Source organism: Gossypium hirsutum, chromosome D09, assembly GCF_007990345.1.
Source record: "Gossypium hirsutum isolate 1008001.06 chromosome D09, Gossypium_hirsutum_v2.1, whole genome shotgun sequence".
NCBI classification, from domain to species: domain Eukaryota; kingdom Viridiplantae; phylum Streptophyta; class Magnoliopsida; order Malvales; family Malvaceae; genus Gossypium; species Gossypium hirsutum.
The window spans coordinates 46,787,205-46,930,514 of record NC_053445.1 but is presented as its reverse complement, the minus strand read 5'-3'; the positions used below and the strand labels follow the sequence as shown (position 1 = coordinate 46,930,514).

The 143,310-nt window shown below is 33.7% G+C and overlaps 17 protein-coding genes and 1 non-coding gene across 21 annotated transcripts in view; 9 read left to right on the top strand and 9 right to left on the bottom strand.

Moving 5' to 3' along the window:
• LOC107890928 (ring canal kelch protein) overlaps nt 1-2,958 on the top strand; it is a 5,829-nt gene extending 2,871 nt beyond the window's left edge. For 2 of the 3 annotated variants that reach the window (XM_016815536.2, XM_016815535.2), the window contains exons 6-11: nt 716-1,040; nt 1,123-1,322; nt 1,799-1,875; nt 2,044-2,145; nt 2,337-2,523; nt 2,610-2,958. In XM_016815536.2, coding sequence (XP_016671025.2) covers nt 716-1,040; nt 1,123-1,322; nt 1,799-1,875; nt 2,044-2,145; nt 2,337-2,523; nt 2,610-2,702 — 984 coding nt within the window. In that variant the 3' untranslated portion in view covers nt 2,703-2,958. Of the gene's footprint in view, nt 1-715; nt 1,041-1,122; nt 1,323-1,798; nt 1,876-2,043; nt 2,146-2,332; nt 2,524-2,609 lie in introns of those variants that run through there. The other variant, XM_016815537.2, reaches the window with a different exon arrangement.
• A 13,249-nt stretch (nt 2,959-16,207) lies between these two features.
• LOC107890930 (macrophage migration inhibitory factor homolog) lies at nt 16,208-17,814 on the top strand. Its single transcript, XM_016815538.2, has 2 exons — nt 16,208-16,508; nt 17,381-17,814. Exons 1-2 carry the CDS (start codon nt 16,398-16,400, stop codon nt 17,600-17,602), a joined length of 333 nt encoding a protein of 110 aa, XP_016671027.1. The 5' UTR covers nt 16,208-16,397; the 3' UTR covers nt 17,603-17,814.
• Nucleotides 17,815-22,672: 4,858 nt separating this feature from the next.
• Nucleotides 22,673-23,176, bottom strand: LOC107892488 (uncharacterized). Its single transcript, XM_016817564.1, has one exon. It carries the CDS (start codon nt 23,174-23,176, stop codon nt 22,673-22,675), a length of 504 nt encoding a protein of 167 aa, XP_016673053.1.
• A 12,775-nt stretch (nt 23,177-35,951) lies between these two features.
• Nucleotides 35,952-37,553, top strand: LOC107890940 (PRA1 family protein B4). Its single transcript, XM_016815547.2, has 2 exons — nt 35,952-36,842; nt 37,523-37,553. Exon 1 carries the CDS (start codon nt 36,150-36,152, stop codon nt 36,798-36,800), a length of 651 nt encoding a protein of 216 aa, XP_016671036.1. The 5' UTR covers nt 35,952-36,149; the 3' UTR covers nt 36,801-36,842; nt 37,523-37,553.
• Nucleotides 37,554-37,632: 79 nt separating this feature from the next.
• On the top strand, nt 37,633-43,315 carry LOC107890935 (uncharacterized). The gene is made up of 4 exons (XM_016815543.2): nt 37,633-37,772; nt 37,941-39,018; nt 39,116-39,208; nt 39,694-43,315. Exons 2-3 carry the CDS (start codon nt 38,146-38,148, stop codon nt 39,170-39,172), a joined length of 930 nt encoding a protein of 309 aa, XP_016671032.2. The 5' UTR covers nt 37,633-37,772; nt 37,941-38,145; the 3' UTR covers nt 39,173-39,208; nt 39,694-43,315.
• On the top strand, nt 39,703-46,445 carry LOC107890932 (uncharacterized). Its single transcript, XM_041101014.1, has 2 exons — nt 39,703-39,742; nt 44,690-46,445. The coding sequence occupies exon 2, from the start codon at nt 44,696-44,698 to the stop codon at nt 46,223-46,225; it is 1,530 nt and encodes a 509-aa protein (XP_040956948.1). The 5' UTR covers nt 39,703-39,742; nt 44,690-44,695; the 3' UTR covers nt 46,226-46,445.
• Nucleotides 46,446-49,874: 3,429 nt separating this feature from the next.
• Nucleotides 49,875-53,475, bottom strand: LOC107890933 (protein trichome birefringence-like 35). The gene is made up of 6 exons (XM_016815542.2): nt 52,960-53,475; nt 52,513-52,795; nt 52,077-52,248; nt 51,259-51,455; nt 51,001-51,153; nt 49,875-50,381 (listed from the first exon to the last, which is right to left on the bottom strand). Exons 1-6 carry the CDS (start codon nt 53,162-53,164, stop codon nt 50,051-50,053), a joined length of 1,341 nt encoding a protein of 446 aa, XP_016671031.2. The 5' UTR covers nt 53,165-53,475; the 3' UTR covers nt 49,875-50,050.
• Nucleotides 53,476-58,144: 4,669 nt separating this feature from the next.
• Nucleotides 58,145-59,367, bottom strand: LOC107890941 (abscisic acid receptor PYL4). The gene has a single exon (XM_016815548.2). The coding sequence runs from the start codon at nt 59,071-59,073 to the stop codon at nt 58,429-58,431; it is 645 nt and encodes a 214-aa protein (XP_016671037.2). The 5' UTR covers nt 59,074-59,367; the 3' UTR covers nt 58,145-58,428.
• Nucleotides 59,368-70,364: 10,997 nt separating this feature from the next.
• Nucleotides 70,365-72,523, top strand: LOC107892489 (uncharacterized protein At5g01610). Its single transcript, XR_005918231.1, has 3 exons — nt 70,365-70,705; nt 71,292-71,345; nt 71,893-72,523. It is a non-coding gene; the product is annotated as an uncharacterized protein At5g01610 (transcript).
• Nucleotides 72,524-73,182: 659 nt separating this feature from the next.
• LOC107890934 (mitoferrin) lies at nt 73,183-74,649 on the bottom strand. Its single transcript, XM_041101013.1, has 2 exons — nt 73,633-74,649; nt 73,183-73,546 (listed from the first exon to the last, which is right to left on the bottom strand). Exons 1-2 carry the CDS (start codon nt 74,401-74,403, stop codon nt 73,352-73,354), a joined length of 966 nt encoding a protein of 321 aa, XP_040956947.1. The 5' UTR covers nt 74,404-74,649; the 3' UTR covers nt 73,183-73,351.
• Nucleotides 74,650-81,493: 6,844 nt separating this feature from the next.
• Nucleotides 81,494-83,629, top strand: LOC107890938 (ferritin-3, chloroplastic-like). The gene is given in 8 exon segments (NM_001326778.1): nt 81,494-81,804; nt 81,884-81,967; nt 82,064-82,124; nt 82,876-82,963; nt 83,127-83,188; nt 83,278-83,343; nt 83,423-83,486; nt 83,586-83,629. Coding segments are annotated over 8 exon segments (780 nt in total).
• A 289-nt stretch (nt 83,630-83,918) lies between these two features.
• Nucleotides 83,919-86,186, bottom strand: LOC107890936 (40S ribosomal protein S4-like). The gene is made up of 5 exons (XM_016815544.2): nt 86,018-86,186; nt 85,417-85,494; nt 85,094-85,274; nt 84,608-84,705; nt 83,919-84,503 (listed from the first exon to the last, which is right to left on the bottom strand). The coding sequence occupies exons 1-5, from the start codon at nt 86,018-86,020 to the stop codon at nt 84,075-84,077; spliced, it is 789 nt and encodes a 262-aa protein (XP_016671033.1). The 5' UTR covers nt 86,021-86,186; the 3' UTR covers nt 83,919-84,074.
• A 9,262-nt stretch (nt 86,187-95,448) lies between these two features.
• On the top strand, nt 95,449-97,102 carry LOC107890939 (gamma-interferon-responsive lysosomal thiol protein). Its single transcript, XM_016815546.2, has 6 exons — nt 95,449-95,940; nt 96,131-96,196; nt 96,367-96,504; nt 96,599-96,691; nt 96,778-96,879; nt 96,976-97,102. The coding sequence occupies exons 1-6, from the start codon at nt 95,701-95,703 to the stop codon at nt 97,063-97,065; spliced, it is 729 nt and encodes a 242-aa protein (XP_016671035.1). The 5' UTR covers nt 95,449-95,700; the 3' UTR covers nt 97,066-97,102.
• A 217-nt stretch (nt 97,103-97,319) lies between these two features.
• Nucleotides 97,320-98,903, bottom strand: LOC107892490 (protein NODULATION SIGNALING PATHWAY 2). The gene has a single exon (XM_016817566.1). It carries the CDS (start codon nt 98,901-98,903, stop codon nt 97,320-97,322), a length of 1,584 nt encoding a protein of 527 aa, XP_016673055.1.
• A 1,964-nt stretch (nt 98,904-100,867) lies between these two features.
• On the top strand, nt 100,868-103,173 carry LOC107890931 (probable L-type lectin-domain containing receptor kinase VI.1). The gene has a single exon (XM_016815539.2). It carries the CDS (start codon nt 101,042-101,044, stop codon nt 103,046-103,048), a length of 2,007 nt encoding a protein of 668 aa, XP_016671028.2. The 5' UTR covers nt 100,868-101,041; the 3' UTR covers nt 103,049-103,173.
• A 22,481-nt stretch (nt 103,174-125,654) lies between these two features.
• On the bottom strand, nt 125,655-131,605 carry LOC107890943 (BAG family molecular chaperone regulator 4). The gene is made up of 4 exons (XM_016815550.2): nt 127,511-131,605; nt 127,012-127,256; nt 126,762-126,908; nt 125,655-126,056 (listed from the first exon to the last, which is right to left on the bottom strand). Exons 1-4 carry the CDS (start codon nt 127,545-127,547, stop codon nt 125,988-125,990), a joined length of 498 nt encoding a protein of 165 aa, XP_016671039.2. The 5' UTR covers nt 127,548-131,605; the 3' UTR covers nt 125,655-125,987.
• Nucleotides 128,273-132,174, bottom strand: LOC107890942 (receptor-like protein 7). Its single transcript, XM_016815549.2, has one exon. It carries the CDS (start codon nt 131,770-131,772, stop codon nt 128,386-128,388), a length of 3,387 nt encoding a protein of 1,128 aa, XP_016671038.1. The 5' UTR covers nt 131,773-132,174; the 3' UTR covers nt 128,273-128,385.
• Nucleotides 132,175-139,807: 7,633 nt separating this feature from the next.
• LOC107890944 (pyruvate decarboxylase 2) lies at nt 139,808-143,052 on the bottom strand. 2 transcript variants are annotated; one of them, XM_041101012.1, is made up of 6 exons: nt 142,266-143,052; nt 142,004-142,167; nt 141,161-141,811; nt 140,951-141,068; nt 140,624-140,812; nt 139,808-140,126 (listed from the first exon to the last, which is right to left on the bottom strand). In XM_041101012.1, exons 1-6 carry the CDS (start codon nt 142,788-142,790, stop codon nt 139,956-139,958), a joined length of 1,818 nt encoding a protein of 605 aa, XP_040956946.1. In that variant the 5' UTR covers nt 142,791-143,052; the 3' UTR covers nt 139,808-139,955. The 2 variants fall into 2 exon arrangements, with proteins under 2 accessions (XP_040956946.1, XP_016671041.2); XM_016815552.2 differs by lacking the exon at nt 139,808-140,126 and adding an exon at nt 140,272-140,519.
• Between the last annotated feature and the right edge of the window lie 258 nt (nt 143,053-143,310).

The following is a 143,310-nucleotide window of genomic DNA, read 5'->3' as shown; positions in this document are numbered from 1 at the left end:
GATATTAAACAACTGAAAGGACACCTTTTTCATTAAAAATATTATTCTGGGCTTATTATATTCTGACTCTAGTTTTTGCTGCTATTTTAGGTGTTTATCTATAGCATCATGTGTAATACTCTAGTCTAGAATGATGGATTTAAGAATAACAGAACAATTTCACTTTGAATCTATATCCAATTGGACCGAGACTTTTCTTGACTGTATTAGGTCGAAGCACATTGAAGAATACATGTAGTTTCAGATAAGGTATTCATTTAAATTGGATGCGTGCCTTAGATATACACTCTACAAGTGGTCAACAGGACCTTTCTGGAGTGTGGACATGGAAGAAAGTGTGATATTAGAGAAACTGATAAAAAAATTATGTCTAGATCCTTAATTAAGCTGATGACCTAGGAAATGTCACTATTATCTGATACTATGAATGACAAAATGAGAGATTTACAGTGAAACGATTGTTTATCTCACAGCCACTGATAGAAACACTGATTTTCCATTTCTTTCAGTTAATATTATGGTAAAATTGATCCAAAATTATGACCTTTATGGCAGTTTTCTTGACCTTTATCCTTATGTTTGGTTCTCCATCCTTCTACATTATGTGTGCTCTGAATCTACAATAGACTAATAGTAACAGAAAACTGTGCATACAGAGTTTGTTTATTTAAATCCAATCTATGTAGTGGATAATACTTATAATCTTGATTTTTAGATTGCAGCGGAAATGGAAATTCAACAGCTAAAAGATCGTTGCCAGAAGTTGGAATCTTTGTCCAGTCATTCTGTAGAACATGTTAATGAAGTGGAAATTGAACCTGCTGAGGAGCTGCAATTGGATCCTACTAAGTCAATATTTTTAGTGGGAGGATACAACGGTCAATTATGGTTATCAACACTGGATTCTTACTTCCCATCTGACGATGTGATAAAATCTGTTCAGCCAATGAGTTCTGTGCGTTCATATGCTTCAGCTGCACAGTTGAATGATGAGCTCTATGTCTTTGGTGGTGGTGATGGTTATTCATGGTATGATACAGGTATTAGCTTGTCCTAAAGTCTTATTTTTTCTTTTAAGGAAATTTTCTTTAAGTCTCACGTTTCTTTTATGTTTTTGTCAAGTTGAATCATACAACCCATCAAGTGATCAGTGGACACCCTGCCCTTCCCTAAAGGAGCGAAAGGGAAGCTTAGCTGGTGCTGCATTGGGTGGCAAAATCTTTGCCATTGGTGGTGGGAATGGGATTCAATGCTTTTCAGATGTCGAAATGCTTGACTTAATTCTAGGACGTTGGATCAGCACGCGTTCAATGCTACAAAAGGTGAATGTAGTGCCTGATATTTCCTTTTGGTTATTGTAAAAGTATCTGGTATTCTAATTTTCTTGGCGTAGGGAAAATGGATTATCTAGTTTCCCTGTTGAGAGAGGTATCAGATATTTATTTGAAGGATTTCTTTCCAATAGGCAATAACTGAAAGGATATCAAATAACTACTAAATTTTCAATTTCAGGACAAGGATGCTCTTAATTTCTTATTATTATCTCCCATTTAAAGGAGTAATATGGTTAACATTTGGTTTAAAACTCAAGTAACTTAAGGAAGCGAGGAGTCATCTTTTCTTGAGTTTTTGCCTCTATTTAGATTTTATGCTCGTTTTGTCTTTATTTATAATATATGTTCTATCATACATGCTTTCAGCATCATTAAATTTGAATTATATAAATCTTTTGTAACATGCATCAAATATTTATATTCAAGTTATTAATGTTAAAATTTACCTGGACTTGGTTTTGCAGCGATTTGCTCTTGCTGCTGTGGAACTTAATGGCGCAATTTATGCCACTGGTGGATATGATGGGAATGATTACCTGAAGTAAGTTATGAGGTCATTTTCCTTTTTGTTTTTCTGCATATGTTTGTTATATTTAAACATGCACGCATGCTTCATTCATGAAGCCCGCTGTATGGTAACAAACTAATTTGTTGTTCGTTCACCCTGGCCGTGATCATTGACAGTTGACTTAAATTTCCAACATGTCAGGTCTGCAGAAAGATTTGATCCCAGAGAGCATTCATGGACTAAAATCGCAAGTATGAGCACGAAGAGGGGCTGCCATTCACTGGTGGTTCTGGATGAAAAACTGTAAGCTTTTTCTTTTTTGGTTATTTGTTGTCATTATATTATTAGCTCCAGTTGTGAGTTTTAGAACTGCTTTAGTTGATGGTCGTGTTGCGGATATACCTTAGCTTGTTCGGGTTATTGACCTCAATTATCCGTAAAAGTAGAGTAGAAGTGATTTCACTATCTTCCTAACAAGAATGTTCCTTAGATAGATATGCTATTGGTGGTTTTGATGGTACAAAAATGGTTCCAAGTGTTGAAATATATGACCCACGTATGGGATCATGGATGAGTGGAGAGCCAATTAACCAGGCAAGGGGATATGCAGCTGCTGCTGTTGTTGAAGGATCAATATATGTAATTGGAGGTGTAAGAGCTGGTGAAGACATCGTAGACTTGGTATGTTCCTCTCTCTTTGGGATTCTTTCTGTAGGTGAATCGATTACTATAATAGGTTGATTTTTAAATTGCTGGAACCTTTACAGGTAGAATGTTACGAAGAGGGTGGGGGTTGGCAATTGAAAACTGGCACGGCTGTTGGCAAAAGGTGCTTTTTGTCAGCCATTATTTTCAAGTGAACATACAGCAAGCATGGGTTTAGAGGGGGAAGCAGTTGTTACATATGGTTTCTCACTTGCTATTGATTTGAGTCCCTTGGGGGTAGGGTGGGATGGGATGAAACATATAAATATACACTGTTAAAACGTGAACGATTCCGTCTTATTAATCAATTTTCATATATTCACTTGCTCTTTACCTTAAATTGTGGAACCCTGAAAAGGCTGTGACTTATGAAACATTAGATTAACCCCTCGCAGGTAGGATTAGAATTTCTAATTCTGCATTAACTATTATATAATTTAGATGGCATAATTTGAAATTTGCATACATCCATGATCTATAATGAATAAATTAATTAGGTTTTAATAAAAAAATATAAAATATGAATTTATCATATTCATAATTATTTTTTTACGCATTTAACATAACATAACATTTGTTATCTAAACTTAGCATTTTTTCAACACTTTTTCATATTTTGGTTCCTAAATATTTTTGGTCCAATTTAGTATCTAAGTTCACCAATCGTTATATAAATTACTCTAATGTATTAATAATATTAATTTTGAGGTAACAAAAATAATTATTGTATGATCAATATATGGTAAATGACATGATATTTTTTTTGAGTGTGTTCTAAATGTTCAATCATATTTAGTTTAATTAATTTAATTTATTTTTTAATTAAACATAATGATTTTTTTTTTGAGTTTCTAAAACACTTATTTCTTTTTTAATGTTCACTCGTTAAGCATGATGTCTAAAACATGACTTTTGGACATGAATTTTTCCTTATATAACGATATTTTTGTGAATAGAAGACTTTGTAAAGGTTAGGCCATGCTTTAAGCATGAAACTCTTTTTGCCATTAACATTCAAAGTAATTTCAAATTCAATAATAATGAAAAGAAAATTTTAAACATATTGTTTAGTAAAATAGAAAAAACTCCAAATAATTGCAATTATTTGTCATTCAATTTCATGCCATTTGCCTCATATTAATCGTACATCAACTATTTTTGTTTGCTTATTGATAACTAAATTATTAGTGTTTTTGGTAATTTGTATAACATTTGATAAGTTTAGGTATCAAAATTAACAAAAAAAAAATAGCTTAGGTACCAAATAAAGGAAAAAAAGGGTTAAATTTAGGTATCAAATTGGACCAAAAAACTTAGATACCAATTTTTAAAAAAAAATGAAGTTTAGATATCAAATTGGACCAAATAAATTTAGGTAGCAAATTATAAAAAAAAATGTGTTAAAGGTGATACAATAAATTAACTTTTTGCTAATTTAAGAAATACTGTGAAGTTAAAATACCAAATTAAACTTTTAAAGGAAAAATCTAAAACGTTACTTAGGAGAAAAAAATCCCTCACATGCTACATCAAATAAAAAAAATTATTAAAAAATAAATTAAGTTATAAATTATATAGCAAAATAGATTAAATCAACAGAGAATACGTCATAGTTTAGATGGCACCAAAAACTTATTGTTTTCAGCTATTTTAGAGGAAATTTTGTATCGGCTTTTCTCTCTTTGTTGTCCAACCTATTTTATTAAATAAATTTTAAAGCATTTTAGATAGGATGAAAATTGATTTGTTTTTCCAAAAAAACGTTGTACATTGACTTTCTTCTTCTTCTTTTATTATACTAAATAATTTAATTCATTTATTTATTATAAAATTTAACTTTTCATTTTCTATATTAAAAAAAATTTCATAACCTAAGCTCTAGTCAAAGACAATCAACGTAGGTATTGATGGAGAAAGATTTGCATATAATATAATCACGTAAATAGGAATGGTTTGCAAAACATGATGAAATGGAAAAAAGAAGAAGAAGACTACACTTTGGATTTAATTCCCCAATAGTAAACCATTTTATTTTGTTTCTATACATTTAACCCTAATGGGTGCAAATCTCATGCAGATCTCCACCACCACCACCACCAAAAGCTATTTAGGGACATAAATTAATGTTAGTGGTAATGCTAATATTCAAAATAGATTAATGATTTCAATATCTACATTATTTCTTTTAAACCTATCAGCATCAACATTTGCAATTTTTCATTTCATTCTTTTTATACTTTCCCAACTTTTCGAAATCTTAAATAATTAGCTGATAGCTTGCAGGGATCCAATATATGATGGTAATTAATTTTCGATTTTTCTTTTAACTATTTTTGAGTTAAAAAGATTTGAAAAACAACTAATTTCTCCCTATGATTTAAAATTACTGGTTCACACCTTTCTCAATAATTAAGTCAATAAACATTTTTTTAAAAGAGGCGAAGGGTTGAAAGCATCACAAAGTAGTAACGAGTGAAAATGAAATACATACACGTTAGTTATATCTCCTTTATACCCAAACTTAGCCTTCATGACTTTGGCTATTCGTGAGCCATTGTCTTTCACAAGAGTGTGTGAAGATTGGTTGATGTGTCTTCATCTCATAAGGTCATGTGTAGGGAAATGTAATAATTTTTATTTTAAAAATTTTTGGAATTTTATACTATAGACTTTTTTGCACACCCTCAATCTACCTGGAACGAGTGAGAATTGCTAGATGGATGTATCTATAAGCTTTTGGCTTTTGAAACCCAATCAACTTTTTTTTTTTTTTTGGTTAAAGCTGAAAATTTAGTTTAGATTAGACTTGATCATGGGTCAGATCACCCGCCCATACTTGAAGGTTCGCTCGAAAAGTGAGAGGGTTTGGGCAAAAATATAAGCTCGGAAAGTGAGATTGGACAAAAATTAAGACCCGTTTTTTAAACAAGTCGGGCCTCGGGTAGAATTTTTTGGCCAAGGTTCGACCTGAATCATGTGTATATACTTTTTTTTATTTTTAATTTGTTGAGAAACATTTATTTTAATATTTTTAGTGTATTTGATGTACTATATTTTTTAAAATTTGTTTTTATGTAAAAATAATAATCTAAAAAAAATTATTACGGTCGGATTGGGTCAGGTCAAGCTCGGGTTTAGCATTTTTAATATGGGCCGAGTTTGGACAAAATTTTAAGTACATTTTTTGGGCTAGATTGGACCTGAGCCTAAAAAACGAACCTAAAATTCTGCATCAGCCCAGCCCGGCCCGACCCGACCCATTAATAGATTTAGTTGAGCTTTTGGGCATTAAGATTACTGTTTCCATTTTCGGATCTTCATATTTGCTTTCAGTGCCACCTTTTTCTTTTAAACCAACGGTTGAAGAGAGGGTTTGAGCACTTTGTTGTAGTGTTTTTGTTAAGAAACTGGTATTTTAATGGTATAAAATTTTGAAAATATGGAAAAAAAGAAAAAAAATTGCTTTAAAATTTTCGTAAATGAATTTTTTGTATTATTTAAATAAAATACCTTATAATTGTCATTCATGTAAATTTTCAAATAAATTTAATATCTCTATCATATTGATTTACAATATTGTCTATATAACTTGATATTTAACGTTTTAAACTTTTTTACATAAAATAAATATATTTTTTTAAAATTACTCTAAATTTGGCATGTATGATTTATATGAAAGAAATATGAAATATGACAGTTTGATTGTTAAAATTCCAATAGTAGAAAAATTTATAAAAGGGTGTAAAACCATATTAGTTTTATACCAATATAAGTGGATATCTCCCTTTTTACTATACATATTTTATATTATTTTAATAAAAAAACAAGCAAATCAATATTTAACAGAAAATGATTTGTAATATGATTAATCCATACTTTTTTAAGGTACATTTATTAATTCATTCAATGAATGAAATCATATAACTCAAAGAAAAAAATAGCAAACACTCGGTGTAGATGATGAATGACAAGCTCCATCAACACAACAAGCACTAACATCAATAGAACATTATGACACATTGACAATTGCTTCTGTTATAACTCAAGCACGACATATCTGGAGTGATTGCAAGCACTTAATGTGATAAGGAAATTAGCCCCGGATGGTCCAAAGCGGCGGGCAAAAATCGACAAAAGAATCAAGTATTCACCGAACTAGAAAGGACGACAATAAAATCATCCATAAGATCACTTGTAAAACTAAGATTACATGCATAAACAAGACTAAAAAACGTGCTACAAGAGCAGACAAAAACTTTTAAAACTAAAGACTTATTAAACAATGGAAAAGCAAACAAAAAAACATATAAAACTTAAGACAACACGGGTCTAAATCGATACTTGAAATCATTTATTATTATACTCTCAAAACAGAAACAGATTAAGAAGTTGACGAAGAGCTACCTACTTTTCAACAAAAACTATTGATGGCCGGTGGAGTTTTAGCAAGCAACAAGCACCATTATCTGTCTATCACAACTTGTAAAGACAACAAAGATACCCACAAAATAGATTTGCAAACTGAAAAGAGAGAAGACATATGTAGTGAATGAAAATAAGAAAGAAAGGGTTGATGGGAGAGGAAAAAGGCGGGCGATAGCCAGTCCGGAGATTGACACCGCTGCCGAGCAAAACAAAAGATAAAAAACAAATAGCTTATTAATTCATACTTTTTTTTTATACAATTTTGAAGTAAAGATGGGATAATACGATTTGAACTCATACTAAATATCTAAATATGTGTCTAACAAGAATTTTAACCACCGTTTTATAATAATATTATTATTTTATGGTTCTAGAATGATTTGAAATATGATAGTAGAATGATTAAATTCATATTATTTGATGTGGAGAAAGGTTGGTTTGACAGTGACAACATAATTGAATAATAATGTGAGAGGGTGGCGGTCAATTCCTCCAATGCTTGTGCTTTGATTTTTGTTTATAAAAAAGTAATTACAGTTTCCTAATTAGTTAATACCGTTTTGTTAGGAAGAAAAGTATTGCATAATCCTAAATAAGAAATAGCGATTTATTCTTCATGACAAATAATAACATGGAGGACACGTTTGATTCGCTGTATTGGAATAGAGGCGAAAGAGCAAATCAATTGTTTGGTTGAATGTAATGGAATAGAAGCGTAATGATATTCTTGTGTTTGGTTGAATGGAATGGAGGTGTAATAGCATAATGGAAAAAAATTAAAATGACTAGAATACTCTTAGCATAAATTTGTTTAGGTAAATGATTATTGTTATTGTTATTAAATTTTAATAAGATTATTAATATCAATAATAAATAATTTAATCATATTTTAACATAATTATTATTAAATATATTATAATTAAAATATATAATTTAATAAAATTCTTAGTAATCAATATTCTTATATGAATTTATATACTCATTTCCTTTTATATATTAATATACCACATTAACCGGTTTATATTTATATCAATGGCACAAAAAATTTGGGAGAAGATTTTTGAGGACTGCTTTTGTTTGCAAATAAATCATTCATTCTGTGGGGAAAAAAATTATGAATGAGCCTGCTTATTAATTACCTTTTTTATTTTGTACTGAAGTAGTTCCACTGGTTCAAAAGTCGATATATATGTAATATTATTAAAATAATATTTTTTATTTTAATTATTTAAAAATATTTGTAATTAATGCGGTGTATATGAATATACACATTTAATTAGTTTTATTTTTAATAAAATTTTTCTAATTTATTCATTCAATTTTAATCACCTTACAATTTATTCATTGTATTATATCTACTGATCTAATTTTAATATATTGAATATTTGTTTTTTAATCAAGTTCTTTACTTGATTATATCTAATGTTCCAATTTTAAAAAATTCGATTAAAATTTTTGAACTACATCAACTTAAGAAATTCGACCCCAAATTCAAATTAAATATATCAATAAAAATCAACTTACTACATCACCACTTGCAAAATATAACTCTCCAAACATTACTATGGAGTAAACCCCAAAAAAAACAGAACATATATATGTCTTACAATTTTTCTTTAGTTTAGAAGGTTTGATAAGTTACCAAACCTCTTGAATTGCAACTACAGCTTCAGCTTGCCAACAATTTATGTCTGGAGCAAATCGGTAGCTAACAGTCCAATACCTACAAAATTCCACATAGAACATCAATTTACTGGAACAACAGTGGTCAGAATAATGCATATATTGACAACGGTACTATGACTTGAGAACAATTCAGGGACAACATGAAACTGGAAAAAGATCATCAATACAAACTACTACAGCAGCAATAAAATTTTTATTGCAATTCCACCCAAAGTATATGGACGACATCTCATTGCTTCAGCACTAACATAGCACATTATTTTTCTTAATAGAACAATTGGGGAATAAACTGATTTAAACAACAAAGTTGAGTTAGTAAAGGAAGATATGGCAGCTATTAAAAAAACATATCTTACATCTAGATCATACTTTTTAAAACAATCTTCACATAGTGCCCTATCATATGTCCTCTTTGTTTTATTTATTTTCCACATTAGCATGTTGCATCAAAGCTGGACATTGACAACAAACTATGACCAAATCACAATACAAAATTAATACTTAAGCCTGAATACCTTTGCAAACCACATAAATAAATGAAATGAACGAAAAAGGACAGATACGAGGCAATATTTACAATCAAAATAAAGAAAGGTAGCATCAATCTCAACCTTAAGAAAGAAAGTATTTCTGCACACAAATAAATTTATATAGCAAGATTCTAAGATACTCACTTCCTTAAGCATTCATCATAAAAGCCATACACTTGAGTAATCTGCGTTTAAAACATGAAATCATTAACAAGACATGAAACAATAAAGACGATATAACTGGCAATGAAAAATGGAAAACATAAATGACGTACAAATAACATAGCATACCTGACGGCTCTCATGATTTTCCCTGAGAATTGTTATCCGTTGAGGGTAACGCACTTTGAGGGCTACCAAGAGCTGATCAATAATCATCACAAGCAAATTAAGAGTTGCAACTATAAGAACACAATTAATTGCAATCAGTTAAGGTCATTGAAAAATCATTCATAGAATGAACAACAATATTTATAGCATTATTCCTGAGACTCCACCTCATCTAGACTACTTATGACAACAGGAAAGAAAAAAGAATCGATTATACATTATAATCCCTTTGTTGTAGTGATCAACCCACAAGTATGGTAGGATATGAAACCCAAACAGCAAATAGAACTCCAACAGAAAAAATACAAATTTAAACTTTAAAGATGAAACTTTTAAGAGGGGCAGTCATATGGTCCCTAGACCATAAAACAAACACGAAAAATACCCCCCAAAAAAATTCTAACAAAAAGAAGTAGAAAAAAACAATAAAAGAATGTAAAATTAAATAGATAATCAATCTCTGCAAGTAGCAAGACACTATTTCATAGAACAAACAGAGAGCAATTTACACAATATAAATGGGCTTAAGCAGGTTTGGCCAACAGCAGACAACTTTAGAAACAACATAAGTCATCTTAGAACAACATAAATTAGGACATACAATGCTGCAAACAACCTCAGCACCCTTTGCAAACCTACTGAAGCTTTTAAGCAATGGTAATATCCAATGGTAATAACCTTGAACAACATAAATTCGTCTTCTTTCGTCTGAACTTTTAAGGGCTTAAAAAGCCAAAACTTAACTACTACACTCTACTCTTTAAGCAATGGTAATATCCAAAGGATCCCTTTTACACCGAAGAATGTAGCTTCAGTCCACATTGCATCCGACGATTAGTTTCTACATCTAAACCTTTTATGGACTCATCAAAATGCAATGTCAAAATTAAAGTATTTTTCTTTTCAGTTTGCAATTGAAGAATAAAAAGTGCCAGTTTCTTGATTTTTACTTTAGGTGGAAAAGTATTACACATACGAATCTTCTGCTAAACCACAATACAGCCAAACAATCAAATCAACAATTTAGCAAATTACAGGAATCAACAACAAAATAGAAAAAGAACTTCAAATTTAACATGATGCGATAAAAATCGAAATACCCAAATCCAGTTTCTCAATTTAATTTCAAACAGAAACCCCTACTATATGAGATTAAGCAAATGGAAATTAGCAATTTAGCATAATCATACCACTTAGACGCAAGTTCATTTTTTGGACAACCGATTCATACATGATAATAACTTGCATGTGAACATTAGCAGTCTAACGTATGCATTCATGATAATATGAAGGTTAGGAAGTAAATTATTAGAGAGACAGAGAGAGCAAATTTGTAAAAATAAAATAATAATAAGGTTGTATCTTCCTTACCGGTTCCAATGGACAGAACACAGTCTCACCGATGGAGAAGAACGAAAAACGTGAGATGGAGGCTGCTTTCTGATCGGTGTTTGAAGTCCAGTTGTGACGCCAAAGAGAGGTAAGACAGAAAGGTAGAAGCGTGAATCGGTGGAGACAGAAAGGTAAGACAGAAAGGTGAGGAGAGTGGAGAAGAAAGGTAGAAGGAAGAAACAGAAGACGTGGATTTTGGGTAAGACAGAAGCGTGAAAAAATTATAAAAAATTATAAAAAATTATAAAAAATTATAAAAAATTATAAAAAATTTTGGTTTCGTTATTAATATTTTAGATCATTTTTATATGACCACTCTCCGTTAAATGGTTAATGGAAATGATGGTGTTACCTTTCTTCTAACTAGTATAATAACATATTTAGTCCTTAATGTTCACACATTTTATCAGTTTAATCCCAATTCTAAATAGTTCAATAATTTTAAACTCATTTTTATAAATTTTATCAATTTTGTCCTAACTCATATAATTAAATGATTTTCATATATTATGAAAAGTATAAAGTATAATATTATTTATATTTTTTGAGGAAATATTATATTATTTATATCTAGTTTAGGGTTTCATTTGCTCAAAATTTTGAATTTTTTTATTATGTTGTTTTTTCTTTGCATGGTAGAGATTAGGGGGAAGTGCTATATTTATAAATAATATTATATAAATAACATATATTTTGCACTGATGAAAAATGTTATATTTAGAAGAAATGAGATTAATTATTATACAATGTTATATTTAGTGCCCATTTGAACTTAGAAAAATGAGATTTTTTTATTATGATTTTCTTTCCACTTTCAAAAAAAAATTATTAAAAAATAAATTATTTTACACCTTCAAGTACCAGTAAGTAGGTGTTAAAAAATATATTATGTTTGTAAATGAAAAGCAATTAACTGTATATAAAGAATTCAAATGATTGTCAATAATGTCTTGGTTGTGTTGGTAAGTGTTGATGTCTGTATCCAACAAGGAGGAGATGGCGACTAAGCTAGGTGGTTCACCTCGTTAGGTACAAGGCGAAGAGCTACTGTGAATGGCATTTCAGTCTTCAGATGAAGGTAGGATTAAAGTCTAGTCAAAAGGGTTAAGGAGGAGAGAGAGAGAGAGAGAGAGAGAGAGAGATCCATTTTTCCAGTGCATCTAAGAGTTTTTATACTCTTAGCTATGATTCCAATATGCCACATGTAGAGTCCCCATTGGTGGGTTAGATACCAAGTGGTCCACCACCATAGGCTTAGGTAAGGTGGCGATTAGATGTGCTATCAACCATTTCAGATGGGATGTAGTAGTTGAGCTTAGAGATGGTAGTTAGTGAGTGGAGCCCATATAGACCCACGCAAATGTTAAGCCAAGGAGTATTTTCGAAGGGTCTGCTCGAGAAGTAGGTGGGGCCTTCGTGAGGTGTAAATTTGAGGGGTGCACCCTAGGAGTTGTCTCCAAGGAGTGAGGGTATAACAATTGCTCCTCAGTCGAGAGGGAGGTTATACAGTGGCCTCTCTTGAGACATTGTTAGGTGTTAAGTTGTCTAAAACATTGGGTGAGAATTACTGTGCTGAATTAGAAGTTTAAATTTTGAAATGTTATGAGCTTGCATTTGGATGTACTTTTGTGGTTTGTATTGCTTGGAGGTGCACGAATGTGTGTACTTGCATTTATGGTTATGTGTTATAGTGCATTATAGGGAAACATTGCTAATTATTATCTGACGTTTCAACATTTAAACTCATCAAGTGTCTAGTTCTCATTAGTGCTTGTTGAAATGTATTCTAGAAGCTTCCTTGGACCGAAAGGTTTATAAAGTGCTCGGGTTCATTAATGGTTGTTTTTTTACCAAAGTTCAAAAAATTTCTAAGTTTCCAAAGTTTTTAAACTAAGCTTTCTAAGTTTTAAACTTTTCTTTCTTTGTTTTGAGTTTGTACTTCACCAACGTGAGTCAAATCGGCGTAAGGGGTAACTTTTGGTAAGTTTGTTTGCTTGATATTGTTTTTAGGTATTCTTTTAGTCAAATATTGTGGGGGAAAATTAGGTCGGGGAGGCTGGTAGTAACAAGACGAAAGATATGAGGGAAGTTTAGGATGGAGACATAAGGGTCAAATGGAAACAAATTGGGTTCATGAACTTCAAGACAAACTAATATAATGGTACAAGCGTCATGAATTTGTTATAATCAGATAGATGATCCATGAGTATTAGATTGACATAGATCTACGTTACTTTCTATGGTTCATGGTTAGGGGATTATTGTTCTTTTATTTTGATGACGTATTTTGAATTATCTCGAAGGCACTTGTATCGTGCAGTTTTTGAATTTGGAACAAACAAGCTTGAGTGCAATCACGTGCAACATATGATGATGAGCCTATCCCACTTCCCGCTCGACCTGACCCACTTGTTAACGATAACTATCATAGTTGTAGTAGCATGGCTGAGCTCGTGAGAGTGCACTTGTTGTCAATGAGTCTGCCAACCCCATGTTCATAGCCTGGAACCTCTTTAGGTCATCCATTATTTGCATCTAGATGTTGCTTATTCGAGCCAACAATAGTCATCATACTAGTTTGTCAAGAATACTTTGTACCCATTTCCTTTAACTATATCTCTAAGCTTTGGTATGGTGTAGATACCAAACTTTTAAGGTTTCTTTTAGTAGCTTTTACACTTCGAGTCTTGCCTTGGTCAAGGAGCCAATTGATAACTCGATGACATTTTGCTTGAAGTCGCCATCTGTAAATGTCAAATTCTTCAATAAAAAACAAAACTAGACACACAAGAGTTGAGTCATTGTTCTATTCGCCAACTCTTTATTTTTAATTGTAAAAAACAAGATTTCTGAAAGGAATCTTAAAAATATGATAGCAACAGCTTGACACCTATAGATGTTGAGTCTAGAGTAATAACAATTCATCAGTAACGAATAATTGAATAATAAAATAATAGATTATGCAAATATAATGTGCCAAATACATTGAAACTCAATACTCGTAGATGTTGAGATATCCCTAAAAAATTATTCTAAAACAAAATTAATGAGATAATAATAGATATAATATTAAAATCTATAATATATATAAATTTAAACTTTAGAGACAATATTATTAAGAGTGATAATGATGAATCCTGTATCGTAAAACGGATATAAAATTAAACGCCTATATAATAAAATTTGGTATAAAGAAATCCATGAAAAACATGTGAATGGAAGTGAAGGTGATTTCATTTGTGAGGTCCTTTTAGTTTTCCAATTTCTTCTCTTTATTTATAGTGGTAATTATTAATGGAAACTTGACCCCGTTCTGCCACATATCAATCACTTTACACAGGGATTGGACCTTCAGTGCATCGCTACACCTACTCCAAATCCGATACGAGTTGATAAAACGGTGGTACAACATACATTCTATTCGCCCATAATGTTCCCTATATATATTATTTACATTTTTTTTATTGTATTGATGTCATACGGATATTAATTAAATTTATATTTTTATTAAATAATTATTTAATAATACTTTTATCTTTTCATAATTTTTATATAATTTTTAAATTTCAATAGATTTATAAACAAATTTTTTACCACTTCATTATTAATAATTATTGAATAATTTTTTTATAATTAGACTTTTAATATTAATTTTTTTTTCACCAACATGATAACCTTTTGATGTGCTATAGAAAAATAACAACATTATGATAAATAATTGGAGTGTAGTTATTATTTTTTTACGCAAAATTTAAACTAACTTTTTTATTTTAATTTCTTACATATTGCAGTGTATTTTTATTAGTGTTATTAAGCATTTGATTGAATTGGTGTTAACCATTAATCAAGTTTCAACTCAATTATGAAACAATTTTTTTTCAAGACTAAGATGTCATGGATACCTATTTAGTAGAATATTGTATAATATCTGACTTTCCCCGAACCGAACATAAATTAAAAAGCCTCTCTTATGCATACGTAAACATGATATAGGGTTAAATGAATTATAGCAAGTGGATCGATACTGAACGGGTGTATGAAATTAAAGTCTATATATCTAGTAGATCCGTATAGGCGATCATATAAAGGGAATGATTTTAGATCGAAGCAATTTGATGAATTTCTTCTAAAAGTTCATATCAAAATAGTACTAGTTGATGAGAGTTACTTCGAAAACAAAAAAAATAAAGTCGATTTTTTTTGGTTATTCCCTCAATTCGAATAAAATGTAAATTGGACCTAGTATGTATGAGTTGGAGATCAAAATCTATATAGATAAAATTTATAGTGGGATCTCAAAAAACAAGCAATTTCTGCTGGGCCTTTATCCTTCTTCTTTTTTTGGTTCATTAGGGTTTTTATTAGTTAGAATTTCTAGTTATCTTGGTAGAAATTTGATATCTTTATTTTCGTCTCAGTAAATAGTTTTTTTTTCACAAGGAATCGTGATGTCTTTCTATGGGATCGCAGGCCTCTTTATTAGTTCCTATTTGTGGTGCACGATTTTTTGGAATGTAGGTAAATTGTATTATTTTAAGGGCATGCTTTCATTTTATATCTTTTATATAGAAAAACAACAAAATACAAACACATAATATCGTTCAACGAGATTCCTATTTGTAAATTGTATTAATTTCTTATAAATATATTTGTTATATAATTTTATTTTTCACCCGCATCTTGAATTTATCATAATTTAGTATATATTAAGTATTTAACTAATTTGATACTATTTTTGAAGTTTTAAATTTGTAGATTTGGTGTCCGTATTTGCAAAAAAGATTCACTAAATATAATAATAAGATTAGAATAATTATCATAGGAGAGAGCGAAATGATATGCAGAAAAAGAGAAAAAGAAACCCACATTAATGTTACATGATTTATGGGGAAGTTGAGCACTTACTCTAGTTATAATAATAAGTTCAAATGTTGTCATATGTATTATTGTATAAAAAGATAAAATGAAATTGATTAGGAGAATCTATTAATTATTAATACGGATTGAGTATTAGTATATTCGTTACATTTTCAGAGAAGAAAATTAGAAAGTTGATAGACTAATTAAACTAATTTAACATATAACATATGATTTATGCTTGTACGAGTATCCTCGCTAAGGGAATGGATCAGATTATGTAATTATTTAACTACTTTTTCTGTAAAAAAAATTGAATGCATCGTTTAGTTGTAGTAATATTGTAGATACATTAGAAATTAGTCAAAAGTGGAAGTCGGTCCATAGTTGTGTGAAAGAAAATTAAGAGTAAAAAGAGCGGTTATACCGCGTTTCCCAATTTTTATTTGGGTTGTCCAAGATTGCGACCTCCGCCTCCACCGTAGTTTACCCTTTCCAATATGTCCCTCCGCAACATTCATCCTAAAATTTCCTATATAAAGGCAAGGAGAAGCTACCTTGCTTTGCATTCATTTGCGTATGCTCCATCAGAATTAAAAAGCAGCAAAGGTAGAGATATAGAGAGCGGATATGCCTTGCCTTTACATCTCAACTAACCTCAACTTAGACGAGGTTGACACCGATCCCCTCTTCTCTCAAGCCACCAGGGCCGTCGCCTCCATTATCGGAAGACCTGAACACGTAATCTCTTCTTTCTCTTTTATGTTATGATTTTATCTACTTTTACTCTGTTTCTTGCTTTCTATCGTTTTGGTCATGGATGGAAAGCTTCCATGTTTTCATCTAGATGGTAACATGACCAAGATTACCATGAACGGCATAATATTCCATTCATTCCTTGTTTAACTTAATCATTTGACTTCTTTTTTTTCTTTATATAAAAGGAAAAACTTTGGTGATAAAAATATTGATAGATTCAGTTCAGGGGAAGAGCCAGCTGCTGAGTATCAAATATCTAAAGTCAATGAAAATAGAAAAAAAAAAGGGGTTTAATTTGATAGAAGATATATTACATGTGTGTTTATAGATAGTGGTTTGTAATATTGGATGATTGTGCAACAGGGTGTAGCATGTAATTTTCCAGCAATATCAAATATTGTATTGGCTTTAGCAACAAGATGAGAAACTATGAATTAAAAAAAGGGTGAAAACATGGCCCTAGTCCCTAGATTTGGTATGCTATCAAAGAAATATATCTAATATAAATTAGATTAGAGGAACCTCAATTTCCTTTGTGGTCCTCTATCATGGCAATTGTCTGTATGAGTACGTAAGGATGCACTCACTCGGAGAAGAAGAGAAGAGGGCAAATGGGAGAAGCTGGTCCCTACGGAGTCATAACATGATTAAAGCATTTCTGCTACAGTCTAGCCCACCAAACCATCTCATCACCTTTAACATCATTCAGACAGAAGTGGTTTTAGATAAGTTAATTAATTGCGTGCTTTTCAAGCACATCATCATCATCATTAGCTAATAATAGTTTGTTCTCTGTCTCTCTTTGATCGTTTTTGTTTTGAATAAATAATAATATATGCATGCAATGGGCGCAGTTCGTGATGGTGATACTGAAGGGATCATTGGCAATAAGGTTTAACGGGAACAAGGAGCCAGCGGCGTACGCTGAGATAGTCTCAATGGGCGGCATTAATAGAGAGGTGAAGAGAAGGTTGATTGCCACATTGGGCACCATTTTAGAGAACACCTTGTCTATTCCCACAACTCGTTTTGTTCTCAAAGTCTATGATATAAATGCAAACCGCTCTAAACTATAATATATATACCCTTTACATTAATTACTTAAATTAAGTACTACACTTACGCCTATCCCTAGCGCGGAATCATTTTTCTTTTTACTTTGTTATTACATTCAGTGCTCAATTTGTCAAATATAAACCAATCATGTGACATTAATGTGTGAATTTTTTCTGTATCATCAATTCCATTTCTCTTCTATAATAATTAGAGTTAGAATCTTCAAAATCAAGTTATAATATATCTTTTATTGAATTCTAATTTTTTATATTTAAGTTTTTAATTTACATCGATTTTAGTTTCATCTTTAAATAATTTTAACTCTCATTCTTGCTCATTAAAATAAGAGAGATAAATTACATTATTAGTCATAACTAAAAAATGTTTCCATTTGGTCAATAATGTTTTCAAGATTGTTTTTTTTTTTGTCACTTAACCATTGAGTGGTTTACGGTGGCACTTTTTTAGTTGGTATAATAACAATTTTAGTCCTCAACTTTTATATATTTAGATTACCTTCTAATATATGTTGTCTTTTGCATTACAAAACATTATTTGTTATATTAATTAAACTTTAGTTAATTGATGAGCTAATATTATCTTAACAATTTGCTTTACTTGCAAAATCATTGAGGACATCCACACAAAAAAAATTAAATAAACACGTGAAAATTTTATTAAATTAAACAGTTTGAAACATTATGGTAATTTGTGACGAAATTACTATACTAATGGTACAAATCCTAATACTGTAGCCCTCCCTTGAGTCTCTAATAGGACATATTGATCTTTTGCATAAGACAACATCTCAACTTAGTATTTAATCGAACCATAGACTTTGATCTCAACTATCATGGATTTAAATTGTGCCACCTTACAAGAATTCACTTCAAATTCACTAAATCAACCTAAACACTCAAGCTGATAATCTAGAAAATCATCCAAGGCACTAAAACTAAAAAGCTACTAAGATGAAACAAATAAGAGAAGTAAAGTACTCAAGAAATGCTCTAAGTGTCGGAATAACTCAATAGTGAAAGAGACAAATGAGGTTAGGGGTACTTCTATTTATAGTTAATCTATTTTACATTAATAATATAGATTGAGTTATATTAACAATATGAATTAAATTAAATAAGAAACTGAAACATTTATTTAAGGAGTGAAAACCACAAAATCATTTGTTTAAGAAAACCCTTGGTAAAGAACTGAAATCAATTTATTTAAAAATCAGACGACTTGGCATATCGGCGGGTTTTTTTACTAAATTATTATAAAAAAATTTAAAAAATTCTAAAATATTATATTTTTTATTTACCAAAATATACCAAAAAAATAAAAAATAGAAAGAAAAAAAAAGCTGCGCCGATTTGATAGGACCCTGGTGGAGGGTTTCTGATTGGCGGCACCAAATGTGCCATACTGATTGGCGGCACCGATGGTGCCAATGAGGTTGGCGGCACTGCCCTTATATTAGGGCCCATCGGTGGGGGGGGAGAGAAGGAGAGGGAAAGAAGAAGAAAGAAAGAAAGAAAGAAAAGGAGAGGAGAGGAAAGAAAGAAAAGGAAAGGAGAGGAAAGAAAGTAAAAGAAGGAAAGAAAAGGAAAGGAGAAGAAAAAAAAAGAAAGAAAAAGAAGGAAAGGAGAAAATAAAAAAAAAAAGAAAGAAGAAGAAAGGAAAGGAAGGAAAAAAAGAAAAAAAAAGAAATTTTTATTAATAAATTAAATTTTTTGTAATATTTGTGTGTTGAAAATTTATGTTATGTATATTATACGTGTTTTTTTATTTTATTTAGCATATATATTTTATGAGATATATTTAGCATGAAAAAATTCATGGTATGTACATTGTATGTTGATTAGGAAATTTTTTTATGAAATTTACTTAGGATGTTGAAATTAGTTTTTTTAGGAAAAATAGCACTAAAAATAAAATGATAAAAAATATATATTTAAGAAAGCATAAAATACGAAAAGAAGAAACGAAAATTGTACATTCACCGAAAGTAATAAAATGCGAAAAAAATTGTATATTTAATAAATTTCAAACATAATGCACTGAAATAATGTAAAATGATAAAATTAAAAATTAAGATATTTTTTAAAATAATAAAATGTGGATAAAAAAATACAAACAAATGACCGAAGTAAGAGTGTATTACTAACTTTTTTAAAAATTCAGAAATAATTAATACAAATATTTCAAACAAAATGCACTGAAATAATATAAAATAATAAAATACGAAAATAAAATATTTTTATTGAAAGTAATAAAAATCGGGAAAATAATATGAGCAAAGGGTAATGATAAGGGTTTTTTTCTTACACCAAATTAATTTAAAAAACACACTAAATTAACAAATTTCAAACATTATGCACTGAAATAATGTAAAATTATAAAATTAAAACTTATAATATTTTCTAAAATAATAAAATGCAGAGAAAAAATACGAACAAATGGCCGAAGTAAGAGTGTATTACAAACTTTTTTAAAAATTCAGAAACAATTAATACAAATATTTCAAACAAAATGCACTGGAATAATATAAACTAATAAAATACGAAAATAAAATATTTTTATTGAAAGTAATAAAAATCGAGAAAATAATACGAGAAAAGGGCAGTGATAATGATTTTTTTCTTACACCAATTTAATTTTAAAAACACACTAAATTAATAAATTTCAAACATTATGCACTGAAATAATGTAAAATTATAAAATTAAAAATTATAATATTTTCTAAAATAATAAAATACGGAGAGAAAAATACGAACAAATGGCCGAAGTAAGAGTGTATTACAAACTTTTTTTTCAACTTGCAGGCATCGCAATGGCTTCATTGATTCGAACCGATAGACACATATCTGATGCGGCTAATAACACGGTATGATTTATTATTTGTTAATTACGAGTTCTATTTATTTAAAAAGGATATACGTAGTATATACAAATAATTCATGTTATCGTAATATTTTTTCTGTAATTTAACACTATCAAGACTTGTACCGATTATTAAGGGGCCGTACTAGTGTTTTAAAGAAAGCTCCGGATGCACGATTGATGCCGTACTTGGAGCAAGCCGGATTTGGGCCAGCAGCACTGATCCGGTCCTCCGATTTGCGCTATGATTTGTTATCTGTGCTAGTGGAACGGTGGCTCCCAGAGACCCACACTTTTCATTTTTCGTGCGGGGAGTGCACGGTTACATTGGAGGATGTTGCAATGCAGCTTGGGCTCCCAATTGACGGGAGTATCTTCATTTACCGATCCGGCTGCACTTTGTTATGAGCTCTTGGGGGACTCACTAGGGGACGGTGAGACAAATTTTACGGGCTTACAATTTACATGGCTGAAAGCCAAATTTGGACAATTATCAGCGACTGCCACTGAAGGTGAGTTGATGTGCGTTGCTCGAGCGTACATCATGCATATCGTAGGGGGAGTACTCATGCCTGATGCAAACAACGACAATGTGAATTTGATGTACTTGCCCATGTTAGCTAATTTGTCCACTGTTAGCTCGTATAGCTGGAGCTCCGCCATTCTAGCAGTGTTGTACCGGGAGCTTTGTCAGGTGGCAAACCCGGATGTTGTAGGCATGGGCGGATGCCTCCCATTGCTGCAGTCCTGGACGCTCTATCGGATGCCATTTTTGGCATCCGTTAGTCACCAACCGTATGTCTATCCACTGTTGAACAGGTGATAAAATATTGACTAATGTTACCAACCCTAAACCCTATATTTGTTTTTTGTAGGTCGAGTGCTCGTCCAGGTATCGGGAGGTCGTACACTGTCCTGATATACAGCCTCATGATCGAACAGTGTGCCCGGGAAGGGGTGAGCTGCTATTCTAATATTTATGACATCTTACTCTCTATATCTTACTCACACGTTATGGCTCTAACTCGTTACAATGTTATTAATCATGCAGTTTATATGGATGTCATACCGTAGGCCGAAAATTACAGATGTGGTACCCTCGTCCGCATACGTTGATTCCCACATATGGTGCACTAACACACCAATTATCAATTTTAACATGGTCGAGTGGTATCACGGAGATCGGGTGCTACGACAGTTTGGCTGCATCCAACCTATCCCGGATCCGTCGTGCGAGGTGGGGGAAGTTTACGGCATGAATAAGAAAGGAAAATCGATGTTGGATTGGGGAATTAAGCACCGAAAATTTGTGGTGCTGTGGAACGACTGATTGCGTCGAAGACCTCATATGGTTATGGCTACCAACTCGCAACCATCATTAGAGTATATACAATGATACTATAGTTGCGGGAATCTATATATACTTGGAGCCCAGTCGACTGTAGTCCCCCCGCACGTGCAACACCCTGGGGGATCGGACGCGGCGGGCCTGACGGATTCAGATCCTGTGGCATATTATTCTCCGCAACCACCAGAGCCCGAGCAGTAGCCCCAGCCAGATCCGGAACAATCACAGTCACATGTGGATTCACATGGCTATCGTCCGAATTTGGCGGGCGGTGACTATTTTTCGAGCTTCGCAGGGGGCGAATACGCCTATGAGTTTGAACTCTTTAGATCCTACCCGCCGCAGTACGACATGCGCGGCCCGTCCGACCCATATCCGCAGCATCATGGGACTCATTCTGGTTCAAGTTCGTTGGTGCAGAACGAGCCACAGGATTTTTCCTCTATGTTTGCCACACCCCTACCTGCGCCGAATGATGATGTTGGTCGTCGCCCCAGAACGTGATCGTCGACCTCCTAATAGGCCTACCCCTAGGATAACACCATCGAACCATCAATTTTAGGGGTTTAATGCACTTTTTGTATAAATTTAATATTTCTAATTTAATATTTCCTTACTTCTGAACTTTTTTGTATAAATTTAATTATTCTATTTTTTAATTATATTAAAGCTGAATCCAATTATAAATGCCTCCATTTTCGATATAATTTTAATAATTCCAAATGCGCACATGGTATTTTATAACTTAGTTTGGATACAATTTAGATACAATTTAAGCATAAGCATAAGCTGAATAATAAAAATTATTTCAAATGAATTATACTTTTTATAACACTATACATAAAAATTTTACAGCATTAGGTCAATTCCGACCCGATCCGGACGAATGTCCAACATGAAAGTTTCGGTTAGGGCATTTATTTCGACTATGACCACTTAACCTGCATATTCCACAACGCTTTCCGTCAGATTTCTCCCTAATGTCCTTCTCATTACGGATTCTGCTTGACTGCGGACGACCCCTAGGATTCCTGCGTAGCCCTCTGTCTGAGAGAAGCTCAAAATTCGTCGGCGGCACCTCCCACGTAGATAGGTCAGGCAAGACTGGGAACTCATTCTCCCAGACACACAATGTGTGCTCCAGCGTGTACACATCATCGACATATTGTTCAACATCAAGGTTGACTTTAGCACACACTGCCACGACATGCGCACAGGAATAATGAACTATTTCGAACCTCCTGCACACGCACCGTCTGTTCCAGAGATCAACTCCGTAGGACCTAGTTGGTATACCAGGTCGATGACTGATGGTCTCAGTAACTTGAAACGTTTCCAGTCGTCGTGAATATATTTCTACATTCATTTACCTCGCCAACCGATGGTTTGCGACTATTGCATCCCTGACAAGTTTCTACAAACACGTGTCCCGCCTGAATCTGGTCGACTTGCTGCTGACCCATTCTTGGCATCAAAGTAGCCAGCCTGTAGAAAGTAGCAGAAAATACAGATGCAATCGAAAGATGATATGTTTTCAACAAGACAGCGTTGATCCCCTTGACTAAGTTTGTGGTCATTTGGCCATAACGAAAGCCTTCGTCAAAACTTTAAGCCCACTGCCACGGCTCAATTGTGCCCAACCATTGTCAGAAAGATGTGTTTGCCTGCCCATCTATGTCACTCTCAAGTAAGATCATTCTTTGCCAGAAAATATGTGGCTCTAACTCGTACGCTGCATACGTAAACGGATTGAAAATAAGTTCTAGTAAGTTGATAACATAAAACATTACAACTTATATTGAAAATATAAAGTTATCATTTACCCATTGCTACGACTTGTCTCTTCCAGTCTGCATTCTTATAATCTTTGTGGAAGTTAGCCGCAATGTGACGGATGCAGTAAACGGATCTCCACGGCATACCGGAACGCCTAATAGTTGCAATTAAACCCTTCCCTTTATCGGAGATGATGCAAATGTTATTGTTGCTAATAACATACCTCCGTAGATTTGTGAGGAAGAATTCCCAAGACTCCATGTTCTCTTTATCTATGATAGCAAATGCTATCGGGAGCACGTTTCTGTTGCCGTCTTGAGTAACCGCAAGAAGTAGGATCTGTGTATATTTGCCATACAGCTAGGTCCCATCCACCTGCATAAGTGGCTTGCAGTGGGGAAATGCCCGCACACATGGATCGAACGTCTAGAACATCCGATGGAAAATCCTTTTTGCCGGGTGTAACTGGTCATCCGAGCTGTAATATGGCATTGTCTGCAACTCAATCACAGTCCCCGATATGTACTCTCGCATAACAGCTATCCAACCTTGAAGCTCATTATACGACGAATCGTAATCCCCATACAGTTGCTTCATCGCCATCTGTTTAGCTATCCATGCCTTCCGATATGAGGTTCGATATTAGAATCGTGCTTACATTTCGGTAATTAGTACTGAAACTTTAATGGTCGGCATGTCCTTCACCATTGGCATGATACACGTACAGATAGTTTTCGAATCAAGTTTTTCATGATCTTCTGTCATACGTGTTGATGTGCATGTATGAAGACCAACAAATTTTCGTATCTCCCACATCTGAGAACTTCTAATGAATGTAGCTCGTACCCGCCAATTACAGCCTTCAGCTGCCTTCCAACACTCCCCAACATATATTGTCGGAATAGACACTGCGACTTTATAGTCCACCGATATGTTCATGCTGTACCGTTTAATGGCATATACGCACTCTTCTTTACAGCTGAATCTCTGGCCTATGAATAACTCCTCATCATCAGATGTTACGACCAGCCCGTAAGGATGAACTATTTCAGGGTACTCCGGGAACTCAGCTATATACGCTGCGTCGGGGTCTATGAGCGACATGTGTGGCCCAGGATTATTGTGTATCAAAATATGCCACATCTGTTCCCCGACCGAAGAAGCGTTAATGCCTTCATCGTTGTTGACATCTTCATTGTCAATATCATCAGGTACATCGTCCACATCGGGATCAGCGTCATTATCGGCCTCTTCATCCCAATGATCGCCACCACCTTCTTCTTCACCACCAACCATATTAACATCGGGTGTAATATTCAGGTTGATACTGATCCCACCCATAGTCGATTCACTATCAACGTATGATATTGGAGCCACCATCCACAGTTCTTGAGCTCCGTGTTCTTCATCAGATGCATTGACATCTTCATTTTGCTCCATACCGGCTAACTTAGCAAATAAGTAAATCAGTGCATTCTTGTCACTCCCATTCCCATAGTAGAGATCGACCATTGTCTTCACGTCTTCGTCGTCTACAAGTTCCATTTCGACGAATTTGACCGGATTTGTCGAAACTGGAAACTTGTAAAAAAATTTTTATATCCTTCTCCCACAACATCTAAGAATTTTTGCAATAATCCTTGCCTTCATTTCATCGAACGAGACATTTCTATTAAATCTCATTGCTATTTGTTGCCGACATTCAAATACACATCCAACACTTGTTGTCAATATGACTCCATCGAAATAAACGCATACAAAAAACTTAGCATCCATCTTCAATATTTAATCTGTCAAAAAATAAATAAAATCCTATAAAAAATCTCGAACGGTAAATAAATTACTTTAAAAAAATTAATGTTTCAATATGCAATTTTGTACATGAAAATCGTTTAACCACTAATCCTAATAACTAACACAATAATAATATTAATAATTTTATACTCAAAATAATACTAACTAAAATTATTAATTAGGGTTTTACTAAAAATAATAACTAACTAACTATAATAATACTAGTTTTTTACTAACTAGTTTATTTTGGTAAATAAAAATAATAACTAACCATAATAATAATACTAGTTTTTTACTAACAATAATACTAAGTAACATCTTAATACTAACAATAATAATAATAATAATAACTAACACTATCAATTTGAGTTTTATTAATCTTAATAACTAAACTAAAACAAAAAATAATACAAATTATACAAAACAATAACAACAAGATAATCAATTATTTTTTAAAAAAATACCTTCTTTTTCTCTTCTTTTTCTCTCTTTTTCTCTTTTTTTTTCTGCAGCACCTCTTCTTCCTCTTTTTTTTCTTCTTATTTTCTCCCTTCAACTGGACAGAGCTCGTGTTTGTAACACGAGTAGTCCCGCCAACCAGTATGGCACCATCGGTGCCGCCAATCAATATGGCACCATCGGTGCCGCCAATCAGTTAGGCATCTTTGGTGCCGCCAATCAAAAACCCTCCACCAAGGTCCTGTCAAATCGGCGTAACTTTTTTTTGTTTTTTAGTATATTTTAGTAAATAAAAAAAATTTATAATATTTTGGATATTTTTAATTTTTTTATAATAATTTAGTAAAAAACCCCCACATCGGCACTATTCGCAACTTAACTGGGAAAACATCTGGTGGATATAATGCAAGGGAAAGGACAACCTGCATGACATGTTTCACATCGTCTTTTTTTTTCAAGCATATTTCATATTGTGTCTGGATAAAAGTACTTTGTGATTTCTATTTATATGATTACATCTGAAATGCACCTCAGAGCTAAGTCCAGTAGCACAAGAGCACAAAACCCAAAACCCAAACTACACCATGTCATCTCAATCCTCTAAGCTTCACTTTGTTTTCATACCCTTGAAGTGCCCAGGTCACATTATCCCCATGGTGGACATGGGAAGGCTATTGGCTCAACATGGTGTGACAGTGACCATAGTCACCACACCTCTTAATGCTTCCAGGATCAAAACCATCATTGATCGCAATATCGCTTCTGGGATCCAACTCTAACTTCTTCAACTACAATTTCCATGTATCGAGGCCGGCTTGCCTGAGGGTTGCGAGAACATAGACGCCCTCCCATCGCGACTCTTGTCAAAGAATTTTATGGATGCTGTTGGGATGTTACAGCAACCACTTGAGCGGTTCTTGGAAGAGACAGAACCCAAACCAAGCTGTATTATATCAGATAGACATCACCCCTGGACATTTGGTGTTGCTCAAAAGTTCAAAATTCCAAGGCTTGCTTTCGATGGCACAAGTTGTTTTACTGTCACTTGCTCCCATTTTATCAACCTTTCCAAGATTCACGAGAAGGTCTCCGATGATCTAGAGCCCTTTGTGGTGCCTAGTTTACCAGATATGATTGAACTAACTAAAGGGCAGCTACCTAATGACCTGAATCCAAGATCAGTAGTTTTAAAAGTCAAGGAAGAAGACATTGTTGAAAGTTGGACTGCATTACAACACAAAACCAGCAGCAAGCTACTGTCAAGACCAGCAGCAGCAACTATCGAGCTCAACCTATTTTGCTTGGTGCGCAAGATTGATTTTTGGACCGAATGAAGCAACCAACTTTGCTATCTTGTTTTGTTGAAATTTGGTTCCGTTCAATCTTAGTTTGTTTGTAATGATAGTTAAACTTAAGCTAGTGATAAGATCTTTTGATGTAATGGCTGATTGGTCAGCTATATTTGATTATTTTTTAGCTAGTGACTAGGTTTGTATTAGTTGGGGCAGTTAAATACATTAGGTAACTGTCAATGTACATTGTAACTCCTTTTATATTTCAAATTTGAATGAAAATGGGTAATGTTCAGTTACAAAAATTTGTCTGTGCATTCAAGTTTCTTGCTTGCTGTTCTACTTGTTTTCCTTCTGCTTCGATTTCTCTTTGGCTTGCTTGCAAAATTTGTTTGTTGTCTGCTGCCAATGTTCCAACAAATGGTATCATGAGCCTGAATCTTTGAGGGGCCTTTGTTTGCATTTTGTTGAGTTCAAATCAAAACCAACAACAAAGCTTAAAATTAAAAAGGATCGAAGCACTTAAAATCAGTTTAGCAGAATGAGTTTCACTCCACCACCTCCACCAGTGTTCACTGGAGAAAACTATCATATTTGGATAGTCAAAATGAAGACTTACCTCCAGGCACACGGTCTCTGGAGTGTGATCGAGAATGATGCTGAACCACCTCTATTGAGAGTCAATCCCACCATTGCACAGATAAGACAGCATGCTGAGGAGCGAGCCAAGAAGCATAAGGCTATGGCCTACTTGCAAAATGGAGTCTCTGATGTGATATTCACTCGTATCATGGCCTGTGACTCACCAAAGCAAGCCTGGGAGAAGCTGAAGGAGGAGTTCATGGGGATTGACAAAACAAGGCAACAGCAGGTGATCAATCTTAGGAGAGACTTTGAGAATTTGAGGATGAGGGAGTCTGAGACCATCAAGCAGTACTCAGACAAGATAATGGCCATTGTCAACAGCATAAGGCTCCTGGGAGTGGACTTCATAGAGAGCAGAGTTGTTGAAAAGGTCATCACAACTCTCCCTAAGAAATTCGAGTAAAAAATCTCTTCACTAGAGGACTCGAGGGACTTATCAGCCATTTCATTGTCTGAGCTGATAAATTCCCTATATGCACTTGAGCAAAGGAAGGCAAATAGGCAGTAGGAGAATCCTGTGGCTGCTTTCCAAGCTAAAGCCAGTGAAGGCTCGAGTGTGAGTGCAAAAGGTAAAAAGTCTTGGCACAATAGGAGGGTCAAGTCAGGAAAAGATGAAGCAAAAAAGGTGTTCTCACCATGTGTTCATTGCAAGACGACAACACACTCAGAAAAGTACTGCTGGTTTAGGCCAGACATCCAATGCAGGAAATGTAAACAGTTTGGCCATGTAGAGAAGGTGTGCAAGGGCAAACCAAAGGAGATCACTCAGCAATAAGCTCGACCTGCTGAGGACTTGCAAGCTCAGGAGGAGCATGTATTCACAGCAACCTGTTTTGTTGGCACAACAAAGGCCAGCAATGATTGGCTACTAGACAGTGGCTGCTCACATCATATGGCAGCAGATGAGAAGCTGTTTAAGGGCCTAGACAGAAGCTTCCACTCGAGAATTAGGATTGGAGATGGCAAGCTGATTGAGGCCAAGGGCAAAGGCAATGTGCTGGTTAGCACTGGTTCAGGTAACAAGCTAATCTCTGATGTGCTTTTTGTACCTGACTTAGACCAGAACCTGCTTAGTGTAGGTCAAATAGTTGAAAAAGGCTATACATTGGTCTTTAATGATAGTTGTTGTATTGTTCAAGACATGCATATTCAAGAGTTAGTTACAGTCTCTATGACTGATAGGTGCTTCATGCTGGATGTTAGCCAAGTAGAAAGAAAGGCATACACCAGTCTTGTTGACAGCACTGACTTATGGCATAGGAGACTAGGCCATGCCAATTTCAGATCCATTGATCTGTTGTATAGGCTAAATTTGGTTGATGACATTTCAAGAATTGAGGCTAGTGAGAATGTTTGTGAGGTTTGTCAGCTTGGTAAGCAGGCTAAATTGCCTTTTCATGCTGACAGTGCTTGGAGAGCTCAAAGTAAGCTCGAATTGATGCACTCTGATGTCTGTGGTCCTATGAGAACACCTTCAATCAGTGAGAACAGGTATTTTGCCCTGTTTATAGATGATTTAACAAGATTGTGCTGGGTCTACTTCTTGAAGCAGAAGTCAGAAGTGTTTGAAGCCTTCTGCAAATTCAAGGCATATGTTGAAAATTAGTCCGACTGCAAAATTAGAGCCTTGAGGACTGATAATGGCTCTGAATATGTGTTTGAGAGATTTCAGAAGCTTTGTGACAGTGCTGGGATTCACCATCAGCTCACAACAGTCTATACTCCTCAACAAAATGGAGTATGTGAGAGGAAAAATAGGACTGTGCTAAATATGGCCTGGTGTCTATTGTTTCAAGGCAAGTTTCCAACTCAGTTTTGGGCTGAGGCAGTCAACACATCAGTATATCTGCTCAATAGGCTACTTTTGAGGCTTGGTATGGAGTCAAACCAGTGGTAATACACTTGAGAGTGTTTGGTTGTGTGTGTTATGCTCTTGTACCAATGGAAAAGAGAAGTAAGCTCGAGAGCAGGGCCACTCCAGAAATCTTTGTTGGCTATAGCAGTAACATGAAAGGTTATAGAGTGTATGATCCTACAGCAAACAAGGTTTTAGTCAGCAGAGATGTGAGGTTTGATGAGGAAAAGGTGTGGAATTAGAATGGTGCTGAAACTGACATTTCTGAAGTGGACCAGTTGGACTTGGTTGCTGAACCTACAGAAGTTGGACCAAATGAAGATGCTGTTGATGATACACCAATGAGGGGCACCAGAACTTTAGCTGATGTCTATCAGAGGTGTAATTTTGCTGTGATTGAGCCTTCAGACTTTGAAGAAGCTGCCAAGGACAGAAACTGGATGAAAGCTATGGAGGCTGAGCTAGAAATGATCAACAAAAATCAGACATGGGAATTGGTGAGCAGACCAGAACACAAGAAGGTCATAAGAATTAAATGGGTGTACAGGGCCAAGTACAATGTTGATGGCTCTTTGAACAAGCATAAGGCCAGGCTTGTGGTGAAAGGTTATAGTCGGCAATATGGTATGGACTTCTTGGAGACATTTGCACCAGTAGCAAGACTGGATACAATCAAGCTACTGTTTGCTTTAGCAGCTCAGAAGCAGTGGAGGGTTCATCAATTGGATGTAAAATCAGCATTCCTGAATGGCTTTCTCAATGAGGAGATCTTCATCAAGCAACCAGAAGGCTTTGAAGTTGCTGGACATGAAGACAAAGTGTACAAGCTGAGAAAGGCCCTTTATGGCCTGAAACAGGCACCAAGGGCCTGGTATGATAAGGTTGATAGTTATCTAACCATGCTTGGATTTGTGAAGAGCCTTAGTGAGCCTACTCTGTATGTTAAAAGGTCTGAACATGAAACCTTGTCGATTGTCTCCTTGTATGTGGATGATTTGTTAGTGACAGAGAGCAAAGTTGAGCTCATTGATGAGTTCAAGGTTCAAATGCAGCAAGTGTTCGAGATGACTGATTTGGGGGTCATGACATACTTCCTTGGCATGGAAGTTCACCAGTCTGATCGAGGCATTTTCATCAGTCAATACACATTTGCTTTGAAGATTCTTAGCAAATTTTGCATGCAAAACTGTAAAGCAGTTAGTACACCTGTTGCTCAAGGACAAAAGTTGACAAGCAGTGGTGATCAGCAGAGAGTTGATGAGAGGCACTATCGAAGCCTAGTAGGTTGCCTGTTATATTTAACAGCAACCAGACCAGACATCATGTTTGGTGTTAGTTTGCTATCGAGGTTCATGCACTGCTGTAATGAGGCACATTTGAAGGCTGCCAAAAGGGTTCTTAGATACATCAAAGGCACAGCTAACTTTGGTGTGATGTTTGAAAGTGGGAAGGAATTGAAACTAGAATGTTACTCTGACAGTGACTGGGCAGGATCCCTCGATGACATGAAGAGTACCTCTGGATACTTCTTCACACTTGGATCGGACATGTTTTGCTGGAGTTCAAAGAAGCAACAAACTGTTGCTCAATCCACAGCTGAAGTAGAGTACATTGCTGCAACAGCAGCAGTCAATCAGGCCATTTGGCTTAGGAAGCTACTTCAGGATCTTAATGAAACACAAGCTGATGCAACTAAAATTTGGGTGGACAACCAGTCAGCAATTGCCATAGCCAAGAACCCTGTGTTCCATGGTAAAACTAAGCATTTTAAAATTAAGCTGCATTTTGTTCGAGAGGCTAAACAAACAAAGGAAGTCAGCCTTATTCATTGTAGCTCAGATGCACAACTGGCTGACTTGCTAACAAAGCCCTTAGGCACTGCACGATTTGAAGCATTGAGAAGTGCTATTGGTATGTGTTGCATATAGTCCAAGGAGGAGTCTTGAAAGTTGGACTGCATTACAACACAAAACCAGCAGCAAGCTACTGTCAAGACCAGCAGCAGGCTACTGTCAAGACCAGCAGCAGCAACTATCGAGCTCAACCTATTTTGCTTGGTGCGCAAGATTGATTTTTGGACCGAATGAAGCAACCAACTTTGCTATCTTGTTTTGTTGAAATTTGGTTCCGTTCAATCTTAGTTTGTTTGTAATGATAGTTAAACTTAAGCTAGTGATAAGATCTTTTGATGTAATGGCTGATTGGTCAGCTATATTTGATTATTTTTTAGCTAGTGACTATGTTTGTATTAGTTGGGGCAGTTAAATACATTAGGTAACTGTCAATGTACATTGTAACTCCTTTTATATTTCAAATTTGAATGAAAATAGGTAATGTTCAGTTACAAAAATTTGTCTGTGCATTCAAGTTTCTTGCTTGCTGTTCTGCTTGTTTTCTTTCTACTTTGATTTCTCTTTGGCTTGCTTGCAAAATTTGTTTGTTGTCTGCTGCCAATGTTCCAACAGACATGAGAGTAGCAGACATGGCATCATATGGTTTGGTGGTTAATTCTTTTGAAGAACTGGAACCAAGATTTGGTGTATTGGTCCCTCGTCACTTTGTAACAAGGACACGTTAGAAATGGCTGAGAGAGGAAACAAATCCTCAGTGGATGTAGTCCAGTGCTTGCAGTGGCTTGATTCATGGCACAAAACTCGGTAACGTACGTCTGCTTAGTAACAATAATTGAATTGGCCTTAGGCTTAGAAGCATCAAATAGGCCATTCATATGGGTTGTAAGAAAAGGATATAAATCGGATGAGTTCAATAAATGGTTGTCTGAAGAAGGATTTGAGGAGAGAAACAAAGGGAGAGGGCTTTTAATCCATGGATGGGCACCCCAACTTTCGATATTATCTCACACGGTAATTGGAGGGGTGTTGACTCACTGTGGTTGAAACTTGGTGCTGGAAGGAATATGTGCGGGTTTGCCTATGATAACATGGCCATTGTTGGCTGATCAGTTTATGAATGAAAAGCTGGTGGTCCAAGTATTGGGAATTGGGGAAAGGGTGGGGGCAGATATTGCTATGAAGTGGGGAGAGGAAGAACCGTATGGGGTGATGGTGAAGAGAGAAGAGATTACCAAAACCATAAATTTGGTAATGGATTCAGGGAATGAAGGAGAAGAGAGGAGGAAGAGAGCAATGAAGCTTCAGGTTTTGGCAAACAAGGCATTTGAAAACAAGGGATCTTCCTGTCTCAATGTCAAGAGGCTAATAAAAGACATTTCCCAAATCAGTGGGACGAAAGATTAGGCCTCTGACAGTTTTACTTTTTATATTATCTATTTCAATATAATTATTGTCATCTTTCAATTAGCCCCTGAGATAATTGATATTAAGACCAAACTCCAATTCTCCTGGTTCATCTAGACCCAAGACCTTTCTCTGTAGTTCCACTGCTGCACTCAGTCAAGAAGATTGTAATAAAGGGTCAAAGGCATTTGAGAGAAGTCTCATCTCACGACTATTTTTATTTTAGATTTGGTAGAAACTAGCAGGGAGTTCACAGCAGTTTCATTTCCAAATCCTTGTGTTGTTATTAAAAAAGTAAGCAGAATTCTACTGAGCAGTGTGATTTTCAACCAGCTTACTTTTCCCAGTAAATTTTTTTTTGGAGTGACACTACCGCCACCCATAGCATCAGTATGGGATGTTGACCTTTTTTTTTCTTTTAAAAAAAATAAACCGCAACTGGAGAATAATAAAAAGAGTATCAAATGGTCAGATTGATTGGATGTCTGCTGAGATGGGGATGGCCTCTTTTGCTCTCTCGATGGACATGCATGGGGCACTGAGGCCTGCAAATCCAAAGGATTGTGCTTAATTTTTCAAGCAGTTTTCTTATACTAGTGCAAAAAGAAAAAGAGAATGTACTCTATATATTCCATCTCATAATAGGTGCGATCAAATTCAAAGGCGTTTAGCCCAGCAAGCACAAATGCTCCGGATTAACTTCGGTGCTCCCGTAATTGCTTTCCGTCTTGAAGTCTTCCTAAACCCTTGATCCAGTCTAGTCCAAATAGACCTCAATAACTAGCACCATATGTGGGAATCTGAGCAAGAAGCCATGGATTCTCCCTATTAAGCAACTAAGACTAACCATAGCAGATATCACAACCTTTGAACCACGGTAACCAATGTCTCCAAATCCTTTTAACCATTGATGGAAACTTTAGGGGCTGCTCCTCCACCGAGAATGACAAGTTCTGGAACTGCTAGGCCAACAGAAGTTGTCAATCCATCTAGGCAATATGCTTTCTTTGAGATTCCATCAGCTGTGTACAACCCGAGCATTACCAGAACATCTTTATCACAACCACACCTCTTCACAACTACTTCAACCGTCAATAATTGTAACTCAATTCAGTACTAGAGCCCCATTGTCATTCACGTCGAGCCTTGTGATGCTCAGGATGCTCAGAACCAAACTGCTAATAACATCTGGACCACCAACATGGACAGTTTTCCTAGAACTATCTCTCAGTCGCCAATAATGAATGTAACACCATCTACGACTCAACAACCAGATCATCATTCCTAATGCTCCTATCCACCGCCTTCGCAGCACAACAAATAAGACTCGGAAATAATATGAGCAAATCCTTTAGAATGAGCATAAGAATGCAGGCTGCAGCTAGGCTCTCCAAGCATACAACGCCAGATGAAAGTCTTGCCTCCGCTACAAGGAATAACGTAAAACAACCATACAAGCAACAAATCCAAAGAACGCATCAATTCCCCTCAAAGCAACGAACAGAGCGAGTAGCTACTTGAAGCAGGAGCTAAAGAGTTTGAAGAAACCCAGTCGAGATGACTTTGCGTGGCTTGATGGTGAGCACGACCTTTGTTCTTTGGTAACATCCATCATGGATCCACAGATTTGACTCATCATGTCAACCACGTCAGATCTTTTCGCAATCTCTTAATGTTCCTAATCCGATTCAATGCCGCATTTTCCCAACAACCCTCGTTATTTATGTGTTTCTTCTCATTGCATTTCCTTGTTTGTTTAGGCACATTAAAGCCAAAAAATTGCAGTGTTTTGCATGCTTTAAACGAATATTAGATAATGTAAATAAATATTGTGATCTATTTATTTTCCTTTTTCTTACTGTTAGCATCACTTTCATTAGCTTTTGTGCAACTCCAGCTCATGCCATGGTGGTTGACAGTGATGATATTTACTTTTAGAACCCATATGTGGCAGTTGCTGATCGATAGAGCTCATACCCTTTTTTTTTTTTTTCCTTTTTTTGTATAATTTTGCTGGATGGATTGGGTCATCCACCTTATGAGTATGACCTGCAGTGAAATCCCCCCACCGCATGGATGTTGTCTACTGCAAATGCTCTATTATGGTGAATAAGTGGTGGGAAATATTTAGCAAATCTTGGGTTTACGCATGTATGTGCGTGTTTCAAAGGAACATGAAACCACAATAATTTGGGCAGGAAATTAATATTAACTTAGTACTATCCCATATGAAGTATGAACCAACAAAACAAAATGTATTTTCTTTTTATGGATTACATACAACTTTAACTCTTATTTAATGTCAACTTACGAAAATTCTTACCATTAAATTTTATTGGAGTTAATTCAATCCGTTTATGGGTTGGACTATCAAGCTTAAATGTCTGTCCAAAATTTAGAAAAGTTTAGACAAAAATATTATACTCAATAAATGGATTTTGACAAAAATTAGACCTATTTAAAATGTGGGTTGAGCTCGAGCTTGAACATTCAAGGCCCAACCCCGACTCGGCTCAACTCGTTTCAAGTTTATAATACTTTATATTAAATTATATTTATATATTATGTAATTTAGAACATATTAAAAAATAAACTTATACTAAATATATAGTACTACTCTAATGTAAATATTAAAATAATATTAAGATGAATATATAAAAATTTTCAATAAATAAAAATTATATAAAATTATTAAATATTAAAATATATAAAAAATTAAAAAAATAATATGGACGGGCCGAAAATAGACTTGGGTTAACCTTTTGCAAATATGGATAGGTTTGGACAAAATTCTAAACCTAAATTTTGAGTCGAATCGAACTTAAACAAACATAAAATATATTAATATCATGCTTAAATCTGGCCGATCCATGAATACATTTAAAGCTATCCTCCCAAAATAATAGAAAATATCAGGTGATCCTATCTGAGTTTGGACTTTAGAGTACTTCAATTCTACTTTATTTTTAATTTAAGTCCACTTATTAAAAAAATTGAAAAAATAAATAGAAAAAACAAGAAAGCATGGTTAAACGTACGTGCGTACGTACATCCTTGTATTCAAGTTCTATAGTTGTATGCATTCTTTCGTTCCCCCATCAATCTCTCTCCACGCCAAACCTCTGGCTCTAATCCAAACTCTCTAAAATCTAAATCCCTTCTCATAAACTTCTCCAATTCAATTCAACCACCGCAAAAAATAATAACAATAACACACCCACAACATTTTCCCCATTCTCCAATTCTCCCAAGTTCGCCGTAATGTCCTCCACAGGTCCGCCTGTCCTCCCTATCTCCACTGTCCAGTCCACCGAATCGCAGCCACCCATCTCCGTCTCCGCATTTCGCGCATTCCTCTCTCGTCTTAATGATTCCTTTCGCAATGGCATCTCCCAACGTCGTCCCTGGCCTGAACTAACTGATCGCTCTGCCTTCTCCAAGCCTGAGTCTTTCTCCGAAGCCACCCTTCGTATTCGCAAAAATTACTCCTACTTTCGAGTTAATTATCTGATGGTTATTGGTTTCACTCTTGCATTTTCGCTTCTTTCCCACCCCTTTTCCCTTCTCCTCCTTCTAGGCCTTCTCTTCTCTTGGGTCTTCATGTACCTCTTCCGCCCCGCCGACCAGCCTCTCGTCATATTTGGCCGCACCTTCTCTGATCGCGAGACCCTTGGAATCCTCATCATCTTAAGCGTCTTCGTCATCTTCCTCTCCTCCGTTGGATCTCTTCTCATTTCCGCTATTATGGTTGGGTTCGGCCTCGTTTGTGCTCACGGTGCCTTTAGGGCCCCTGAAGATCTGTTCTTGGACGAGCAAGAACCCGCTAACACTGGCTTCTTGTCCTTCCTTGGTGGTGCTGCCTCCAATGCCGCCGCTGCCGCTGTTCCTGCTGTTTCTGCCACTCGTATCTAAAGCTTATCCAAGGATCGCTCTTTCTCAATCTCCTTAGCGAGGGTAATACAACAATACAACATCGCTTCGTTTGTAATTGATTCAATTTTCATTTTTAGACAATTAATTCCACGTTTGGTTCCTTTTTCCCTTCATTTTCTGGGTAGCATTTATATTAACGTTGGTGAAATGTATATGGATATGGTTTATTAGATAACTTACACTGGTGAATCCATTGAGACTCCATGACACGAAGTTGTAATTCCATTTTATTGGCACAGCTAATACACAGAAATCATATTGTTTATTTGCTTATTCTATTTCTAGTTATGTTTCAACCAGAAAAAAAAAAAAAACTCAGAGCTCTTCGTATAAGATTTGGTTTTGTCTTTTTTGTATGAGTTTCCTCTTTTGTAATGCCAGAAAAAAGATTATATAACCCTCCTATTAGTTGCTGCAAATATCGCTGCAAGATGTTATCGCATCTTAATGGATCTTTTGAGTATTCAGAAGTTGATAAAAGAAAAAAATAAAGCTCCATCAACCAACTAATATCATCATACCCACAATCAATTTCAATTTCATCCACCCTTCATAACATTCTTTTGATTAAATTGTATTTCTAGCCTCTCATCAATCTAATTTTTGCATTTTTATCTCACGCTATTGCGATTTAATCATACTATAAATTAATTTCTTTAAATTCAAAAATCTTCGAGTCATCATACTGGAGCTTTTTATAGGGGTGAGCCGATGAGTGGGTGGCATCCATTGTAAAAGAGGAATGGACTAGTGAAGTCTTTGATTTGGAGCTCATGAGAGATACGCCAAACCATAAATGATGAGTTGCTTAATACATTGAAACTAGCTCTGCATTGCGTTGAGTCCTCACCTGCAGCATTTCGTGGCGATGATGGTGCTAAATTTGCAGCAACAAGTGAATAGATTTTCTTTATTCGTTTACAGCGATTATAGGAGAAAGGGAAAGAGGGGGTATTCTTTCATTCTTATTATTGTTTGTTGTTATGTGCGGTTTTTTTGCAAATGTAAAACATATCTATTCTTTTGTATCAGGAGAATAATGTTGTTTTGGAAAATGAGTATGACACTTTATTTCCGTATTCCAATTGCCAGGTTTTTACATGTACATTAATGATGCAGATGAATGAAGACACACAAAGCCCTGTAAGAAAGAGAACTGTTTTCTGGCAATGTTAGAACCCACTGGACTTTCAGTTTTTAACCCAAATTTTCAGTCGTAAGGGAAGGCAAGACCCCGGTTACACGCAAATGCCTTTTTCTCTCTTCATCGCATCACAGTCACCCCATAGCCGTAACTCTCTGTTTCTCTGAGCTCTCTCACGTCATGGGCGATCTGGTATTGCAGAAAATAGCAATATCTGGGCCAACGCTGGCCTCAATGATCCAACGCCTCTCATCTTCCCCTGCCGACTTAGACGGCCTCCTCTTCGGCCACGTCACTTGCGTAGCCCCTTCTGCCCTCTCCGACGATTCCGTCCAATCTACCCCGGATTCACAACTCGTCGCTACTATCTCCAGCTTCCTCTCCTTCCCTTCCCTTCTCTCCTATGACTCACTCGGCCGAGTCGACTCCTCCCGCCTCACCCTTACTAACCTTAATCAGAAACCCCTCATCGGCTGGTTCTCCTTTCGCCGGAAAACCCCCCTCCGCCCTTCCATGCGAGAATCCTCCGTCACTCGTTCCCTCCCCTCTAACCCCCAACTCTATCTCCCAATCCAAAACGCTAGCTCTGAATCCCTTTTCGCTCCTTCAATTTTCCTCCTCTTCACCACTCCTCTACAAGACCAATTCATCCAAACCTGCCAATATCGGGCGTTCCAAGTCCAATCATCGAACCTCTGTTTTAATCCCCTGCCGATCGATATAGTCAACATTGGACCTGCGTTTAGAGGACATTACGGGGCGTTTAGCCCCACCTCTGCGCTTCCCTTCTTGAACTGCGAGTTAAGAAGCTCATCGGCGATCAACGAATGTAGAAATGAGGAAAATTTAATTGGAATGAAACGAATAGCAAAGGATCAATCGGAGTTGGATATGTGCGCCGAGGGAATGCAAATCGGGAGATTGAATCAGTTGATTGGACCGGAAGCCGTTAATTATACGGCAGGATTAGAGGATTTGTATAAGAAAATGCTTTGTAAAATCGAAAGCTTGGCCAGGCTCGTTGAAGCTAGCTCAGCTAAGGTGGTTGAACAGGTGAGCTTATTACCCGTTGTTTTCTCTATGCTCAGTGTGTTTAAAGTTGATTTCTTTATGCTTTTCAAGTTATGTTCTAAAAATTAATTGTTGACAGGAGAATCACAATAGAAAGCTAAGATACAAAGTTGCTAGGTCTGCTGGATTGGAATAATTGCTTCCTTTTGTTTTCTTTTCAATATCATGCCAGGTAATTTCTTATATTTGATTTCATTTAGTTTTCCCTTAATGTTATTGTATCATTTGTTATTTGAGCTAAAAACTAGACTAATTTTTACTTGCATGACTAGTTGTTGCCAATTGAACCTTGTCTTTTGGTTATCTTTGAAGTGAACTTAGTACTGAGGGTAGCAGAGTAGAGTTTGTTTCTCCATTAAATGTTCAAAAATGGTGTTGTTATTTCCCGTGAAGATTCACCTTGCTTTTAGCATTTTGATTCTTGCTATTGTTGTGAATGCATAATGATTTGTGGTACAACTAATGCCTTCCTCTTTTAGTGATTCTTATGTTTGTCTCTTGAATCACTATGGAAATTTGTGTTATGGCTTTATAGATTTTATTTTTAAAGCTAATATAACGAGTGCATGATGAAGATTCTTAGCATTTAGATGTAAAATACTGAACGCTTAGGTTGAGTTGCCTTGTATTCACTAAAGCTTCCTGTATTTGATAAAGGAGTGGACTAGACAATATTCTGGAGCTGCAGACATGTGCTTTTCAAAAGGTTTGATAGCTCTCACCTGAAATCAGTTTGCAAATGCAGAATTTTGTGTTATTTCTGAGGCATTACGATTCACATGCATGCTATGTTCATATGTCACAGAAATGCATAATTTATATAATGTTTTAAGTTGCAAGTCAAGGTTGTTATCAGCTTTTTCTTTTAATAATTATTCAAACTAGGTTTTAGGTATCAAAACATTGTGTAGAATGTAATCATTATGCTCCGTTTGATTATTTGGATTTGGATTTCAATTATTATGAAAATGGTAAGAATGAAATGCATATATTATAGTCAAACTAGTTGAGATTCAATCTAATTATATTAGAAAAGGTATAAAAATATGGATTTGTCAAATCCAAATATATTTTAAGCATTTTAAATTCATTACTAAATAGGCTTCTAGCAAATCCGTGGATTTGCAAAATGATCATGAAGGTTACATTTCTAAATAGTTTACTACTCAATTTACACTTATTTTTGAAATCCAAATCCAAATCCAAATTCTAAAATCATAGACCTTCAAGAATTTGGAGAAAGCTTGTGGCTAATATATTGGTGTATACCATCTCATTTCTTTTATGCATAAGTGGTTTATGCTTTGTATTGTGCATGTAATATTTTACTTTGGAGACCATTGATTGAGGGAAAAAATCCTAATAGAAAAGAACTCTGCATGTTTAATCCCTTATCTTGTTGGTTGCCTTGCTGAGTCTTTGAAGACAAAATTCTTGATGTTGGGTGTTTTTTGGATGATTGTGCATGAGTTGATGGTTTCTTGTGCATTTTGGCTACTTCAACTTTCTTTCAGGCAGCACAACTGTATGGTATATAGTTGGTGAATTGAACAGAGAAATGAAATGTCATTTAGTAGGCATTCTCTTCATGCAGTGTAGGTAAAAATTATCCAGCTTATGATCACGCATGGCATATCTAGCAATTCAATGGAATTTATTGACAAGTACTCCCTCATAAGAGGATAAGATACATTATATGAAAAAGTAAAACCGTTAGGATTTCATTGAGTAAAACTGTTAGGATTTCATTGACAAGGACGTCAAGACAAGACAAGACAAGACTGCTCATTTTGCAAGAAATGTAGATATTTCCACGTACTAACGCCCACCGGACGAGAAATTGCTACTTTCTTCTTTAAACCCAGACTAATATCTACACACACAGTTTAGGAAAAGCTTGTAGGTTACTGTTAAAAAAGAGTTTTGGGTTTAATTTTAAGAATTTTGGTAATATACTAGATATTTTGGTAAAATTTTAGATATTTAATAAATCAATTAAATTGATAGAAATATTGGTAAAGTCTTGGTAAATTCAAAATGTTAATTATTTTGGTAAAATATCCATATAAAAATTGGTAAATTGATAGAAATATTGGTAAATTCATATAAAATTTGGTAAAATTATTAGAAATATTGGTAAACTCATAGAAGTTTTGGTACAGTCAAAATTTTGTTAATTCTTAAGACTTGGTATAGGATTAGAAATTTTGGAAATATTCATAAAATCTTAAAATTTTTGGTAAAGTCTCATAAATATTGGTAAATCAATAGAAATTTTGGTCGTTAGATATATTGGTAAATCTTTAGAAATATTGGGAAATAGTTCGATATATTGTAAAATCCATAGATATTTTGGTATATTTATAGAACTTTTGGTAATTATTAAAATTTGATATAGGGTTTAGAAAATTTGAAAATATTGGTAAAATGTTGGAAATTTTTGTTAAGTCTCATAAATATTGGTAAATGTTAGATATTTTAGTAAATTGTTAGATGTTTTGGTAAAACTTTAAAAAAATCAATTTATTAAATATACCGGTAAATCGTTGGATATTTTGGTAAATCTTTAGAAATATTGGTAAAGTCTCATAAATACTGATAAAATCGATAGAAATTTTGGTAAATTGTTAGATATTTTGGTAAACTCATAGAAATTTTGGTAATTGTTAGGACTTGGTATAGTGTTTAGAAAATTTGGGAATATTGGTAATGTCTCATAAATATTGATAAAAAAATAGAAATTTTGGCAACTTGTTAGATATATTGGTAAGTTCTTAGAAATATTGGTAAATCGTTAAATATATTGGTAACTTGTTAGATATTTTGGTAAATCCCTAAATATTTTGGTAAAATTAGAGAAATTTTGATAATTGTTAAGACTTGGTATGGTGTTTAGAAATTTTGGTGAAGTCTCAAAAGTATTGGCAAAAGGGTAGAAATTTTGGTAAATCTTAGAAAATTTGATAAACTATTAGATATATTGGTAAAACAATAGAAAGTTTGGTAAATCCTTAGATATTTTCATAAACCCTTTAAAATTTTGGTAAACTTTTTAATATATTGGACCTCGAGTTGCAAAGCGATCTCGGTTTCTCAGGTGATGACGCCATATTCACATGGCAGGCAAAATTTGTAGGTTATTGAGCTCCATGACATCACTGTGAATCCAAACACAACTTAAAACTATGACTACGTCTCCCTTAAAGCGAGAGAAATAAATCTTTAAACCCGAAAATTTCAACACGCAAAAAGAAGAAAAAAATAATTTAGAGGAAATTGAGATGTGGTGAGTAGGGGGATGAAGAAGGGTGTTTATATAAGGGATAGGGTGGGGTACAAATGGGACAAAATTTATCTCGGGAATCCCAGTTCAGGGCTCTTAAGTAATCAAGTCAAGGTGGTTGAAATGGCTAGAAAAGAAATGCTCCTTACAGGGGGTGTTTTCCTCTGACATGTCAAACATGTGACTCGAAAACGCATCCTGTATTAAATGTTTTCATTGCCATGTTAGAGGAAAACACCCCATGTAGGGAGCGTTTTCTCTCTGGCCATTTCAACCACAAAACTAGAACTTTTCCAAAGCAAAATAAAAAAAAATCAGTATGATGAACTTGAATCGTTAATTAACTTGATTGCATACAAACTAAACCAATTTAATAAATTTGTTTTGTACATTATAATTAAGTGTACCTTTTAAATGTAAAACAAAGTATAAAAAAATTACAAAATAACGTAATCATGGGTGTCCCGAATGTGTGCCACAATAGGGTGGGCGTCGAGCACGCCTAAGGTTCTGTCGCAATATTGCGTTTGGCGGCTGCTCGTCGACTTCGACCTCACCTTGACGTGCACGTCTCAATCTTTGACATTGTCTCCTTCCTCTGTGGTTGAACCCGATCGTGTCCTAGCCACCCATTGTGGATTCCCCGGGTTGATTCAACGGTTGCGAGGACGGCCCACCTTGGTAGAACAGCGATGCCAAGGGTGTTTACGACACTATCAATAAGCCACTATATGGTGTCACCTAGCTCGATTGCGAATAGAAGGTGGGAACTAAAGGTGATACCGAATGTGTCAGTGTTGTTGGCGGGACAGGCATGTAATATGGCACGGTGGGTATCGGTCGTGCATAATATATCCCTAGAGAAGGTGTTGATGCAGGGAATGATGGAGCATGTTGTGGTGATTGTTTAAAATAAACTGGTGCTAAATGTGTTGATGTATAGAATGATTGTGCATGTTGTGGTGATTATGTAAAATAAACCATAATTGAAGGTGATGATACGGGGAATGAGTGTGTGTGTTGTGATGGTTGTGATGAGTGGGGGATCCAATTTAGTCCCCCCAAGCATGCGAGCAACATATAAAAAGCCTGCATCTTGCAAGTGTACATGAACGACCTTCGGTGCATATTCGCTTAAATTGTTTATGTACGTCTCCAAAATTCAATATCCAGGCTGAGTATATAAACATAAAAAATTAATAATCTAAACAGCTTAATAATTAACTATTTAAATTTAAATAATTTAATAAACTTACTTACCATTTGTAATTGAACATTAGAGATATATTTGATCAAAACGAATAAATTGATTTGTCATTTAAAATTTTATAAGAAAAGAATAAAATCGAAGAGAATAAAATTCAAAAAAAATATTAAAATAAATATTTGAGGATTGAAAATTTGAAATTGAAAATTAAAATTTAGAGATTGAAAATATAAAATTAGAAATTGGGGATTGAAAATTGAAGATTAAGAATTTAGAAAGAAAGAATGAGTATGGAATATTTGGGTGAAAATAATGAATTGAGGGGTTTATATATAAATTTTTACGGCTGTTGGATCCTTATTAGTCGTAAGAAAAATTACCGTTGGAATAGTACCATTAAAGGAAAACGCGTATTACAATGCGCGTTTTCATTGCCTTTTCTCTTTTAAAAATGTGTCTTATGTGAAACTCTCCTTAAATATTTTTAAAAAATAACCTAATTTTTTTGAAAAGAAATTCACCATTTTCATATAAATTAACCTCTAAAAACTCTCCTTTTTGAAAGCTTTTTCTAAGCTTATATTAACTTTTCTTTTCTAGAATTTCCCGTACTATTTTGTATATTAAATATGATACAACATGAAAAAAGCAGCAGCGGCCGCAATATGCACGCTGAAAAGTACTAGTAAAAGACAAGTCTTCCACGCCAGGAAAAGGAAGGGATGGGATGGGAACTGAGCTACGTTTGTCGGGGTTTAGCCACGACTTATATACCTATCTTATGATCCATACAAAAGATGCCGCGTCCCGTTTTTATCCATTTTGGGAATGCACAAATAAGTTAAATAAAGAATATCAATTGTTGTGCTTTCCTTCGATCCCAAGGAATCCTCAGCTAACCCTCACCGAAAATAGATTACAACCTCAACATTTCCACTGCTTTCCATAATACAATACACCACACAAAACCCAAATACAAAGTTAAGCCCTTCCTTCGTCAAAGCCTCTGAGATCATTCCTGACCCAGTGTTCCCTATCTCCTTTTTCTGCTTCTAATTTATTCTGTTTTCTTTCATTACATATTTACGTCACTAGCTATATATATATACATACTTCGATTTCCTCTCTGTCAGGTTTTTTTTAATCTTTTTTTGTTGAATCAGGTACCTATGAAAATAAAGCGCAGTTCTTGTGATACGGAGGATGGTGTTATTGGTAGTAATAAGAAACCACGCGCAAGAAGGAATGGACGTGAATCAGTAGAGGACACTATTGAGAAGTGGAAGAAGTACAACAACAACCAACTTGGCTTGGGTGAAGAAGATGGCCTCAAAAAGGTTTCTAAGCTTCCTGCCAAAGGTTCCAAAAAGGGGTGTATGCAAGGAAAAGGAGGCCCCGAGAACTCCAGATGCAAGTATAGAGGTGTAAGACAAAGGATATGGGGGAAGTGGGTAGCTGAAATCCGACAACCCATCAACGGAAATCGTCTAGCAAGTAAAGGAAACAACAGGCTTTGGCTTGGAACCTTCTCTAATGCCATTGATGCAGCTCTTGCTTATGATGAGGCAGCAAAGGCTATGTACGGTTCTTATGCTCGTCTCAATTTCCCTGATCATCATTCCAAGGAATCGGTAGATAACTCCACTACTGAGATAGGTTCAATCGAATCTACTTCAACATCAACTTTGGATGATAAAAGAGCTAGTTATGAGACCCCTGCTGTAGAGCCTGTTGAAGAATCTAAGGTACTCCTAGAGATTAAGTCGACAGACAAACATGATTATTCTCAAGTTTGTACGGAGGAGGAAGCAGAGGACGCTGCAACAGATGCCAGAGCCAGTGAATCAACAGGATGCAATTCAAGTAAAGAGCTTAGAATCCACAACTCTAATGGTATCAATGAGCTTAAAGATGAGGAATGCCAATTAAGGAACAGTTGTATGGATTCTGATTATTATAACACGCAGACAACCTTGGAGAGAAGAGGAACAGAATCAGAAGTAGAGCTATCTCATAATATCATACCAAGACCAAGTGACTTCAATTTTAGATACAATTACCTGGATAATGAAGACCAAGATGCTGGCATTACAATATTTGAGTTGGAGCCGTTTAAGGATGTTAAAGTTGAGACGCCAGTAACAAGGGAAAACTGGGAAGGTGAGCTTGCTGGAAGTATTGAATCCGGTAAGGGATATAGCTGTTTCTTTAGTGAAGATGATAACTTGAAGACTGAGCTTACGGATTCAGATATTTATTGTAAGCCTATAAGTAAAATGAATGCAGAAGGGAGTATATCAAGGGACGAAGTGGATGTTGAACCTGGGGGGTTTAATGATTTCTATAACTACATCAGTTTTGATGATGTTTATGATCTCAAGCGCTATGAGCCCCCAGATTCGAGCTGCCAGCAACAACTAAATACTCCCACATCTGTTGGTGGTAGCTTTAACAGGTCCACTAACAAATTGGAGAGTGTGCATAGTTGGTCAGGAGAAGCCATAGCTGATGTAAAGCCTTTTGCCTTAATTAGAAATGACAAGTACGGATTGGGAGGTGGACTGGAGGAGAGTGGGAACCAAGATGAAACAGGCTTTGATTTAGACCACACCATGGAATATTTGAGGCCTGATGTTGATTTGGACTTCCTAGAAGGCATAAAATACACTGATTTATGGTTTCCCGAGCGTGGATTTTAGATACTTTGGGGCATCTTTTAGTTGCTGCCTGCCTAGTATTGCAGTTAAAATCAAACGTGTCATTAGAGAAAATATTGTTTCTCATAGGAAATTTTGTCTGTTGTAGTTTCATGTTCGTTTTGAGTGTTTTCTCAGCATATCTGCTGGGCTGAGCAAGTAAATATATACGGTTTTTACTTTTAATTGTATGAAGTGAAGGCCTGAGGGAGCCATATCCCAATATCTCATGTGAAGCCACAATTTTCAGAATAAAGTTATGAATGTATACATTAAAGTGCAAACAAACCTGCTCTGTTGATTATGTGTACGATTAATGCTTGATTCCAGATACAGACATGAGACATGGACCATGGTAACAGAGAGGGATAGCCATATATGATTGCTTATAACTATTGATGCACATGCTGGTAAAATATGAGAAACAAAACGAATAATAGTAATGACCTGCGCCCTATGATGTCTTTAATCCATTGCCACTTGCCAGACAATGCTAGATTAATAAAAAAACTATAGGCTTTTCCATGTTTTTTAGTGTAGATAAAAACGAAGTTCAATGCCTTTGTTAAGTATAAAGATTAGACGAACAGCGAGGAGGATTAAGTCCAATCTATGGCACCGCCACTATGGGGTAAAGATTTATTAATTCAATTAAGTTTTAGTTTCGTTTCTACTTAAAATTTATTTTTGTTGGAACCCATTTTTGATTAGCAAGTAATTATCCAAATCTAGTCGAGTTTGTATTTTTTTATTTATTTTACAATTATATTTTTTTATTGTTATATCATAAAATAAATATATTATATTTAACTTAATAAAAATTTAGTATTTAAAAAGTTGACATTTAAAAGGAGATAAGATCCGATAAACTGAACCAATGTGAAGAAATGGAATTCTTTTAAATTGGGTTCACTGCTGAGTAAATAATTGACTCTTTTCACATCTTTTCTTAACTTGTTTTTGGGTAAAATCAAAGTTTTAGGATTTTTACATCTTATCTTACTATTTAGAACATTTCCTGCATTTTTAGTAGTTTTTATTATTTAAGTTTGATATCTTATTTCTACATGCTCATCTTCTAGGTGAAAGGTCCTAATGCAAGGATAGTGAGTTAAACTAACAATGAAGTCCCAACATATATAGACTGATAAAATTTGTGACTTTATGCCCAAAGTTATTCTAAAAGTTGAGGCAATAATGAGAATCGCGATGTTGAGAATTGATTTGAAGAGTACTTTCCTCCAAAGTCGTGACACAGATCTTAGCAGCGTCGCTACCTTCTGCACTAATTGAAGAAGAAGATCAATCATCCAATTTGAGTCATGATGTTACCTTGTCCTTGAGCTGTGATACCTATCACTAATCAACATGAGAAGATTACTTGTCAACAAAGGAATTTTGAGATCTAGATTAGATGTAAAAACAACTTAAGGAATTTTGAGGGAGGTCGTGATTTTTTGTAGAAAAATTGTGATTTATTAAAGGCAAATGTGTAAAATTACTTATCCAAATACTTCCATACAAAAAAGAGAATTTTACAACTATTTTGAGAGGAGAGGAAGTTGATAGCTAATTTTTATAATAGAATTTCTTCCTGGAAGTGGAAGGAAGATCCTTGGGACTCTTAAGCTTCCATTCAACAATATTTGACTTGCATTCTATTATTGAGCATTCCAAACCCTTAACTCTTTATTTTTACTGCATAAATGGTGATGTTGGTTCATATTGTTATTGCTTACTTATATCTTATACATAATTAAATTTCTTAGTGGTTAATAGTACAAGGAAGTATGTGAATTGATTGTAATTAATTTAGTTAACTTATATGCATGCAATGTGTCTGTTAATTGGAGGCACTTAGATTGCAAGAGATGGCCCTTGTTAGAACTTCTCGGTTAGCATTGATATCAAGAGAATCGGTGTAAACTAAAGGTGATCATTGCACTTAACATGTATTGATACAGCATCACAGTATAGCGGTAGCAATCTTGCATGTCATTTAGGCCATTGTCTTTAGAACCATACTAGCATACCTTTCATCCTATTAGTCGCTGATTCATTATTCTATATCTTGTTCTTGGTACTTTGTGTTTAGTCGTTCCTTAAGCTTTATTTAGCATTTAGATGTTTATGTCCTTATCAATCAATCACACTAGTAATTTTCACCTAATGTCGTTGGTTGGTGCTCGTAGGTTGATTACTTGCAGATGCTTAAGCTTAGTAGCTTCAATTCTTATTTCTTAAGAAGTTACTGTTAATCTTATGGACTCAATCCTTGAAATACTCTCTAATTTATTCTCTAATTTATTTTTTTTGCTATAAATTTATTACTTGAACGGTACACTTGCAACCAAATTGCTACATAGTAACCGTACTTTTTTTTTTCTGAAATAGATTCAAACCGAACCGTTATCATCCCGCACAGTCAGAGATGATCTTATGTCCTTTGTCAGTACTAACTGTTAAATAAAGAGGGAGCTTGACGTGAACCCTATAGCACACAATGCAGTGTACTTGTTAGAATCGAAACGATGAATACTATCTCCAGTACACAAGCTAACCAAGATGCAAAATACGTAGGTTCTTGTCGATTCTTACAGTATTTTTCCACATAAGTACTGAAAATGAAAGGGGAAAATTCAGCACAGGAAATACAGTTACCTGGAAATGAACAATACAAATGCTAAAAGAGGAAGCCTTCCTTGGTACAAGAAATGACCCGAACGTGTATGGCTTATACCAAGTAGGAAACAATTAAGCAGCAATCTCTCATCATCTCCCACTCAAGCTCCAACTGTTCCTTGCTACATATGATCAGTTCCATGTACGAATAGTGGCCGAGACAGCTCAATACATATTTAACCAACAAAAACTGGGTAGTTTTTTTCCGTAAGATTGGTAGAGCCTAGATAATAGAAGAGAAGATAATGGAGCACTAGGTAGTCGCATGAATTCATCTTATTCTCGATGGGAGTAGGAGAGGAGACATCATGCAGTGCAAGAGCAAGAAGAAGCCATGTAACTCAGGATGGATAGCGCTAATGAGGATCAGGCTGAAGATCATCCATGGCGCTATCCCTCCTGAGCTTAACAGATTCTTCTATACTTATATCATTACAAACGACAACCCCTAGATGAACCAACCAAAAAAAAAAGGAAAAACCCGGTTAAGTTTAAAAGAAGAGCAGCTTCTATTTATAGCAGCTGAGGAGACAACTTGCAGAGGATGAAGACAAACGCCAGCTCTTCCTGAAGCCATTACAAATTTGACCACCTTAACTCTTTTACGGATTTGATATGTAAATACCAACCTTTTTTTATTTATTTCTGTTTCTATTTTCCAGAATCTTTTTAATTAATGCGTCTGCCGAATAAGTTTCCCGTGGAAATAAATAATTCTTTGCCTCCCTCATAAATAAATGGACCGTATTTTTGCCATCATTTAGTTGTATATTAATTATCATCACTATTAGTTGTGATAATAAAGAAAATATATGTGATTGTAATGCAATATAATGGTGGGGGCCTCCACCTAGCCCTGTTGTGACCATATTCCCTAATTGCTTCGTGCTGCAGGAAACGATATTGTTGCTATATGCTATCAAGCAGACAGACCCAGCATGTTTTTGCTTCATCTAGTATGGTCCTCAAGTTTTAGACAAACAAAAAGGATTTAATTAATTTCACTCAACTATCCAAGTGCCAACACAGTTTTCATTCAGGCTCCAGTTCCAGAAAAGGCAGAAAAATTCACAATTAAACCCCCCTTTCTTTTTCATATTGCTATATGTAAAGCCACTAAAAGAATTCCAATTGTTCACACACTTTTTACAAAAAGTGGAATATCAATTCATTCCACACATCAGGCACACCCGGTAAGCACCAATGTATGCAATCAGAGTAGCTTGCAGGGTTAGCCAATTGCTGGGGGCTTAGTGTCTCCCAAAATTTTCTATAGATAGACGGGTGGCCATCTTTTCGATATTCTGAGAGCTGAGTAATGTTGATGACAGATACCTTCGAACCCAAACCAGAAAGCACTTTATCCACCATGCGCATAGTAGGCAAGTCCGAACCACTTCCCCAGTAGCCCTCCAAAGTGATAGGCCTCATTTGGTTATAGCAATTTCCTTCACTTCCAGGTTCCCACTCTTGACTCCTGATTATTGGCAAGTTTTCAGTAAATATTGGCCAAAATTTCTTTGAAAAATAGCCCTCAACAAAAGATGAGAAGAGTAACCATTTTTTTCACATTCTAGGAGCTACGTAAACATTAGTCACAATAGGAGTAGGAGCACCATACTCTTGTAGATGCTTCCTCCCAGTATGGAAATAATAAGTTAATAACTAGCCACAAGAATTACATAAGGTCTCCTTTTTTAACGCGATGGGATTGAAGAACACATATGATGCACTAAGATTGTACAATGGATTCACGGCCAACAATGATTTCCATGCATGTAAAGTCTAAATAAAATAACAAAAATGAAATCTGCAGCTCATTCAGTTTGTTAACCAGGTCCTAAAAGCTTCAACATTTCCAGATCATCAGCTAGGATCCCAAGCCCCAGAAAGTACATACAGCATGCTAATATTTTCAGATCACTCCTTTTAGTAACTCCATGATGCATTTATTAGTCTCATCTATTCGTCATCTGTCTGATATACCTCTATATTATGATTTATGGCAACTAGATAAGTTTGCAAGCTTTCACCAGGTGAAATTATCCAAATGAGAGAAACATAGAACAATTGAGGTTAGGGGTATAGACTCTCACCAGAAATGTGTTGGTGACGTTGTAACAAAAAAGACACGTTTCTTCTGGGGAATGACTTTCGATGCTACCCAGTCTGCCCAAGCCCCCATGGCCAACTCCATGGCTCCTAGCCCATCGAGTTCCTCACAGTTTCCATTTTCTTCAGAACTCCATCTGCAAAAGTTGCAAGTATACTACGAATTCAATACATCTTCAAATACAAATGCATTTTTCACAAAGCTAAACTAGAATCTTTCAGGCTTCAGCTATCAAACATACAAAAGCTTTACTGGGCCTTGTCTCCACCACAAATATGAGTTGAAAATTAGTATATCTGCATGCTCCCACTGTGACGAATGCTTAAGTACTGAATCCGGACGGATAATCCGTTCAGACAATCTGTGATTCACTGGATCATCAGAATTAGATTCAACCAGAAGTGGAGCCCAGAGAAATTCCACTGTGGCATTATATTCCTGCAAATGACAAAAGAGCAACACACAGCAACGATATACTATATTATTGATTTCCAACATCTATCGACTGCTTATAATGTTTCATGAAGTACTAATAGTCCTTAGGCGTGGCCTTACCAACATTAAGGCTTTGCTTGCTAGGGTGAAAAGAAAATTAGAAAGATAGATAATTGAAAGAGTAGAAAAATAAAAGAAAATATAATTTTCCCTCCCAAAGGTGTGTTTGGTAGGAAAGATGGAAAAAATGAAAGAAAAAGTAGTTTTCTTTTCATTCATTACTTGGTAGAGTTGAAAATGATAGGAAAGAAAATGAACATTTTAGAAAATGCATAATTTTAAACTAACATACATCCCCTCACATTTTCTTTCCTTTATCATTTCAATTCGTAAGGATTGATTTTTATACATTAAGATAGAATATGGCTATCTCTCTTATTATATTTCCACTCACTTTTCTTTCCCATCAAGCACACTTGAAATTTATTTATTTTTCACTTTTCCACTCAACCAAATACATTCTAAGGCACAGAGAAACTTAAGGAAAAAATCAATTACCATCATAAATACATGCAGTTCTTATTCTTTCTATTTAAACGTCTTAGAGGATGTTTCCTGGCATACCTCTGCTCTGAAAATGGTAAGCTGCGCATTCGGAGTCATGGATTTCTTATCTGCTGGGATCACTGATTGTAACAAGCACACCATTGATATCCATTGACCTCTGTTTAGAGAATCCCCCACAAACATTAGCCTCTTCCCTCTCAACTTCTCCCACATTTCAGTCACATTCCATCTACACGCCAGAAAATAAGAGAAAGGTTGACAGAAAGTTCCATTATCTTAGGCCAAAACATTAACCCACAGCTTCACTACTCAAAAGAATCACATTCCATTCTTCACATGGCATTAATTGCAAAGCCGGGACATCTAATTCCATATCATATCAATAAGTACTCTTGAATTAGCTACACCTGCTCGTAATAGAATCTATCTACAAAAGCTTGAAGCCTATAATAAGCAAATCTGAGATTGGGTACTAAATGAAACAGGGAATTACCTCTTCAAATTGCAGTTATGGGGCTGCCATCTCCAATATTGATATTGCAGATCAGACCTTCCATGCTTATGGCATGCCAACTGGTCCGACATGTAGGGGCAATCAGACTCTTTGTAAAGCGGATACGATTGGTTATCAAAAACCCACTTGCCAGAGAAGACATCACAGCTCTCTTGCCTTGCACTCCGCCGCCGACCCGATTCGGTACCCGGATCAACCCACTGGATTTTCTTCCCACTGTAGTTCCTAGTTGAGTTGCAACTACTGAATCGATCCAGAACCTCTAAAACCTCACACAGATAAATATCCAAATCCCAGTTATTCAAAACGTGCCAAAAAATGTTTCCAAGAAAGAAAAAGAACTCTTTGGGGTGAAAATTCCAAGAAAAATGAACTTTGACCAAGAAGAAGTGTTAAACGAAAAAGACTAAAGATGGATAACCATACCTGAAGCTCCGTTTGGAAGATTAGGTTTCACATAAGTAAAGGAAGTTTGTGGAGTGGTAGGAGTAGAACCATGATCCGGACTTTCATGGATTTGTTGAATGCTGAATTCATTGTAAAGAATGGAACAAGTTATGAAGGCCAAGAGAAGAACAGCAAGTAAAGGGAAATGGGATTTCTTTCTACTCCATCTAGGCGTCACGGACATGGTGAATGTGCGGAGCCAAAGGAATTTGCAGAAAGCAACAACTTCCTTCAATGACTGCTACTTATACAAAGGCATCGCAAGTAAATAATTCGATTCGGTTGCTAAAAATAAAAAAGGTTTGGACGATGCAACCTTGAAGTGGCCAGTTAATACATATGCTGGGAATGGGTACTTCAAATAATTGAAGTCCGAGCTAGGTAGTTAATGAGGAAATCCACTGCAGCCAGCTGATTGTGGCTGTTTCGTTGGTGATTGGGAGTATTCTATTTTTGCTCCTCTCACGTTTCCATTTTCACCGACAAACCCAACCCATAATTTTTGGCCCTTAACCTGAAAATTTATAATTAATCTACCTAATCTTTTTTTATAAATAGTAATTAGATGTGTTAATTTTTATAAATTTATTACTTCATTAATTTTTATTTTCGTTGGACCATAATCTAAAAAGGTTAAGTTGTTAAAAACAGATAATTAACAATAGTCAATACTAGTCATATGCTACATTCCGCATGTAATAAAAATGCATACAAATTTTATTAATTAGATTTTGATTGTGCTGGTAAATTATCTCCTCAACTAATTCAATAAAAAAACTTAAATACCAATATATAAAATTCTAATATACAGTTAGATTAATGAGTTTGCCAACATTGTTGGACTAATAAAATATTTGTACCAAACGGTAGTTAAGTACGAGTATCTCTTTATTTACAATTCGACATTCTAATCAATATTATATAAGTCCAATAATCAAATTTCAAAGTCATAAAAATGAGTGTCCCCTTATGATTATATAATGTAAGCAATTGATTTGGAATTTTGTACAAAGGTAATGCATCAAATTCAATATTGGATTCGATTGGTATGAGTATTGTCCTCAATGAAGGAGGACATAAATTCAAGTGCATTGAAGCGCATTATCTTCTTATTTATGAATTGAAAAGGAGTTATGGGTGATTTTATCTTTTTATATAAAATCAATAAAACCCGACCTATAATGAAATTTAATTTTATAAATTTAACTTTAAATTTTAACTTAAATTTTTATTTAATTTATAAATAAACTTTTAATATATATTAATTGGTGCACCATAATAATATATAAGATATATAATGTAGTAAAGATAGATAAGCATGAAGGTGGGACTATAGGGCTGAAGGCTGAATCCAGCCCGTTGGTACCCAAGGAACAATGCTAGATGTGGCATTGAACCTTTTTAACCTAAAACAAGTCCACAATTCCATAAAACCCAAAACATTGCCTCATCATCCCTTTCAGGCTTAAATCGTTCTTGACAACAAATTTCTTTCTTTACCTTTTTTTAAATAGCTCCCATTTATCTAATTAATCTAAGTACATTTTGAGCTTTTGAGCAAGTCTTGAAACAAAAGTTAAATTTATGTGATTCAAAATCAGAAATTAATTACGATTAAATTGAAAAGTTATTCCGCACAAACTTATTATCACATAACCTAAAGATTATTTATTTTAGGGTAAATTACCTAGTTCATCATTCAACTTTTAGAGCGTTTTTATTTTTTTTTCAAACCGTTAAATCTCTAACGGCAATTAACTTATACACGCTATATCATGTTCACACTTTCATTTTGGTTACCTAATTTTTAAGTCGCTTTTATTTTAATCACCAACATCTATCCTTTTTTAATGCATTGATTGAGTTAAAAAAAATAAGGATTAAAGTGAAAAAGCAGTAGAAACTAAAATAATAAATTAAAATATATTTTTTTCAATATTAAAATTTTAATTCTCAAAAAATGAAAATCAATTCAATAATTTGTTGAAAATTTTTTATCCCTTAAAATTTTAAATTTCAAAATATAATGTTAACCGATTTGTTACTATACTATTAAAATTAATTAAATTAATCTCTTTCTAAGTTTTAAAATTTTATTTTATGTTTTCATATTATTTTTAATGCAGTCAACTCGATAACTTATATTTAATCATTGTTAAATTAAACTTAAAAATTTCTTTTGATTATATAATCTCGAATATTTCATACTAAGTTAAAAACAAAGAAAAACCATCACAATTAATTAAATTAATTGTTTGTTCTTCGTTTGGGTAAAGAAGTGATGAAATTTTTTGAGGTTTTGTTTGGCATGGAAGATAAAATTAATTGAAATGATTGTTCTTTGCTTTTAGCTTAGTATGAAAGACTCGATGTCATATAATGAAAAGAAATTTGAGTTTCATGTACAATTAGTAAATTTGGGTTTCATGTACAATTAGAACTTTTGGCGAGGGGTAAATAAGTACAATTTGACCATTTTTAAAGTATTATTTTAGTTTTTACCGCTTTTCACTTTAATCCCTAATTTTTTTTACCCGATCAATATTTAAAAAAAAAGAGGACATATTTTAGGTGACCAAAATGAAAGCAACTTAAAAGTTAGGTAACTAAAATGAAAGTGTGAATATGATGTGACGTATAAAATTACTATCGTTAGGGATTTAACGGTTAGATGAATAAAATAAAGACGCCTTAAAAGTTGGGCGATTATACAGTAAGGATTAATTTTTGGTGATAAATATAAAACTGCAAACTAAATCAGTCACTAATTTTTAGCCTAACAACTGTAAGATAAAACAAAGTTAGGTTGGGTGAGTATGGAGAGAGGACAATAAAAGAGAAAAAAGAAGATAGGAAGAAAAAACTTCAGTAAAAAAAAATGAATTTTATATCTTTTAAAAATTGAATCTAATTGAGACAATATTTATAAACTGGGCGTTAAATTTTTTATGATAACTATTAAATTGAATCAAAACGTAAAGTTAAATTTACATTTATGTCAATTTTAGAGTTATCATATCATCTCTTTTGTTATGAAAAGAAGAACGACTTTTAATAAAATTAAATAAAAAAAACAAATATGATTAATTGAGTCATCATTTATAACTTTATATAGTTGAGTAATTTATATAGTAATCTAAAAATAATATTAATATAATTTATTATGTAAAATATAGTTTTTTGTAACACCCTGATATCTATTTCGATCGGCGGTCTAAATTTTAAAGTGTCACATTCATTACCGGAACAATTACAATAAAAATTCATGACCACCCCTCTTACAATATCGTTTTTAGAATTCGAATTTGTGTTTCCACCTCGTAATCTACCTTCAAATTTGGGGAAGATTGAAGATAGCAAAAGCAGTGATGCATGTACATATAGGGTTAGGTGCAATATTTTTGTAAGCAGTTAGTTGAAGGTGGGATATATGTACGTCTGATTATTAATAAATAGCATAAACATATGTTACATATAATGATAAGGTATATTGCATTTTCAAAAGAAAATATAGATTTAAATTTTAGAAATGATATTATTAGAAAAAAGTAAACGTCAATAATAAAACGAGTATAAAGAATACAAAGAAAAAGATAGTTAATAAATAGCAGAAGAATGGGCATGGATGGCAGTGGGAGATATTGAATGAAGGAATGTAGAGAAATAGAAATTCTCAGATCAGCTCAGCACAGCTCATGTCAATGTGTGATGGCCATGGGTGATGAAGAAGCAAGAAAGAGGATGGATGGGTAGCGTGAACGCATTCAAAAGTAGACAATTGTGCACGCTACCTTACACGGGATTTTGTTAGAAAAGTATTCCCTCAAATTTCCCACTTGCACCCCAACTTGCAAAGACCTCCGTCCCATTCATATCAACTTGCACTTCTTTTAACAGATAGATTGAGATAAAGACACACAAAACAATTTGCAACTTGCTTCTTTCTTTTCTTTTTTAACAGTTTGAATTATCAAAGTCAAGTTGTAGCAGAAAAGAGAGCAGCTGTTGGATTCCCTTCACGTTATTTCTTTTTACTATTTTAATGCAACATGCTTCCCCCACCCATGCAATACCCCAAACCGGCAGTTTCTAGGTTACTCGCAACCCAACCCCTCCTTGCTCTTTTCCTCCCAACCCCGCACCCCACGTTTTGTCATTTTCAGATTTGTTTTCTTTACAATATACTAGTAGTTTCTATGTTTAACCCTACGCAAATATACTTGGTTGGATTATCAACCCTTTTCAGCTCCTGCCTGGAAAGTAAGAATATTAATGATCGTTTAAATTGACTGCCTTATTGCCCTGTGCTATGTTTGGTATTTTAACTCTGACAAAAAGGAAAAAGAAAAACTAATCATAAATTCATTTATTTATGGGATGAGATATGAGTGAAGGAACCCCCCCCCCGCCCCCAATGTAGTAGTAATTTAGACCAGACCTACACCTATTGCAGTGGTCCGGTATTCGATTACACCGTTAAATTGAAAAGACGTGCTGACTAAACCAACTGCCAACTTGTTCATGATTCTCTATTCACTGTGCAGCAGAACAAAGGCCGAGAAATGCCCTCTTCTCCCCCTTTTACTTTACCTCATTTGCAATTAGCAAAAGATCCCAACTTCTTCCCTGCTCTTATTCCGTCCAAAAAAAGCTTCTCCAATTTCAGAATCTCTAAGCACATAATGTGCATGTCACCATCTTCCTGAATTTCCTTTTAAGCTAACACCACATGTTCCGAGACTAGCCCTGAATTTCCAGTCCAACCCCCACAACCATTTGATTACATTTTTTTTTAAATTTTCTTGTGTGGAAACCGGATGATGAACAAATTCATGACCGACTCATTCACATGGAAACTTGATATTGGAACACTCAACTCTCTGCTTTATTCAAACCTACGCCGCCATTTTTTTATTGGTCTCGTTTCTTGATGTCTAATTTCTCACCCTAACCATCTTTCCAGCTTTGGGGTTAAATCTTTTTTTAAATATTTAATAAAACCACTCTCACATATGCTCCATCCATTACATTCAAATATTAAAATCTCTATCTTTTCTTTTTTATTTTCATTCTGTCCAATTTTATAAAGTTATATACAGACTGGGGAAAACAGTCGGCAGCAATGTCGACAGAAACTAGTGGAGCCTAAAAAGATATATGCATATATTTTAACAATCAAGTGTCTGTATTTATTATTAGTATAATAGTATTTCACAGATTAAGCAAGTAAAGAAAAAGAGATAAACAAAATAAACAAAAGAAGCTGATACACATACACAGGTGAAATGATAAACATGAACTTGGCAGTGATGAGATGTTCCATCGGCAACCCAAACATCGGATACTCACAAAATCGACGGCGTATCACCAAAGAGACAGAGAGAAATTAATCTATTTTGATGGAGGGTTCTGAATCTACTCACGAAAATGACTTGGTTTCGTTGTTTGCTATTTGCGCCTGGAGAGATTCTCTGCGATCTGAGCCAGTGACTGGAGGTTGCACCGAACAATTGTGTCGACGAACACACAGGTGTCATCTTTGGTGTTACCCAGCGGCACGTCCACCACGTAGGATTCCACCACCACCGTTCCGTTCCCAGAAGTGGAAGGGTGGAGGGTCGTCACCGACCTGTAGTTAGCTAGCCTATGGTCTCCGCCAACGACGCTGAAGCTGATAACATGACGCTCGTCGTCAAGGATCTCGAGGCGCTCTGTGCTCCTGGCAGCGGGGAGGCCCGAGATGACGCTGACTTCACGAAGGGTACCAACTTCACCATCCCCAACGATGACGTGACAGCTTTTGACGAAGTGCTTGTAAGCCTGGGGATTATCGAATCGGCGGACAACGGACCAGACGGTGGAGACGGGGGCGGCGATCTGTTGGACAACGGCAGAGCAGCATTGGTTGGGACCAACTGGGTGCGTGTGGTGGCGAGCAACGGTGTCAGGGACGGGCATATTGCATGTTAAAGGGTAACGCTTTTGGCAAAGCATGAAGGAATTATCAGGTGTAGAGGTGGTGGAGTTATGTGCCGGGGTGTCACTGTTAATTCTGTGGAGCAAGAGGGATGATTTTGGAGGATTGGCATGCATTTTTATTTGCAGTTTTGTTGGTGAAAGCTGGGGTATTATAATATAAGCAGATAAGGAGCGAAGAGAGTATATATAGTTAGATGGGTGGAGAAATGGAGAAGGTGTTGGGTTAGTCGCTTTCCAACTGGGGAAGAGCTTGATGTTGCAGTGGATGATGTTAATGAGCGAGGCAGGTGGGTGAGTGGGTCTGATTCTATTTTTCTATTCTATACTAGTGTAATATAAGGAAGCAAATGAAAACTTCATGTGGAGAACTGCTGATAATTTAATAAACTATGCCTACTTGTTTCTTCTCAACTTACCAACTTCTCCTTATCAATGCTTTCAGTTTACCAAACTACCCCAATATTTCCTTCTCGGCTTCTCTCTTCAAGTACAACTATGCCAAAAGTTGAGATATTAAATTAACCCATATTAACCCATGGTTCTCACAGTGTATAAACGAATTCATATTACGTAGGTTTGCTCATACTACGCACATGTACAAAATGTAATAGGTCAGTGAATTAATAATAGCTAGTACCATAATAAGTTGTAAAAGAACCAAACAGATCTCATAATTTGTAACACTTTTGCTGTTCGTTATCAACAGCCATTGAACTGTATTTTACTCTATGCATGCTGAGGTTGTTATTTACCGTGATATTTTTTTACTAATTATTTACTATTTTTAATTAAAAAAATTAATTTCACTTGACGATAAGAAATTATGTGATAGAATTGATGCATTAAATATTAACCCTAAATATATATCACCCAAGTATTTTTTTTCTTCCTCTCCTACTGCATTATTGTCGTCGTCATTTTGGAACGGTAATTGCGGTTGGCTTTCAATTACTATTATGTACCAATTAATTAGTCAAATAAAAGAGATGAAAACAAATCCATTTCCCAAACTTTAGAGACAAAGATGTCCAAGATAGGCTAAAAAAGAGGAACCTGTCTCAAGCTTCCATGGCCATAACATGTCATGGTGCAATTTGATAAGTGGTCCTAAGGCATTCATGCACCTATATATATCGTCTACCAGAAAGAGTTGTTTACTGGAGAAAGAGAAGGATAGAATTGTAACTATCGAAAGAGATGGTCCATTTGAAATGGATAATACTTTGTAGGAAATGTTTGGAGCAGTTTTAACCCATCTACTGAGAAGTGAGGTATAAGAAAACTGGCCGGCAGATAGAAACATCATAGAATATAGATATTGGCAGAAGGCTATGAACGTCAATTCAAAGAGTGCCAAATTTCGTAAATGTGTAGGAAAGAGAGGGTCAAAAGCTAAAGTGATTTGAAAAAATAGTACAGAGTGGTCAGAGAGACGATCAACTTGCAGGAGAGTCGTAAGCCGAAGGATAAGATAAGCATTGAATTAAACTGACTGCCACAGTGCCACTGCAGATAAAATAAATATAATAACAATTGAAACAGGAGATGAATGGAAATTCTTCTCCTTCCCTTAGCTCTCGCCCTATAATTTACGCAAAATAATATTTCAATATCTTTTTTAAAATTTATATTTGCATAAAAATAAAATAAAGCAAGTAGCTAGCAGCAACTACGTTAACTGGTTCAAAATCCAATCCATGGTAATGCCTAATGGTTAATAGCTGATGGGATGCCCTCCCAAAGCAACCATAGCTTTCACTTTTGGTGTCTTGCTGCTTTAACGTCATTCTTTGCTTCTGTCTTGTCTTTTAACCACCACTCATAAATATTAGGGTTTTGTTTTGCACCCCATTGCATTGCATCTTAAAAAACAATTAAAGTAACAGAGTTGTGGCTTAGAAAATTAGAAAGTAGTAGTAGTAGTAGCATAAAAGAAAGAAGGAACAAGTTGGACGGAGGCTTTAGCGTATGATTCTTGGGGTAGTGCAGGTATGAGTCACGTGGGAGTCTTGGGTCAAATTGCTTTGGTTGGGTATGATTGGTTGATTTGGACCTTTTGATTCACCCATTTGGATACTCTTCAATATCCCTTCCTATATATGACTTGACAGCCATGAGCTCCCCATGTTGCAAGTGTCTCTTTTTTTCTTTTCATTTAGTATGGATTCTTCTATATCTTCATGAGATGACCAAAGTCATGATATCAACTCCCGAACGATTTCCTGATGACTATTATGAGGCCTCTCCACCACAACACCCATCAAACTTTCCTTTTAATCTGTAGCAGTAAAGCTTTGATTTGAGTCTTCCATTGCAGATCACAAAATTATCTACTTTCTATGGGATTTGCATGGTTATATATATGTATGGTCAAAAACGAAAAAGGAAAAGTAGACATCGGTCGAAGATGGTGAATCAGAGATACATGCCGGATATTTAGTTGTAGACAAGGAAAGCGACATGACGAAGCAAATATTAGGAAAACCAATTTCTCAAAAATTAAAATCAAATATAAATTGTTAACAATTTATCCATTCTATAAATTTAGGAAGGGTTAGTTACATTTTTGTTGTTTAAGTTATTCATTTCTATCTAATTGGTATTTATTTAACTTTTACTTAATTGATATTTAAAATTGTATTAAATTAATGAGGTTGATATCTTTATACTATCGTGTTGACGTGACAATAATAATTAATCCGACGTTGACATGTGATAGCCTCCTAATATATCACGTGACAAGTATAAATAAAAATTACTTTTTAAATATATATATAAATTAATAAAAATACATATAATTTTTTAATATCAAGAATGAATCTAGACAATGATTGTTCAAATCCGAGTGTTTCTAATAATTTTATATATTTTTAATATTTTTTTTATAAAATATCAATTTTTCAAATATTATTATTTTAAAATATAATATATATATACAATTAAAATATATGATTAATATGTAGTTTACCCCTGAATTTATCCAGAAATACCTAGTTAGTGCCTGAATTTTTTTCTTGTACCTAGTTGGTACCTGAACTTGTAATTCATCACCTAGGTTGGTACATCCACATTAACGTCGTTAGTTTGTGCTGGTGTAGCATTGATGGTCAATTCTATAATGACACGTGATAACCTCTTTGTGTGACATGTGACAGACAAAAATTAAACATCTTTTAAAAAATATAAATTATTTTTTGTACAAATTTAGCTAACATCTATGTATTATTGCCCTCAAATTTAGGTAACTAGGTACTTTTTGTACAAATTTAGGTAACAACTAGGTATTTTTGCACAAGTTCAGAGGGCAAACTACATGTTAACCATTAAAAAAATTAAACTTATTTACAAATTGAGGCAATATGTATGATGAAATACAAATTCAAGTACCAACTAGCTACAAAAAAAGTTCATGTACCAACTAGGAACTTTTGAACAAGTTTAGAGTTAAACTACATATTAATCCTAAAATATATTAAAAGCCTATAATATTTTGAAATATATATAATTTATAAATTTATAAATTTATAAAAAAAATTACAAAAATATATAAGCATATAAAGAACTAAAAAAACATGTCTACAATGAATGTAGATAAATGGTTGTTCAAATGCATTTAAATATGAACAACCATATGTTTTGGTTCACTCTTGATGTAATTTTTATATTTTTTCTATTAATTTTTCTATTTTATATATTTTTAATTTAAAAAATAATATAAATAACTTGACATTTTATAAGAAAACTAAAAAATATACAAACTTGCTAAAAGATATCTCTGAAATGAAATGAATCACTAGAAATTTGTATCCATATTTATATGTATTTGAGCAACCATTTGGTCGAGCTCGTTCTTGGTGTGAAAAAACTATACCTTCTTATTAGTTTATATATTTTAAAGATTTTTAATTTTTATTTGTGTTTGCCACATGACACATTTAGAGGTTGTCACATGACATCACCAAATTGGTTATCAGTACCACATTAGCACAAATTGTCGGTGTTAGTACATGTAACAGCCCATTTTTAGTGAAATCAAAACAGTGGTTTTGGGACCACAAATCCGAGTCTGAAAAAAATTAATATTATTTCATGATTTACATTATGATTGGAATATCGTATAAAAACTTTGTTAAGAAAATTTTACCGATTATATGTTTAATTGATAAAAGGACCAAATTGCATGAAATGCAAAAGTTGAGTTCTAGTACCTATAAGTATCAAATAACTCTGGAATTCAAAATTGGAGGTCCTTATATGGAAAATAGACCATTAAGAGAAGTTAGTAGATAAGTATGCTTAGTCATCCATTGAAAATTAAATAAAGAAAAGGACTAAATTGGAAAGTAAAAGATGAAAAGATGATAAATAATAAAATAACATGAAATATCATCATTTTATCATCTTTCCCAAATAAAAAGATGGAAACCCTAGCCACGGAATTTGGGTTTTGAGAAAACTTATTTGGCTCAATTAGGTATGTTTTCTTGTCCCGTTTTTAGTAATTTTTATATTTCTGAAATCGTAATAGCTTAATCTAGCTATCTCGGGGATTAATTTGCAAAGTTATCGAAGTATTAAAGTTTTGTCATGGATGAATATGTATGAATTATGAAATTTATGGTAGGAAATGAAAGGTTGTTGATAGATAAACAACTTTTTGTAAAGTGATTTTTTATGAAATTATGATTTAGGGACTAAATTGTAAATATGTAAAATTCATGGAAAATTTCTGAATTTTATGAAATACATGAGCTGTTATTATGATATGTAAAAATCAGTTAGGCTTCGAATAAGGATTAAATTGCATGAATTTTATTTTTCGAGCTTAGGGACAAAATCATAATTAAATAAAGTATAGGGTAAAATGGTAATTTTTCCTAAGATGTGAATTGGATTGAATTGAGTATGAATTGTATTAATTTGAGCTAAATTTACTCGTATAGATTCGGATAGACCAAATACGGAATTGGATCAAGGAAAAGAAAAAGTATCGGATTAGTAGATTACAATTCACGAACACTTGTCAAGGTAAGTTTGTGTAACTAAATTGTGTATATTTATATGTTTGAACTGAATGTTGTATATGTAAATTGTATAAGTGCTATAAATATGAAATTGATCACATATCCGATAATGTCCGATAAATAATAACTCTTATTTGGATAAATGAGATTCGATGCCCTCTCGAGCTTCCCGTTATATGGTTCCTGCAAGCTTCCCGTTAATAGCTATTCAGATCATCCCGATTGGTTGTGGTCCTACATGTGTTGTGGACACACCGCAGCTCTTATGAGCGTCTCAATATACGACTCTTCGTGAGCTTCCCAATTAAAGGGTCTTTGTGAGCTTCCTAATTAATGGCTCTCCGGAGCTTCCCGATATGGCTCGCTTGAACTTCTCGATATCTGGCTATTCGGAGCTTCCTGATTAATGGCTCTTCAGAGCTACCCGTTATTGGCTCACATAAGCTTTCTAAATATGGCTCTTATAAGCTTCTTATTATACAACTCGGATAAGTTTCCCGTTACATGGCTCACATGAGCTTCCCGTTATATGGTTCGAGAGACAGCTTCTCAATTATGTGCTCTAATGAACACCCCTGAATATGAATTGACGGATTTCAAATTCGTACACTTCATGTGTACTACCCTTTTATCCATCGATATTTTAAATGATTTAACGGGTAAAGTTCCAATATGAGATGATATGAATTGAAGATGAATTATTATGATAAATACTTTAAATACAAAGATATGATATATACATGTTCATGGACACTTGAAGTGATAAATACATGCATGTGGAAATTGAATATTGATGAACTCATTCATGTTTCTTGGTATTTATGTGAATTACATGACTAACATGCTTGATGAGGATATGTGTTTAGGCAATTGGCCAAATTGGTTTGAGCATGTTTAGTTAGCTTACCTTAAATGTGAAATAAATGGTAAGTTAATTTCCTGTTATACGAACTTACTAAGCATTAAATGCTTACTTTGTTTTATTTTCTCTGTTTTATAGTAACTCGAAAGCTTGTTAAGGTTGGAAGCTGGTCGGAGCCACATCACACTATCAATCACCCTTTTTCGGTATATTTATTAAATCAACTTTGGTATAATGGCATGTATAGGTTAATTTGGCCGTTGATGGCATGTAAATGTTTTGTTGTGATTAGTCATTTGAATAGCTTATGTTTGATACATTTTGATATATACAAGTATATGGTCTTATCATGGTGTGTTTTGGTATAATTGATTGATGGTTAACTAATAGGCAAATTGTAACATGGTTTAAGTTGTTATAGTTGGCATAGATATGTATATATATATGTAAGTGATCAAATTGTTAAGCATGAATACTTGATTATATAAGATGATATGATATGCATAAGACTTGGTTTTGGCTTGATTTGAATGTTTTATATTGGCTTGTAAATGTGTTAAAGTGTTAATATAGGTTGATGCCAAGTTAGGTGACAAAGATGGCTTGGAAATATCCCTATTTCATCCACACGGGCAGAGACATTGGCGTGTGTCTTAGCTGTGTGTGACACACAGCCTATAACATAGGCATGTGTTTTGGCCTTGTGTTCTCTGCATCTTAAAAATTTCAAAATAGAATGCTCAAAATTGATCTCACGGCTTGGCACACAGGCGTGTGGCTTGGACAGGTGACCCCTGCACCTACACACGACCTAGCACACGGGTGTGTGACTTGGCCATGTGACCCAAGTCAGAGAGTTACACGGCCTAAGATATGGGTGTGTCTTGGCCGTGTGAGCCACAGGGGCATGTGTACCTTGTACCTAGGAAAAATTTTGAAATTTCGCGAAATATTCTCTGAGTACCCGGTTTAGTCCCGACTTGTTTCTAATATATGTTTTGGGCCTCGAGGGCTCATATAAGGGACTTTGTGAATAATATTTGACATGAATTTTAAATAATATGGAATGTATGTATTTGATCTGTGTATTCCGATAACGCTCTGTAACCTTGTTTTGGCGACGGATACGGGTTAAGGGTGTTATAGTACAAAAGTACTAACTTAGTAGATGGAATACAAGTTCAAATACTAACTAAGTTAAAAAAATGGGTACCAATAAAATACAAATGAATGGTTTTAAGGCAAAATATATATTAATCCATTTAGAAACCCTAAACCCTAAAGGTGTGCATAATTCAGTTTTAATTGAAATAATTGACCGTACTGAATTATTTTGATTAACTGACCAGCCACCGAATCTAATTCGGTCGGATATCAGATAAGGATTTTTTAAAATTTTAATTAATAATTAATTTAGTTCGAAACTGAATAATTAACTAAATTAACCTATTAATCAAATTATTAATAACAAAATATTATAAGCCCAATATATTGTAAACAAAAATATAAAAATTAAAGAATCTTGGGTTTATACAAATTATTATAATGATCTTAAAATCATAATAGATTTTTATATTTTTAAACTAAAAATAAATAAAGAAGTAAAAGAAGAAGAAGAAGGAAGCCCTCATTTATTTTCTTTCCCTTTCCATTGCCAAACTCAAAATCGCTGGATAGTAGATCATCTTCTATTCTTGACATTTTCAAATCTTTTTTCTTCATTTTCATATTATATTTTATCACTCAAGTCTCAAATTTCCTTGTTGTTAATGTAGTGTTTGTTATGATGATTTTAAATTAGTGTTATTGTGTTATTTGTTAGTTTTGTTTTTTTAAATTAAAAAAATATTGTAACGATATTTTTTAATATTTTAAATTTATCTAAAGAAAGAAATATATATAAAAAATTTGATTAATTCAATTAACTGTCTAAATTAATTAAAATTATTTTAATCATCGATTGACTGTTAAAATTGTAATAATTTCAATTAATAGTAAATGGAGCAGTATTTGATATAAGACCTAGTCTACAATTATATAACACAAGTCTGGTAGATTGATGGTTAATTTGATATAACACTGTATTTTAGTAAGTGATGTGATAGTAGGCAAAAAGGGAAACTCAAATTCTAGCGCGCTCTCTATAATTTGATTATTGACCCCTGTCTATCTAGCTAGCTAAGAACACAAAAATAAATCATATAAAATTATTACAACCTAATTCATTTAAAATGTATTGAAAATTAATGCATCAGAAGTAAAGAAGCGGTGGCGAGGCGGTGATTTCAAATTCCTGGCGTTAAACCAGCTACGTATCTCAACCACAGAACAAACAGGTATGAGCTCAGCGCATGGTTCCAAAAAATCATCAAAAATATTAATTTATATTAATTTTTAAATTTCTCACAAAAATAGTACAATTTTTCTAGTTTATGGTTTAGCTTTAGATCCTCTATTTCGGTCTTTTCTGGATCTTATTTTATGGTTTCCCCTCTTTCACTTTTCTTTTACCTACTCTACTCCTTCGGTGGATGAGAATCTGGAGTGTTAACATTACCTTTCCAGGAAAATAAATTGGATGTTATTTTTGGGTTAAATATCAAAACGCTTCGGCGGATTAAGTTAAAGAAAGTGAGGGCTGCTTAAGGAGATGAGTCATAAAAATAAATAAATTTAATTTACTTAATTAAATTTAAAAATTTTATATATGGATATAATCTATTTAGAATATAGAAATATGTAAATTTTAATTTGAAATTAGTTAATAATAAGATATAGAACATGGTATTAATAAAAGAATATTAAATGAATATAATTTTTTTATCATGTTGTTGTCATCTATCTTGAATTCGTGTCGAGTTAATTTGTGGTATCAATTCAATCTAATATTTTTATTAATATAAGAGGTAACAAAATGTTTATATCAAAATAAAACTTTAATCGAGGGGTAAATTTAAGATTTTAATTATGAAAAAGTATTTTTATAATTTCTCTAATTGAATTAGTGTTAGGGTGATTCGTGATATCAACTAAATTAGAGGCTTATATAATAGTATAGATTAAAAGAAATAGTATAACTTGTGAAAAAAATGCTACGAATTTAAAGTTGTTCAAAACTATGACACTCAACAATGAACAACCACGCAAGCTACGGGTAACACTGGAAGGGCAACAAAGATAGTTCGTCTTCGAGAGGATGATCCGCCTGATTATGGAGATTCCCCTATGGATGCTGGACCGATGGAGTCGATATCGTCCAAAGACAAATTCATGCCAGATTGGGGGTCGTCGAGTGCTACTAATAGTAAGGCTGTTGAAGATGATGATATTAAGATTAAGGATGAAGATGTGATTCACTGACGAGATAGAGGAATCTTGCAGTTCTAGGAGAAGATAACTTTGATTCAACTCAAATCCTCATGACAGCGAAAGTGTGGGCTAACTACACTTTAAACGGAGACAGCAGTAGTAATCAGAACCATGGTAGGATCACTTGAGTTAATCACTGGCTCCCACCTGAAACGGGATGGATTACATTAAATGTTGATGGCGCTGTTAATACAACGAACTCGTGAGCTTTAACTGGGGTTGTTTTCGGGGACAAGATGGCTGCTTAACTTGGCCATAACATTGGATACTGCTCGGTTCTCCGATCGGAATTATGGGCTATTTTTGGAGGAGCCCACTTAGCATAGAAACATGGGATACTTCTGCTCTTGCGTGTTGAAAATTTTGGAGGAATGGAGGATGTTAAAATTCAACATGCTAATAGAGAACTTAACTCAGTAGCTGATTCAGTGGCAAGATTGGCAAGACAAGCCAGCCCAGGGCTAGCAGAATTCGAGGCTTGGTTTGTTCATGCCTTTATTCAACATTGTAGGTCTTTATTTCACTAGGTTATTTTTTTTGATAAAAAAGTATAGTTATATAATTGATGGAGGTAATAAAATGTGCATAATAAAATTAATATGTACAAAAAATTAAAGTATAACTTTGATTTAGTGTTAAATTTAAGATTTTATTAATGCCAATGGTGTGTTCAAATTCCTCTATATGCATTTTAAAATAAAAATAAAATACTATACCATCGAATAATATAACTCATTTTAATTACAGAAAGATATTTTTGTAATTTCATTATTGAGTTGGTGTCCGGTTGACTTGTGACACTATCTCAATCAGAGACTTGAATAATAATAATAATATTAAAATAAAAAATGTATAAATAACAATAAAATGAAATTTTGATTGAATAGTAAATTTAAGATTTTATTGATTCATAAACATATTTTTATTAGTTTTTATTAAAGTAAAAAGATTAAAGTATCCTCAAATAATATAATTTATTTTAATTACAAGAAAGGTATTTCTTTAATTTCTCTAATCAAATTGGTGATTGATTGACTCGTGATACCGACTCAGTTAGAGACTTAAATATATAAATAAATCAACACGATTGATTAATCGATTTGTTCGGTTAATTGATTGTTGTACTTTATTCAATGGATTATTATTTTGGATATCAAAACCAATTAATTTATTAGTTATTAAATAATCCTACGCCCATATATATCAATGCCTAATCCAATATCCCTATACTCAATCAATATATAAACTCATAATTATTGACACCAAATTTGGTCGGAACTAAAACACTCCGAAGTTTGAAATTAATTGCCCGTTAAACTTCTTAGTTTCATATTGAAACCCATTTCAAACATTTGGGCCTGTTGAGCCCTTCGTTTTATAAAACTAACTTAAGTCTAAATTGATTGCTTTTGACCCCAATTTTAATTCTAATTGGATATTTGGGTACTGATTAAGCCCCATACCAACTCTAGCATTATGGGCCTTTGTTTTTGCTTAAAACCCAACTGATTGAATGGGTCGAACCCTTTTTAGTTTTCAGGGAAATCTAAACTATAGGTGAAAAAGAGAGGATTTCGGACCACCGATAAGTGGTTTCTGATCGCCGCTCTAACGACAGGCGGAGTTAGGGTCATTTTTTTTTCTAAAATATTGTTACTGGACTAAAATGAAAAGAAAGTAGCCCAAAAAACAAATCCTTGGAGCTAGTTCGGAGTATACTAATAGTTAACTTAACTGAACTAGTATTAATTAAATTAATCAAATTTTTAAATTTTTTAACCGTTATCGAACCGGAATTTAAGTGTTTTTGTTTTTTTGGTTAAAATAAGTATAATATATATAAATTGGTAATGTTCATTTGATCAAATTATTTGAATTAACTGAATTAAAACTACATATAGTTCGGATAATTCGATTAATTATCTGATTTTGAATCGAATTAATCGATAATTAAATTTCTAAAAAATCATTAACTGACCTCCGACCGAATTGAATCGGTTCAGTTGGAGGTCAGTTAATTCAGTTTTAATCGAAATTTGAACACCCCTACTTATAGTGACCAAAATGAAAATAGATATAAATGTGAGTTACTAAAGTATAAACTTTTCTAAAATTTATAAGAGTTGGTCACCATTAGTAGAGTTTACCAAAAGGAAAATAAGATTGGGTTTGACTTTGAAATTTACAGAACGGTTAAAATTGGGAGAAAGTTTTACTCAGCGGGTACGGTTAAGCAGGTTCTATCTATCTAACAACCAAAAGTTTTAGATATAGAATTACGGAAGCTCATCTCTCTCTTTCTCTCTCTCTCTCTCTAGATTTCACCCCTTAGGTTTCTCTTTCCTCACAGAGACAGAGAGAGAATCAGAGGAGCTTAATCGAGATTTGATATTCCTCACCACAGATGGATCAGATATTGAACAAGGTGGGCTCCTATTGGCTCGGCCAGAAGGCCAACAAGGAGATCGATTCCGTCGGCGACGACCTCAACGTATGCTATGCCCCTCTCTATTCATACCTTTTACTTCATTTTTTTGACTTCAGTTTCCAATTTTTCCTCTGCTCTGCTCCAGAATTTGTTGGTATCGTTAATTCGCCTAGGGTTTCTTTCTGAAATGTTGTTTTAATATTGATCTATTCGGATTACGTACATGTAACTGCGACGGTTAATTTGATTTTCAAATGTTAGATTAATCAGCGTATTGCTCAAGGTGCAAATTCCGACTCTTTATTTGTTCACTGTAATTAGCAAAGACAGTTTTTTCCCCTTTGTTACTGAAACTTTAACCTAGGATTGATTGGAAATCTTTTTATTTTGGCCTGTATTGCATCCAACCGTGTGCCAATTTTCATATCTTTGAATACATAATATTTAACGAATTTCTTAAAAAGTTGGAAGAAATTCAGTCTTTGGAATGTTATAAACTCGTTTCATGTTTTCTCCAAATGCTGCAAAGCTGGTATGTTGATGAATACCTGTTCATTTATCAGTATTCTCTACTCCTTGTGTTCTGCATGTCTATCTTTCCCTATTGACATTCCTCGTGCTAACATCATCTTTTCTCCCTTTCAATCAGTCATTATCCACCAGTATTGAAGGGGAGCCAAATGGTTGGTTAATAAAATCAAAGGTTTGTCCTTCTCTGGCAGAATTGTTGGCTGTTCTATTTTCTTTGTGTGACTTTTTACTTGTTATAGATAGCTTTTGCTATGTTCTGAAGGATAAAATGTGTATCCAGTTCATTGCTTGTGCTTCATATAATCAATATATACGATTAGCTTATGTACTTAAACCTGTAAGAAAAAGATGCTAACCGTTATTAGTCTCTTAAGTATTTCGTTTTGGAATACCAAGTGGCTGCCTAAATTGTGATGATACTTAATGTAGAGAATGCCAACGTAAGGCTTCTAGGTTTTTTCGTAGCCAACACTAATTTCAATAGATATCAGTTGTCCAAAAAATGAACATATTGATCCTTATAATAACTTTCACAATACTACCTACCACTCAAACATTCTCGTGGAGCCCTTCTTCTGTCTGTGGGTTGGGGTATTAATGGTGTTGAACGTGCGATATATAGACTTCATCTTTACACTTCATTCGATAATAGAATATGCTGCAGTTTCTATAGGTTCCTCCCAAAACTGTCATTAATACCAATAATTGGCTTTTTACAGGAAAAATGCAAAAGCCGTTGCCAGAGCTGTTAAGAGAGTATAACCTGCCAATAGGAATCTTCCCTCGTGATGCCACAAATTATGAATTCAATGAAGAGACTGGGAAGCTCACTGTTTTTATTCCAGCAATATGTGAAGTGGGATACAAGGACTCATCTGTTCTGCGCTTCTTCACCACTGTGACTGGGTATCTGGAGAAAGGAAAGCTGGCTGATATAGAGGGTATGAAGACAAAGGTGATGATATGGGTAAAAGTAACCAGTATCACTTGTGAAGGATCGAAGATCTATGTCACAGCCGGAATGAAGAAAAGCAGGAATAGAGAGGCGTACGAGGTTTCCAGGGATGGAGTAAGTGTAGATAAGTTTTAAAGTGGTTAGGATGCCTTGGAGATCCTATTTCTTTTAACTTTTAACTCTGAACCTTCATACTTTTGTGTCCATAATAAGTTTTAGGATTCAAGTGCAAAGACTGGTTAACTTTATGGTTTCTACTGTGATAAGGCTTTTACTCTGTTCTACTATGTTGAAGGTGTCTGGCCAAATATATATATATGTATATAATGAAGGTGGCAATGCATGAACCTTGTGTATTAAGATATTATAAATTGTATGGAAGGTGCTTTAGAGGATCTGCAAGTTCTCTGTTTTTAACAAGTCTTTGGTGTTATCGACCAATGCCATGGCACTGATAGATTAGAATTTATTTTGACATTTATGAGCTATGGCGCAAGCTTTGTAATCAAATCTGTACAGGACGAAGGACTTTGGTTCTAGCAAATGAAATGCCGCATTACTCTGATGCCCGAAGCCACAAAAATGGATGATTTATAGTTGCATACGGTGCTGTATCTTGAAATTAAGGATATGATACATAGAAGCCAAAACACTTTTTAGGCAAAAGTTTCCTGTATATTGCCGCTGCTTATGAACAAACGTCATCTTGGAACATCGATCATTGGCAGACTTACAGTTAGGAAAGTTAGAGGAAGGAGCTTATCCTTTTTGTTATTCATCGTTTCATATTAATTCAGCCAAGCCAAGAAAACAAGATTACTTCCAACTTTAAGTTTTGTCATGTAGTATGATGTAGCGCTGTAAATGTATGAAATGATATCGTAGAACCCGCCCCTTTTTTATACTTTTGGTGGATCTCAGAGATGTCATAGACCTTGGTGGCTCAAAATCGTAACATGCCTGACGGAAAATGGTTAAGACCTAGTTAATCATCCAAGCTCACAGGACTTGAGAAAGTGAAGTGTCCAAATTTCGTATATCCTGACAGGCCGTATGAGAAAGGATCAACTAACTTGATTGATTAATAAAAAGTAGTAATATATTGCTTGACCTGTGCGGGGAGCAAATTTTAGACAAGCGTACTGCGAAGTTTCAATGTTGTATTGGACATTCATTCAAGTGTGAAGGTTATTTGTTTGACAGAGATGATGCTTGGTTTGGTTTTAGCGGCTGTTAAGCTGTTGGAAGAAGGACTTAGATGCTTCGTAAATAGACCAACAGATTGCAGCAGCTGGAGCATGGAAGAGCGTCCTTGGAATCCATCCCCTCATAAGGCCCCTGTATCCATCCTTCTTCACTATTGTTTCAATCACATTCCCAATTGAACTGCTCGAAAATTTATCGCAACCACACACTCCCTGTTGTTTAACATCAATCAATCAATCCAATTCACAATTTCTAAGCTAGGAAAACAGAGTGGAGAAGCAATAAACAAGTATTTTACCTGACACTGCAACTGGGTTTTAACAACATCAAGCGGAGTCGTAAGAGCAGCAGCCAAGGCACCAGCACCGGCACCAGCAGTGGCATGAATTACCAACCTCTCATCATTGGCTGTATCAGGCGACACCTCCATCAACTCTCTCTTTGCCGCCTCGTATGTGGCAAAGTGGACAGCAGTGAACGGCGCGTTCATAATAACAGTGGTTCTATAAGAAGCATAGAAGGCTCCAATCCCTTCCTCCATCACCACCATACGCACGCACTCCGCTACACCTTTGTACGGACTATTCTTCAACTGCAGTCTCTGCTTCACCATATCCATCGGCGTGAAGACCGCGTCGCTTGTTACTGTGGCCACCACGCCAGAAGCAGCGTGAACCATTGAGTTATTCGGATCACCACGGGACAAAACTTGCTTAGATAGCTCGTAAACAGAAAAGTAAACTGCATGTGCAGGTCCTGCGCCAAGCCCCATTGCAGCTATACCACGGTAAAGACCGGGAGGACCTTCTAGCTTTAAGATGGAACCGAGGGCTTGACGAACGCTGACGGGTTGAACCGAACATGAAGCGCCAAGAGCTTGCATGCGTGTCTTAAGTGTGTCGAGAGGAAACATAGCCATGTGCTCGAGGGTGCCGGCTATGGAGCCAGCGATCATGAATTGCCAAAAGTGAAGGCCATCGTGGGTTGGCGACTGGGAAAGTGAGATTTCAGGGTGAAAGTCTGAAGGAGGTGGCACGGACCGGAGCTGGGGTGAAGCGTCAGTGGCCATGATGAAGTTAAGGGTGGCGAACAAAGAGTTGGTTGGGGTCCAAATATATAATCAAAGAGTGGGCGGGAATTAGAGATGACTTTCAGGTCTAACAAAGCAGAGCTGCTTTGAAGTGGTAAGTCACATTCTACTATAATATAAATTCTAACATTGAAGATAAAATTAAAAAAAAAAAATGTCTTTGCTTAAAGACTCAAAAGAAAAAAAGAATAAACCAATCAATAAAAAAGTTGACAAGATTTTTATATTTTCAGGAACGGATTTCGTTTGAATTGGAAGTAGCTATCAATAGGGAGGGGATGGATTAGGAATATAGAATTTCTTTCCCTCTTTATTAGAAATAAAAACAAAATTCAAAGTATTTTATCTCAAAAAAAATTCGTGGTTATTGCGATACATCTCGAGAGAACAAAATTTAGTTATAAATTGCTTAGCTAAACAAGATGAATTACAAGTATTTGAATTTCCTCACTTTTCTCAAAATGAATAAATTTAAGAATAATTATTCTCTTCCGAATATTATATTTTCATTATTTCAAGGTAAAGGAAATGGTATTTAAATTTTATTGAATTATTTCGGATTTCAATTACTCAATTCATTAAATTAAAATTTGAAAATTCTTACATTCAACTTTTTAATTTTGAATAGTGAAAATAAAAAAAGGACAATATTAACACGATTTTTATTATTTTCTATTTTCATTTTCTACAAATTATTTTTAAAATTTTCAACAGAAGACAGTTTTTTAATGATTTATTTTCCTTACATTTTTTGTTTATTCGTCAGAAAAATCTTCTAAGAATAACCTTCATATTAGTGTTCACACTATATTTTTATGACATTTGGCATAACATACGAATGCCACGTGTCTTTCTAAATATATATTTACATTGTTTTTAATAGTTTTAAAAAATATTTAAAAATTAAATAGTTTTCAAATAAGTTTAAAGAACCAAATTTAAATTGGTTTTAACATACCTTTTAAAATTATCTCAAAATAGATTTAATTTTTTTAGATAATGTTTAAACAATTTTTAAATATTTTAAAGATTCATCAAGAAAATTAATTTTAGCAAATATTTAAATTTTAAAATATTATTCCAAATACTTCTTTTTCAAAAATTTGAAGTACTATTTAAAAAGAAAAAAGTTAGAAAAAATAAAAAAAATGATATGTTTAAAACTCTAATTTTAAATAAAATTAAAAAAGGTAAAATTTTTAAAAATATTTCTAAAATAAAATTTTGGTATCTTTTAAAACATATTTTCAGCATGTAATTGAAATATTGATTTTTCTTATATTATAATTAAAAAAGAAGAAGTATTTAATCTAATATACATACATCAATCTTAAAATATAATGTTTAAAAATGTTTTAGAATTTAAAATAATAGATAAAAATCAAATTAAATATTAAATATTTTTAGCTAAAAGTATAAAATAAATTGATACTAAACAAATTTTGTAAAAAAAAAAAATCTTGTTTTACAAGTTTGTAGAGAAAGTTTATGTAACAGCCTAATATTTGACAATCTAATTTCTTACTTTTTAATTTTCATGGACTTATTATTTTATTTAAAAATATTTAAAATAATTATATTTATATATCTTATTAAATATTTCGAATTAAGTTTAAAAAATTTACCAAATTTTATTTAAATTACTCATTTCATATATACAAAAGTAAGGTTTAGACGTAAATAAAAGTATGGTTATAATTTCATATGTGCATATTTTATTTTTTATATTAAACTTTTTTTTTCTATAATCTTTATACATGTAATATATTCTAAATAATTTTATATACACATTGCTCGTGTATTGCACGGAAAAAAACCTAGTATATATATCACCAGGATTTCAAATATATATACCTATACTTTTTTTAGGATATTTTTAGTTTTTCTTATATAATAAATCAATAAAAATTTAATTATAATGATATTTGAATTCAAAATACATACATAATAATCAAATTAAGTAATTTTTATATTATTATCTGTATCATATATAAAATGGTTGATTGAGTCAGTGTTAACACCAATTCAGTTGTGAAATTTCTAAAATACCTTTACTTTAAAGGATAAGTAATATTATTATAAGGCTATTTTCACAGTTTTATACCGTCTTAAAATAAAACAATTGAAAAATATGATTTGAGAATCGAAAACAAGGCCAGCAAATCCATATTAAAAACATTTATCACTTCAGTAATAATTATTTGTTGATATATTTTTAATATAAAATATTTTCATTCACTCATATCATCAGTGCAATAAAATCTAATTTATACTGAATTATTTTAATTAGTTAATAAATTATTATGTATCTTATATATTATAATTTATAAGCATTAATTAAATGTGAGATTTAGTCTCTTAATTTTAATTTGGCATAATTTAATCTTTTAATTTTTTTATAATGTCATTAACTTAAAAAGTTAACAACGTTAATTTCATGTCGACTTAAGTTTTTTTTTTGTGTGTTGGAAGGGGTAATTTTGTGAAAAAACTGGAATCAATATTTTAATCAAAATAATTAATTATGTTAAGGGTTAAATTATATTAATTAAAGCATAAGAATTAAATTTCAAAGCTAAGTTACTAAAGAAACCAAAATCAAAATTAAATTGTGGGATAAACTGATTTACCGATCTATTAAATGTTTTTAAAATTAGATCGATAGTTAAATGAGTTAAATTACCAGCTTATTGATTTGATCAATTTAATTAAAAGATGTTTAAAAAAATCATAAAAATAGAAAAAAAAATCACAATCAATTTTTTAAATAAAATCGATCCATACCCTAATTTTTATTCAACGGAGATGGTAAAGGGGAAATCAATCTCATCCGTTATAGAGTATAGACAAAGAGTATATATGCTCACAACTTTAGGGGTCATCTATTACAAAGTCTATTTGTGCTTGCACCACTTCATGACATGACTTAAAAAGAATGCATATGCATATATTTCATCTGTTTTTATTATTATTATTATATAAATGCCTACTTTTATTTGAAATTCTTTTCTAACCCTAAATTTAAAAATAAAATATGTTTAAATATATTTTTAATTACTACAATAATAACAATATTAATTGAAATAATAATAAAAAAACAGTACGGGGATTTAAGAATACATTTTTAATATTATCAATTCACAGTTGTAGGATTAGATTATTGGGGTGGTCACCCATAACGCCTTCAACACTTAGATTTTTTTGGGAAAAAGATTCTATGGAAAAAGGTGGAATCGAGCTGAATGGAATTTGGATAGTGGAAATTTTGATAGATTAATCGAACATCAATTTTTAAGTTTGTATTTAAGTTTAGTCGTATTCAAGTTTAATTTTTTTAAAAATAATAATTTAATTTTATAATATAAAATATATTAAAATGAAAAATTCAATTACAGTGGAATAGAGTATTATAGTATTTGAATTTGCTTAGATTAATAATTTAAATTACTAAAAATTGAATTTAGTCTATATAATTATCGAATTGAATTGTTAGCACCATCCTTGTCGAGGAGCCGTGTGTTGTCCACAAGCCTGCAAGCCGTCTATTCCATTTTATGCTTGATCATTGGATTTTCATCCATCATTATCCGTCGCAATTCAATTCTAATTTTCTTTTTGGAAAAGTTTGTCCCAATTCATTTCATCAGGTGGTTTAAATAAACATTCTAGATTTAAGTTTGTTATAGTGTTAGTTATTTCTGACTCACTACTTGCTTGCATGACTGGGATTAATCCGTAGCTTGCATAGTTTCAAAGGCAAATCTAGGGGGTTGGCATGGGCCTCGGTCCCCCTTAAAATGAAAAATTATTATTTAGACTCTCTAATTTTTTTAAATTTTAAATTAGTAAATGTAAAGTTGCACTTTGACCCTCCTAAAATTATAAAAATTCGATTTAATCCTTTAAAAATTATAAAGATATAGACTATAAAAAATTAAAATATCATTCGGCCACCTCTAAAATATTGTTTTGGCTTCGCCTCTGCATAGTTCGCATATTGGAGTTTGTTCATGATGAGTTCGCATTCTCTTATGAACTCGCATGGGGTAGGTTCACACTACCATGTAGGTGAACACGCACCTAAAGAACACGTGTTAATCTTAGGGTACGTGTTGGCATGCATGAGAGCCTAGTTAAGACGTTACATTCAAGATCAGGGACTACATCATATAAATAGAGAATTTAACTCCCTTTGAAGGATAGACACGCTAAAACACTCAACAAAGTTTTATTTGTGTAATTATATATAAGTTAATTTGAATTGAATTAATGATTTAATTCAGTGTTTATAATAATTAATAATTTAATATTTTTAATAACATATAGTTGTAAATTTTAACTTGAGAAAGTAATATCCTGGTTGAGAGGGAGTTGAGGGCTTAACATCAAGTGGGTATGGTGGTGTGGTGTCCATAAGCTCTCTTTGGCCAAAAGCAGTAACTCCAACGAAAAGCATAAGTGGAATGGTGCATTTGTCTGAATGTGTAGCAAAAGGCAAAAAGGTCCTCTCCTCAGCGGCTGGCAACCAAGTGTAATATGCGAGTCAAATCCGTGCTTCGCTTTGTGTGAGCGTTAGATTCTTTGCGTAACTGATCCTAAAACAACAGCTTTCCTCTTTAAAAAGATAAGAAAGCCCATTTGATAGTGGCACTCATTTTGTCCTCTATTTGGGCCATTCTGGAGCCTGTTGCATGAAGCCAATTAAACAAAAATCTCACCATTCAGGCCATGCTGCAATTGAGCTTGACTAACTAAAGCCCTTCATCATCAATACCCAATTTAAATTTTGATATTTCAACTAGTTATTCATTGGATAAAAAGAAAAATTGAGGTTTAACTTAGAGATGATGTTATTGGGTGTCAGAATTTCCACCATCCATTATTCAAAGCTTGCATCAAATAGTAATTTTTTACTTTGAACTTTCAATGAAACGACTTGGAATTTGTCTTACAAAGAGAAGTTTGTGTACACAGAAAGATAAGAGCAACTTGTTTCTAGGGTGTGGAAAAACCCAGCCCTGCCTATTTTGTCTTTGCTAAACACAAAATTAACACTCTCCAATTTGTCAAACCTTCCAGTCTTCCGCTTGCCCAAAATTAGTACGGTATTCCAAATCAACTTTATCATAACAAATGATATTAAATATTGTTCCGTTACTTTCGCTTACGTCCATGCTTTAAATAGGATCAAGATTATTCTCTTAATACAATATTTTTTTTTTTGCTATATCTTAATACAATTATTATAATATGTAAATTTTCTACCAATAAAATTATAAATTCCTTGTCAATCGAGTCTTAACTCGGTTGATATCGGTATTATTGTCAATACAGAAGATCGTGGGTTTAAGTATGCTAAAGTACATTATTCTCCTATTTAAGGGTTGGGGATTGACTTTTTTATATAAAAATAACAAATATGATAAGAACCTATAATAAAATTAATATTTTACAAAAAAAAAAACTCTTCTTGAAAAATCTTTTAAAATATAAACTTTCTTCACAAAGAAATCTTAGGATTACCTCTCTATATTTTTCATTTTTTTTTGGTGAAAAGAGAAAATGAAAAACATCAACTACATAATAAAACAACCATTGTATTTATCTTCTTGTAAAAAATCTATTGTCTCCTTAGGAGCCTCGTTAAGGACTTGTAAGCTTGATTTCCAGCTCAAGCTAAGTTTAGCTAGACGATTCGCTACCAAGTTTCGATTTCTTGGAATGTGCTTAATCTTCCACATCCCTTCCGCCCTCATGATGCGCTGAGTCTTTCTAAGCACAGTGATTCTTAAATCTTCCAAATTCAAACCAATCAAGATTTGGGCGACTTCAAAGTTGTCAGTCAATATAATGACCCTCTGTAACCCTTATTTAGCAGAATAATGATTCCATCAAGGATGCTCCAGACTAGAGGTGATCATGGGCCGAGCTCAGAAAAAAAATTTCGGCCTGCGTCCTAGGCCCGGGCCCGACCTGACCCGGCCCATTTTTTAATAAACACCAAAATTTTATTTAAAAAAATAAAAAAATATTTTAAAATTAGAAAAAAAAATATTTATTATATATTCAGTTCAGGCCGGGCCGGGCCAAAAAAGTGGAGCACGAGGCTCGACCCGTTTTCTAAATGGGCCTCATTTTTTTCCTAAACCCATATTTTGAGCTTATATTTTTACCCGAACCCTCCCATATTTCGGGTGGGCCGTCGGGCCGGGCCTCTACTCCAGACTTATTCACTAAAATATTTTACCTATTAAGGATATTTAGTTGATTAAATGCAACAATTAAGAGTAATTATACTATAATCCAAACTAATTGGGTTAAAGTTTACTACTATTAAAAGAAACATTTTAAGCTTTATATGTTTAATATTGTAATCTCTATGCATTAACTTTGTTATTAATCTAACGACATAGTTTAATGATGATTGGTGCGACATTAAATCAAATATTAAATTTAAAAATTAAACAAAAGTTTTAAAGAAAGAGTAGATATAAAAGAAACTGATTTTGCTAGATTCAATTATTTTAAAGATAATTGTTGTGTTTAATCACCTTCTTTCCATTTGTTTTCAAAGGTAGTAAGTTATGGTAAAATTAACTATGTATGGGGACTGAGGGATTAAAATGTTATTAGAAATGGTAGCAAAGTAATTGGTAATGAAGAATTGATGTTTATCGAGATTGATTGTAAGGAGGAAAAAGCCAAGAAGATGATTACGTGGAAGATTCGAGCAACTGAGAAAAGTTAACGACACGTTCATCTCATCACATGGACAGCTAAGTGATGACGCAGAGATCGCAATGTGGAAAGCATATACGGGGGCTAAAAGTCCCACAAAAGCTTATTCAATTGGATAGACCACGGGTTCGCCACACGCCTACTTACGTGTTTCAACCGTGATCGTCACTTAATTTCCAATCCGACGGTCCAGAACGAATGCCATCCACTCCGGAACTCTTGCAACAGTGAGTACTCCACCTACCTCTTCTTCTATATATGATATCTCCCCCTCCAACCTCAATCAACAATCTTCCTTCATTTCTTCTCCATTCCTAAAAACCTCTCCACAATGCTTTTGAGACCAGTTTCATCTTTGTGTGTGCAAGCCAAGCAAGGGGATAATCTAATTTGTTCCCTTAAGGGCTCCCCTGTAACATCATCATCATCATCTGCTCTGAGTTTTCTTCCCAGAAAACATGGAAGGGCTTTGGGTGTTTATGCATCCATAGGAACCAACAATCATGCACTTACAGGGGTAGTGTTCCAGCCTTTTGAAGAGGTGAAAAAGGAGGAACTTGATATCCCAATCGCTCCTCATCTTTCGCTGGCTCGCCAGAAATTTGCTGATGCCTGTGAAGCCGCCATCAATGAGCAAATCAAGTGAGTTGTGCTGCTTCGCGTTTTGATATTTTTATCAGTTTCTTGATTTATCGGGGTGGTTATTTATTTTGTGTGACAGTGTGGAATACAACGTTTCCTATGTGTACCACTCGTTGTATGCTTACTTCGACAGAGACAACGTTGCGCTCAAAGGCTTTGCCAAGTAAGATTATAACAAGAAGCTCTCCAAAGTTATTTTTTTAAATATATATATAGATATCTGTATGACGTGATAAATTTTTTATATTGTCGTCGTCAGATTCTTCAAGGAATCAAGTGAAGAAGAAAGAGAGCATGCGGAGAAGCTGATGGAATATCAGGTTTTCTTTCATGTCTATTTCTTTTTGGGTTAATCACACCAAGCGTATTCAAACTATGGCCCAGGTTTTAAATTAATCTTCAAATCTTATAAACCTTTCAATTCACTATTCATATTAATCACTTTCTATTTACCTATCTATTAGTTTGACCATTAAATGTTAGCTCAAATATGATATGGATCATATTTAAAATATAGAGTTTAAACTTACTATCGCATAGACAATTTGAATCTAATGTATTAAAAAAATAGTCCTAACACTATTTATTCTCTTTAACATATCTAGCCCGAGTTATTCATATATTTTCACGATAGTAAAAATACAATTTTACAATTTAAATAGTTTATCTTTATAATTTTTAAAGGATTAAATTTAAAATTTTATAAATTATAAAAAGGTGTAAATGAAAAAACTTTCCATTTTAAATGGGTAGGCCACTGCTAGTCCCTTGGCTCTGTCACTGGTTATACACTGATTTAAAATTTGATTCACACATTTTAAATATGGTCCATGTCAAATCTAAACTAGCATTTAAGGTCAGAGTTGATGTTAGGCTAATGGAAGGATTTGGTTTATAGAATATTGATACTTTGAAGACTTAATTAGAACATTATAAAGTTTAGGGATCGATTTAGAATCCGAGTCATAGTTTGAAGACATTGGTGCACTTAACCCGGTTTTTTTTCGTATTATATATTGGAGTGGGAGCATATAAATATAATAGAATTATTAATTTCAACTGTTTAATTAGAACAAACGAGGAGGAAGAGTAAAACTACACTCTATTCTGATGCCCCCTTCAGAGTTTGATCATGCTGAGAAGGGAGATGCACTATACGGTGAGTCGGTGTCCCTCTTACACGTTTATTCTGATCTCTTTTCGGCTCTCAAATGCAATGCTAATTGCTTCATAGTTCACAATATCTCATAATTTTGCTGTTAGAGTTTGTTTAAATGTTGTTTCTCTGATCTATTAACTTTTGCCTTCTTTGTTGAGTTCAGGTATGGAATTAGCATTGTCCTTGGAGAAGCTGACAAACGAGAAGCTTTTGTGCCTGCACAATGTAACACTAATTGTTTATAGCCATACGCCATAGGTGTAGTAGATGAGATGTGTGCGTCTACAACTAATCTAATGGTCTTAATTTAACAGGTAGCGGTGCAAAACAATGATGCTCAGATGGCCGATTTCATCGAAAGCGAATATTTAGCTGAGCAGGTGAGCTCACTTTCATTCTTAGTATCCAAAAAAGAAATCTTTCAAACACCCACAATTTCTAATTATCTCAAGTTTTCAGGTTGAAGCCATTAAGAAGATATCAGAATATGTTTCTCAATTAAGGCGGGTTGGAAAAGGACATGGTAAGCCTTGCAAGCTATATGTATCATTTGTTTTCATAAAATCATTGGGTTGATAATGTTTCAGTTACATTGTAATAACCGAGTGCAATCGGCTTGTAGGCGTGTGGCACTTCGATCAAATGCTACTCCACGAAGGGGCGTGATGCTGCCCATAATCACCATCTAAATGCTGCATCTTTCTGTTGTTTTAGTGCTTCACAGATGTTCTATATATACATATATGATGAGGGACAGGTAGTGGAGAAGAATAAATTGTTGTTGTAAAATATCTATATCTATATGCCATTGTAGCAGCCCCTTAACATTTGCCATGTAAGAGACAATAAACAGCTTGGTTTTTGAAGGCGTTGAGTAAATATGGAATAACAATGTGATTTGGAACCATTTGCATTTCCCCAAAGATATTGTATAATGAATCAAAGCATTAACATATTCACGAAAGCTTCCAAGTCCAAGCATTCATTTAAAATATAGCCTTGTAAGTTCATTAACATATTCAAAATTTTCTTCATAACCGAAAGCAAGAAATCTAGTAACTCCAGAATAAACTACAGCAGCAAGACATATCTAGATATCTTGTGTTAATGTTCAAGCAGCATTTTGGGCTGCAAGCCTCTTCCTAGCTTCCTCAATGATGGACAACTTAATACCCTTGCCCTTGGGAAGGGATACCCATGGCTTCGTTCCTTTTCCAATTGTGAACACATTACCAAGACGAGTTGCAAACTCATGCCCAGCAGCATCCTGAACGTGGATTGTCTCAAAGCTACCCTTGTGCTTCTCCCTGTTCTTAATCACTCCCACACGGCCTCTGTTCCTTCCTCCAGTCACCATGACAACATTTCCGACATCAAACTTGATGAAATCAACAATTTTGTTGCTCTCAAGGTCCAGCTTGATGGTGTCATTAGCCTTGATCAGAGGGTCCGGGTAGCGGATAGTACGCCCATCATATGTATTGAGGTATGGAATGCCTTTCTGGCCAAACTGGACAGTCCTAACCTTGCAAAGCTTAAACTGCAGAATAAAAAAAAAAGAACAATATTGTTATACCTACAGGGTGAAGAAAGTAGAAACACTTGGTTCCTATATTTCAAATACTTGACTACTAAAATTCAAACCTTGGTTTCATCACCCGTGATGGCATGGAGACGGAAACGCCCTTTGGTGTCATAAAGGAGACGGAAGTCCTCATTTGTTTTAGGAATGGACACAACATCTACAAGTAGGTGAACAAGTATGTTACATAAGATTTGGATACAATAATCTCTGGAAGGCAGAGAGAAAGGAGTAAACTCCTAAAAAGCAGAGCACTTAAAGCTACCCTAGCAACAAGCCAAGAGCCCAAGATCACATGCCAATGAACATTGGCTAACGCAGCATCAAGATCACATGCCAATGAACATTGGCTAACGCAGCATGTATTTCATAAATTAGTATAGAAGTGTCAGTCAAGCAGACTAGTGAACAATGAACACAAAGAATGGATGTTAGGATCCTGAAGCTGTATACACAACAGAATAATCAGACCAAATACATTTCACTCAATTGAATACCTAGTATAAACAGAACAACTCAATCTAGGAATAAAGAGAAAGTCCACATACCCATGAAACCAGCAGGATAAGTCTTATCGGTCCGAACCTTCCCATCAACCATGACATGCCTCTGCATGAGAATAGCAATAACTTCTCTGTACGTGAGAGCATACTTCAATCTGTTTCGCAGAATGAGAATTAATGGCAAGCATTCCCTGGATTTGTGGGGTCCAGATGATGGCTTGGGTGCCTGCATAACAAGAAGATAATAAAACAAAACTAGAATTGAATAGATGAATTGAGCAGGCGCCGGCGGTAAAAATTGAAAACTTAAGGAATAAAAAGTTGCAGTAAACTAGCATGAAAGTAAAATGATCAAGACTAAAACATACAAAAGCACCACCAAGCTTGTCAAGCATCCAATGCCTAGGGGCATTGAGCCTCTTCAAGTGTTTCTTCAATCCTCTAGCCTGCACCACCAAGGAAAATAAAATGTGTAAATGTAGCAGAAATAATCCACTCTTTCATGGAGAAGATTTTTAAGTAATGCACTTCTAAATCAACAACAGCAAGACTGCACATTCAAAAATTACATAGTTAAACTTAAAATAAGCAGATTTTAACAGTAGCAATTTAAAAATAGGAAAACAGAAAAACAGGAGAGGATTTTGATCTGAGATTCCGTTCCAAACATTATATCGTCAGTTATATCAATTATCACTTAAAAGAGGAATTACATTGGTAGCCTCCAAAAAGCAGGTAACAGAAAGGCGTAGTTACCAGATCCGAATATGCATAATGTAAATCACAAAAAAGCAATGAAGAAGGTTTTTATAAACAAATCAAGCCTACTTCATTCATTCAGAAACAAGGCCAAAGGCATTAAACAACAGTGAGTAAAGAAAATAATCTGGAATAGGCAAATTTCTTTTAGCAAAAGCAAACAATAATAGAGTGCAAACACATAATAAATTATCAAAAAGAAAAACTAACCATCCTGGTGAAATGCGGTTGATTTAGCTAGCTGGTTTTGATGGTAAAGCGTTCTTTGAAGACGATGACGCGAGGGGCTAACAAAAAACCCTAACTACCCGATGCTTCACTTCTTTATATAATGTAGAGCAGTTTTTGTAATTGGGCCTATTTCAAATAAACTTTTCCACATTGGGTGCTGTATATAAATAAGCCTTTATGGGCCCAAATGTGTTGTATTGAATTCTGATACCGCCTTTTAGCTACAGTATCAAGGATAATTTTTTATCTTTATTCCTGATTTTTGAATTAGTTGTACAATCTTTTTTTTTGCCCTCTTCTTATTTTTTGGACAGTTTCTTGAATCCCATCCTTAATCCTCTCCCGTATTGTTATTAGAGTCAGCTTTGCTCAAAACTCATAATTTTCATCTTGTTTAGAAAGGATAGTCTAGAGGGGAATCGTTTCAATAAAGATGAAAAAAATATTGTAACGACCTTCTACTTCTTCAACTTCTCTGTCAATGCCTAGTATTCCCTTAAAGTCACATTCTGCAAAGAAAATCTTTTTTTTTTGTACGAAATAGATTATCTTAAAGAAGAGGATAAGGTTCAACCTACAGATCTTCCCACTGTAAATCCTTATTCTACTTATAAAAAGCTCATTTTTCCCCTATTATGTCTATAAAAATTCTAATTCATAGTACTTCTAAGCAAGTAAAAAAGTATATTCAAGCCTCCAGGTTTGATAGTTATCCTATTTCTGCCTCTGCCTCTGAACAGTTTGTTACTCTTGAAATTCCATCAAAATTTCCCAGTGAATGGATGCAAGCAGGCTACTCCTATATCTATTTTGGAGCAATCCATCTCGCACTAAACTACCACAATGTAAAAGGCAAACCTGTTGTAGCAAGAATTGCCTTGCTAGATTTCAGATATTTGGAATACCAGCATACTTGTATTGCTACTATTGAAGCCATCTTAAACTATGGTCTTGTCATGGTTTCTCTCTTCCCAAATTTTAGTATGGCACTAGCAGATCCAAATCTGCTTACAGCTCTTAAAGTTCAAATTCAAATTGTTGGAGCACCTTAAGTGCCATCTGCAATAGTAGCTACTTTGCACTATCAGATTGTCTACAGAGTTCAAGACCATGCTTTTAATCTCTCACAACATGGTACATGAGATTTTCTTTTAATCATTATCAACACCAATGGTCAACCTCATTGTGTTCATGTTCCTAGACAAATTCCCAAGAAGGAACTCATCATACTTCTCCCGGAAAAATAGGTCACCAACTATGAACAGCTTCATAAACATAGTCAGCCCATCCAGTCTACTAAAAGTCAGATTATATCCAAGGGAGATAGAACCACGAAAATAAAATTTGATCATAGCCATCTTCACAGCCCCAAAGGTCATTCTATCGTTCCCATACAATTGATGATGCAACCCACAAGAAATATAATGGTGGGTCATAACAATGAAGATCCAGAATGTTGCTGTGATCTTTGTGAACCTGGTCCAGAAAGAAATCTAGTACAAAGTTTTTCTGCTGATGGAAAACCTTTGTACATGTTTAAAGATGAAAATATTGGACACTGTCCTTGGGCTTTAAATTGTTCATGTGAATTACGTGCTGATGATAGGTTCAGTGCATGGATCGATAATATGGATCATTCAGCCTTAAAAGCGGGGAAAAAGAAGAAAAAATCCACTCAATCAGAATTTTACAGAAGATGGATGAAAAGAGATCCAAATATTGGACCACTTGGTGAAGATAATGGTAAATTTATTTACCTTGTAGATTATTCTGCAAAATTATCATTACCAGTCTAAGAAACTCCTCTAGAAACTTGTAAACCTCCTCCTACTCCAAAATCACCTTCTTCGCAAAGTTCTGTATCCCAAAGAAAATCAAAACCTTTTCCCCAACCATGCTACAAAAAGATCAATAAATGGGTTCAAAAAAATCCTTTACCTGAACAAAAGTCAATCCGTGTCGTATGTATGTTACAATCTTTTTCAAAAACATCATATGACAAAGAATTTCCACCTCTTGAGGAATTCTCCGAAAAGAATTATACTCATGCACCAAAGATCCCTTCCAAGATCCAAACTGGCATTTCTGGTGCACCTGCAAAAATAAGCGCTGCAGAAACCACTCTCAATTGGCAGATTGAAAATGCTTTGGCTCAAAATCACACTTTGAAAATAATTGATACCAAGATCTCAGCTGTTGAGGCCAAAGTAGATGATAATACAAAAATGGTAAAAGACCTTATCAATCTTTTGCAGAAAAGATTAGATGTTGTGGCTAAAGAACCAGCTGCCCCAAGACAATATTTTTTTTTCTCATTTAGCTTAAAGAGAAAAAGAAATCCAAAATATCAAAGAATAGATCAAAGTACTACAAGAAACAGGGAAAATTCCAGCATCATCCCCACGACTAGACACAGTGGAGTTGTTTCCCTTGATTCATCAGAAAAATACTTTTCCAGCTGAAGGTGTACGTATCACCTTCCCAAAATTTCCATAACGGACTAAACCCAGCACTTATGAAATATTTCCGGAAATCAAAAAACAAGAAGTTGAAAAGAAAAAGAAGCAAAAGGCTACTGAAGAAACTAGAGTAGCTAAAAAAGAAGAAGCGCATCAAGAGGAAATTAGAATTGGCAAAAGGCTAGTGCTAAACAAATCTCCTCCAAAATCACCTCCTCCAAAACAAGTTTCTAAGTCTCTGATGATCCAACAAAACCAAAATCAAAATCAAAATCCTTTGACAAATTGATCCCAAAGATTTCAGCCTTACAGCTCCAAGAGCAGCAATCAGACACTGAAACTAATTGGTCAGATTCAAGTTCATCATTGGACCCATCATCAGAAAGTCAATCGGAGGAAGAAAACTTTTCAAAAGTTTTACAAACTCAACCAAAGATAGAACAATCAGATGATGCAGAAATGACAGAAGCACCAAAATCATCTTCATCACAATATCATTCTACACAGAAAACTTCTATTGGTAAAACCACCTTTACTCTTGATGATATTCCATAAGAAAAATAGCCATATAGAATTCAAGAATTCTATTCTTGGCTAGAGACTCGAAAGCTTACTGAAGAAAGCAATTATAATATCCTTATGGAGTTTGTATCCAGGTTTACTGGGATGCTACGAGATTGGTGGAATTCAATTAGCCAACAAGAGCAGATGCAATTTTTGGTACTTCAAGACCTTACTTAGTGTAATACCCAAAAAAAATTACTACAATAAGAAAGTAAGATAATATTCCTGATATAGTAAAATAAGGAAATAAAGTGATAAAAAGGGTAATTTTGAGTTATGTCAACATTGAGAAGTATATTATGACATATTAATTCAAGAAAGGATTAAATTACAAAAGTGAGAAAAGTTTTGTGGCCTAAGAGTAAATACTCAAAATTTAAGGAGTTAAAGTGTAAATATGAAAAAGTTGAAGGATCAATAGTGCAAATATTTTAAGGGTAGAATAATCTAGAAACCAAGGAAAATGGATGAATTAGGACCAAATTGAAAAGGTGAAGAATTTTGAGGGACTAAATCATAATTTTACCAAATTAACTGATGATTCAAGGATGGAATTTTAAAAGAACATAAAGGGAAAAATGGTCAATTAGAAGAGAGAGAAATCTAGAAGACAATGATGATGTTGGTGATATTTTAGATTAATTAATTAAATAAATATTAGTTTATTAATATTTTAATTTAATTTTTAAATGATATTTTATTATTATTTTATTAATTTATTTAGTATATATATATGTGCAAAGAAAGATGAAAAGCAACCAACCCATCATCTTCCATGCATCCAACGTGAGGAGAAGAGAGAGAAGGAAAGTTTTGCTTTCTTTACAACTTGGTCCTTCCTCAAAAAACTTACCATTTTCAACTAGAAATCAAAAGAATTTCTGTATCCATCAAGAGAGAAAGATAACAAGGAGACTATGGGGAGCTAGAATATCAAGTTGGATTCAAGAGATTGAAGTTGGAGGAGAGATAAAATCAAGTTAAAGATTGAAATCAATAGGACAAGGTAAGAACATTGAGATTTCAATATATTTTTAAGTTTGATATTATTGAAATAGCATGGAAAAGATGTTATAGTAGAGTTTTCTTATATAAAGTCTTGTGTTCTTGATATATTAGTGAAGATAAATAAGTGAAAGTGATGGGAAATATTATAGAGAAAGGGTATAGGGAAGTTATAAATTTAGTAATTAACATTTTGCACTAAAACAATTTTAGGCAGCAGCAGTAGGTTAACTTTGAAAAATCACCATAAATTGTGGAAATGAAATTAGAGGATGAAAAAAATATGGAATTAAATCTTACTGAGTCTAGTTTCTCATAGAAGAAACGGTGTAAGTAATGGAATTGTAAATCATGAGATATAATAGATTTGTGACACAAGGTCACAATGATTTCGGGTTCCCCTATTTTGACTTTGGAAAATCATAAAAAAATTATACAAAAATAATTATGGGTTATAATTTATATATTTAAAACCCTTAAAGAGTATATTTTCAATAGAAATAAATAGGAATATCATCTGAATTTTTTACAAGGAGATAATTAAGTTTTAGTGAAGAAGGGTTGGAACTGTCAGATAGCAGAACAGATGTGACTTTAAAGAATAAACTGTACTTATTAGCTAAACCAAAAATTCTGAAATTTTTATGGTAAGAAGATATTTGAGTCTAGTTTCAAATAAAATTAACGGATCTCAAATTGGAGTTCTGTATCTCAAGTTATAAATAATTTAGTGACTATGACTCAAGTGGACAGCTTTGAATGAATATATAAATAAATGGTGAAATTATAGATAATGTTACATATAAGCATGTTATATACATTAAGGATGTGGAATGGAGAGGAGGAGGAGGAAAATATATGATTATTCAACTAGCATGAGTTTTCATTAAAAATGACCAATTTACATGTTTTAGGTTCAGGGACTAAATTGAACAAATGTGAAACTTTAAGGGTAAATTTGTAAAAATGTCAAAAAGTGACCAAATTGCATGAAATGAATTGTTTTATCATTTAAATTAGTAAATTGAATGAAATATTAATTTAGATCAAGATTGGGTGGAAATTTGAGAAAAATAGAAATTTTCCAAAATGTCCCTGAATTTTGCTATTTCTGCAATTTAGCCTGGTAAGTTCGTATGAACTATATTTTGTATAATTTTAATAGAAGTGAATGCTATTTGGTAATTAATATTATATATATATGTGTGTGTTTTATTATTGGAATTGAATTATTATTGGTAATAGGTATAATTATTAGATGTTTTGAAATGATTATCGGAAGCTCGTTTGGGTTGGAAGCTTGTTGGAGATATATCACATTATCCATTGGTTCTATTGATAATTTTAGATGATTTGATTCTGGTTATAATGACTTGTATAAGTTAAATTGATTAATGTTAGCTCATAAATGTTTTGATTTTGATTGGTTATAAATATGAATGCTTGATGAAATGAAATGTCTGAAAATTAATTTGTAAACTCCAGTAATGCTCTATAACCCTATTCTAGAGAAGGATACGGGTTAGGGGTGTTACACTAAGCCAATACGAATCATTATCATCATTTTGTGGGCAACCCAGATGATATTTTAACTCTCAAAAGACGGGAGTTTTATAAAAGAAAATGTTGCTCATATGGCAAGGGAGATCTAGCAAAGCATTTTAAAATAATGACTAAATTATTTTGTGCTTTAGGTCTCAATTCAAATCTGAAGCCATAATTCTTTCATCTTTTTCAGATCCTCTTCAAGTTGCAGCTAATCAAGCTCTTCAAAGGTAAAATAGAGATATTCTCCAGTTGACAGTTAGAGAAATCCAATAAGAAGTTTTTATTACCTTAGAAGACATTTGCAACAGGAGAAAAATATTTAAAGACTATCTCCATGGTGATAAGAGAATTGATTGTGCATGCGATGAATCCCATTTAAAATACAAGTGCTCTAAAGACAAATCTTGTGTTTGTCGTTCTAAGAAAAAGAAACATTTCAAAAAATATTCTTTTTCAAAGAACACAACTTCTTCAAGATGGAAGAAAAGGAGAAAGCCACAATGGAGATATCTCAGAAAGAAGCGAGAATCAACAAAGTCTGATCGCAGTTACATTTGCAAGCAAAAAGGGCATTATTCAAGAAACTGTCCAAAAAATAAAAAGAGGGCAAAAAAGATTGTACAACTAATTCAACAATCAGGAATAAAATAAAAAAGAAGAAGATGATATTCAATTCGTCTATTCCATTGAAGATGAACCTTCACACAGGACTATTTGCACTATTCCTGCATATTCTGATGAAACTTCAGAATCAGAATATTCAAATGTTCATATGTTATAAGCCCAAGTCAAAAAAGGCCATGACAGCATGATAGCAGTTCCTCATATTCCTGTTAAAATCTATTTAGACAAATATAGTAAGCCCATTACTATAATTGCCTTTATAGATACTGGAGTAGCTGAAAACATTATGAACCCAGATGTTTTACCTACAGATTGGAGGAAGCCACATGTCAGGTATTTTAATTCTGCTGTAGACCATCCTTTTGCTACCCACTTAATTAGTAAGCCCATTACTATTCAGTTATTTCTAGGTTGTTGTATTAGAACTACAGTATTGGGTTCAAAACTCCCAGGAAAAGATATTGTAATAGGTTTTAACCTCTACACAAAAGCCCAACACTTAAGAATCCTTCTTGATGGAGTAAGTTTCAAAAATCTATTCAACCTTTTGTCTCCATACTCAAACTTTTCTCTATCCAGTCAGAAAAAAATCCTCCAAATCCTCCAAGAGCTAAAAGAAAAATCTTGTGCAGACTCTCATTCAAAATTCCTACTCAAATGTCCAAATTCTTTATGGAAAAAATTTGAATTCTTTATTACCCTTCCATTTAAGAAAAATGAAGACATAAACCCAACAAAAGCTAGTCACATGGGTATGAATCCATATCATTTTTTGTTAGCAGAACAAAAATGCAAAGAGCTTTAACAACAAGATCTAATTGAGCCATCAAATTCTCAATGGGCATGCGAAGCTTTCTATGGAAATAAAATATCTGAGCAAATTAGAGGAAAGTTAAGATTGGTTACTAATTACCAACCTCTTAACCATTTCCTCCAATATGACAAATTTCCATTGCCCAACAAAAATTCTCTTTTTTCCAGTCTGGCTAAAGCAATAGCATTTTCAAAGTTCGATCTCAAGGCAGGATTTTGGTAGTTAGGAATCCATCCAGATGACAGAGCTAAAACGGGATTTTGTATTCCTAACAAATAGTTCCAGCGGAAAGTCATGCCATTTGGATTAAAAACTGCTCCTTTATTATTTCAAAAGATGATGATAAAGATTTTCCAACCTCTCATGGAAAATGCGTTAATCTATATTGATGACATCCTGCTTTATAGTCCAAATGAAGAATCCCATATTCAACTCCTGGAAAAATTTAAATATCTCATTCTCAAACATTGGATAATGCTTTCAGAAAAGAAGATGTAAATCAACAAACTAGAAATTGAATTTCTGGGAAAGACACTGAAAGATGGACAGTACTCTCCAGGACCACATATTGCACAAGAACTTCTTAAGTTCCCAGATGAAAATCTGTCTAAAAAATAGGTTCAACAATTCTTAAGGATTGTTAATTATCTTAGAGACTTTATTCCTAAGGTTTCTAAGTATATTAACCCCTTATGAAAGATGCTTAAAAAGGAACCTCCAATATGGTCATCTCCTTAAACAAGAGCTGTACAACGCCTGAAAAAAAAGTTGCAGAATTTGCCTCCACTCCAAATTCCCTCTGATGGAAAACGAATCCTACAGATAGATGCCAGTGACAAATATTGGAGTGCGGTATTATTTGAAAAAAAACAAGGAAAAAAACACCTTTGCGGATTTAAAAGTGAAAGATTTTCTGAAGCTGAAATCCATTACCATTCCACTTTTAAGGAAATTTTGGCAGTTAAGAAATGTATCTCAAAGTTTAAATTTCATCTTGCAGGCTATCATTTCCTTGTTGAAATGGACATGTCTTATTTTCCTCAAATGCTCAACTTTAAACAAAAGACAGTCCCACATCCTTAGCTTCTTAGGTGGGCTGAATAGTTTTCTAAATTCTCTTTTGACACTAAACATATCAAAAGAAAGGACAATATTCTTGCTGATGTGCTTTCTAGGCCAAAGACTGAAATTTTTGCTTTCAAAAGAACCTCATCTAGTTGGTCTAAGCCTATAATTATGAATAGGCCATCCTTATCATCTTCAACCTTACCTATTTCTTACCCAATCACCCCTAACCTCAACCCAGAATTTCCACCAGAAGTTATGAACCTTGTTCATCAAAAAACCTTCAATCAAAAAACTAAAGAGATGATGTTTGAATATCAATTTCAAGTCTTTAAGAATTTTGGAGGTCTTATTCTCAAATCGTGAGGTGTACATCCAGAATATCCATTTATACACCCAATAAGGTTCGAATTTGTTGAACAACCAGAAGAACTAAAATGGTTTTTATGGTATATTACTCATCTTTACCATATTGTCATTCAGTTCTTTGTTCCTAATTTTCTTCACTACTTGACAAATGTTGTCCGAGGAAACATTGAACCTGAACATCATAAGTTCTTTACTTTACCTGAACATCAGAAGTTCTTTACTTTTTTAAGCTGGTTTCATCCTTTACCACAATGGTTGAATATGATAAACCAGTCTTACCATGAAAAATTGGGGGTTTTACATGATAATTATCTTTTATAAACCTCAATATTTCATGCAATGTGGAAGATCAACTCAACTAGGATCTTTTCCTACCGTTTGGATTCACAGAATTTTCCCTGATGATAATTGAAATTCTGACAGCCATTATAAAAAACCTAATTAATAAGAGGAAATATTTTTTTCAACCAGAAGAATATTACGAATTCATACGTGTATTTTTTATTGTTTTTTAAATCTCTACCATTAATTTCACAAAAATTATAATTATAAAAAAAATTATGACGTTCATATGTGTGTTCTGGGAAGAGATTGTATAAAAAAATGCACATTTTTTATAGTTAAATTTCATCCTGAACTTTAGGATTTACATCTTGAAAAATGTCAAATCCAAATGAAAATCTTGAAATTTAAGATGAAATTACTTATGTGAGATTAAACTATTGAAAATAAATTTTTTATGTTCCACTATCTAATAGACTTTATTCCTTTCTTAAAAGGGGAAAAAGCTACTCTCATTTTGGATATATACACATAAAGTAGTAATATTTTCACTTTATATATTGAAAACTTGATTGTGAGTGATGAATAAGAATATTATTCATTATGAAGGCGATGACCTTCACAACTTTGCATTGCAGCAACCAAATATTCCGATTAGAGAATTACTCCTTATTAAAAAGAAAAACTGCAATGCGACTGATATTTCTCATTTTCTTTTTATACCCAAAGCAGAAGAACATAAAGGAAAGAAAGAAATCTGCAAAAGGATTAGAGAGAAAAGAAGCTGAAAGAAAAAAGGGTTAATAGTAATACCAAAGCCCCATAAAAAGTGACACTTTTGTATGCTTTTCAAAGTGCGTATGTTATGAGGCGATTCTCCACAAATTGAACTCAAACCAAAACTTGTCAACATTACCTATGCATCTTTGCAAATGGCGTCCGCTGGTTTCTTCACCTGTATGCTGTTGGCGTTGTTTATTGGGATATGGCCATGTCATGCTCAAAACGTCACTCTTTCAGTTTACTACGAAACTCTCTGCCCTTATTGCTCTGACTTCATAGTCAACCATCTGGTCAAGCTCTTTCACAGCCGACTCTTTTCCATCGTCAACCTCAGGCTGGTTCCATGGGGCAACGCTGTTTTGCAAAGTAACGGCTCCTTCCTTTGCCAGGTTCTTTTCAATTTACTTTCCTACTCTATCATCTTCAAGAGGGGACCACGATTGGCTTCCTTCAATTCATTTCAAGCATATATCCTCTTAGCAAAAAGCAGGGTTTTCAATCCTTTTTAGAGTTCTGTTTTTCCACTTAGAACAAGTTTCAGATTTGCAGCCAATGTTTTTAATCCGTATTACCTTGCAGCATGGCCCAGAAGAATGCCTCTTAAATACTATTGAAGCCTGCACCATCTCAGTATATCCTAACGAGGTAAACCCTCTATTCCTCTAGGCCTAAGAATATCCACTTTCTTCTTCAATTTAGCCTTCATTTCCATACCAACCAAGTTAAAAGGAGAAATACATTTCTTTTTGCGTTACACTGCAAATATAATTGAAGATGGAGGCACTTGGTTCTTTTCTTGTGATTTCTTAATGCAGGAGCAGCATTTGAGTTTCATCCTCTGCCTTGAGCGTCTGGCCTCAGCCAACGAGCTGAATGAGTGGATTAATTGTTTTAATACGACTGGATTGGCCACAGTTCCCATTGATTGCTATAAAAGTGGCTATGGAAATGTGGTTAGTTTAGTTTCATGAGCTTATAATCTCTATTTATGATCTTTCTTCATGTTACTTTGTTCTTCTACTATCCATTGTGTGATTCTGTTTACAGCTTGAGAACCAGTATGCTGCTGAAACTGCTCAGCTTGATCCACCACATAAGTTTGTGCCATGGGTGCTTGTTGACGGTCAACCTCTACAAGAGGTCACTAGTCACTACGTTTTCTATCTTATAATGTCACTTTTATGGTCCTATCATGTCTTGACTCCTACTCTTTTTGTGAATACCAGGACTTCAAGAATTTCGTCACCTACGTCTGCAATGCATACAAGGGAGAACAAGTGCCCGAGGCTTGCCACCCACTTCCACTAATGAACAATTCATTGAAAAAGGCAACTCCCAGTTATCCGGTTTGCTATGCTAATTAGTGAAAAACTATAAGAAAATCTGAGAATATATAACCTTTTTGTCGATTCCCTCGTATGTAGGCGTCGTTGCTGAGTGCTGATACACCATACTCTATCACTTGGTTACTGATTTATGGGATTCACTTTAGCTTCTCCTTCTCCCTGCTTTAATTGAAGAATAACCATTGCCTTTGAGTGCATTTGACTAGATGATGATGGTTCTTAATTGCACATAAACGCAACATCTAATCCAAACTAGCCTTTTTCATCAAGTTCTGCTTTAAATGTACATGTTGAGAGGATTTTTGTTTACTAGAAAATATACATCCTAATTGATATTTGATAAAAATATACAGACATTATGTTGATAACAATGTAGAAATCCTGTATTCACCTGTTTTTTACAATTTGAACATAAATAATCCCTACAGTTGTGTGTTTCTCCAAGAGGAGACTCTGACTAGTGTATTGCCTCTCCACTCCAAGGCTAACTCGTTCCCAGAAACCCCTCCAATGCTCACCTCAAATAAAGTATCCCTTTCTCTCACTATTTCTTTAGCTTCCATTAATCTCTCTGAGCTCACCCTCAAACCCTCCAATGCGGTGCCTGCATCAAAATCGCAAATTTCATTTATCTCCTTCCACTTTTGTAACCATGCTTGACCACATATATTAGGTCCTACAAACAGACACTCCATTGCCATTCTTGCTTGCACCAGGTGCTTTGCGAAGTTGGATTCCATAGATTCTAATACAGCTTGATAGTGCATCAATTGGCCATTAAAGAATGTGCCAAATCCTGAGCAGCCTTTCAGTTTTTCGCAAGCATCTCCATCACCAAATGTTATGACCCCCCTGTCTCTTGCAAAGTAGTTGCCTGAACTTGCCAATACTTCTTTCGCTACGTTTAGAAACTCATTTACAATCTTCCTTCTCTTGCCTTTTCCCATCCCTACCATGCAATTGAAGGCCAACCATTCTCCAGCGCCACCTCGTTTCTTCATCTTTAGCTCATTCACCAAATCATGGATTCCCATTTCTTCCACTTCCAACTTTAGACCAAAAGACTTGGCATGGTTGCAAAGTTGCCTCATTGTGCCCTTAAATCTCCAAGGAGAGTGAGCAGAGTCTTCCTCTTCCCATCTTATCGATGTCAGTCTCATCGACTTGTGTTTCCATGCCAGCGCCTCAATCACCGGAGGCCACTGAAGTCCCTCACCGATGTTGAAATCCACTATATGTAGCGTGTCTGCATCATTCGGCATCGCTTCAAGGATTGCCGAATTAGCAGCAAAATGAGCAAACCTCCAATAGGGAAACACCTGATAGAATACCCTGAAGGCTGCCTCAAAGTTCTTGCTAGACTCTTGCATTAGATAATCACTTTGATGTTGAATATCTTGAGATAAATTGAATGCAATCCTTTCCCAAGTTTCACCTACTGGACTAGCTTTTTCACCCACGCACCTTAGGATCACCTCCGCAAGCTCTGACTGGTTCTTTTCAGTGGCCTCTCCATAAGCCTTGAGAAGATGAAACAAGCTCAATTGATTATCGATTTCCATGGAATCTCCAGGAAGGGTAAGTGATGATTGGGTTGATGTCATATCAGCGGATGCCTCACTAGATCTTATGGATGCACTAGGGCTACATACATCTTGACTTTGAGAGGACAATGGCATCATTGAACCAAAGCTGTCTTCACCCTCATCCAAACAATCATATAGATCCTCAATCCCATCAGTCAACATAGACTCAAGCCCTTCCAAGGGGACTAAAAATTCCTGAAGATGATCATTACATGGGAAAATCTCACCAGAGAACATTGTAGAGAAATGGGAAATTTCAGGGGAATCCTCCCTGGTATTGAATGAAGAAGAGAATTCACAACCATCAAAATTTTCACTCATATTGAGCCCATATGGTTGCACTTCGAACTGATCAATGCTTGAATTCAAGAAGCTTTCGAATGGCCATGAAGAAGGTGGAAAATTATCTGATTGCATCATCTTTTTGATGATCTTTTTACCGGTTTAGAACTTGGAAAGATGCTATTTCAGGTTAAGTTTTGAGTTGACTGCCCCTTTAATTTTCGAGTATATATAGTGACATGAATAAGATGATTAAAGAAAACAACTTCCAATCACTTTCACCCGATTTCTTAAAGAGTTTTATCCCATCAAAGTTCCCTGTTGGGTCGTCTTCCTTGCCTGGCAGCTTCTCAGAGGTCTCATTGCATTATTAAAAAAAAAAAAATCCATAATTTATAATTTTTTTTATTTCATGAAGAGAACTTGAATAGGAAAGCAACCTTCATTAAAAATATATATGAAGAAGAGCTTGTGAGGTGATATTAGTCCATTCCAAAGGAAGTAATGCCAATGGTTTGTGGCTGGAGAAACCAATTCCTCGTTGTTGTCAACATATTTTATTTGAGTTTAAGAAAGAAAGAAGCAATAAAATTAGCAGGCTGCATGAAAAAGTTGAAAAATTCCACACCATGTCTCTTTCACTTCATTACTTAATGAAGGTTACCTTACTTTTGTTCTTTCTGTGTCTCATTAATTAATCTTCTTTCCAGGAATTAACAACGAAAAAGCTTTCAACCACTTCCTTACTTTTTATGATTTTTATTCCTTTTTTCATATTCTTTACGCAAATATACATATTACTATTGGGATTTGGGAATAATTTCTTGTGCTACTCTATGTGGGCCTAGAGAGGGCTTGCTTTGTCAAGAGATGGGCTTAGTACATTGGGTGCCCCACTCATTTTATGACATGTCACCTTCGCTATTTATATTTATTATTAACAATTCTCATCCTTCTCCTTTTTCAAATTATATAAAATAGTTCAATTTCAATTTCACTACTACACTCAAATTTGTGAGATTTAATTTTTATACCACGCCTTCTTTTATGGCACACCTCGATGGCTATTTTATTTTCCCTTTTTTATTGATAATAATAACATAATGGTTAAATTTCAGCTCCGATTTATATATTTTTTAGATTATATACGTTTAAATTTAAGATTTAATCTTTATATTTTAATTTTTGACATCATTTGGTACCTCAACATTAGTCTAAATACTTTATTCTAACTAAACTGCTTACGTGAATTTTAAGAATTGTTAACCACGTTACTATTATTTGTTAAATTCAAGTCCATTGTAATGTCATTTTTGTGTCACATGGTTGCCAAGTAATTATTTTTAATTTTAAAATCTCATCTCAATAAATTTAATAAAATAATATGTAATTTAAATTAATTTTGATTTACTTTGAGTTTTATTTAAATTTGTTTTGGACTCGATTTTTTCTAATTATTTATTTAATCTATTTATAATATTAATTTTTATTATAATTATTTAAACGTATTATTTGTATTTATATTATATTTGAAGTTACAAGTCAAAATAAGCCTTTAGTCAATATACTTTGGGAAAGTTTGAGATGTAATTCCTATACTTATTACTTTTTTTTTTAATTATTTTTTAAACTTTTAATCTAGCATTAGGCTTTTTTGGGTTATTAAGAAAATAATGAAATGCTTCTGTATTTAGTATGATTATATAGATGCATTAATGGCAAATTTTTTTAAATTAAATAAATATATATTATTTACAATTAAAAAAAATTAATAAAAAGTATATTTATTAAAAATGATTTATTTATTTATTTTCATTGGGTTTACCTTTATAGGTCTAAGCTCTAAGGTAAAGTCAAAAACATTCCGTTATTTTACTTGATTTCACGGTTGTGCTTTTTTGCCTTGCATGACTGCACAATTACGTAACAATTGCATTTTTTAAGAAATTTTGGAATATGTCACAACATTCTAATCCTTCTTTACATGATAATATGCTCTATTTTCAACCCAAAATATTTATTAGGGTGATAAAACAAACAAAAGGACATTCCGTGATAAATTACTAATGGGTCAATATTTCAAGTTAGTCCCTAAAATTCAAACCCCACTTCCCCACGGCAACTGCCCAGATCATCAGTTTTGAGCCAATGCCATTTGATCAGTGCGTGACTTTGAAATGTTCAAGTCATCCATTGGGGACTAACTGTTTCTATTCACATATTTCTTATGCTATATTATTTGTTAGAAAGAGAACTTTTTTGGCTCAAAAACTCACATGGCTTTCCTTCTCTTCTGGTTTATCTTATTCCCAGTTATTGCTCAACCTCAGCCCACAAATTTCATCTTCCATGGTTTCAATCGAAGTGAACCCAAGCTTACCCTTGATGGAGCTTCTATTAGTAGTCCCAGTGGCGCCCTAGAGCTGACAAACGATTCACGTGACGCTATTGGCCATGCATTCTATTCAGAACCATTACAGATGTTGGACGACAAGTCTTCACCTTCTCCCAAAGCTTCTTCTTTTAGCACAACTTTCGTGTTAGCTATCGTTACTCCAAGCTCAGGGAGAGGAGGCCATGGCCTTGCTTTCACGTTATCCCCTTCCAAGCAGTTCCCCGGAGCTCTACCAGAGCATTACATGGGAATATTCAACTCGGAGACGGATGGGTCATCCTCCAACCATATTGTTGCAGTGGAATTCGATACTGTCAATGGATATAACGACGGTTTAGACAGCAAAGGAAATCATGTTGGGATTAACATCAATACCATGTATTCGACCGTGACGGAACCGGCCGCTTATTATGTCAAAAACACAGAGCTAAAGGAGGATATGATATTGGAGAGCGGTGATCCCATCCAGGCCTGGATAGAATATGATGGCAACTTTGTGAATGTTACAATCTGTTCCTTTCACCTAAACAAACCCTCTAAGCCTCTCATTTCCCATCCCATTGACTTAACACCTTTTGTTCAGGAAACCATGTACGTTGGCTTTTCTGCATCTACGGGACAAAAGTCGAGCTCTCATTACATCTTAGGATGGAGCTTCTCCACGAATGGAACAGCGGCCCAACTCAATACTTCCCGACTACCTATGGCACCGTCAAAACAAAACGATGGATCTTCTTTTGATTCTCGAGTTTTTGGCCTTATTGTTGCTTTATCCACCGTGACTGTTTTGTTGTTCGGAATATTGATCTATTTTACGTTGTACAAAAGGAATGCCAAGTACGAGGATCTTGAAGATTGGGAATTAGATTGTCCTCACCGGTTCCGATACAAGGATCTTTATGCAGCAACAAGGGGTTTCCAGCTGAGCGAGATAATAGGAGTTGGAGGATTTGCTGCAGTGTACAAAGGTGTGTTGCCTACAACTGGAACTGAAGTTGCTGTTAAAAAGATAACTCAAAGTTCAATCCAAGGTCTGAGAGAATTCGTAGCGGAGATCGAAAGCTTAGGAAGATTAAGGCACAAGAATTTGGTTTATCTCCAAGGATGGTGCAAGCGAAAGAATGATCTTCTTCTGGTCTATGATTACATTCCCAACGGAAGCCTTTATTCCCTCCTTTTCAATCAAGAACAAGGCTTTGTGTTAAGCTGGGAACAAAGATTCAATATCATTAAAGGCATTGCTGCGGGACTACTGTATCTGCATGAAGAATGGGAGTTGGTGGTAATCCACAGAGACGTGAAGTCTAGCAATGTTCTAATAGATACTGACATGAATGCGCGACTGGGGGACTTTGGCCTTGCAAGGTTGTACGATCATGGTACAGATTCGCACACCACTAACATTGTGGGCACTATTGGGTATATTGCACCAGAACTGGCTCGCAATGGCAAGGCTTCTACTAGCTCAGACGTTTTTGCATATGGGGTTTTGCTCCTTGAAATTGTTTGCGGGAGAAAGCCAGTTGATTCGAGGAACTTCTTCTTGGTAGATTGGGTGATAGAGTGCCACCAAATGGGTCATATTCTTGATGCAACGGACCCTAAGTTGAATTCCAGTTATGTAACGGAAGAGGTGAAGCTGGTCCTGCTGTTGGGTCTTCTTTGTTCTCATCCAAAGCCTGAAGTTAGGCCTAGCATGAGCAAAATCGTGCGCTATCTCAACGGGGATGAACGTATTCCTTCCATTGATAACTGGGAGGCGTTTGATTCTAGCGATGAAACTTACTTGAAGTTCTTGGAAACAATTTCTTCTGATAGTATCACAAAATCTTATCGCTTGTCTTCCATCGCTGGTTTCTCTTCCAGTTCCATGAGCAGCGGCAGATAGATATCCAACAATCAAACCTGTTCTTTTTTCATTTTTTAACTGTTAATTTGTAAAAGGTAGAGACTTGAATTCAATCCATATGTATTAGTCAACCTTTAAATCGTATATCTTGGATCACTGGGACAGGATGCTGCCTCATTGATTGGGTTGCTGACCATCCTCCTGGACCGTTCCATCTTTCGTACGATCGATGATAGTTAAACTAATCAATGGATGACAAAGAAAATTCGATTTGTCAAAGTTTGGGGACCAGTGCGGCTAGATCTGACAATAAAGATCAACAAACACCACATCAGCTGTCATCCCCAAAATTTTACGATGGGATTAAATTGATAAACACGAAACTATCATTTTCGGAGATTAAGATGATAAATAAGTTTTAAAAACTTACACCAATTCTGTTGTGAACCGAATTAAAATTGGATGACTGATTTTAAAACCAAATTTAAGAGAGCTAATTGGAAGATTTAACTTTTTCTTTTTCCTTTTGTTCCTTTTTCATTGGTGAAACGTGGTAATTAGTGCTTCCAACCAAAATCAATTTAGGACTTGCTTTCAGGAACGCTGCCTAATTGTCTTGAAAGAAAGAATTAGCATGATTAGACTGGGTAGCTGGAATTTGATCTCATGCACAAGTTGCATGATAAAATTGTCAAAATAAAACAGCCTATAGCCTGGACGCACTCAGAAAAAAAATCAAATATCACACGACAATCTAGCCTCAACATCTTGGCAGAGATCAGGGAGCTTCTATTCTCAAACCAATTGGTGCGCTAAGGCTCATGTCAACAACACTTCACATCATATAAGGCCATGCGTTCTATTCTTAACCTATTCAAATGCTCCTTCCTCTCATAAGCTGCTGTTTTTTTAAATAATATTTTTATATTATTTTACTATCCATATTAGAAAGTATCTATATTTCTCTTAACAATACAGTTGATATTTGTTAATTTTCTTTTAGCATATATTTTACTTAATTTCTTTTATAATTATATTTAAAATATATTTATTATCAATCATAAAATTAAATTTATATAAAATAATTTAGATATATTTTAATTGACACGAGGTTCCCTATGAAATGAGGCATGGAACAGAGCCACTACGAAGAAGTTCCGGGGGTTACGAAGGAAACTTTGAGTTCATATTGGTCATGGGTTGAGAACGGGAATTGAACTCTATGAGATCTAATATCCCGTTGTTCCTCAGTAGCTCAGCGGTAGAGTGGCCGGCTGTTAACTGACTGGTCGTAAGTTCGAATCCTACTTGAGGAGATTTGATTTATTTTGAATTAAAGAATTCAGAATATCAGAATGAAAGGATTCGCTTTGACCGTTAAGAGTAGGTAACTCGTTCCCTGTGTCTTTGTTTCTATTGCATTCTATCTCATCGTATCACATTTATCATAATATTTATGAATTTGAATAACGTCTACATTAATTTTTATTTTTATTTTACTTTTTAACCTCATGTTTAGAATAAATATTTTAAATTTTCATAACAATTTTTTGACAGTAATATTAAGGGTGTATTTAATAAACTAAAAATTTAAGCGCTGAAAAATAAAATATTGTTTTTTTAATGCTAAATTCTATAAGTATTGGATTTATATTAAAAAATTGTTTGGTAAATTAATAAATATAAGTATTGAATATAATTATGTTGTTTGATCAAAATAAATATTGGTTTTAAAAGATTTTTTTTTTAAAGTTTAATATTATTAATATAATTTTTATAGTTTTGGATAAAAGATATATATGGTAATTTGAATATCTCAATTTTTTTTAAAAAAATAATTTATTTCAAATTTTTAATAAAATCAACCTAATAAAATTAAAATAATTATCAAATTTATTTAAAATATTAAATATTAAAAATGAAAATAAAAACTTTCAATCATCCTTAATACATAAAATCCTAAATCACACTTGTGAAAATCACTTTTTCAAAGGCAATGTGAAACTAGAATTTGAAATCCTCAAGGCCTCAAAGCATTCGAGGCATGGAAGGACCCAGTTTTTAGTTTGTACAAGTCCTTATTGCATCCACCACTCGACCTTCTAAATGAGGCATAACACCAACAGGCCCATAACCCATTTGCAAATCATATATCTATTTCTCGGCAACCTCATTAGCAAATAAAACAAATAAGTAAATAAAACAAGGACAGCAAACAGATAAAGGGCAAAAAAAAAAAGCAGCCCAACATCGTGTGGACAAAAGCCAAGACCTTCCAAAGGATCTTCAACCGCACGCCTTCGATGTTCTCATCAATCTCACTCCCTCTGTCAACATTGCACCAGTAGGGGACATTGTATTAACACCATCCTTGGCCAATTTATCGGTAACCTCATTAGCTTCCCTATTAATACATAATATTCCACATGTACATAGGATTTTTAAAAATCAGACCTACAAATCCATATAAATAGATTGAATTTATATGTATTCTCCGCCATTAGTTGTGCAGCTCCCATTTCATGGCAATATGTTAGGCATCGTTATGTGGCGATTCATCCCTGGTTGCCTTGCCTAGTACTCCACGAGTGATATGAGAGAGAAACCAAACCTCAAAGCCTTAAATCACGCTTCCGTTTGATAGTATTACTGTACCACTAGTCACAGTTACGCTGGAGGATTCATGCAGTGCAGTGAATGGTTTTGGTGTGCAAAGCGAAGAATTTAGTTGGTCAGACTTATTGGGATGAATAATCTCGCAGATTAGCATTACTTCGGGAGCCTTTTATGTAGAGGAAGAAGAGCAGGAAGGAAAGGAAGAGGGCAAAAAGTAGGAGAAAAATAAGCAACATAATCTCACCATGCAACGCAAAGTTGGTATCACGAGAGATGAAAACGTGATCATCTTGTTGAGGATTATGGGGAGCCATGGAAGATGATAACAGATGAGGAGAGTATCCATAGTGGAAGTAATCGATGATGGAGTGTATGGTTGTGCTTTATGTATAGGGCTAGGACAGACAGGACTTAAAAGAGTGGCTTTAAATAAGAGGAGTCGAGTTTATTCACGAGTTTTGAATTTATTTTATGCTTAAATATAAATTTGGTATGGGATACTCAGAGTTTTCTGAAATTTCATAAAAAAACCTCAAGCCCAGATTTCATAAAAATCAAACCCACGAAAATGAAGTTAATAGTATTTTGAAGTTAAGGATTTTTTTTTTGTTAAAGATTAAATTTTAGAATGAAAAAAAAAAATTGTTACCTGATTTTTAGATGGAAATGTAATTGATGTATGGAGAAAGAATTATATGAAATTGTGATTCCACGTCATCGCTATTTCTTTCTAATAGGAGCATAACAAATTAGCTTTTTTAAATCCAACTAAAAATATTAAAAATCAGAAGGAAAAATTTGATTTGTCATACTCCTATTGGAAAGGAATAAAGATGATGTGGAATCACAATTTCATACAATGCTTTCTCTTGTTGAGTGATGATAAAAAGAAAAGGATTTTGTTGAGATGAGATTATTATTTTTGTAATTTTACAATTTTAATATATATTCCATTTTTTATTTTAGATTTTTAAATAATTATAGTATTTTTAACATTTTTTATTTATAATTGTTTTATTTTTAAAAATATTTTTATTTATTTAAGATAATATATTAGATTATAATATTATCATGATGTCATTAATATCACATGTCATAATTCTATTATATTATTTGTCCTAAATTTAGCGGTGTTATAAAAAAATATCAATATAATAGACAGAATGAAAATTCAGACACTAATATATAAAATAAAAAAAAATCTTAAATACCAATTTAATAGAAGCAGATAAATTAAAATTACAAATTTTATATTTAAAGAAGCCGTCACAAGTGGTGTGTCCCTTCTCAAACAGTCGAGAATGCTTGGTACAGTTGGCAATTTGGGATAATGTATAAAAGCAGAAACAGTGACAATGCAATGTCCTGCCTGTCCCTACGCTTGTGTCGTTTGGCATTGTTAGTGTGAATCTTAATTCGACACCATGGTTTGATGGTTGGAAATTTGTTAGCGGAAAGGTAATTAGCATTGCTTTTGGTTAAAAACTTGTTTTTTTGTAAAGTATTTTTGTTTTAAAAGTAATTTTAAAATGCTCAAAAGTATATTGTTTAACAATATTTTATTTTAAAAGTGTTTTTTTGTCTCAAAAGTAAATCTTAAAAATAATAATAAACTAATCCTAAGATAAATTTGTTGAAATTTTTTTAAATATATTTAATATTGATTTATTTCTTCCTACAATAAATTTTTTTAAGGAAGGCTAAGGTAATTTTATAAAATTTTAGGAGGTGAAGGTTAAAATTTTTAAAGCATTGTTGAATCTTGTGTCATAGAAACTTTACCATTAATTTTAAGGGTAATATGTAGTTTGCCCCTGAACTTGTTCAAAAGTACTTAGTTGGTATTTGAACTTTTTTTTAGATTTAGTTGGTACCTAAACTTATATTTCCTCACCTAGATTGGTACATTTGCACTAACATTGTTAGTTTATGTTGACATGACACTAATAATCAATCTGTTGGTGACATGTGGCAACCTTTTAATATGCCATGTGATAGATATAAATTTAAAAATTTTAAAAACATTAAAATATATAAATTAATAATAATAAAAATTCGCATCAAGAATGAATCTGGACAAAAAATTATACTATTTTTTTAATTAATTTATTTTAAAAAATTTTAAAAATTAATTTATGCTTATCACATGGCATAGAGAGAAATTGCCACATCTCACCACCAGAGTGGTTACCAATACCACGCCAATACAAACTAATGGTATTAGTGCGGAAGTACCAACCTGGGTGACAAAATATAAGTTTAAGTACCAACTAGATACAAATAAAAAAATTTAAGTACCAACTAGATACAAATAAAAAATTTTAAGTACCAACTAGGTACATTTGGACAAGTTTAGGGGGCAAACTACATATTAACCCTTAGTTTTATGAAAATTTGCCAAACTGTTAAATCTAGGACCTCCTTGTTACCATTTTCATTATTTTTATTTTTTATATAATACATATTTTTACCCATAATTCTTTTTCAACCCTTAAATCAAAGGAAATACATGTTTAAACATACTTAAACTCACATTTTCCTCGTTGATGCAATAGTAATCATGCCAATAGTAATCATGCCAATTGAATTAATGCTTAATTGGTATCGTGATTAGGAATCAACTTTCTATTTTCTCTCCTACCTAGTCTTTTGTGACTGATGATCTACCTCCATCTAGGGTACTCCAAGATTTTTCGTTTGGACCTAATGATTAATGTAACACCCCTTAGCCGTATCCGTCGCCGGAATAGGATACGAGGTATTACCAGATTTTACTGATTTTTTTTAAACTCAATATAACCCCTTTATAAATATCTAATCCTCCCTGCAAAATTTAAACCGAGATCAAGCCAACATAACCAATCCATTTCAACATATTTTCAAGATAGATTTATTGTATTCATAAGATAATCTCATCACATGCCAAAACCAAATTTTGTTAGCCATACCAATAGCTAACCATACATTCATTCCACATTAACATCTACTTTACTAGCTTATACATGCCATTGATTTCCAAAATAAGTTTCTTTATGTACCGAGATCTCGACGTTGATAGTGTGATGCTTCTCCGACCAAATCCGACCTCCGAGCTCTTAACACTACAAAACAGGGGAAAAGAAACAGGATAAGCACTTTGTGCTTAGTAAGCTCATGTAACAAGAATTATACTTACATAATATTTTTCATGCAATGTAATAAACATTCATACACCCATTCCATACATTATTCCCCTATCATGCACAAACTCAACATTCAAATTAGTCCAATAATTTCCACGTATCAATAATATATATCATGATTGATGAGCTCATCAATTCCATGATTTCCATTTCCTTGTTATTTTTCCATATTTATCCCGTTGAATTTCTCGGAATTTCGATGGATTTTCAGAGGTACACTTTAGTGTACAAATCCGGGTCCGTCAATTCATATTCATGTGCGCACATTTCCATTTCAGAGAGCACACTCCCGCGAACCTCATCCTTACAGCGGGATTACCAGTCCAGGCTAAATCCCCTGTAATGTAAACTCATAGAGTATTGTCGGGATTACCAGTCCAGGCTAAATCCCCTGCAACGACAATTACTCTAATGAGCTTGGATCTGAATTACCAATCCAGGCTAACTTCAGACCCCAATTCGGATTACCCGTCCGGGCTAAATCCATTTTCCACATATTCTTCGGGAGGGCTATATCAGGATAGGATCACCCGTCCGGGCTAGATCCTTTTTACCGTCAATTCCTTTTCAGAGATCCATCGAATTTTTCTTCCATTCAACCGGGATTTATTTTCTCTTTTCATCAAGAATATCAATACTTCATCAATTATCATACAATAAACATCCAACTCATTTTCACATCAATAACAAACATTTCAAGCATTTAAGAATATAATTCAAGTTACACGAACTTACCTCGATACTTGTTCGTAACCAAAAATCTACTAATCCCGAACTTTTTCTTTCCCTCGATCTAGCTTTGTATTTGACTTTTCCGGATCTAAATAAATAAATTTGATCATTAATCTAATACATTTCATGTTCATATGTAACATTCTCTAAAATTCCATTATTATTTATAGTGCATTCAAAGCTGTCTCACTGAGTCACAGTCACTAAATTATTTATATCTTGAGCTACGGAACTCCAAATCAAGATCCGTTAATTTTCCCTGAAACTAGACTCACATATCTTCTTACCATAAAATTTTCATAATTTTTGGTGCAGCCAATAAGTACAGTTTATTCTTTAAAATTTCCCATGTTTCATTGTTTGACAGTTCCGACCCCTCTTCACTAAAAATTAATTATCTCATTGTACAGAATTCAGATGATGTCTCCGTTTGTTTCTTCTGAAAATAGACTCATCAAGGATTCTAACCATATAAATTATAACTCATAATCATTTTTGTACAATTTTTTAATGATTTTCCAAAGTCAGAACAGGGGAACCCAAATTCATTCTGAAATTATCTCACAAAATCTATTATATCTCATGATTTACAACTCCATTGCTTACACCGTTTCTTCTATATGAAACTAGACTCAATAAGCTTTAATTCCATATTTTTTTCATCCTCTAATTCGATTTATACAATTTATGGTGATTTTTCAAAGTTAGAGTACTGTTGCCGTCCAAAACTGTTTTAGTGTATGATGTTAATTACCATTTTTCCCTAAACTTTCAATAAATGATAATTTCATCCCTGCTCAATTAACCTCTCAATTGAGCTGATTCTTCTCAATTAACACTTTATCCCATCACTTTAAACTACTTTATAATCTTTGGAAATCAGAGTTTCAGTACTAGAATTTAATTCCAAACTTTTTCACAATTAGGTCCTACAAATCAATTTCTATTGAAATTGCCTAATAAAATCATCTCAAAAACAAATTAAAGCTTCAATTTCATCCTATTTCATCATAAAATTCCAGCACATATTCATAGCAACTTTCAAATTCATTCATAAAATCAAAAACTAATGAATTTAGTAATAGGACCTAGTTGTAAAAGTCTTAGAAACACAAAAATTACAAGAAAAAGGCAAGAATTAACTCACTTGGGGCAAAAATTATGAAAAACCAGCTTGAATAAACTCTTAGGACGTTTTTGTCTGATGAGAGTGCAGAAAATATGAAGAGAATTCTAGATATTCCACATTAGTCCTAACTTTTAAAGCAAATTTTTGCAATATTCCAATTTTACCTTTAATTCTTCAATTCTCCTGATTTTTCTCAGCTATTGCCGCCCAAAATATCTCATTTTTGGGTTATCTGCAATTTATGTCCCTCCTCATTTAACAATTGGCTATTTAATCCTTCTAGTAACTTTTACACCTTTTTTAATTTAGTCCTTTTTACTTAATTGACTACCCAAACATTAAAATTCTCTAACGAAATGTTAATATCATTTTACTAACACTTCGTAAATATTTATAAAAATATTTTTGACTCGATTTTACGAGATCGAGGTCTCGATACCTTATTTTTACCCAATTTCTTCAATACTTTCTTTTTCTAACTAACCACTAAATCGGTAAAATTTTTCTATCAATATTTCATACGATTTTCCTATCATACCAATATTCATGCAAAAAATATTAAAATAAGTTTCTCTTTAAATCGGATTTGTGGTTACGAAACCACTATTCCGATAACCTTGAATTTGGGCCATTACAATTAATGTCGGAAATTGCCACTTTTCCCCTCCAATGGTTGTGTTTAATCCTCATATCTCTAAACACTTAGACAAGTATCATTTAGATGTCCATTCTACCCACAATGTAGTTAGATGTTGAGCAACGACTCGTATTCAACTTTTCGTATGATCCCGTCGATATTAATTTTAGAAACTAATGGCACTCAAAGATCTGTACATATTGTCAATTTGGTTAATCAACCTTGGGTTCCATTATCAACATTGAAATTTATCTTAATCACTCTCATCACTTTTAGCATATTTCTTTTGTATCAAGCTCCCAATATACCAAGGAGTTTAAATCTATGCCACAACATATTTCTCTAGTCCTCCATTATTTGAATTTGGCCATGTAGTAAGTCTTTAAGTTGGACATCTTGACGTGATTTCCATCAAGTAAGAACTTTTGATTGCACAAAATTAAAGTCTATTTTCCTCCTAAACAATTTCAAAATCATTGTTCTGGATATGCTTCGCTCAATTAGAGAATGAATTATATCTGAAAATTAAATCAAAGAATACCATCAATCACAATCGTGCGAGAAATTTACTAAAAGGTTGTAAGGTATACAAGAATAGGATGTCATAGCCAAATATGGGATAATGAACTATAGATTTATGTTAAGTTTTAGCTTAATTGACATTAACAATGTTACCAATACAAGAGGATATAAATTCATATATGCTGTAATGAATTTATTTTTTATTTAAGATAAAAAAATATAATAAATAAATTTAAAAATTGTAGCAAAAATAAAATAATCCGGAGATTGATGGGTTGAGTATGAATTTAGAAAAAGGCAATCATGGATGGATTTTTCACGTGATGAAATAAACATAATAATTTGAAGTACTTCAAGTCAGCGGTTGGATGTTCACGTCCTCAAGAAACAGGTCCACCTTTATATGTCTCTTTGTTCTCTTGGTAGATTTTTTTATAATCTTCACTTCACGCTATCTAACGTTCATGTGGCCATAATGTTATATCAAAAACTGAAATATCTCTTACCCTACATCACATGTATGCGAGGTCCCTTACAAACATATTATTTAGCCCTTTAATTTAATTTTAGTTTTTCTTTTAAATTTTCATATTTTTAGCTTTTAAATTTATATTTTTGATTAAATTAATTTAAAATAGATGAAAAATTAGTATATGTTACTTTTATTAGCGTACAGGTAGATTGCCACATTAATAATTAATAATTTTAAATTTTAAATTTTAAAATTCATTAATTGCTAACGTGGCACACACGTGTATGTCACATCAACAAAGTTAACAAACGTTAATTTTTTATTATTTTGAGCGATTGGACAAACAATATAAATTCAATGACTAAAAGAAGTGAAAAATTAAATAAAAAGCTAAAATAACCTTTTTAACAAAATTGAAGTGCAAAATAAATCATTATGTCAATTTATAACGTTAGTATAAGTTCATCTAGGGGTATTTTGAGTTTCAGTTAGGGGTGTTTTTCAAGTTAAATAAGTTTTTTATGTTAACTATAAGTTATAAATATTATTTGTACATTTAAATTAATTTTTATAAATAATTTATATTAATTACTTAAAAACTATTTAAAATTTAACAATGAGTTATATTTATTAATAATTATTTTATTATATTTATATTATAATCTAAGTTGGATATTTGTTAATACCAAAAAATATGGTATCATGATAATAATAAATGTTGACACTATTTTTTGACAAAAACGGGGTCGACTTGAATTTTAAAAAATGAAAATGAAAACGGGAGTCGCCACCAATCCTTTTTAATGAGGTGTGATTGGATCACCTCGAAAAGTGGTTGTTTTTAATAAATGATTTGATTTTATTAAAACAACGATTTTGGTCCACGAAATTTAGAAAAACGGGTTCGGGAGTCGGTTACATACGAGGAAGGATTAGCACCCTCGTAGCGCCCAAAATTGGTACCTAGTTGAATAGTTAATTTCTTAATGTCGAAAATTGAAAACTTTGAAGAGATTTAAAATACGATCCTTTGTTTTAAAACTTATAAAAATCAAGTTACACGTTAAGACTCTCTCATTTCAGAAAGAGAAAATGTCACACCCAATGCGTTAGGGCACGATATTTTACCTTTTCAGAAATGAACTAGTCTAAAAACTTGCATAGTAAAATTTAAAAGGGTGTTCAATTGTTTAAGTCATGTGAAAGAATTGCAACCCAACACGTTGAGTACAATTTTCTCAAAAAATTAAATCTTGAATATTGTATTTACAAGGAAAATCCTCGCCTCGAGAAAACAACGCATCATATCCAATACATTAGGACACTACGTGTTGAATTCCCAATAACGAGCTTTTAGTTATGTTTTATATAAAAAAAGTTTCGATTATTTAGATTCAACGAAGGAAATCGGAACCCAATACGTTAGGGCTTGATTTTCTCGAAGATTCTAAATATCGAGTATTATTTTTATTTTCAAAATTTTCCTTCCTTACGAATTTGAAGAAAAAAATCGATGTAATGTTAAAAATGACAATAATAAATACAACGATGTGAACATATATAATACGAGCAACCACAATAAAGAGAAAAAAAGACAAATCGATTACATATAAAATAACAAGTAAATAAACAAATAAAATTTAAACATTCTCTCAAAATAATGATGACAATGTAAATAAATAAATGAATAACGAAAATGAATAAAAATATGAAAATATAAAAAGATATATAAATATGTACATATACGTAAGTGTTTATGAAAATAAAATGGATATTTAGATATATGTAAATATGTATTAAAAAAATATATATAAATATATAAATACACATACAAATATAAATAAGTTACAAAAATATATGTGCGTATGTTTATATAGACATATTATAAAAATGCATGTGTATATATAAAAATTATGAAATGTATGAAAATATACGAGTATGTATATGAATGTATTTTGAAGCTACAAAATAGGTAAAACATATGAAAATAAAATATTCACATGAACGTATATTAAAAATATATGTATCCATGTACTTCGAAATTATAAAGAAAGAAAGAAAAAAAAATGCAAAAGATTTATGTATGGGTGGTAATATACGTATGTATATAAATATAAATATAAAACATAAAAAGACAAACATTGTAACAGCTCGATTTTGGGTCTAGACGGAATAGTGGTTTTTGGACCACAAATCCGACGAGAAAAAAAAATGTAATGGCATGAATTTTCAGAGGTGTCGGAACGGTGATTCGAGATCACTAAATTCGACAAATAAGTAAAAAATATTATTAATTTAGTGAGTATAAGTTAAATGTGAAGTTAGGAAAATTTTTGAAATAGTGAATAGTGCACTAGAAATAAATATTAAAATAATTAGAATAAAAAGTTAGTATTAAAGTTTCGTTAAGAAATTTTAAAGTTCCGATAATTAATTGAACAAAAAGGACTAAATTGTAACAAATGCAAAATTATGGGAAATGATTAAATAGCTTAAATGATAAAAGGAAGAGGGCTTCAAAGGCAAATAGACCCAAGGTCTATTTGGGCTGGACGACAAAGGCATGAAATCAGCAACAAAGTAAAGAGAAATAATGGCAAAATTGGAACATTGCAAAATTTACTTAATAAAGTTAGGACTAAAGTGGAATTATCTAGATTTCTCTTTATTTTTCTGCATTCTCATCAGCAAAAACACCATAGAAGGGTTTCCTTAAGCTGGTTCTTCCTATTTTTACTGCAGGTAAGTTCAATTCTTGATTATTTTTTGAAATTTTGGTGTTTTTGTGACTTTTACAACTAGGCCCACTTGTTCTATTCATTAGTTTTTGATTCTATGAAAGAAGTTGAAAGTTGCTATGAATATGTGCTGGAAGTATATGATGATTTAGCATGGAATTAGAGCTTTAAATTGTTCATATGCTGATTTTATTGAAAGAATTGAATAGAAAATGAATGTTTGGGACCTAATAGTAAAAGAGTTTGAAGATAGAGTTATATGTGGAAATTCTGAATTTCAATAGTTGTGAAACAACTTATAATGTCTAGGTAAAGTATTAATTGAGTAAATTAGATTAATTTAGGGGTTAATTGAGAAAGGACCGAATTGTATAAACTGTGAAATTTGGGGCAAAATGGAAATCAACATTTTGCACTAAAGCAGTTTTGGATAGCAGCAGTAGTATAACTTTGAAAAATCACCAAAGATTGTGGAAATTGAATTAGAGGGTGAATAAAATATGAAATTAAAGCTTATTAAGTTTAGTTTCTCAGAAAAGAAACGGTGTAAGCAATTGAATTGTAAATCATAAGATATAATAAATTTTGTGAGACAATGTCAAAATGATTTCGGGTTCCCCTGTTCTGATTTTGGAAAATCATAAAAAATTGAATAAAAATAATTATGAGTTATAATTTATATGCTTAGAATCCTTAATGAGTCTATTTTCAAAGGAAATAAACGGAAACATTATCCAAATTATGTACAATTAGATAATTCATTTTTAGTGAAGAGTGATCGGAACTGTCAGACAGCGAAACGGGGAAAACTTTAAAGAATAAACTGTACTATTTGGATGAACCAAAAATTCTGAAAATTTTATGTTAAGAAGGTATATGAGTCTAGTTTCAGGGAAAATTAACGGATCTTAATTTGGAGCTCCGTAGCTCCGGATAAAAATAATTTAGTGACTCTGACTCGGATAAACAGCTTTGAATATACATGTGAGTGAATAGTGAAATTATAGCTAATGTTGTTTAAGTGTGTTATACACATTAAGGATGTGGAATGGAGAGGAGGAGGAGGAAAATTGGGAAATATATGAATGATTTGTGTATAATTGGTCATATGCTTGATTATAATTGTTAAACGATGAAATAGAAATGATGCTTATATTTGTGCATTATTGGTCATGGTTTAAGCTCATGTGTGAAAATAAAGTTTCATAGTATGTGTGTATGGTATATTCGGTATATGATTTGGCATGAAATAATGTCATGAATGGTTTATGAATTAACATATGTTGGTAAGCCTGATACATGAATAAATGTTGTGCTCATCCATGCTTATAATGCTTATGCTATATGTGTATTTGGCTAACATATTTGGTGTATATGCTTAGGCTTTGGCCAAGTAGTGGCTAGATTATGCCACGTTAAATTTATAAGTTATGCATTGAAATGGTTTATCGTGTGGTTAGTTCCAAAAAGAGTTATGGTTTATCGTGTGGTTAGTTACAAGTGATAAGTGATCATACGTAAGACCATAGTTATACTATGGCAAAGTCAAAGTAAAGTATTCAATTTTCCGTAACCGTTCCCTAATTTGATTAAGGATGGTAAGTGACAAATGGGCCCAAAAGAATTAAAGTAAATGGATAAGTGGTAGTGTATTTATACTAGGATGATGTTATTTAAGCTAAAGTGATATTTTCATTGCAAAATTGAGAATTTCATAAATGTGTTATTGAATGGTATAATCGATAAACGTTGAGTTAAATGGTAAATACGTATTAGTGTTGAACTTAATGTCATTGAATTGTACATGAATTAAATGGAAATTGCTAGTGAATTGATTTAAATTGTGAGCATGAGAAGTTGCGAATTGAATGAAATGGAAATGAAACATTGAATTGCATGAGTATGTATTGGGTCTCGTAGGCCCTAATTATTATGATTATAATATTTTGAGGATATATTGTGAAAAGTTATAGAAGCATGTTAATTATTTTGAAAGTTTTAATTTAGATGAAATTTTATAACTCGGTTAAATACGTTTACAAGTGTATGTGTTTTGGTAATACCTCGTACCCTATTCCGATGTTGGATACGGGTAAGGGGTGTTACAGTTTGTATGTACATGTATATAAGGAAGCTTGGGATCAAAAGTATATATATAAATACATGGTGATAATAATAAATAAGAAATACAATAAATAATCATGCATTAATAAATGAACAATAATATTAAATAGATAAATAATAATAGTAGTAAAAATATATAAAATAAAAAAATAATAGTGATAACAGTATTAAACATAATAATAGTAGTAAAAATAATGATAACATTATTAAAATTAATTAATAGCAACAATATACAAAAAATGGACTAATTTAAACTGAAAACAGAACTTTGGGGGTCTAAATCATAAATAAATTAAAAAAGAGTGGCCCAGGACTGAAATAGAACGCGCTGAAGGCACGAGGGACTAATCAGGAAATATTCTCAACCCCAAATGCGCAGTGTTTCAACGCAGACTGAAATGAAAATATCAGAAAATTACACGGCCAAAATATAAAAACCACAAAGACCCGATTGCGCTACAGCTCAAAAGAGGAGGGGCCTTGCGCGCAAATAGCCCTTTTTTAAGAAAACACGCAGATCCTCCCCCCAGGGCCGGGTCACCGTGCGGGTCAGGGCCAAAACGGCTTCGTTTTGGCGCCTGGAGCTATGCCCAAAACGGCGCCGTTTTACACGCCTATATAAATAAATTTTTTTTAAACTTCATTCTTGCATTTTCTCTTTAAAAAAAGGCTGAAAGCTCTTCTCTTTTTTTAAAAAAACCTCTTCCCAATTCCCTGAAACCAGCCGTCGATCGCCGCGCCGGCCACCGGTCACCGGCGACGGTGCCGCCGTCCACGGTGGCCGAGAAACTTAAGAATGCTCCCCCTTGTCCCTCTTTTCACGAGGAACCCCGTTTTGGGGTTAGAAACGCCAAGATCTTGGCAAATCGGGCCGAAAGTGAGAGAAACCTTTCGGTTCTTTCTCTCCACCACTGCCAAAAATAGGTAAAAACCCTCCCTTTTTATTATTATTCTATATATATGATTAAATAAAAAAACGATAAAAGAAGAAAACAAATTAGAAAACAGAATGAAAAAAAAAAAGAAAAGAAGAAAACCTTTTCTTCAAATTTTGTAATTTTTTTTTTGTATTGATTCCTTAATTTTTTTTTTACATTTATCCCCCCTCCTCCACAAATCTGTTCTTTTTGGCTTTTTTATAGCCAATATTACATAATTTATTTATGTTTTTTTCTTTCCCGTTTCTGCTTGCGTGTCTTCTTTCTTTTTGCAGGTGGAGCAGGTGCAAGTGGAGGGCAGGTGAACGGCGGTGGGTGGTGGCAGTCAGAGGGCAGGTAGCTGAAGACCCTAGGTGCGGCGCACCTAGGTTGCTGCTGTTTTTCTTTTTTTCTTTTCTGAAAATAGGCTAGGGTTTATTTTTATTTTGGGCCTGGTTTGGGTTAGTTTAGGGTTTAATTGGGTTTTGGGCTGGACAAATATTGGGCTGTACAATAAATACACGAAAAAAATTAGCATACTTTATATTTGAATCAATTATTCCATCACTTACGAATTTTTTTTTATTAATTTACAAGAGTTATGCTTATATGTGATTTTAGTATCTAAAATGTGCTATATATTTAAATTAGATATTACAAACAGATTATACTAATTGCTTAAAAGCATTTAAAGTCAATATTTCTTGTATTTATTTAAATTTGATGTTTCATATATTTGAATATAATTTAAATTCACTTAGTTTTTACTTGGATAAACTATACATCTATACTTAAAGTTTCTTTTTTAGTTACCTAACTATAAAAAGAAGTAAAAACAAAAAATAAAAATAAAAGACTTTAAAAACATATTTTTATTGATCAATAGGGATGTTTACTATACTTTTCCCAAATCTATATGTATAGATATAAGAAGTATAAATGAAATAAAACTCTAATTTTAATGAATATTAGAGTCCTAAAGTACATCAAACTTATATTTATCTTGATGGACATTCACTTAATCTTCTCCTTGTACACAATTTCAATATGATATTCATTACAACGAATATCTTTTTAAAAAATAATAATTTCTTTGGAACTGTCTAGAACATAATATATTAATTATTGTTCTGTTTCTTCGAATAACAATGCATTAAATCTTTTAGAGCTTTGGATTAATTTTATACTTATGAAAGGATAACATGTTTCATCGTCACATTAAACAGAAGGTACAATTTATAAGCTTTTCTGGAGCCTTAAAATAATTTTGTACCACCAAAAGTTGGTTTGTTTCATTACCAAACAAGAAAAATGTTTTTATTATCCCCAAGGATAGTTTACACTATTGTATTGTCTACGGGACATATATTTCTTTCCTTTTAAGGAATATTAATTGAATAATAAGATATTCATGTGTATGATAGATATATAACCAATAACTTTTCATAAATTGTCTCTTTTATTTGAAGAGTTATATTAAGAACTTTTATTGTTCTCTTATTTATCTTTATATTTCCACTTCTAGTGGCCAAAAGTAATAATTATTAATAAGATATCTAAGAATCAAGTAATGGGTGCCACAATTCACAAAAAGAATGCAACTCATACATTTAGAAAATTTGTCTTTAACAAAATACATATAATCCCAAGTAATATGACCTTAACATTGCATACAATCCCAAAACTGGTTGAACTGAGCCAGGTGTATGAATCTGGGCCGACGGTCCAACCGATGATTGGATTGGATTGATCAGGTCGTCATTAGCCTGAATTAAATTGACAACAGCCGAACCGGTTATCGCACTAGCCAGACATGCGAATGCTTAGTCGATGGTGCCCCGACCATGGCAGCAAGCTATTTGAATGGCTAGCCTCGCCCTAGCCAATACAATAATGGCCTTGTGAGGAGGCGTCAAGCCGACCAGACCCATTTGGACAAAATGATGACAGTTCGAGGTGTTGAGGGGAAGTTGCACCAAGAATAACATCATCGGGCACGACGATTGAGACAACGACGATCCAACGGTCGACAATGGTGGTTCTTCAGTGGTTGAACAGTGGGAAAATTGTACCCCTAGTGGGATTCTACTAGGTAATTTGATTTCAATTTAACTTTGTAATACCCTAACCCATATCCGTCGTCGAAACAGGATTACGGGGCATTACCAGAATTTACAAATCAATTACAGACATTTAATATCTTTTTAAATTTCATATCAGAAACTAATCATAATCAATCATATTATCCCTTTTATGAACCCTAGAGGCCCAAAATATGCATTAGAAACAAGTAGGGACTAAACCAGGTACTCAAAGAATTTTTCGCAAAATATTAAAAATTTTCCAAGGTGCAGGGGACACACGCCCGTGTGGTCAGGCCGTGTGGCTCACACGGTTAAGAGACACGCCCGTGTCTCAGGATGTGTGGGCATTCGAAATAGGGACACACTGTCGTGTCTTAGCCTGTGTCCAAACTTGGGAGCTTACTGACTTGGGTCACACGGCCAAGCCACACGTCCATGTATTTCATAAAATTCAAAATTTTTCCATAAATTTTACATCTTTTCAATTTAGTCATTAAATCATAATTTCATTAAAATTTCCTTTACGAAAGTTGTTTATCTATCAACAACCTTTCATTTTCTACCATAAAAATTTATAATTCATACATACTCATCCATGGAAAAACCCTAATACTTTGATAACATTGCAAATTAATCCCCGAGATAGCTAGATTAAACTATTACGATCTCGGAAACATGAAAATTATTAAAAAGGGACAAGAATACTTACCCAATTAAACCAAATAAGCTTGCTCAAAACTCAATTTCCATGACTAGGGTTTCCATGTTTTTGTTTAGGAAAGATGATATAAAATGATGATGTTTTTATTATTTAATCATTTATCATATTTATTATTTCACTTTCCAATTTAGTCATTTTCTTTATTTAATTTTTCAATGATGACTAATTATACTTATCTAACTAACTCCTCTTGTAACACCCCTTACCCGAGACCGTCTCCGGAATCAAGTACGAGATGTCATCCAATTTAACTTACCGATTCGGAGCATAAAAATTTGCTTTTAAAATTAAATTCACTGTTCATAACAACACTGTCCACCTGCGCAACTGTCACTAATTTAATTATAACTTGAGTTACGAAACTCAAAATTTAAATCCGTAAATTTTCCGTGAAACTAGACTAATATTCCTACTTACCATAAAATTTTCAGAATTTTTGACTTAGCACATTAGTACAGTTTATTCATTAAAGTATCCCCTGTTTCACAGCTCGACAGATCTGACCTCTTGGCGCTAAAAATCAAATATCTAATTGTGCAGAATTCATATAAGTTTACCATTAATTTATTTTGAAAATAGACTCACTAAGGAATCTAAACATATAAATTATGACCTATAATTATTTCTGTACAATTTATAATGATTTTCTAAAGTTAGAACAGGGGACTTCAAAAACCATTCTGACCCTGTCTCACTAAAATTTAAATATCTCAAAATATAAAATTCCTTTGCTTACACCGTTTCTTTCATGTAAAAATAGACTTGATAAGCTTTAATTCTATATATCATTCACCCTCTAATTCCATTTCTACTATTTATGGTGATTTTTCACATTCACGTCACTGCTGCTGTCAAAGAAACTGCTTCTTTGAATTAGTTACCATTTAAACATACATAACTCCAAAACATATTCTTTAATAACTACTTCAATAGCTAACATTAGCCATATCATTTGGACATGCTCAAAATGATTAAGACTCTATACATGCCATAGTTTAAACATTTTGAAAAGCACATAATACCGAGATGGTTATGATAGTGTGATACGAGCTCCGACGGTCCACTATTCGATCAAGTTCAAATCACTATAAAACAAAGGAAAGAAAGAGATGTGTAAGCTATAAATAGCTTAGTAAGTTACATGTAAACAATAATTACTCAATTAATAATTAACACTTTTAATATATAACTAATCAAAACATTTCTTAGCAATTTCAATCACTTACACATACACAATCTTACCAATTCACTTGCATATACATTTTCACACTTAACATTTCATATTCACTTTAATTCATTATTAATCCCGTTGAACACTTGGAATATACACGGATACGTAGAGATTTAGCACATAAGTGCCACACTGATATGTAGCCGAAGCTACCACTGATATGTAGCCGAAGCTACCACTGGATGTAGCCAAAGCTACCACTGAAATGTAGCCGAAGCTACCACTGATCAATAACACTGGAAATGTCCACGGGTCTGCTCACACAAGCTGTCAGGTGTCTGCAACACATGCTAGATCACCCAGCACCCGGGACTCACTGTAACACTGTAACACTGGTCTCTAGTGACATGTCACTTGTATCCAATTCTATTCCTAAGTTCAACCGGGAATTTACACTTAACACTTTATTTTCAACACTTTATCACTTGAATAATTCATGAACAACTTTCCTTCCACATTCAATATTAATTCACATATCAAATATAATTCACAATTTATACAAATATAACTATTATTTACATATAACTTACCTCGGATGCAAAACGACTATTTTTGTAATTTAGTCAATAACTTTCTCTTTTCCCCGATCACTTGCACTATTTCTTCTTTCTTGATAATTGAGCTTAGGAAAATCAAAACCCTTAACTATGGTAACCTGAAACTTTCGGCAGCAAGCTTTTGATTTTTTTTAAGAAGATGGACACTTATTTTCTCTTTATTTTGTCTTTTACCCAATTTGGACAAAAATGCCCTTGACCCATTACTTAGATATTTTTCTAGAAATACCCTTTTGTGTCCATAACACTAATTTATGGTCTAATTGCCACATAAACACTTCCAATTTCATGCAATAATTCAATTAAGTCATTTAATCACTAATTAGACACACTTTGCATTTTTCTCTATTTAGTCCTAAAAATTCAATTAAACACTAAAGCATTAAAATTTCCTATCCATATTTTCACACAATATTTCAATCAATCAGTAACTAATAAAAATTTATAAAATTAAACTATTTCACTTCGGATTTGTGGTTACGAAACCACTATTCCGATTAGGCCCTATTTCGGGCTATCACACCTCTAAATGGTCCATTTGCCATATAAGGACCTCAAATTTTGAATTCTATAGCTATTTGATCCATTTATCTACTAGAATTCAACTTTTGCACTTTATGCAATTTGATCGTTTACATCAAATTAGACATGTAACTGGTAAAATTTCTTTACAAAATTTTTATACGACATTTCTATCATAATGCAAACCATGAAATAATATTAAAATATATTTTCTTTCATATTCGAATTTGTGATCCTGAAACCACTGTTCTGATTTCACTGAAAATAGGCTGTTACAAATTTTTCTAAAAAAATATTATTTTAATAAATTTAACATATGTGAGCTTCAGGATAGCGGAGAAGACTATGTGAGCTTGAGGATAGCGGAGAAAACTACTCGATTGAAATGTTCATCCTAGATGAATCATAAAAGTATGATTTTGATTAAGTGTTTATTACTTTAGATAATACGACCAAGTTCTTGTTTTTTTGAAAAAAAATTCAAACTCTAGTTTTCTCTTAAACTTATTTTCTGATGCATTTTCAAACTCGATCTTCCAACACTTTTCATTTTAACGTTATTTTTTTAGTTTTTTTGATCTAACAAGCATTGCCTTTCATGTTGCTCTTGATAGAGGCGTTGTTGTTCTGAAAGCTGGGCTTTAATGCGTCTCATCTTCTTTTACATCTCAATGAACTGTGTTGGGAGCTATAGTTAGGATGCTAAGAGGTTTGGCCCATGGGAGGAGCAATGGCATTACTTTGAGGGGGTTGGGTGTACCACCAAGGTATAGGTAAGAATTAATAATAAAGGTGGATAAGTGTGAGCATCTCAAGAAAGAGTAGAAGAGGTGCCTGGAGGAGGTTGAAACTAGTGTTGAGTAATTTGGTCGAAGTTAAGAGATGGTTGTTGAGTGACCTGTGGAGGTTGGTGTACTTATGCTTGAGTTGAAGGTTGGCCTTGGTCTAGGTTGAAGTTTGTATTGTTGACATGGACATCAATGGAAGAATGAGCCATGGTTTTTCAATCCACACTTATCGCACCAATTGTTGATATTGGGAATCAACAAAGAGGATAAAGTGGTGGTGCCTAGGAGGTCAATTCACCTATGACAAGCGAAGAACCAAAATCAAGAGCTAAAGGAGGAGAAGAAAGAAGAAGAAGGGAAAGAAGAGAGGGCCAAGGACTTAAGAGTTTTCTTAAGGAGGTTATTCTTGGATACTTGGGGAAGGAGCTGATCCTTGGTTCCTTGTGTGTTACGGTATATATAGGGGAGGTCCCCTTGTTATGTAGTGCCATGTTATCGACAATATAGATGATAGGCTACTCGTGTGGTCAGCTAGGTGGCAGGTCCATTGCATGTCAATTGTCATTATGCATAGTACTATATGGTCATGCTTTGACATTCTTATTAAGGCCGTACGAGGTGATTATGCTTTAGTGGTCCTCAATGATCCCCCTTGAAGGCCCAAAAGCAGGTGGTCTCTTAGTTGATTTAAATGAGGCTCATTTGTGGCTAGTCATGCATGTTCCAATGGGAGAGTCACCATAAAGGGTATTTGGCCGAGGGGAGGGGGCATCCATGGGCACCTGTTTGACCTTTTACCAGGCCACTGCTAGTTCTGCAACATGTCCTTGTTGGGTGAGAGGTATAACATGTACCAATTTGCTTAATTAAAAGAGTAAGAAACAAAAGACTTGCTAATTATTATTTTCGGGTTGTTTGATTTGGCTTAATGCTGGCTAAGAGCATTACATTTTGATATATGTGCAACCCCCTATTTGAGATTTTTCATTCATCAAAAAGTATTATTGACAATTCAAATATTTGATACAATTATAAAAATATTATTGATATTTTTCATTCATAAAAAAATTTACAATTTACGTCTCATGTTTCAATTTATTCCGGGAGGCCCACAGCGTAAAGATGAGTAGAACACTAGGAGCAGTGCCACAAACGTACATTATTATAGTCCACGAGGGGATGATGATGTTTAAACAAGTGTTTTAAGTTTTTAACCTACGATAACGACAACGCAAATCCCCGAAACAATATCCCATTATGATGGCCTGGGGCTGAGAAGTGGAAGACAAAGTAAGCAGTGACTACACATTCACGCGAGGGTATGTTTACACCACCCACTTCATCTAAAATGGCAACCAGCTAAGCTGGTGCTATTAGCCTATGGCTATAACCAAGTTCGAAAATATTGTTTCCGAGCCCAAATTTCAGTAATTGGACTAATTGGCCCAAAAATAACTTTACCCTGTTCAGGATCATCACAGTTAAGCATTCCGAGGAGGAAAGATGGATTAAGGTGATGCGGAGAACTCTGCTGCCACTGCATTTGGTTCAAGTAGTTGCAACTATATTCTGCTTTCCGCTGGAACATTATCATAGATGTGAAGAAAGGGCATGGACTAATACTTGTAAGTTAAGTCAGGTTCAAAATTGCATAAGCATCAGCTAATCATCAGTGACTAAGATTTCATGTATTCTTGTTTCAAATGTGTTTGTCAATAGTTATATTTCAACAACAATAAATTCTATTTACTTAAGATCATCTCCAATATACTCTGATAATGGTACAGCTCAAGTAAAGGAACAATTCATTAACAAGGCACTAATGAATCATAACAAGGGAGCGATACATGTGTTACGTTAAACAGATAAATTTTATAGGATAAAGAATTGGGCAAATATTAACTAATCAAACTGCTTCCATCTGCTACGGATTTGTCAAAGATGACATAGGCGAGGGACAGTCAAGCTTCACATTCCAGGGTCAAATGGTAGCTTTGCCACTATTGTTAAGACAATTTGGAATTTGTTGTCTTCAATTTGTCCAGTGTCTCGTGGAAGTTTTGGACACGACACACCTGATCAAGGGAACAATGAGTTCATACGACAGCATGCAGCAGAAATATGGATTAATCATCAGCTAGATACAGATTTCACAATTTTGTAAAGCTTGAAACATGGTCTAAAGGTTAAGCATTGCCTAACCTACCCACTGCATAAAACCATATCCTCTTTCAACACAAAGCAAAAGGGTTTGCTGTGTTAGACCTGTTCAAGATGTATGCCTACAAGATCATAGTGCAAAACAATTGATCAAGGAATAGGATCCATCATGGATTAACTGGTGCTTGGTCATAAATGGAAGTATTCCAGCATCACCAACAAAAGCACTTCCAAGGACAACAGAAATCGAAACCAAGGCCTCACTAGGCAATGCCAAATGAGAAGATACGGGAACCATGGACTGAGTATCCCCATTCACACCGCAATTTCATTGAAATATAAAACTATAAAGGTCCTAAATTTCTCATGTAGAGTAGTCCTAGAGTGGCATTAAATACAATCCTTTAAAGTTTACCACCCATAAAATCAATATCCACATAAGGGAAAAAGGATTCAGGTCATGTGCAAGAAACAACTTAGATAAGGGGATATAAACACAACTCAATCAGTTCAAGCTAAACTTTCTAGCCATTAGTTATAATATTTATATATCAAATGATGCAACATGACAACATTTTCCATAAATAATATATAGTAAAACTAAAGCCTATAATACAAACCTCAGCCTTCCGCTGTAGCTTAGCTTCTCCTTCAGCCTCAATCCCATCCAATTTCAGCAGCTCTCTCATGAGTAACTCTGCCGATACATCAAATTCCTCATCAGAAACTTTTGTCCCACTGTTCACAGCCTTTTCTAATGCAGCCACCTATCAGAAAACCAAATGTGAAAAGAAAAATAAGATCAAGCCCCAATGGATATAGAGTATAGACTTCACTGTCCATGCTAATAAATACGAGAAGCGAACTCACTCTTTCAGAAAGCTTGTCAACTGCTTTTCTGACTCCAGCAATTGCAACAAAAGCCTTTGATCTTTCTTCAGTTTCCCTCACGAACTCAACTTTATTTTCTTTGCTAGCTTTGGTCTCTTCAGCCTTCTCTTTGGCAGTCCCTGTTTCCTCAACCTTTGACTTGTCTTTCTCTTTCCCTCTAATCGAGACCCTTTGTTTATCAGTTTCCAGACCAGATTTTTTAGCAATATTTTTCTTCAATTCGCCTGCCATCACCCGATGAAGACAACAACACATCAATTTCAAGCATCACAATAAAACAGGAAAGTACAGCTTTTTTCTTACCAAGTTGGAAATATCCAATCCAACAATCAATAAAGCTTAAAACTTTTCAGAAATGTTAAAAAATACCCAAAACAAATCTAAAAGTTAAAAACAAGGTGTGATAACACGGATAGTCCAATTACGAACATGATAAATGAAGCTAAAAACTATAAAAATAGGAATAGAAAAGTATTACCAGAAGAAGTCTTGGGGGTGGAAGCTCCAATACCCATATGGACGGCATAAAACGAGCCCTAACTGCTCTTCACTCTTTATATACAACAATTTCTCCAATCAACGCCCACAGGAACATTAACCCGCGCATGCATGAAGCCAATAATTACTCAAAAAAGTGCCTTGATTCCTTTTCAGTTTGAAGGCGGCAAAGAAAGAAGAAGGTACGGGGAAATTACTCGGAAAATATAATATTTAGTAGCACATAAATAAATAAAAGGGATGGATTGTAATAATTTGACCAAGACTGAAGAAATAGTCAACTTTTAACTATACGGGACTCGGCTGAATAAGCCCAATCTCACGGAAGCCATGGGCTGTAATCAGAGAGTATAGATTGGAAAGCTATAGGTGTAGTATCAAACATGAAGAGGCCTAGCCTCCTCTATAAATGACTAAACCAAAACAAACGTTGTTGGTCGAACAAGAAGCAGAGAAACGTCTTTTGGCGGGGAATGGAGAAGGGAATGGAAAGAGGACGCTGTCTTTTAGGTGCATAGACGGATTCAAGGCAGTCGATAAATCCTCAGGCACTGGTTTTTAAAATTTCGATCTTTATTATTCTTAAAATTTTCATGGCTTCTTTTATTTTTTATGAGCATTCATGTGTTCGGCGGAATTCCTGAACGAAAATGATTGTTTTCATCACATGGTGCATTTGCTTGTGAGGGAAGTTAAGCAGCATGCAATGTACGTAGGGCCTGTGAATTTGTGACTCAGTATATTGAGTCAGAAGAGTAAATCGTTCATTTCAGTATATTATTTACTGAGGTTCCGAAATTACATGTTCATTTCTCTTCTATATACAAACATAGAAATAAGAAGAAAAAAAAAGGTCTAAGGAGAAAAGGGAGGAGAGGTTGAAGAAGAAGGAGATGAAGATGATGAATCATAGCAGGTACAACTCAGGTCATGAATTGCCTTCTTCCTGGTTTGGTCAAGTTTGGAGCAAAACACACAATATCTTCCGTGAAATTCTTCAGTTGTCTCCTGGCTCTGTTCATCTTCTTCATCACTTCCTTTGTTGTCTTCTTCAAGATTTTCATCTTCATCAACCTTCCTGTCACCAGGACACGTGTAAGTCCGACCCAGCTTTGGAAGGACTACTTCAAGGATTTTATCAACAATCTCATCGACCCATTTACTTGCTGTCTTCCAAAATATTAAGGGTGCAACAAATAGAGCTGCTCCTACACCAAACCCCACTCCAATGAATATGAATTGCCAATCGAATTCATCTGCTGGTTGAAATTCTTGTGTTGTACGTGGTTTTGGAGAAGTTCCATTTACACAGTCTGTAGTTAGAGGAAGCCCACACAATCCTTTATTGTTCTCAAATGAAGCTTCTGAAAATGATTGAATCTGGGTGCTTCTTGGGATCTGTCCCTCTAATTTGTTGTTGGAGACGTTAAGAAATGAAATAAAATTGAGGTTTGCTAGCTGGATGGGAATCTCACCATCGAAACTGTTACTTGAGAGGTCTAAAGACTCTAGCTGAGACAGGTTTCCTAAAGATGGCGGGATCGACCCTGTGAAAGCATTATGTGAAAAGTTAAGGACATAAAGAGCTTTGAATGTTCCAATCACTTCTGGTATTGGCCCTTCAAAATTGTTGCGTGAAATGTCAATGGAGGTAAACACCGTTAGGATCTTCAGCAGCTCTAACTCTAAACCTTTCATGGTAACTGTTATGGCATCCTGGTAATAAAATTGATTTAACTTTAGAACTTTAAATTGGAGATGGTTGAGCTCTGATAGAGTTTCACTTTCAGCAGCTCGCATTGCCTTCCAGGTCGACAAGCATGCTTCATGCAGTCTACCACTGAAACTGTTTGAAGATAAGTCGACAATCTGAAGCATAGGCCAAGGGCTCCTCTCTGAACAATGCACGTTCCCATTAAATTTATTGCCTCGTAAAACAAGGACACGCAAGCTGGATATATTCTTCAAATGGCATGGGAATGTATCATTGATCTGATTGTTTCCGAGGTCTAGAACCTCCAGCATTTTGCAACTGACCAAGGATTTTGGAACCTTTCCTCGCAGTAAGTTTCGATTGAGAACTAGAGTTTGTAGTAAACAGTTCTCTGGAAATGTGTCAGAAATGTTGCCAGTAAGATTGTTTCTCCTTAGATTCAGTACTCCAAGAGACACACTCATCTGAATCAGGCATTCAGGAATAGACCCGCTCAGGGAATTATTAGACAAATCAAGTACTTGAAGATATGAACTTTTGCATATCGACTCAGGGATACTCCCGTGGAAGTTATTATCTGAGATGGAGAAGAAATAGGCAAACTGGAGGAAGTCACCAATATCGCGTGGCAAAACAGAGCTGAAATTGTTTCTTGAGTAATCTAGATAGGTGGCGTATTGTGGAAGACGGTCTATTTGCCCTTGGAGCTGGTTGCCATGAAGGTCGACAACAGTTAGTGTAGACGTAATACTCAGAAAAGGTCCTTCGAATTTCATAAGAGAATTCTGAGAAAGATTTAAATAAGCGAGGTTTTTAATTTCCCAAACCCAATTGGGTATTTCCCCCGACATCTGGTTTTTCGAAAGGTCTAGATGGTTTAATTTTACTTGAGTTTTCAAGAAACCAGGGAATTTTTTCAAGTTGCAGGAAGCCAACTTCAATGTGGTAATGTTGGGAAAGGTAGACAAGGCAGAATTAGTAGAAGTTGCATCAATGGACAAGTTGTTATATGACAGATCAAGGTTGGAAAGATTCCTCAGCTTCTGAATGTCAGTCCATTGTATGAACCCACTGAACTTGTTTGAAGAAATTGTCAGGATCTTAAGACCTTGAAGCTCAAATACAAACATTGGAAATTGCCCCTGTAACATGTTGCTACTTAGATCAAGGGTATCAAGCAGTAAAGTAGTCTTACCACGGAGATCACCAAGGCTGCCATTGAATCGATTTTGGGAAAGGGAAATTTTCTGCAGTGATGGAATGCCAAACAAAGTAGGTGGAATGGTTCCACTTAACTTGTTGTTTCGTAAGTCAATACTTACTAGATTAGAAAGGACTGACCAGTCTGTGGAATGAATTGTGCCGTTTAACCGATTGTAAGCAAGGTTTAGCTGTGTAAGATTTCTTGACGATGAGAATGATGGTATTGGACCAGAAAAACTGTTACTGGAAAAATCCAGATAGACCAGTTGAGTAAGTTTCTTCACTGCTTTCGGTATTGGTCCACTGAAATTGCAACTTGCAAGCTCTATTCTTGTCAATTGCCCAAGGTTACCGATAGAATCTGGTACTTGCCCCCCAAACTTTGTGCCACTAAGTGTCAGTGTCTGAAGAGAACCATTCGAAGGAAACTCTTGAAACGAACCTTCTAGTAATTCATTATTTGACAAGTCAAGGATCTGCAATGTAGGTATCTTGAGAACTTCTGCTGGGAGTCCTCCACGCAAACCACTGGTACTAAGATGAAGGGATGTCAGATTTGGGAATTCTGCAAAGAACTCTGGAACTGAAGTAGACAAATTATTGTTGTCGAGGCGAATTACTGACAGAGATCGAAGCTTGGAAATTGAAGAATCTATAGGTCCTGAAAGATTACAGTTGGACATGCTCAACACTTGCAAATCAGTTAGTGATGATAAGGCCCGGCACCATTCATTTCCCGTTGCTCTAATATTCACCCCATCAAGATGAAGGAATTTCAGTTTTGTGAGATTTTGAACAAGCATCTCCAGCTTTGGCTTCTCAAGCGTCAATGATCTTCCAAGAAGCGAACTTACAGATAGATCGAGAGTAACCAACCTTGTCATGCGCGAAATCACAGCTGGAATTTGCCCAGTAAAGCCAGCATTTGACAAATTAAGGTAACTCAAATTCTCCAACTTATCAAACCCCGTAGGAAAAGTGGCCATGAGTCTGTTGTAAGCCAAATCGAGTTGTTGAAGATGTTGAAAACGGAAGAGACCACTCGAATCGTCTATTGCACCCGAAATTGATTGATTGCTCAAGTCAAGACCGATAACCCGCCCACTAGCATCGCAAGTTACACCATCCCAGAAACAGCAATCCGTTGTTTGATTCCACTTCTGTAACTTTCCCAATGAAGTAGAGTTGAAGCTGCTTTTCAACTCAAGCAACAACTGTCCCTGATCTCTTTGACATTGGCCTGAAACCAAAACTAGATGGATGGTAAAGAAAGCTGCTACTAGAAATGCATTAAAGAAAATCCATGAAAATGGTGAAATCATCATTGGTAAGGGTATGGTGGGATATCCATACAACTAAAATGAAGATAAGAGTGGGAATAGGTTGAGGCATGCATGAGCTTTTAGCATATCCTGCGTGAGTGGTGAGCGACCAGAAGGCACCCCTTTTGGCAGTGGAAGGCAACCAGAAGAAAAATGTAGAAGGGGAAGAGGAGAGGAGAGGCAAAGAATGGGATGGTCGGCCAAAGAAAGAAGCTTCAAAGGTAAAACCGCGTTGTTGTATGTAGTAGTTGTTTAATACAAGACGCGTTCCCTGTTTTTGTCGGCAATTGTCTAGTGTTATTTTGGTTAGACTTTTGATTGAGGGCAGCATCTTGTTTTTGAAGTTTTAGCTAACGTTTTGGAATTAATCAAAGCAAAGCAAAGACTTGATTGGTGGCACTGCCACTGCTCCTGCCATCGCCCCTTTATTTAATAGAATCAGACCAACCAACCCACCTACCACATTTAGACTTTTTGCCTATTTCTTTCTTTCTTTCTCTTCTTAGTTACTTTTATTTTATTAAGAAAAGACCATTTTATGGTATGAACTCAATGTTTTCGGGTAAAAATACTATAGAGGTATCAGGAGTGAGGTAAAAAATATTGATAAGGAAGTGTTACATGCTCCTGTCATAAGCATGAAGTTCAGGATTTGGGTTTGGTTTTGTTTTATTTTATTGGTGTAATTATGATTTTTATTTTTTATTTTATGAAAAGTAAAATAAAATTTAAATTTAAATTTTATCAATACTTGATATTTTATTTAATGAAACTGAGAATTTGGTAGAATTATTTGTAAATATTGATTTTATTAATTTATTACATATAAAGTATTAAATTGTTATTTTTTCGTTAATTTTTTACATAATAAAAAAAAAGTGTGAATTTCTCTATTTTTATATTAGACCTATTTTACTTGATACTGAAATAACAACACTATATTTAACATCACTAGATGCACTGATTTAGGCATTCAATAATTAATGAGTGCTTTCGCGTTCAGTTCACTGTTGATTTATACTATTTATTCAAATAATAATAAAAACGTGGGACTACAATTCCAAATTATCTGCGTAGCCGTTGATGTTGTTGACAATATAAGTGAGATGTAATGCTTTATAATATCTGAGTTAAAAACATTGACTTACTCACGTCACACATCATCATTAATTTTCAGACCATTCTACACTTAATCTTGAGATTAAATTGAATCTTGGTTTATATGTAGGAATTAAATTGAATATTCAACCGCTAATGGAGGACTTGCCACCGAATTAACCCTTTTAGGAATTTAGGGGTTAACTAAATAAATTTGACGTGGATATAAAAATGAATCTAGGAATCGAAATGAAATAAGATAGGATTTTCTATTAGGTCATTTAAGAATCTTATTGTAATCTTTTAAATTAGTATATTATGTTATATAAATAATAGGATGGTGAATTTAGCTTGAGAATTTAAATCTCAACTTAGTTAGGGTCTTTACAATTTCGGGAAGGAACAAAAATATTTACAAGTATACGTGGATTGTTGCGTTTGTTTTACGGCTTATATTAGAGGTTCATAGTTGTTTCTCTCAATAACGTCATTTTCTAATTTCGAACTCTATCTCTCTTAAGAATAAAACGTAACTTACTATTACATTCAACACTTGTTGGTATTCTTAAATTTTATTTAATTACGCTGAATTAGGATCTCAATCTTAATATTATTTATTAGAGTAACAAGTAGATTTGCTTTAAGAAAATTAGTTAGATGGTCTTAGTTTAAGGCTAAGGCATGTTGGGTTTAATTTTGATTAGAAGTATATTAAATTTTGGTCCATATAGGATTAAATTTTAAAATTCAAGTAGGTATAGAATAATTCAAGTTAGGTCTTAGATTTAATTAACATTAATTAGGTTAGAGTTGAACCAAACTAATCTTATGCTTATGTTATAAAGATGTTTAGAATAAAAATAATTATATTTGAATCTTAATTAATTTGAGTCCAAGTAAATCTAAAATATGAAATGGAATTAAAAATTTGGGTTTAGTTTTGATCGTTTTAATAATTTTTGGTGTTTGAATAATTCTATAGAAAATATTCTCCGTAGTTTAGTGAAACAAATATAATATTAACTAAAATATTAAGTTTAATTATTAATTAATTAAATCAATAAACAGCATTGATTTTACATTCTCTTCTTATAATAATCATAAAAATATTAATGTAATATGTATGAAATTTGTGGCATAACTAAAAAAACCATAAATTAAGCAATTATATGCCACAATCATATTGTTCAACAAATATAATCTTACAATATTGTCCACATGTATAATTAGAATTAGGGTAAATTACATCAATAGTCACTCAATTTTGGGATAGCTGATAAAATAGTCGCTCTGGTTTCAATTCAATTACTCAACTTTCGAAAAATAACAAAGCAGTAATTAATGTTATAGAAAAGTGACAAATTAGTCACCCATTAATTTTTTCCGTCATTGGCTTAATGGGACCGCTGACGTGACCAGTTAACTAGCTGATTTAGTCAGTTAACTTGCCACGTTAGACGAGATAAAGTTGAGTGATTTTTTTTTTCATCATTCATTTAAAATATTTATCTTATTAAACCTTTAATTGTATTGGTGTCATTAATAACTTGTCATACTTTTTGTTGGTTTGTTCTTAAAAGAAAAAACATTTCATACATTTCTGCTTTCCTCACAAATTGAGGCCTGGAGTTGGGCCTCAAGGTGAGAAAAAAGGTCCATTTCCCCGAGCCCGAGGTAAGGGTGGAGGGTCCAATCATCATAGATTTAAGAGATAATAATCACAAAATGTTGCTGGAACAACGACGGAAATTTCTGAGTCACATTGCCCATCGCAGCTGTTGTGTTTTTTAATCCATTGTAGTATTGCTTGACCCATTGCATTTTTATTAAGTCAGGAAGGCTATTCCAAGGGTGACCATGGAATACATGTTGTTGGACACAATGTGAACTTTGAGAGAACAAATTTACTGACTTAATTGGTGGCTGCAAAACTCTTTAATATAAGCAACAAGTGATTGGAAAAAATAAATGTGGACTTCTTATTCAAAAGATATTCGAATTAAATTCGAATTTTTAGAATTGATATTGTTAAAAAAATTTACCTAAATATTATCTAACTAAAACTAAGCTCAAACCGAAAAATAGACGAGGACACTTGTAATTATAAACATGCTCAGCCTAATCATTTATCAATACCTTCACTAGTAAATGTTGAGATTAGGATCTATGACTAAACCCCAAGCCCCATTACTTCAATCTCCATATAAGACTGCAATGCAGCATGACGAGTATCAGGAAGTTCTAGAGGCAACAGATGATGTCGTATTAAATCATATAGGTATAAGGCATTTGTATAGTGTTTTTCAATTTCGATATTGAGTAATTTTTTTAAAATTAAAATAATTTAATCTCAGTTAAATTTGAAAGTAAGCAATTAAGGGCAATTAATCATAACATTAATATTTTCCGTCAATTGTACATAATTTTGATTCGTATAATAAAAAATTTTAGCCATTTTTATTTATATATTATGTGTAAATATTAACGGAATGTATTGATATTGTGGACTAAATTTATTAAATCAAATATCAAATTGATAAAATGTATAAATATTGCTGGCTAAATTTGTTAAATAAATACCAAATTGATAGAATGTGTAAACGTTGAGGCTAAATTTGTTATTATATCAATTAAAATTTTAACACATTAGCTCCTTTGGTTAGATATGATTAATTAATAGTGATTTTATCTTTAAGTCCTAGGTTTGATTTCTCTTCTAAACATATTTGTACTTTTATTTAATATTGTTTCAAGCTTTTTTTTATTTTTAATTAATTTTTTTAATTAATAAATATATTGTTTTCAAGTTTTTTTATTTTTTATTTATCTTTTTAATTAATAACTCTTTTATTTATAAAATTAAATAATTGTTGTTAATTATATAATATATATTTTTATAAAATTGATATTTATCATTATGTTAAATATATATATTTTAAAACATCAACTATTATATATATATATGTCTTTATGTATAATATTTATATATCAAATATTTATTTTCTCCACCTATACTGTGGGTATGGTGATTTCTAATTTTATAAAATCAAATAACTGTTTCAAATATCATTATTATTTTATATGTAAAATATTTCAAATATTATTGTTTTTTCATTTACATTGTAGGAATGATATTTCAAATATTTTTATGCGTGAAATATTTCAAATATCATTATGTTTATATGTGAAATATTTCAAATACACATATAAAAATATATAATACTAAATTTTACTTATGGATTGAAAAATAAATATTATATATATAAAATTATATTTACTAAAAATAATTATATTTGACAATAATTATTTGATTTTATAAATAAAAGAGTTATTAATTAAAAAGAATTAATTGAAAATTAAAAAAAATTGAAAATAAAATATTTATTAATTAAAAAAAGTTTGAAACAACATGAAATAAAAAAATACATATATAGAGGAATTGAACCTAAAACTCAAAAATAAAATCATAATTAATTAACCTTCTAACCAAAAGAGTCAATGTGTCAAAAATAGTAATTGAAAATAAAAGTAGAGTTTGAAACAATATGAAATAAAAATACAAATGTGAGTTAGAGAGGAATCGAACCCGAGACTCAAAAATAAAACCACTAATATTTAACCATCTAACCAAATAAGCTAATGTGTCAAAGAAGACACAGTTTCTATTTCTCTCTTCAAATCGGTTTATTTCCCTAAATATCTCAAAAATCGACCCAAAACCTTAAATATTTTTTTGAATTCAACATTTTTCAAATTCTACCCAAGTTTGAACCTAAAAAAGGACAAGTAAAAAAATCAAAAAACGAAAGAGAAAATAAAACATAAAAAGGAGACTCATTTGACAAAATCAGAGCCTACGGTGCTCTCCTTTTAAATTTCGTTGGTGGATTCAACGTTGAGGCTAGAAGAGTCACATATCTTGGACCCAAACTAATTAAATGGTAAACTGCGTAGATCCAATGGCATTTTTTAAGGCTCTGAGTGTGGGTCATGTGATTTTTGGTTATTTCGATAGAAGCAAAGGAGAGAAGGAACAGAGTTTTTTGGTGGCATCAGTTCGTCGGACAGTCATCAACAATGTATATCTATCGAGGGAAGTCCAATTGAAAATTGAAAATTGAAAATTGAAAATTGAAAATGCTAACAAAGGGAAAATGGGAGTATTTCATTAGGTTTAGCACTGCATTGATCAATTTAGTCAATTTAATTATCCGCGGTGACTAAATTAATTACAAAAAATAAATTATTAAAATAAGAATGACCTAAATTTAGAGTGATTAAGAAGATAATTTATCCAAAATAAATTGATTAAAATATAAAAGAAAAATAAAGAAGAAAAATAATTATCTTAAAGTTAAATTTAAATTTAAATAATTAACATGCATTTACATATTTATCCTTATTAATTTTGATTATACTTATTTGAATTTTTTTTATAATTACAATTATGATTGTACAAGTAACTTTTAAAAACCACTTACATATATCAATTAAAAAATACATTATATTTAACATAGGATTATATTAGTATATAATATAATTTATAATTTATTTTTGTAATAATTAAAATATTTTTATAATTAATTAGATTTTTATTAAAAATTATTAAAAAAAGTAGAACAATGGTTAATTAATAAAAGGTAAATTTGTCATTTTATTGAAAATTCATTTAATAAAAGGGTTTGTGAATTTTTATCAAGTGGTTTGATTAAAAAAATCAATTAAAAGTGATTGATGTAAATATCATTCTAAATTATTTAATTGGGTAAAATACTATTATGGTTCGAAGAAAAAAAATATACATTTTTTTATTTTTTATTTTTCTATTTTTAATTATAAAATAAAGAAATTTAGTTACATATTTAAGTACTATAAAATTAAACATAGTTGACGTTTTTCATAAAAAAATCAATTAAAATTAAATATTTCACATTTATATTTAATTAAGTTATATAATAAACTTGAGATATCTTTATTAAATTATATTTATGTAAAAATAATTAATTACCTTATTTAAAAGGTATTAATAAAAATATAATATAAAAAATAAAGGAAGAAAGAAAGGAAACAAATGAATTCAAAGTTAATGGTATGGTTTAATGGTAATGTTAAGGCTTTAAAAATTTTAATATCCTATAGTCTCACTTTGTGTTGAGATTTGTGCACTGAGGGTGGGTTTGGATGTATGGTGGGGTGCGGTGCGTTTAGCTTACTTTTTGTTTCACTCTACAGCATTTAATCTCACATCTATCGTTATTTTTACACTAATTGCAGATAAACACATTGCCCATCCAAACCCACCCTTAGTGTAGTAAATCCATAAATAGTTACTTGTAAGTTTTGAATTGATTGAATAAATAAAGATTTTCACATGATTAATTTATATTCATTTTATGGATGTCCTCAATAGTTATTGCACGTAAAACAAATTGAATGAGCAAGTATTCGCTTATTGATTATCTAAAGTTTAATTAATATTAAGTTGTATTACATGGTCGGTTGTAATGCATAATACAACTTGTATTAGTACGTAATCTAAATAGCTTATCATTAGTCAAATTGAGCAAATAACTCATGTTTGGACTATTTTGTTGTCTATAATTCAATTGAGATCTTAAGAAAAAAGTACACTCAATTGAGTTTCTATTGACAAAAAGTTAAAATCAATTATGTCTTTCCGTTAATAGAAATCGTCAATGACTAGAGTAATCGTTAACTAACACTAATGTGACTAATGGAAGCAACGAGAAGCTACCATGTGGTTAAGTATGCGGACATGGTATGCCATATCAACATATATTGAAAAAAAAAGGAGATTATTTTATAAAGTACTAAAATGCATGTTCAAAATATACTTAGATAAAAAGATGTTTAAATTCATTCGAATGTGGACATGCATGTACTTAGATTCATTCTAGACTTGTTTTAGAATAATTATTGAAAAGTTGTAAAATTTATATAACATTATTAATGATTAATGAAAGAAAATACTTTTAATTATTATATAAAAAATATATATATGGCTCTTTGCTTTACAGTATTATAAATGGATTTTTATGTAATTTTTAATTTATTATATAAACAAATATATATATCCATTTGGATGAATTTGGATATTCAATTGTGCAGATCATTCTACACATGTATTTTATGTAAATTTTTTTATAAAGGTAAGACTTCTTAAATATATGTTACCATATTCACATAGTATACCATGTGTTAACTTAATTGTTATTGTTGCTATTCACACATTAACATTCGTCCGATTAATATTAATTTTTATTAATAAAAGAGTTTAATTAATTTAATTTTTTTTTTACTAAATACTTAATTGAGTGTTATTTTTTTACTTTTTTTTTTCTAAAAGCTCATTTGATTTTTTTTTAATTTCAACTCTATTTATAACATTTTCCCTCAATATATACATTCTAGAAAAATATGGAAAAACTATAGTTGGACTAGAAGATTTTCTCTTCGTTAGAGGAAATTTTAGTTACCCAAATATGGTGAAACTAGGAGCCACGTTATCATGTTTCACATAGAATATTTTACACAGCCGATTGCCGTAAATGTCAAATCCACGAAACTCAATTTTGTGGTGGAAACATTTCAATGGCCGGTTTTAGCTCTTCTCCCTTAAAGGGAGGCAGCGGTACCCGAGTGAAATATCATGATGCTACTTTTGATTGTTTTGGAACGCATATTAAATTCACGGAACCCACAACTTTCTAATCTTTCCCTATGATCCACGCAAAGCTTTGAGGGGGGGAAAAATCATATGATCCCCTTGACACCATCTAATTCCAATGAATTTGATACCTAAAAAATATCTATCCCAGATTTTACGTAGTACTTTCTTGTATTTACCGCCTTTCCGTCTTTATCATACCAACTGGTTCTTTCGTCGCCCTCAAATTGTTAACAAACGACGAAGAGAAAGGAAACAGAACATAGCTTTCATTACTGAAAATGAATTTACACCAAGATGAGCAAGCACTCCGTAAATTTTGCAAAATGTTGAAAACTACAGATTTTTAACTCAGCATTCAGAAACTCAAAAGCTTATAGCATAAAGCATACTGTAGAATTTACTGAGGATTTGGGGGTCGGCTATTGGCAGCAGAGACCCTAGACCCCCACTCCAACAGCTCTTTGCTAGTATCATCCTTGTGAACCATCACTTCAATAAAGCATAAGCAGTCCTTCTTGGCTCCCGTTGCCGTCTCAATTGCTTCTATGAGCTCTTCCTCACAAAATACCTAAAACAATATCAAATTTTTAGTATTATATCAAGCAATTTTGTCAATGTCGGGAACTTCATTTGATTCTTTCAACCAATGTACTAAGTTTGAATTTGACTCACCTTGGCTGTCCAGCACTTGCCTTCACCATTATGAATGTTGAAAAATGTTGAAAACTACAGATTTTTAACTCAGCATTCAGAAACTCAAAAGCTTATAGCATAAAGCATACTGTAGAATTTACTGAGGATTTGGGGGTCGGCTATTGGCAGCAGAGACCCTAGACCCCCACTCCAACAGCTCTTTGCTAGTATCATCCTTGTGAACCATCACTTCAATAAAGCATAAGCAGTCCTTCTTGGCTCCCGTTGCCGTCTCAATTGCTTCTATGAGCTCTTCCTCACAAAATACCTAAAACAATATCAAATTTTTAGTATTATATCAAGCAATTTTGTCAATGTCGGGAACTTCATTTGATTCTTTCAACCAATGTACTAAGTTTGAATTTGACTCACCTTGGCTGTCCAGCACTTGCCTTCACCATTATGAATTGCATCAACCAAGGCAGTGTAGTTCCAATTCTTGATCACATTGTATGGTCCATCATGAATCTCGACTTCAATGGTGTAGCCACCATTGTTTATGAGGAAGATTACGGTCTTCTGCCCACATCGCAGCATTGTGGACACATCTTGTGCAGTCACCTATTGAACCAATCACCACCAACATTATGAAGATGTACCCAAAACAAGAACATTATGCACATGTGAATCAATTTTATAGTGCAGTCGTTTTTCCACACAAAAATATCAAAATCTAGTGGCCAAAATGACATTACGTACCTGGAAACTACCATCACCAATGCAAGCGATGACACGTTTCTCCGGAACAGCCTGTGCATATCCAAGAGTGGCACCAACTGACCACCCAATTGATCCATACTGCATTTGGAATTCATACCTGCGCAAAAGTTTTTGAGTTCAATGTCAAATTAAAAAACCCATCTTTGGATTTTAATTCATGACATAAAAAGCTCCTTCCCTAATACTCACCCACATCCTGCGGGCAACTTCAGCTTCTGGCAGTTAAACCAAGAATCCCCAGTTTCAGCAATCACGGCTGAGTCACTAGAAAGCATCTTCTGTATATGTTGGAACAAAACATTGACCCTCAAAGGGTCTTTAGGTGCTGCCTTCAAAGGTTGTCCCTCAGGAACAAAAATCCTATGGTAATTCTCATAAGCAGTATTATTGTGCTTAAGCCTCTTGGCAAGCTCTCTTAGGAAGTCTTTCATCAAAACACACCCAAATGCAGGCCCATTACCAATGACCACCCGATCAGGCTGCACAATAATCGCCTTCTCTTTCTTAAGAAGCAAAGAGTACCCAACAGAGCTATAATCATTGTAAATAGGTCCAGCGAATAAGTAAGCATCAGCAGATTCAACGATCTCAGCGCAAAATGCAGTACTAACAGCTCCCCAATATGTCCCAATGAAATGAGGATGATGCTCAGGGACAAGCCCTTTACCCGATGGCATCACCGCTACGGCGTAGCCACTAGCATCAGCCAACTCAACAAAAGCCTCGCATGCCTTGGCAACACGCAGCTTTGGTCCACCGACTAAAACGGGTTTGACCGCCTTGTTCAAGAACTCTGCAGCTGCCTCCACCGCCGCCTCTAATCCAATCTTATTACTTAATCTACACCCATTACGGAAAAAAAGAATTACTTGGCGTGAAAATTAATCGCTGAACAATCTTGAAGTTGAACAGAAAAGAGGAAAAATAAATTACTTTGGAGAGAGTGAAAATGGGAAAAAAAATTTACTTGGCGTGCAAATTAATCATTGAACAATCTTGAACTTGAACAGAAAAGAGGAAAAGAAAATTTACTTTGGAGAGAGTGAAAATGGAACTGGCTCGCGGGCAAAAGTGGGGTGAGGAATTGCAGGCAGGTTACAGCTGATGCTGATATAAACAGGTTTGCTTTCTTTCAGAGCAGTTGAAATAGCTGTGTCGATCATTTCATGAGCATCCTCCAAGTTATTCACCACGGCCTAGCAAAAACCAAAGATCCCATATTTATCATCTTCCTGATGAAACGAAAAATTACAACAATATTATTAAAAAACTGCGGAAAAGGAGAGAATATAACCTGATAGCAAGTAACAGTCTGGAAGCATCTAAGTTCTTGACTAAAATCGGGCAAGCCAATAGTATGGTGAAGAATCCGGTTAGTTCCATAGTCATTGGAGTTGGGTCCACCCACAATGCAGATAAGAGGGAGGTTCTCACTGTAAGCACCGGCGATGGCGTTCAAAACGCTGAGCCCACCAACGGTGAAAGTGACAACGCAAGCGCCAACGCCACGTGATCGAGCGAAACCATCAGCTGCGTACCCAGCGTTGAGTTCGTTACAGCAGCCGATGAGGTTAAGCCCTGGCTCGGCTATCAAATGGTCAAGCAAAGTCAAGTTGAAATCCCCGGGAACCGAGAAAACATCGCTTATTCCGATCTGCACAAGCCGCCTAGCCAAGTGGCGGCCCAAAGTGGCTTCAGAGGAGTTGATGATGATGGGGGAAACGGATCCTTGGATGGTAGAAACGGTAACGTTTGCTGGACAGCAAACGTCGTTGGAAGTAGGTTTGCAGCTGTCAAGTGATCCAATATTGGTATCCATTTCAGAGAAAAGAAATACGAAATTCCGCGAAGAAAATTGTAGAGGGAAAGAAAGGAGTGAATTCTCTCTCTTTTTTTTTTTCTAAGTTTCGAAGTAATCGAGAAATTGTTGTGTATGATGAAGTGAAATGGAAAAGAATGGGAGCGGATTTTATAGGGAAGAAAGTGAGGGGAAAGAAATACGGGGGGCGGTTTTTTTGTTGAGAGATGGACCGGGGGTTTTGGTTTCTACTTTCTATGGATCGGATTTTCTATTTTATTACTGATTATTTTTGATTCAGGCAAGGGGTATGTTTTATGGGAAACTAGATACTGTTATAAATGCGCTTGGGAGGCAAGAATCGTGTGAAATCACGCGCTAGATTCCTTTATTATTTCCCTACTAACACAAATTCGTTCTTTCTAGATCTAGGCTCTACCTGAACAGTGATTTTCGAACGCCCAAATTTGGTCAAACACGTAAGTAAAAAATTTGAGGTTTAAACCAAGATTCATTTCTAATGTTCAATGCGAACTTATAA

Excerpts from the sequence above, each read along its gene's own strand:
- LOC107890930 (XM_016815538.2), top strand. The coding sequence starts at position 16,398 with ATGCCTTGCCTTTACATCTCAACTAACCTCAACTTAGACGAGGTTGAC. Across the intron at positions 16,509-17,380 it reads TTATCGGAAGACCTGAACAC|TTCGTGATGGTGATACTGAA; the intron begins GTAATCTCTTCT and ends CAATGGGCGCAG.
- LOC107892488 (XM_016817564.1), bottom strand. The coding sequence starts at position 23,176 with ATGAATGTAGAAATATATTCACGACGACTGGAAACGTTTCAAGTTACT.
- LOC107890940 (XM_016815547.2), top strand. The coding sequence starts at position 36,150 with ATGTCCTCCACAGGTCCGCCTGTCCTCCCTATCTCCACTGTCCAGTCC.
- LOC107890935 (XM_016815543.2), top strand. The coding sequence starts at position 38,146 with ATGGGCGATCTGGTATTGCAGAAAATAGCAATATCTGGGCCAACGCTG. Across the intron at positions 39,019-39,115 it reads CAGCTAAGGTGGTTGAACAG|GAGAATCACAATAGAAAGCT; the intron begins GTGAGCTTATTA and ends AATTGTTGACAG.
- LOC107890932 (XM_041101014.1), top strand. The coding sequence starts at position 44,696 with ATGAAAATAAAGCGCAGTTCTTGTGATACGGAGGATGGTGTTATTGGT.
- LOC107890933 (XM_016815542.2), bottom strand. The coding sequence starts at position 53,164 with ATGTCCGTGACGCCTAGATGGAGTAGAAAGAAATCCCATTTCCCTTTA. Across the intron at positions 52,796-52,959 it reads TCTTCCAAACGGAGCTTCAG|AGGTTCTGGATCGATTCAGT; the intron begins GTATGGTTATCC and ends GTGAGGTTTTAG. Across the intron at positions 50,382-51,000 it reads ACGTCACCAACACATTTCTG|GAGTCAAGAGTGGGAACCTG; the intron begins GTGAGAGTCTAT and ends GCCAATAATCAG.
- LOC107890941 (XM_016815548.2), bottom strand. The coding sequence starts at position 59,073 with ATGCATGCCAATCCTCCAAAATCATCCCTCTTGCTCCACAGAATTAAC.
- LOC107890934 (XM_041101013.1), bottom strand. The coding sequence starts at position 74,403 with ATGGCCACTGACGCTTCACCCCAGCTCCGGTCCGTGCCACCTCCTTCA. Across the intron at positions 73,547-73,632 it reads AAACCCAGTTGCAGTGTCAG|GGAGTGTGTGGTTGCGATAA; the intron begins GTAAAATACTTG and ends GTTAAACAACAG.
- LOC107890936 (XM_016815544.2), bottom strand. Across the intron at positions 84,706-85,093 it reads TTATCCTGCTGGTTTCATGG|ATGTTGTGTCCATTCCTAAA; the intron begins GTATGTGGACTT and ends ACCTACTTGTAG. Across the intron at positions 84,504-84,607 it reads TCACGGGTGATGAAACCAAG|TTTAAGCTTTGCAAGGTTAG; the intron begins GTTTGAATTTTA and ends TTTATTCTGCAG.
- LOC107890939 (XM_016815546.2), top strand. The coding sequence starts at position 95,701 with ATGGCGTCCGCTGGTTTCTTCACCTGTATGCTGTTGGCGTTGTTTATT. Across the intron at positions 95,941-96,130 it reads ACGGCTCCTTCCTTTGCCAG|CATGGCCCAGAAGAATGCCT; the intron begins GTTCTTTTCAAT and ends ATTACCTTGCAG. Across the intron at positions 96,880-96,975 it reads TGAACAATTCATTGAAAAAG|GCGTCGTTGCTGAGTGCTGA; the intron begins GCAACTCCCAGT and ends CCTCGTATGTAG.
- LOC107892490 (XM_016817566.1), bottom strand. The coding sequence starts at position 98,903 with ATGATGCAATCAGATAATTTTCCACCTTCTTCATGGCCATTCGAAAGC.
- LOC107890931 (XM_016815539.2), top strand. The coding sequence starts at position 101,042 with ATGGCTTTCCTTCTCTTCTGGTTTATCTTATTCCCAGTTATTGCTCAA.
- LOC107890943 (XM_016815550.2), bottom strand. The coding sequence starts at position 127,547 with ATGGGTATTGGAGCTTCCACCCCCAAGACTTCTTCTG. Across the intron at positions 127,257-127,510 it reads CACCCCCAAGACTTCTTCTG|GCGAATTGAAGAAAAATATT; the intron begins GTAATACTTTTC and ends GGGTGATGGCAG. Across the intron at positions 126,057-126,761 it reads AGCTACAGCGGAAGGCTGAG|GTGTGTCGTGTCCAAAACTT; the intron begins GTTTGTATTATA and ends TCCCTTGATCAG.
- LOC107890942 (XM_016815549.2), bottom strand. The coding sequence starts at position 131,772 with ATGATGATTTCACCATTTTCATGGATTTTCTTTAATGCATTTCTAGTA.
- LOC107890944 (XM_041101012.1), bottom strand. The coding sequence starts at position 142,790 with ATGGATACCAATATTGGATCACTTGACAGCTGCAAACCTACTTCCAAC. Across the intron at positions 140,813-140,950 it reads TTGGTGATGGTAGTTTCCAG|GTGACTGCACAAGATGTGTC; the intron begins GTACGTAATGTC and ends TTGGTTCAATAG. Across the intron at positions 140,127-140,623 it reads GCAAGTGCTGGACAGCCAAG|GTATTTTGTGAGGAAGAGCT; the intron begins GTGAGTCAAATT and ends ATATTGTTTTAG.